This window comes from Archocentrus centrarchus, chromosome 4, assembly GCF_007364275.1.
Source record: "Archocentrus centrarchus isolate MPI-CPG fArcCen1 chromosome 4, fArcCen1, whole genome shotgun sequence".
NCBI lineage: Eukaryota > Metazoa > Chordata > Actinopteri > Cichliformes > Cichlidae > Archocentrus > Archocentrus centrarchus.
The window spans coordinates 17,352,273-17,496,451 of record NC_044349.1 but is presented as its reverse complement, the minus strand read 5'-3'; the positions used below and the strand labels follow the sequence as shown (position 1 = coordinate 17,496,451).

Below are 144,179 nucleotides of genomic sequence, written 5' to 3'. Positions count from 1 at the left end.
GTCAGCAAATGTGTAAAGCAGCTCCAGATTTGAGAGAGTCACAGCAGCTCGGTGCCACAGTGGTAGATTTTGCATGGGTAGCATCCCAAGTGCGATGTCATTTTTTGTGATTACGGCCCTTTCCATCTAAATGGAAGTCTTGGTTATGGAGTCTATTTTTGTCTTTAAATTACTTTTTAAACTCAAAAGTTTCCCATATATTTTTTCCAGTTTGCATGTATTACAGTAATCCACATCAATAGGCTGCCATCAGAAACAAAGACAACATAGAATCCTCTCAGCTCTTTGATATACAAACTCATTTTGTTTATTGGTTTGATTTATTCATTTATTTTTTGGTCTTTACTCTGTGCCGGTAACAATGACTGTCTTAGTGCAGATTTTGAGAATAGGCCTATGTGTTTCTAGCTGAGAGAGCCAAAACTGCAGGAAAGTTTCACTTTTCTCATTTTTATAGTCAGATGTCGTATCACAGGTCCAGAACAGAAACTTTGGCGATGTTGGGGATCTGACTACTACTAGTCCTCTTCATCCCATGTGAGAAATAAGGCTGCACTGGTGAGCATCTTAGAGTATAAGTAAAACTTATATATCCACCAAGATGTCCACCCAGTGTTTTGGAAAGCCCTTTTATGAAGCCCACGTTTTATCATTACACTGTTACCATCTTAATTTATTGAAGCCAGATGCTCTCTTATCAGCTAAACCTGTCAGCCGTTGCTAGCTGCATCCATAGCTAATGAGACCTGTGCCAGACTATCATTTTTGGGGGGCATTTTGAGCATTTTACCTTGGTTTCTATGGAAATTGTTTCACTTTTTCAAACTCTAGTTTGTAGTTTGAGAAGGATACATAAGATATCAGATGGGTTATGTTTAGGGGAGCAATTTGGTGTTCGGTGAAAGGTCGGCCTCTTGTCAGCCTCTTGTCAAGAATCAGGCCAGACCACCAATCACAAACTGCTAACATGCAGATTTCATTCCCTCCATCAGCTTTGAATGAATAATATTTAGACGCTGCCAGCTTCATTTTGGAGCACCAGATCAACTGTGATGCCAGTCACGTTCTGACCTCTCTGACTATCTCTTTGCTTCTCACCTATTTCAGTTTCTGTTGTACCTTTGTCTCTTTTGTTCTCTTTAAGCATATTTCTCATTCATTTGTTCTTTCATCTCTCTTTCTCACAGGCAACTGGAAGAATGCCAAATTCTTCAGAGAGGCCAGATATGAGTGACTTTGCACTTCAGTCTGTCTCGAGGTGGACAGGTGGGTGGAGGCACGTGACTCTTCTGCTGACAGATCACAACAAGGAATGTGGAAAAATACAAAGAATATGTTTTGGCATTTACTGTGGCAAATTTAACATGAAAAAAATATCAGAAGATCTCACTCGGAATGAAAAATGCACCAGAAATAAGCAAAAATGGGACAAAATCGTGGCTGTATTAACCCCACCCCTCTTATTTTGGCCAAAAAAAAAAAACACGTAAGACATGTCCTGAGGTGACCTAAGAGCAATAACAAAGTTCTTCTAATGTTTGGTGCTTTGAGCTATATATACAGTATATATATATAAAACAGTACAGTTTTGTGCTTTTTAGTTTCCTGTTTTACACACACACACACACACACACACACACGCACACACACACACACACACACACACACACACACACACGCAACTACAATCCCATTTAATCACAAGAATCCGGGCTGGGAGCATTCCTGTCGCATGCAGTTAGCACCATTTGCTTACTGGAGCAAACAATGGTACCTGTCAATTTCATTTTCATGAGCTCAAAGATTACAGAGCAACGTGCTTATCCTCTGTATCCAGTTCAGCGCACTGCAATTTCTCTGCTTTCCCACGTCTAATGCCTGCAGTATGTGAGTTAAGCAAACTGATTGTCTGATGCTCTGCTGATCTTTCCCATTGAGTGGTGCTGCTACACAAACTTGTCTCTGAAACAACAAAAGTAGTCGTGTGTAATCCACCCGCACAGGACAGTTCTTGTTATTCTTTAATGGCACTTTGCTGAGGTGGACGGCATCTCTCAGTTCCTCATTTATTATTGCCGTACCATTACAGAGGAGCCTCTGTTTAGACCAGCTTTAATAACCTGCTCCACCTGAACAACTGCAATTGCTTGGTCATACTAAATGTATGCTGACTCATTATTGTGAACTCTATGAACATCACTTGAAAAATGATTAATGACACATAAATGCAAAAAATGTGCACAGTATGCTAACATAAATTATACATTATCTGCAGTGTGATTCTAGTACATTTTGAATATTTAGTGCAAGTAGCCCTAGCATTTTTTTAAACCAAAGATACAAATATAAACACAAAATCAAACCACTTCAAATGTACCATGTAATGTATCCATGTAGATGTGTATCCATGAATGTTAATGTACTGCATATGTAGACCTTCACAGAGCTTCTTCAGAGCTGGATTAAAGGGCTGCTGACAGCTGTTTCTGTGGAATTCCTTCAGATGCGCCGGCATTGTATTTGCATACTTTTTTAATTTTCAAAAAGTATTTTGCAAGTAAGTAAGTAAGTGGAGAAAAGGATTATGTGAGCTTGTTTGTGCAATGTCTCAAAATTTTTTATGTATGTGTGTGCATTTCCAGGTGGAGGAAGGAGGGGGCAGTTTGCAGCAGGAGACCAGAGAAAGAAATGAAGGAAACGGGAAGGAAATGACCAACGCTTGCTCTCTGAAACTGCTAAACTGCCACTCTCTCTTTACCATCCTGTATGGAAACCTGGAAGCGCACAGGCACACACACACGCACGCACGCACACACACACACACACGCCTGTTGTTGTTGACTGCAATGCAAAACACAGGATCTGAGATACAGGATGATAGAGAACATGGAGCGCAAACAGAAATGAAGAGCACACAATCAGAGAGACAACAGGAAAAGGAGACAGACTATTGTGCAGATTTTAAAGATTTTTTTTTAAAAAAGAGCCACAAAGAAATGGGCAGAAAAAAGGAAGTTAAACTACACCAGAAATGTTAAATAGCTATTTGATTCACCAGAGTTCTACTTCTTTCTTTGCAGAAAACCATTCAGCAGTCATTGTGTAAGAATCAGCATCACATTTTTTCAAACAGCTGTCACCTCCTTTTGCAAGTAAGCTCTTGAACATCAAGATATTGTCATATGGGAACTCTTGCACACACACACACAGAAGATTATTGAAATTTCTCAGCTAAGCACTTGCCAAGTAAAGCATTTCTGCACATTCACTTAGAGCAAGGCAGTGTAGGAAGCCAGTTATTCCACACTGATAACCCACAGGGCAGCGAGCTGGAGTGGCGACATAAACATCGCTGTCGCCGCCACAACACGACAGGCCGGGATCAGACGGCACCCGGAGATGTTTCCTATTGTTCACATGAGTCGGCCTGATCAGCAGCGTTTGCGGTTAGAATTTCTCGCTGACCTTCGTGTTCACGGCAAGCATGATTCATCTGCAGAAGCCGACACAAAAACAAGAAAGGAATGTCATGGGAAGGTCAAAGATCACTGCAAGAATGGCATCGCCGTGTTTGCTATCGTACTTCCATGTAAATGTGCTTAACATGTGCTAACCAAACACACACAAACTAAACAAACACCCACAAACACACACATCTGATGTGCTGAAGAAGAGGGATTGTTTTTTGTTTTTTGTGTGCGTGTGTGTGTGTGTGTGTGCGCGAGTGTGCGTGCGTTTTGGAATAATCTCATTGCTCCTCATGTCTGAGTCATAGAGTACACATAAAATATCAACGTAGCCACCATGATGTTACCCATGGGTTTGCGAAGCCTCACTTTGTGACTGTCACCCTTTTTTAATTTTGTTTTTTAAAGCCAGACATGAATGTATTTCGCAATATGCTGTATATACAGTACCAGTCAAAAGTCGTGTCCAGACTGGTACTGTATATGCACAGATTGTTGGTACAGTTAACCAAACAGCAGCTTCTATTATGTGTCACATTCAGCGTGCTCCAAAATAAATATGCACCAACACCTCAAACACAGGTCCACTTCCTGCTCTCAACAATGCAAAGTCTAAACCTTAAAAATGGACACAGGTGACTCAGTGGGGACCGGCTTGCTTTTCTAACCAGCCTTAAGTTACCATTTAAGAAACTGCATTTTTGTGGCCACTGGTTTGTCTTGTTTGTATCCTTCAGTCAGGCTGTGTTTATGTCTTAGGACACAATTACCCTTTTAATCTTCATCTGGGTGTGGCACCAACTAAATATAGTACATTTTATTTTGTGCTATAATAGCAGTACATTTTGTGTCATGTGACTGTTTGGCACATAATAAAAAGCTTTGAATGATAAACTGTAGAGAATGGCAGGCATTTTGGACATACCCACAGATATAAACTGACACCCTATAATGGTATGCGCTGGTTGTCTAACAGTTTTAAACTGAAAGTCTGCTCTCTTCTACTAGTTAATAAAAGACAAAGTGCAACCTTGCTGTAAAAACTTGCTTGTCTAAGCACACAATGTGAGGTTGTTCTTTCACATGAACCCCCCCCCCCCCCCCCCCCCCCCCCCCCCCCGATGAACACAAAGTGAGAGAGTTTTATGTTCTTGGCAGGGGCAGCTACAGCGGATGATAAAATTTAAAAAAAAAGCATTTGTTCTTGAAATGATGGAATTACAATCCTGGCTACCCTCCGGTGTTTCAAAAGTAACATGGAAGGTGTAGCACTGAAACAGGGTAAAATTTGTGTTTATCACTAATGTACCCAAGTGAAAGGCTACATTTATGTACTGCCACTTTAAGGTTTACCTTCAGGCCAGCTAAGCCAAGTGGCAAACTGGGCATAGCAACAGCCAAGGGCACTGTGCATTTCCTAGACTGTGCGTGGCTCGTGAGACCTGATGACATGCTAATTCCATGGAGACAGAGTTGTACGGAGGGGGTGAGATTACTGTCTAGCCGTGGAAGCCCAGCAAGGTTGCTCTGTTGTTTCCTGCAGCTCAGGGGCTGTGTCTTAAGAGGTTTTAAGAGGCTTGGAAGAGATGAGCTGCCATCTGGCTAGATCTTGAACAGCCAGCCACAAATGCGTGGTTGAGAATATGTCGACACTGCTGATGTGCCGTGACGCAGCAGAGGACTGATGCTGACTCAAAACCATGTTTCTCTAACCTAGGAGGAGACTGAGTACCAATGGAGTATTCTGTACTACAATATAAAGAATATATACGTATATATCACATGATGGCTGTTTTCTTTTTCCTTCCAATTCATATTAAATGCTGTTTAAAATACCAGTTAGAAGTGCATACATAAGCACACTGCTGTTTTGATGATGTAGAGAACAATAGCCACATTAAATCTCCCAATGCTGTTCAGTTTGGTTGAGATCTGGTGACTCCAAACAGCATGCCATACAATTCACATCACTTTCATACATGTTAAACCATTCAGTGACTCCTCGTGTCCGATTGATCTGGGCATCATTTGTCAGCCTGGAAGAGACACCCCCCCCCCCCCCCCATCAGTGTCCTGGTGGGAGGGACTGAGGGGACAGGTGAATCCAAACTATGTCAGAAAATGCTCCCTCTCAGCATAATATAGCTACTACAGCCCCTCACTGTAGGGGTCATGTACACAATGTGAGGTATTTGTACCAATGAGTGCCTGGAAAGCAGTGTGAATGAGTGTATTATTTGGGTAATACACGTACAACTACACTGAGTAATATAAAACACAGGAATCACTCTTTTCTAAAGAGTTTTTTAATTGTAAAACAATAGAAAACTCGAACTAGTTGACATTATATTGATTAATTGTTACTTCACTTTTAAAACTGTTCTGCTTTGACATGTTTTTTCCAGGGTAATGACAACAAAGACACACAAAAAAAAGCTAAATGATGATTGCTTTTCCCATCAGTAGAAACTACAAACCATAAACAGGAAATGTTACTGACAGTGCTCCCAGTTTGCATCATCAGCTTTGCAGGGTTGCGGCTGTTTAGTTTCACATGCCACATCACTGTCAAGCACAGTCCAAGCCCTGAAGGGAGAAAGAAAGTGCAGGCACGTGGTCTTCACCCTACCAGTTTGCTTACATCTCTCAAAGGCCCACACAGTTTGCAAACACTTCACTTATCTTTCCTAAGCTGCTCAGGCTGGTTTACATCCATCCATCCATCCATCCATTCACTTCCGCTTATCCTGTTCAGGGTCGCGGGGGGGGGCTGGAGCCTATGGCTGGTTTACATATAAAATGAAAATATTGATATACTCAGGAAAGCTGCACCCACACTGTCAGTCAATGTTCTGTCTGCCAGGCATGCAGACTATGTGTAAGTGACACCAACTCTTTTAGCTGGTTTGAGGAAATCTGGTTACTTGATACATAAAGTCCAAAATCCATGTGACATTTTTACATCAAACTTTACAAAGCAACAGTTTACAGTATGACCAGACAGTTCTGTGGATTTATGTGGCATTTTTCTTGTTTTTATTTTTCAGTGATTATAAGGCAGGCGTGGGCTGTACCAACAGCTTATAAAGAGATAAAATTCATATCGAGCAGAATTGAGTTCAGCTTACTGGTGCAGCCCGCCACAACAGTCCTGGTTTCTGATGGGGCCCCTTGGGAAAATAATTACCCAATCCTGTTCTAAAGAGTGGTTTCCAGACAAAGGGACAACAAATACACATTGCTAGGGTTTCTGTGAACAAAAGACTCAGTTTTCTGTACTTTCTTCTTGCAGTCAGACACATGGTTTTGGAAGCCTGCCCACAGCAGAGATACTTAATACCACTCTCTTCATGAGACATCTTCTAACCTCCTGATCATGGGAATAGGGTGAGCGGGTCAGTGATTACAAACAGCCTCAACCCCATAAGCTCGTGACACCAAACTAATACATGTAGGTGAAAAGCAGTCACTTGGAAAGCGTTCATGAGCAAGCCCCCTCAAGTCACAGAACTGATAACTAATGAGGATTGTATACTACATAATGCCAAAAAGTGTAAGTGTTTCTAATATTTTGTCCACAATCAGTGATATAAATTGAGTATACGTTATCTTACGTATATTATTCCTCTGCAGATACACTAAAAATGCATGAGGTAATTTCTTTATGATACCTTTATCTTGACATACAATAAACTCATTAGACCTTTGGTCATGCCCAGGCTGACTATTGTTCAGCTTTGGGCTGTCTGTTGGATACTTCTGGACGTCAAATGAAGAGGCAATGATCCCATCTGACAGTGCTAGCCTGTCGATACCTGGTGGCAGCATGTCTGTACACAATACACTGCAAAGAATTGATCTAAATACAGCAATCACGATCTATCAGTGGTGTTGGGTATTAACAGATTACATGTAATCAGGGTTGAGTGATCAGGTTACAAAACATGAGTACCTATACAAACTAGCCATGACATTGAAACCACCTGCCTAATATTGTTGTGTAGGTTGGCCTTCTACTGTCAAACCAGCTGTGATCCTTCACAGCATGAGCACAGGCTCTCTGGGTGTGTCTTGTGGTATCCTGCAGTAAAATGTTCCAGCAGATCACTTGGTTGCTTATGGTTGAGGGTAGGAAGGTCTCCATGGATCAGTCTGATTGACAATAACCTGCAACAACACAATGTAATAAGATGTTGTTGTTGTATCTATCTGTGATTTAATTACTCCAGGATATTTGAAAAGATATATTCCTGTATTTTATTAACATTGGCAAGAACTACCAAATTTTTTATATTACATCAATAATTACAGAAAAAAAATCATGTAATTTGTATTCAGACAAGAAGACTTAAATAATTTATGTGCAGTTTAAAGCACAGACACCCTGAGCATAAAGCAGAGCCTTTTAGAGCTTTGATAATCAAATGTCATGTGTCGAGATAACAGGCATTCATAAAAATCCAGGTAGGAATTTTTATAGTAGTTCAAACTTTCACGCTTTGAGGTGAGCATGAAATATTTCAATACATTTATGCACTGTCTTTCATTGCTGGTGTCTGAAGGGTTCCTGTCAGCAAATAAAAGCCCCTCCAAAAACTAACAGGTACACTCACTCATGCGCACATCCACACAAAGAAACATGTGCATCCTATGGGACGAAGCCTGAGACATGATGTGTTGGGCATCGCACCTGTTTCCTGCCTGGATTTGAAACAGGAAAATTACACATGTGGATTTCACCATAGTTTCCTCATATTTGGACAGATCAGAAAAACAGGCTGCAGTATCTGGTGAATAAAGTTTCACAAAACCTACTTGCTGTACTGTTTGCTCAGTGAACATAAAAGAAGAAAATACCAAGATTTGAGTGAGGGGGGATAGATGTACCTTCAGCCTCCCTCTACACAAAGCATGCTGATGTGTGTATTTCATCAAAACACCCAAAAACACTCCCAAATCTCATTCTAGATTCTGCTTTTTTGCTCTGACAGCCCGTCTGTCTGAGGGTCACCCCATGATTTTTTTTCTTTCTCTTTCTCCTCTGTTATTATTCCATTTCCTCCCTGTGAACGGAAAGACCAAAATAACCCTGCTGAAATCTATGGCTCTCCAGGGGCAAAGCCTTTGTGTTGGAGCAAGTGGAAAACAAGAGCAGCGGTGGCTGAATGGGACACTGCAAGATCTAGAGTTTCAAGGCCTCCTGGGGCTCGGTGCATAGATACAAACACGGGTCATTACATGATCAGACTGTATTGAGACCAACTGGGAAGTGTCATGCAAGACACTGAGCTTGTACAATTCAAGGAGGAAATTTTAAGCTGGAATCTTATCTGAGGCTGAATGACAAGGTGGAGGTGAAATATTCTGCAGGTACCTGCAGCAGTGTATGTGGTGAACTAAGGATGGTGTAGTTAAGAGTCCCACAAAATCTTTTCTCCCATTCAGGTGGTGTTTACTGCCATATAGCCAACTATAAAACTGAGATTGCTATCACTAGGAGACATTCAAGACATGAGATCCCTTAGAGGTTTTCATGATGCACAGAGAATGAATCCTAATGACTTAGGTGATCCATCAGCCAACATTAGGTTGACATCTTTGGATGAATTCAAGAATTTTCTTGAGATGAACTGCAACAAAAGTGGGTACAGATATTTGGATCTTCCTTGAGATGAACTGGAATGATTTTGGTCTGTTTTTTTTTTTTGTTTTTTTTATCAGATCAAAATTTTTATTTGTGTTCTCCTGTGGTGTAAGGCCCAATACATACACCAAGAGTCCCACAACCCTCAAATGCACTTTCTGTTTAGTGCTACTATAACTACAGTTGTGGTCAAAAGTTTACATACATGTGTATGTGTTAATTTTTAGTTTTTAACTGTTCTTTTTCCAGGATTGACTGATTGTAAAGGATACATCTTTAAATATTTAAAAAAAAAAAGAAACAAGAATTGAGTGCACAAGTTGGAATTTATTAACGGAAAGCCCCGACTTCAACCCTATTGAAAATTTGTGGATGGCTACCAAACAAGGTGCAACTTGTCAAGAGACATTTAACCAATTATTAGTGGGGTTTATGTATAGATTTGGGCCTGTATGTATACTTTTGGACTTGCATGGATTAGATAAAATTCTAAATACATTAAAAAAATGTGCAGCCAGTTCTTGCTGTACAATAATTCCACCCTGGAAAAAGAACAGTTCAAAGAAATCATTAAAAGCCCAAAATGATCATGACATTCATGCCCATGATGAGCGCACATAAACATCTGACCACAATGGCAGATGTATTTGATGTATTAGTATTTCCACTGTGCCAAAGTATTAGCTTTCAGAGCCTCTAGTTTGACTCTAAACTCTTCAGTCAGGACCACTTTAGTCAAAAGAAGATTAATTCCATTCATAACTCTGGTGTGACTCTGATCTGGTACACTGTGTGACAGGTTCAAGGCAGGAAGAGAAGGAAAACAGAGCAGCCATGAAAGGGAGGCGCTAGATTGGAGGTGGGCTGCAAAGCAGCTTGCAGAGACAGTAACTGCAGGCATGCTAGAGCAATTTAAACAGCACAGCTATCAAGTTAATCTCATATACTCTATTTGTCAACATGATGCACCCAGGGCATCAGCTGATGTGGGGTCAGTTTGAGATCAGCTGTTATCAGCAACTGTATGAACATGATTTTGTGTCCAGCCTGAACAAACGTTGTGCTCAGTCTTTTGTTTACCAAAGAAAAGGTTTTTTTAAGTCTACAGCTACAGCTTGAATTATATAATCTAACATACCAGGTCCCAATGAATAAAGTTTCTGACATCTATCTGAATGTTTTACAGGCACACTTTTAATGGATGCATGTTCTCAACCAAGCACATCTGTCTTTGCCCCAGCTACAGCTTAGTCAGAAATATTGAAATGTTTGTAAACCAAGTGAGGAGCAAAAAGTGCATGCACACTTGGTTCACTTGCATGCAGATTTCAGATTCAAGCTAATGAGATCTGACACTCTCATGACAATGGAGTTCTTTCTCTATTATTGTCTGTCTCTGTCTTTCTAACACACTTACCCATCATCCTGCAAATATCATAGATGGAATGTGACACTGACTCTACCTGACACTGTCTACCTGTAAAGACAGCAGTCAAAATACATCATCTTGTCCATAAACAAGCCAACAAAGTTCGCCACAGCTTTGCTTCCATGTCTGCTGCACCTAATTTTATGTTGTGTGCAACATGACCTTCAGTAGTGGTTTCGGTAATTGAAGAGTGTGATAATTATACACTCTTATGCTACAAATAGTATTCTCGTGCATCTAGATCCCCATCACCTGCCCCCAGTTCTTAGATACAGTCTGCATGCAACAGCTAAAAATGAGCTAAGGGCATGATGGCTCATGTTCCTCTCTGCCACAAAAAACTTGAGATGTTGTTCATGTGTTTCCACCACCAAGCAAAGGTCAACATCGCTCTGCGCTCTGATTCAGCCCATCTGACGTCTCTCACGCTGCTGGTGTAATCAGATCCAGGCCCACTATCTAACAGCTCTGATGCTTTCCCAGTTCTTCCCATGCATTATAGATGAATGGATTTTGTAGCGTGGTTTAAAATTAAGCTGTGTAGCGGCCTGGCACCGGTGGTGATCTGGTACAGGGATGGCCGGCGGCGCCATTCAAATAGCAGATAATTGGGAAGCTCTGCTCTTCTGTTACTGTGTCAAGCCAGACCCAGACTGCCAGGTCCATTTATTATTTGTCTGGGAATAGCTGGGAGTACCTAAAAATGTAAACAGTAAATTATATTATACACACACTGCATTATCCCAGTAAATTATAGTGTAAAGATAAATTTTGGTAAAGGGCTTTCAAGTGCTGACATTGTGCAGGTGCAGAGAAAAATACATGCCATGTACCCACTGAACCCTGCGGTATACTTCTGTGTACAGCATTAGAAAGCAACTCACTCAGGTATCATGCAGTTTTATGCTACTTTCTGGTTGTGCTTTTAGAAATAATACTGTACCTTTCAATGCACTGCATGCCATTATAAAGTACCTAACAATGTATATAATTGTTGGAATTAGCTCCAGCTATTATATACCTCTTGTTTACTGGAGTAAACAAGATAAATACCTCAATACTTCAAACAATAGTCCATTAACAAAAACTATTTTTAAAAGAATTACTTGTTTACCTCTTGAAGATGTCCAGTTGCACTTCTCATTATAAATAGCAATTTACCTTTCTTTGTTTTAGCTAACTGGATATTTTTCTGTTTTGTACCATTCACTGTACAAAGCAAGCAGTTTGAACACACTGGGGCTCTACAGAATATTTTCATTGTGATGGGTATTTTTTAAAACTTTATCGACAGCTATCTAATTCATCCCCTGAGACCCTGAGTCCTCATATATGGACATTTTTCATCCCCTTGTGACTTTATTCTGCACAATAAAGTGTTTTATACTTTGTTGATCATTGGTGAGTTTATCGTGTTATGCTGTAAAGTAAGCCCACTGTTCCCCATGCACTTTCTGTTACTTTCTGTTCAAAGCAAAATTTATATATATATATATATATATATATATATATATATATATATATATATATATATATATATTTTTTTTTTTTTTTTTTTTTTTTTTTTTTTTTTTTTTCATCAGATCCAACTAATCCCAAATAGCTCAGAGAAATTAAAAATTCACCTCAATCAAGAGCTCGGGTCTCAGAAGGTTAAAAACAAACAACAACACACCTGGCTTCTGTGTTAGAGACAGAATTTTCCTGAATTTGCAGCCATCTGATCTATGACTCACATGTCTGAGAGTAGGTCAAACACCTGACTGTTTACTCAAAGAAAAAGAAAAAGTGGCAAGTGAACATCCTCTAACTATCAGAAGCTCAGCTTTCTCCCTTGGCAGCTTGAAACGTGTCCTGCACCCTCTTGTCGTGAACAAAGACTCTCAAGCCTTTAATTGTGTGAAAGGGCTGGCTTCACAAGTGGCTGATTTCCAGGTAACCTGGGAGATTGGGGGACAGCAATTGCTATAGCAGAGATGGAACAGCAAGAAAGGTTGTATGAGAATGTAGGTCAGAGAGAACCATTCAAACATCCATAAGCACACTAAGCAGCTGCAAAAGGCAGGAGCAGCAGACAAATAGCCTTTTGCTCTGTCTTGTGTGTTTTTGTGGCCACAGCACTGGCTCTCCTCTAATTACATGATGCTGAGCACATGCTGGTGATGTCATTCTGTCTTTGCAATGTAGCAGGTGATTTCCATGAGACTGCATCTGGTGCAAACAGGCCATTAGATCGCATGAGGAACAGAAACTAACTATATGGGTTTCTGCCCGCTCTTCCTGTTTCAGCTCACCATTTGGCAAACCATAAATAAGACAACCACAGTCTCAATTTAGTGAGTGTGTATTTGTGTACCTGAAAGTGCATCAATTTATAATGAGACACTGGAAAGCTCACTTTATGAGTCACCAGTCGCTGACTGAAATACATGAACTTTCTCTCTAGAGTTTATCCTTTATTTGTTTTCCAGTGAATACCTTATCTGTGTGTTACTGTCTGTCCATATGACATTCGACCTCCTCTGGGCCACAGAGAGCTTGGGTTTTCTCTCATCATGTCTTATTCTGTCCTGTTTGTGTTCAGCAGCAGTGCTGGTGCCATTAGTGAGAGTGGAGAGCTGTTGTGCCAGAGCATACTCTGTGGGTCTGGGCTGTTCCCCTCGCATACTGCCCCACAACACTGATGGCATCCGTGCATCAGTATCTGTGTGTTCAAGTTTCTCCAATCTGTTTCAGCCGGGGAAGAGCTGTGCGGCATGTGCGTGGGCCTGCTGCTGTCTGTAAAATGGAAACGACAGTGATATTTAGTAACACGTCTTCCACATTTAGAGCTGGTGGCTCAGTCATATCCTTCGGTGACCACAGCTCACATGTGGGATCATAAGAGGTGATTTTGTGTCTTTGCTTAGGCTGGCTGCTGTGCCTTTAAGAGAAGGAACTGATTTCATCCTTTATCAGTGACACTTAGATTTAGGTGACATTTAGGTGAAGAGATAATGCAGATTATCTGATTTTAGTAAGCAGAGCAAATAAGAATGAAATGCACACACTAGCTCAAATACATGAGTCTACATACCTGTCATGTATTTCAGCGTATAGATCTGCAATGCTCTCAGTTCTATCTGTTTTGTCTCAACAAAGGAGAGCTGATGGAAAGCTGATGGAAAAGTAAATACTAAAATCAGTTGGAATATGCTACTAAAGGACCTCTGGTGTTATTCCTGCCATGTGATGTTCTCACAGCTTGTTCTATCGGGGATGTCTGTTTGTGTGGCCTGCCTTCCCTTGGGCCAGCCAGAATGAATGGGCCTTCAGTACCTTAACTAAATAACTTCTACAGCCTGAAAGCAATTTGGGAAAAAGCTGGGGGATAAAGATCAACTTAAAGGATATTAAATGAAATAAGCATTTACAACAACACCAACAGTTTGGCGGTAACACTGATAATACCCATGACAAGTTCAGGGTTGTGCTTTTTGGCCTCCATGTGACTTTTATTCAGCAGTGCAAATCTGACCTCATTTTGAGACTCTCAAGGTAAACCCCCACTGAAATAAAGATGACCTACTTGTATTTCAGCATAAATCAGCATAAAACATTCCTGTAATTCTTTCTTTTTTTATTGATATTTCTTTGAATTTCACATAACAAACCACATATATATATATATATATATTTAAAAATAACATATTTATATTTAAAACATCTTGCTTTACATCTTAATATATAAAGGTATTTTTTTCTTTTGCACAGCAAAGATAAGACACTTATGTTTCAGACAACATACCAGCAAACATATGTACATGGTAGTCAAAATAATACTTCAGTGAAGTCAACAGTGCAAAATAAAACGATGAAGGAGCAGGTGCCCTGATAGGGACTGTAAGGAAGCCTGATGAAGAACAAAAGTGTTTTTTTGTTTTTTTTTATGGGAATGTTTGGATCACAATGAGCATTATACAGAAAAAAAATGCCATTTTCAAGTGAGAAAAAAACGTCAAGTAAACAAGTTCGATGCTACAACAAATCCTCTTAAACAAAAGAGATGGAATTAGTGCCGTGCGTCCTAAGGCGCACCGGGATTTTGTCGTTAAAGCTGTCTCTCAAACGGGCATGCTTTGTTTGTTTTTTCTTTTCATTTTTTTCCCTGTGTTTACACAATCTTAGAACTTAGCCTAATTGTCTTTTTGTTTTGCCTCAAATTGTGTTTCTATCCTCTCAATTAGTGTCAGTGGCACAGATCAAACAAGCACTTTGTAACTGTTTCTCATGGAGATGTCGTAGCTCAACAAAACAGTGCGCTACAAGTGCCCCGGAAATGCCCAGAGTTATTCAGGCAGTTTCTTGCACCTTTACCTCCTCAAAGCCATTAATTAGTGGTGGCGGATCCTGGTTGCTTTCTATGGAGGATTCGCTCCCTGTGCTCTCACCAGAGAGGAGTCTGGTGACTCTGAGGTCGGCTTTCAGTGTCTGCACGTCGTTTCCTATGCTCATCTCTCCCAAGTCATTAATAATTTGAGTCAACTCTTGTTTGCCATTGGCAACACAATCACGGTCCGTGTCCAGAATGTCCTCACACTCAAAGTGCATTGCTTTCTCCTCCTCTTCCTCCCCCACCAGGTCCTCTGTGATAGAGCCCAGCTTTGGTGCGCTCCGGCTGCGCTCCACCGGGGGCTTGTAGTAACACTGTCCGTTCAGCAGCTTCCTGAGGGGCACCAACGGGATCGTTTGTTCCCCTATGAGCTGCTGCTGCTGGTGCCTGGCATCGTCCCTCCGTTTAAGTCTTTTAAACTCGGCCAGGGCTGTGGCCGAGGTCTGGTACAGAAGCAGCGCCATGGCCTTTGCCTTCTCCGGCTTGGACACCAGCACTGCGTGGCAGCGCAGCATTACTGCCTTATGTTTCATCTCGTGTCTATAAATCCAAGCGAAAACCTTGGGTAGTCGTGGATCCGCGACGCAGTAGGTTATCCGGTGCAGCAAGTACAAGTGTCCCGGTCTCCTAGCCTTATCATCCACATGCACCATGCGGATGCCCTGCGAGCTGATGGTCAGCCTCATCTTGGTGCCGTTCTTGCCCATCTCGCTTTTGCCCCAGATCTTGCTCACCGCCACGTCCGTGCAGCCGTCTCCTTTGGACTGGATTGTGGTGGCATTCCCCAGGTAGAGCACCGTGTACGTGGGGTCTTCGCTGGTGATCTTCAGCTTTTTCCTCTTTGACTTGAACATGCTGCCCACCCTGTTGAGTGCGCTCTCGGGGCAGGACTTGGCGAAGGAGGTGAGCGCGGAGTAGTTGAGACTCACCGCATACCCCTTCTGCTTGGACTGCTTGTCTTCCTCAATCAGGTCGAACTTATTCTTCTTCCAAGGCAGCATTTTATTGCTGTTCCCACTCAACAGCAGCACTGAGAGAGAAAGGAAAACAACTTTTTATTACTACTAAATCCTAGAAGCGTTTTACTGCCTGTCAGGTCATGTATAGGCTACTCTACGTGAACTAAACGCAAAGACACCGTACTTTATCTGTCCATCCTTTGAAGCACTCCTGTCCATTGCAGTATTACCGGTGTTATGACATTCTAGCGCTGAGTACAGTCTGCTGTAACTGCACGAGATGCACAGATTATATACGGGGACAAACCATCTCAGCATGACTGTAGGGGGCGGGCTGAACCAAGTGAGAAGATACAGAACCTGTTAATGTAAACTGTTCACATTTTCTTGTAGCTTTCCGTGCACCTTTTGTATACAGTATAGATGAATTATATTTAAATGAATGAAAACCGCTATTGGTATGAAGGTTGGCTGTTTAAGGTCTACTCAAGAATTACGCATTTAATTAAACATTTAATAACAAACGTTTATAACACTAGTTTTAAAAGTCATCTGTTAATATTCGTAGGGGAATATATGTATGTACAGTGAAGATAAAAATAAGTTTATAATTCTGTTATAAATGTCAACTGAATGCAAAGACAAAAATCCACACTTTTTTTTTATCCTATGTGAGCAAAAGAGCAGACCTTTCTGCCTTTTTTAATGCTAGAAGTTAATTAATAGACTCGTTACATTCTTTTTAAAAATTGAATTTGTTTACAAAGATTTACATTTAACTGATTAATTAATCCATAATTAACAGCCTCATATAGCACACTCAAATTAGACTGCAGAAGACATGTCAGCTCTTTATTCATAGCTGGTAATGTCTGTTCTCTGCTGCCCCCTTTTGGTTCTGTTTGGAAGTGAGTTTTTTTCAATCTTCAGTATGTTTTTGTGTGGAAGCGGGTTTATATTTTATGTATGTATTGTGTTGTTACTTTGCAAAACACAAGACAAACATTTTTTCTTCCTCTATTTTTTAATATAAATTCAAGCTATTTTATTTCTTCTTCTTCTTCTTGTTCTTCCAGCTGCTCTATTTAGGGGTCGCCACAGCAGATGATCTGCCTGCATCTCACCCAATCATCACTCATCTGTTATACCAGCCCTCTGCATGTTCTCCTTCAGTGTATCCATGAATCTTCTCTGAGGTCTTCCTCTGTTGCTCTTGCCTGGCAGCTCCACATTCACCATCCTTTGTCCAGTATCCACTATCCTGCCTCTGCACATGTCCAAACCATCTCAGCCTCGCCTCTCCGCCCCTCTAATATACTCATTTTTAATCCTGTCCATCCTGGTCACCATAGACATACATACGAATGTAAGTCTATGCTGATCACTCCCAAGTATGATACACAAGGAACTCATGTTGTTACTGTCCCTGTTTCTTCAGAGCATATTTAACAGCTGAGCGCGTAACCGGAATGTACCACAGCTACACTACTGCCTGTATTTACAATTCAAATGAGTATATAATGCATCTCAACGTTTTAGTGTTTAATTTATTATCAGTTATATAAAGGGTAGTTATTTATGAAGTTGTTTATGATGGCTTCTTAAGTCCAGCAACATTCTAACTGTCCGGATGTTTGACTCGTTTGGTTTTTCCCATTTCCGGGTTTTACGACAACAAGGCAACAGGCAGTGCACATGGGTCTCTGACTGGATCCAATACTCCACAGTTTTATATTCCTTCTGTATTCGGTGAAGTGACAGCATCCGAGGTTATTATGGGCAAGAAGAAGGCAGGCGGAGGAGGCGGACTGGGCAGAGCTCTGATAAAGGAGAGGCTACAGGCAGGCCGGGGAAACAAGAGGGGAGACTCTTGGGTATGACATGGTCTTTTTTAGCTTATGTTAAATGTGCTCAGATAATCGCAGATGTAGTTATGGGACGCTTCATGGTATATTAACTACCCCGAACAGTTATGGCCCACTTTTAAATGCCAGATCTGGCGCTGGTTACGCCAAACTGGTTTACGAGGATGTCATTTTACTGATCCTGTTATAGGGGAAATGAACCAGGACAATTAGATCAGAATCAGAATCAGAATCAGAATCAGAAGGTTTTTATTGCCATATGGGTGAACAGGTTCACAGCATTAGGAAATTGCTGCGGTACTTCGTGCTTACAGAAAAAAAACAAATAAGTATAAAAACTATAAGACAATATACAAGTATACAAATTGTAAATAGAAGATTGGAGGTACGTTTGGCATGGGATACATTATTCAGGGAATTTTAAAAATACGATCTCAGGTATTTTTTGAACAGGTGCTGCTACAATCACAGTGTGGTTTGGGTGCAGGACATTTATGTAAAATAAGCCGCTATTTGGCAATAATGTCCCAGTGAGAGCTGCATTGTTTAATCTGGAAGCCTTTACACTAGTACTTACTGCAGTCCAAAATAATGTGTGCCTTGTTGTCCTCTTTTTCTTTACATTTTCAGCTCCACACCAGTGAACTGAATGATGGCTATGACTGGGGACGGCTGAACCTGCAGTCGGTGACAGAACAAAGTTCCATGGATGATTTTCTGGCCACAGCTGAACTGGCAGGAACAGAGTTTATTGCAGGTAAGTTGCAACTTGGTTAACTAATGTTTAGTTTTCAGCTTGTCTATTGTATGTATGTTACAGTAAAATATTGTAAATATTTTTCACTTACCAAGCATAGAAGGCTACAGTGCTGTGAAAAAGTGTTTTCCCCTCCAGATTTCTTTTTTTTTTTTTTTTTTTTGCATATTTATCACACTTACATTTTTCAGGTCATCAAACTAATTTTAATATTAAACAAAGATAACCCAAGTAAAAATCTTTAAATGTTGATTTCATTTATTAAGGGAGAAAAAGCTATCCAAACCTCCCTGAAAAAGTAATTCTCTTCTAAATCTAATAACTGGATTTCCAGCATGAGCAGCCTGTTTAAGGTCATGCCAAAATATCTTAATCAGATTTAAGTCTGGACTTTGACTAGGCCACTACAAAACCTTCATTTAGCTTTTTTTTTGGGGGGGGGGGGGGGGGGGGGCGGTTGTATCATTGTCCTGCTGCATAACCCAAGCGTACTTGACGCTCAGGGCATAAACTGATGGCCGGGCATTCTCCTTCAGGATTTTTTGGTATAGAGCAGAATTCATTGTTCCATCTATTATGGCAAGTCATCCAGGTCTTGAAGCAGCAAAACAGCCCCAGACATCACACTACCACCACCATGTTTGACTGTTGGTATGATGTTCTTTTTATGAAAGGCAATGTTAATTTTATGCTGTATGTAACGGAAAGCAAACCTTCCAAAAAGTTCAACTTTTGTCTTTTCAGTCCACAGAATATTTTCACAAAAGTATTTGGGATCATCAAGATATGTTTTGGCAAATGTGAAACAAGCCTTTGTGTTCTTTTTTGGTGAGCAGTGATTTTCACCTTGGAACTCTCCCGTGGATGCCATTTTTGCATCCATGGGAGAGTTCCAAGGTATCTACTTTTTCACTCAGAGGCAGGTAGATTTGGTTATTAAATCGTCATTTGAAAACTACATTTTGTATTTACTTGGGTTATCTTTGTCTAATATTCAAATTTGTTTGATGATCTGAAACATTTAAGTGTGATAAATATGCAAAACACGAAGAAATCAGGAACGGGGCAAATATAGCTTCACAACACTGTATGTTTAGCCTCCAAGTCCAGGTGAGGTTTTTCCTGTTGGGGTGCCCTGACTTTACACAGCTGTGCACAGTAAGGGAAGCCCCAGTCAGCAAAACTAGTAAAATACTAATATCCAGGATGTTTATAACTATTAACTAGATCTGCCTTTTTGGTTCTGCTTCTTATTCTTATTACCACTTTCATTTCTTTTTTCTTGTTTTCTCAGAGAAACTCAATATCAAGTTTGTGCCGGCAGAAGCTCGAGCAGGCTTACTAACAGCTGAGGAGAAAACCAAATTGATGAAGCTGCACGAAGACAACAAACATTTCCTCAGAATTCCTAGACGGTGAATTGAGCAGATGTATATTTACAAGTTAATTTTCTAACCTATGAATATATGTTACATTTATAAGATCTGTTATGTCTTTATTTGATTCAAGCCCCCACTGGGATGAAAGCACCAGTCCAGATGAACTTCAGCAGGCAGAGAAAGACAGCTTCTTGGAGTGGAGACGGGCACTTGCACAGTATGGAATATTCTGTACTCTGAGCCACCTTTTACATTAAGAACTGATAGTGCATTTAAGGGATAACTATTGCAAGTAAACTAACACAAACATTTTCTACAAAATGTTTGTGTTAGTTTGAGCTAGTCTCTATAAAAATTCTTTATACATTTTCTAAATTTACACCTTATGATACATTTATGTTGGATTATTGTTGTCACTAATCTCACGAGAAGTGTTCTCTCAAAAGGCTGGAAGAGGAGCAGAAGTTAATTCTCACCCCATTTGAGAGAAACCTTGAATTTTGGAGGCAGCTGTGGAGAGTGATCGAGAGGAGGTAGAACTACCATCAACAGTATTATTATGTTGCCAGTTCATGTCTGTCTTTCATAAAGAATCTGGCCTCCTTATGTGATACTAAAGGGAAATTTTATTTTTTTTCAGTGATGTTGTTGTTCAAATTGTTGATGCCAGAAATCCTTTGCTGTTCAGATGTCTTGACCTTGTAAGTACATTATTTAACCAGCGGAAGGATGGCATAAATTAGTTAGTATGTACAATAATAATTACATTTTATTTTTATCAACTTGCCTACTTCATTTGTAAGCATGTGTTTTATATCCACCATGAAGCTGAGCTTTTAAAGTATACTGTGGGGATTTTAGTAATTCTCTGCGGTTGTGTGCCACCAGGAGGCCTATGTAAAAGAAGTGTCAGCGCATAAGGTGAACATGCTTCTGGTGAACAAAGCAGATCTGCTGACCAGGGAGCAGAGGCAAATCTGGGCCAGATACTTTGAGAAAGAGGGGCTCAGGGCAGTTTTCTGGTCTGCTCTGGCTGAGAGCAACAGGTTGGATGCAGAGGAAAAGGTGAGGGGGTGGAAGCTTGATGAACTCTACTCTGAACTGTGATGCATTTACTTTTTTAGGGAACAGATAACTTATTGTAATCAAGAAAAGTCGCCCTTTAGCATCTTCAGCCTTTAAAATAGTGGAGAAACTTCTCCCCTCACAGGGCATGGAAGTGGCTGATCCAGAGTGTGAAGAGAGTGATTCAGACGACGGAGGACAGCAAATTAAAGAATACCTGAGCCGGAAAGGTGCAGATAGAGAGGAAGAGGTAAAGAACAAGGAGGACGAGGACTATGAGGGACAACAGAGTGACATAGAGGAAGAGCAGGAAGAGGTGAGCACGGATGAGGAGGACTGGAAGACCTGTTCAGAAGGTGAGGAAGAAGCAATGGAAGGAGCTGCGGGTTCATCCAATGCATCCTTCCACAACTCCAGCCGACTGCTGCGGAAAGATGAGCTTCTGAACATGTTCAGGGCTGTTCACAATGGGCCCAGGGTTAAAGAAGGGCAGCTGACAGTGGGACTGGTGAGTAAAAAGACCCATCTGTCTATCAGTCTAGCATAAATTGCTTGCTGCAGCCATGCCCCTTGTGATTTTTAGGATTGCTTTGTGTATTTGTATTTAGTAAGAGAATTTGAAATAATTGCAGAATTTTTCTAAAAATTTGGTTTATTTGTATTTTTTTATGCTTTGGTACAGAAATCATTTCTTACAGATTAATAGTGGAGGACAGCAATTAAATGTTCATTATTTGTGGAATCAACAGGTCGGGTATCCTAATGTGGGAAAGAGTTCAACCATCAACACTATTTTAAGGAACAAGAAGGTTTCTGTCTCAGCCACTCCTGGACACACTAAGCACTTTCAGGTACAGAGCTACTCACCACACAAACTCAGGTCAGGGATTCCATAAAACAGAAACTTGATGATGGTGATGTTTTCTTTTGTGCCTTTTTTCTTGGCCTGTATGATAGACACTATATGTGGAGCCAGGCCTGTGTCTCTGTGACTGCCCAGGTCTGGTCATGCCCTCCTTTGTTTCTACCAAAGCCGAAATGATCTGCTCTGGGATTCTGCCCATTGACCAGATGAGAGATCACGTCCCTGCGATCTCCCTTATATCCTTCACGTGACATAGAGCTACACTCTGCCTGTGCTGCTTTTATAATTGATTCTAATGCTTACAGCACTTAGGTCCTTAACAGATTGGTCACATATGTCAGACGATCCCTCGGCATGTGTTAGAAGGCACCTATGGCATCAACATCATTAGACCCCGTGAAGATGAAGACCCTGACAGACCACCCACCACTGAAGAGCTGCTGATGGCGTATGGATGTGAGGCTGACAGACATTTCTCGTGTTTCTGGGTAGAATAAATTAACAATAGGTGAAATATGTACAACTTGAGAAAGTAAACCATCCCGTCCTCTTCCGTGTCATTTGAAAAAAATGCATTTTATAGACATAATTTTATGTATTGTGTGCCCCGTGATATTTTATTTACTTTTCTAACAGTTTCTCTAGAATATCTGTGTAAACTCTAGTTAATATTAAAGGTTGTATAAAGTTTATTATTCTTTTTCCGTCTCAGACATGAGAGGTTTCATGACGTCACACGGTCAGCCTGATCAGTCCAGGTCAGCCCGGTACGTCCTGAAGGATTATGTGAGCGTAAGTTTAAAACTGTGACGGTTGTTGGTTGGAAGAAAAAAAGGAAAACAGTTTTGTTGCTTGTTTTTCTTTTACCTGTTAGGTGGGTAATTTTGGACTGTGGCTGAGGGAGTATGAATCACTGAAATGTTTGGCCTTGTAAAGTCAGTGGAAAAGCCATCTCCATGATGAAAACATTAGGAGAGATAAATAAGTTTTTTTTGTTTTTTTTTCCCCACCTTGTTGCATCTCTGTCACCTGCAGCATTACGCAGTACAGCTGTAGTACATCTCCTGTGGTTCGGCTGTGTATTTAAGCAGACTGTGGATGCTTTCAGCCTTTTTAGGGTGTAGTTGTTTATGTGACCACTGAACTTCTTATGATTTGACCAGTTGCCAAAATCTCATTATATTTAGTCAAATATGGATCCTGTTTACAACATCCTTTCCCTAACACAGCTCTTTTGCTCACAGGGCAAGCTTCTGTACTGCCATCCCCCTCCACATATAGAACCCGAAGACTTCCAGCCACAGCATAAAAAGTTCGAGAACAAAGATTCAGACAGCAGTGACCTCCCCACAGCAATGAACAGAAAACAGAAAATCAAGAGAATCGAAAATGTAGTTGACAAGAACTTTTTCCATCAGGTAAAACCTCCTGCTGACCTCTTATTTATTTTGGGGGAAAATGGGTGATGACTGGTCAGTAGCAGTCATAATATATGCCTGCAGCAGATTATTATGATGTTAAATGTTTTTTGTTTTTTTTGTTTAGGAGAATGTGCGGGCACTCTCCAAAGGAATTCAGTCTGTGATGGGATACAAACCAGGCAGTGGACCTGTAGGCCCAGGTAAAGCTGAGTCAGAGATGGCAGTGGGCAAACCCTGGAAAAAGCACGGCAACAGGAACAAGAAGGAGAAAGTACGGCGGATTACTAAGCATCTGGATGCCTGATTATGATCAGAAATCTAAGTTGTTCAAATTGTGTGAACCAGTTTGAACAACTTGGAACTGTGAACTGTACTTTAGGGAAAACCTCCGAGTACAGTTCACATGTGATTCCAAGGGAATTAATTCTGAGAACTTTGGGTAGACGACAGCCCCCTTAATCCTGTGAGAGTGGAAAGGTCAGGTCATCGTGGTATTAACTAATGAGGTGCATAATCTGTCTGGTTTGGAGATCAAAACGGTGCAATGCATTCCCATCGGACGGATCACCAGTTAAAGAGCAACTGATGGACTCAACATCCAGAGTGTGAAATTACTAATAAAATGAAAATTACATTTTATTAAAGGATAACACATTATGAAGTCTTTATTAGTCAGTTAAATTACTGTAAGTTGAATTTAATACACTTAAAGCAATGCTGTTTGTAACTAAACTGGGTTACGCAGAATAAACATGTTTTCATGTTGATGTGTCACTTCTTTGTCACATTTTCACAGGGTTATATTAATGCTTCACAGTGCAACTACAATTCTTTGTATTTCTAATACAAGACAATACACTAGAAAGCCATAAAAATATAAAGAGTTTTCATCTAAATAAGTGAAATTCTGCCCAATCTAATGTAATTTAATGAGGTTTAGGAAGTGCCTAAGCATCATGGCCAAACTTCTGAGGGCTGTTCTTCACGTTTTTGAGTATTCACCAATCAGATAAGCAGTACGGAGTTGCTTTTTCACTATTGCAGAAGAAATAAGGTGGCGTGACCTCACAGAATAAGTACTAGCTGAATGTGTTGTAAACCTGTGAACAAGTAGTTCCTCCCATGGCATGAATGTAAAATAAAATAAGTATACAAACAAAATCCTGAACACACCAAATCTCCAATATTAATGGCAGTTGTGCCAAAAAAGTAATTGCTGATGTTTTTGTTTCTTACGTCTAATGTCTTTCCTTATATTACTAAATAGGCTTTAGTCAGCAGGATTTACAAAGGGGTTTTATATAAAATAGAGAAATGAGCTGCTTTACAAGTATTCTTATAATTCTACGTTACTGTACCTACTTTGTTCTACAATGTAATCAATCCAGACCTTTTTGACCACTTTATCTATAATCTATAATATAATATCTTTATAGAAGTGTTATTTTATATTTGGTGCAATTTCTGCTGCTTTCTTTTTTAATATCAGAGACTTTTCACCTGAATAGGTTAAGGATATATAAAAGTCACTTTTCCAATAAATGATTGCAGCGTCTACCTTCTGACGGAAATGTGCTTTCTGGCTCAAAATGACTTGATATCATTCATGAGGTGTATGTTTGACAGATATTAGGCCTACGAGTCATTTACAACCGTTTAAATACCGGGAATCACTTTTTTGGCAATTATGGGACTTATAACTTCATAGCTACAAATTAATACATAAATGGACGATGGCCTACTCTCTAAATAACTGCATAAACAAGATAAAAGTAACATTTTAAGTGTCCTTTCCCGATGACTAGTTGTCTTGGAACATGTTTCCATGTATGACAGGTGACACCGGTAAGCCCCTCCCTCCCATATGCAGACCCTTCAGAGAGTGCAACTGCGCGTTTGATTAGTCAGACGTGCATCTTCAACTAGGAGCATGGGCTCGTGTCTATTCAGTACTGCGGAATATCACTAAACATTTGCACTTAAAATGAAGACAAGTGCACTGATCGCCGGTGACCACATCGGAGAAAGTCCAGACAATTTCCTAACTAGTCTGGTAGTTTTTTGCGTGGATTCATTTAACATCTGTTTGTCCCGTGACGCAGACAAACTTTGCGTCCCCGTTGGTCTCACCTTTCTTTCTGCGCTGCTCTTGCTGCTATCATGTGTCTTGTAAGTAGATTATAATTAATCACTCATCAGCCCCATTAGTTTAATAAATATCTAACATTAACCTGTGTGAATTGTGAAGGTTCGTGTGTCAGAGGTGCAAAATTCGGGGAGAAAATCCTGGAGAAACCGTCGTTTTCTTCTACTGCTTCCTTGGTAACTTGTGCAGTACCACTGGAGCCATCCTGTCCAGGCAGCTGCATATACAGGTAGCATAGTTTTAGCTATAACTAAGTAATTTTTCACATTATGCATGCATTAAAATACTGTAACTCTTTGTTGCGGTCCTCTCTGTAGATTTTAATGGGTGCTGTTGCTGCAGCTGTGGATTTTGTGAACTGTATTTTGTGGTGCTTTCCAGTGTTGCTGTACTGGAATTCAAAAGCAGGTACGTTTATGGAAATTTCATAACTCAATAATGCACACCTTATCATTTCCAAACAATCAAGCAATTGTGCATTATACAAAGTGCAGCAAGGTAGCACAGGTGTTTTAAATATTGTCACGCAGCCAATGGAAACCCTTTTGGCAAAGCAGTGAAGAGAGTTATCAGAGAGGAGCTACAGATAACCATACAAATGAACAGTTTCTAACTGTAACTGTACTCTCTGGTGTTCTTCCTCAGAAAAGAGGCTGAGGATGATTAAGAGGAGGAGGCGGCAGCATCTCCTAGCAGTGTGTGTGTTGATGGTGGTTGCAGGAGGATTTCTAAAGTCCAGGGTGTCCCACACTTCAGCATTGAGGCCTGTCAAAGAGAGGAGACTGCTGCATGTCCTTCTCCAAATCTCTAGCTGGAGTCCTTCAATGGTGTGGTTATACAGACAGATAAACATGTATAAGGGCTGGGATGTGCTAATTTTTCTGTGTAGCCTCTCTCAATAGTACTGACCAGTTACTGCAGCTTTTTTAATGCAGTGTTGTGCAATTTTTAGAAACTAAATTCTGTCTCAGTTTATGCAGAGTGGCTAAATATTGATAGCTTTTAGTTTAATCTTTTTAAATTTTATAAGCGTTGCATCTGACAAACAACTTTGTCTATAGGACAACACTGAAATTGTGGGTTACCTACTTGGGCTGCTGGCTTTTGTCATTGCCTGTACCGCCAGGATCCCTGCACTCTTCAGAGTAGTAAGTGACAAACTATACACTCAAAATCATATTTCTTCTCTAAGAAAGTTCCTATTGTTATACATATACTTCCCTTTAGTGCAATGGACATAAGTTGACCCACACTGCCATTTTCTCTGGACTGTTGTGCTCACTGGCTGGTGCACTCTACACTGCTGCCATTCTCTTCTATGGTACTCAGTTTGGATTTCTTATGAGAGTCATGCCATGGCTTCTGTCATCAACAGGCTGTGTCACCCTTGACCTTCTTGTATCCTTATACAGTAAGTGTGACCGCATCTTACTCAAACTGTCTGGAGATGATTGCTCACAATGTTTACAACATGATATTGATTCAACCTGTGGAAGCTTTCACATATTCTACAGAGAAAAAAATAAAAGCAGTTTGAAACATTGACTTGAATCAGGACAACTGTGCTACACATTTGGGTAATTTTTGTTTGACTCTGTCCCAGCCATGCTTTGGTGTGGTTTGTTGACCTTTAACCTATCACTGTCAGATTGTAAATATTCATTGGTGCAAGAGAGGTTCCAGAAAGAAGGCTTTGAGTTTTTTTCCAGATACAGAGCACCTTTTAGGTGGCTCAGGCCTCCCTGCAAAGAATAACACTGCCATGAAGAGACAGACAAAACAGCAAATACCTTCACCAGCACAAACAAAAGTAAGCTTACTTTGCAAGGATACTTCTTGGATTCCTCAGACCTAATTAAAAGATCTTGGTCTCAATCAGGCTTCCATAATAAAGTAAAAAATGCTTTTGTCTGAGATATTGATGATGATGGAATTTGACTCACTGCACCATTGTGTTTTGGTTTGAATATTGAGTAATATTTCTTTTCTTCAAAGACAAAAAATATCCAGAAGATGACTGAGTTGGGCCAATATATGGATGTCAGCAGTCAACCTGTAGGAAAAGTAAGCAAATAATCTGTTGTGGCACTGAATTTTTACCACAGCCATTTATGCTTAATAGGAACTCTTCGACGCACATTTTTCCACTTCAGTCAGTTGTTGTTCTTCAAATACTAGACGTACTTTAATTTTTGAGAATGCCCCTCAAGGAAGTGGCGTTGTCCAAGAGAGAGATGCGAAACGAGCCCCTCAGCAGGAGGACGGGAGTGATCAGAGCTGACAGCGTCTGCTCCACAGACACATCCTGCGATTCCTCGCTGGTCAGCTCAGATCTGGAGGTGAGTTGGACTACTTGGATAAAATCAGTTTAATATGAAATTCAGCCAATTTAACATGCACTACAATCTCTCTCACTCTCTCATCTAAGTACCTCAAATGCCTGCTTTATTTTTGTATTTTCCATTGTCTTAAAATTCTGCAGCCTATCGCTTCTCAACTTGTCAGGGATAGCTTGGCCTGGTTAAAACAGCTGGAAACCTGTGGCATCAACTAAAGCTATGTGCACTCATTCCAAAGTGCCACTAGGCGGCATGCTTGTATGATGGATGGTGTGTGTAGCTGTTATGAAAATATGAATGACCATAACTGTTTGTGTGAACTGTTGTGATGACCTGATTCTTTTCCAGGCATAGATTTTTATTAGGTTAAATAAATGACAACAGCAGTGGTGAAGTTCTTGAAGAGGGAAAAGTTGAAACTGATGGTAGCCAATGAATGTTTGACTAACTGAAGGGATTTGCTGTTTTAAAAGCTTAATGACTCATCTTTTGACTCATTGTCATAAGAATACACATTTGCGGGCAGCTTGCGGAAGCTGATTAATAATAGCACTGACAAAATTGCTTCAAGACTTTTGTTCCAGTGCCACTGTATTTTCATAGTATTGAGATCATTTATTATAAAGGCATGGCAATGATTGTCTGCATGTAAAAATCCAGCGGTCAGAAGAACTCATAAGCAGAAGTAATAGTGCTGCAAACTATGCGTAGTGCTTTTCACATGTGACTATGGGGGAAGTAAGTCAGAAGACAGCCCTCAGGTTCTTGTAAGGAGACAACAGTCAGCATGTTCTTATAGGACAGATGAGCTGAACTTTAGGGAGAGGTGTGTGTGTCTGTGCGTGTGGTTTTGTGATTGCAAGTTCAGGGCAGGGCAGAGTTTTGTATTTTAGTTTTCTGCAGTGTACAGTTGAGCCAAGAATAAAATATTCACCGCTCAGCAAAACTAGCCTTATTTTAGAGGACTGTTCATATTTATATAATTTTCTCTTTTTGAAAGACATAGTCTGAGTTTGCAACAGAAATAAAATTGCAAGTTGTTTTTTTTTTTTTTTTCCCATCAGGCCTTTATGCTCATAAGAACTCCCTTACTGTGCTGGTGTAGAAAGCCAAGCTATGGAGGATGTCATTTAATCAGAAACAAAGGCAAATGGTGAAAGCACAAACAATTGCAGGTTGATACTGTTCACCAAACAGGAAAAAACAAAAGACATGAATGCCCTTTTAGCACAGTTGGTGTGTTAGAGAAGTAAAGGGGATTTGGCAAAGTGTAAGTATATGTTGTACGTGATGAAGTATAACTTTGTTTGACTGTGAACGTTCGGCTTAATCGCCACAAAAACCACGGGCGGTAATTCAAAGTTTAGGTGCTCGGTTTCTGTCCGATGCTCTTTCCACTCGCAAATGTCTAATGTTTAATCTTGAGTACAAAGAACTCCGGATGAGTTCAGGTCTGTCAGTGAATCTTTGACTTTTTATTTGGTTACCTAACTTCCTAACAGCTTTAAAGCAAGCTGGGAACCAAAGCAAACAGATCACAAAGCATTTTTCTTTTCAAGTATTTAAATAAGTGGTTTTACCTACTTTACATGATATCCCAATAACTGCTGCATATGTCTGCCCAAAATATGCAGTCGCCTCAGCCGACAGCTTGAAATCTCTATTGTGTTGTGTGTTTCTGGCACATTTCTGCTGAGTCTTGGTTCTTGGCTGAGCTGAGGGTAAGGGCTACAGTGATGGGTGGAACTGTTTGAGATTTGCCATGTGGTCCAATTGTTCTGCTGTAAAGGATCTTTGATTAAAGACCAACACTGGGCTGGGTCTGTCTGCTTAGGAAGTGGTGAAAATGGTTGCCTTGTCTATAGGGGGCCGGTACCCTCTGCTATTTTGGGAGATGTTTATGGTCTGTTGTGAGTCTTGCTGGCTAGGAATGTCACTGTGTGAACAATACAACCTGTATTGTAGGTGTTGAGTTGATGCTCTCCTGCAGCATAAATTAACACAACACTTTCAGGATCTTTAACATTACAAGTACCACTGCTAAATGGGAGTGGTAGAGCAGAGAACAGGCACCTCTAAGCTACCTCTCATTTCAGAAACACATACTTTATTTTATATCTTAAAGGCACCCTATTTATTTATTTATGTTAAACAGTGACTATGTGCCATGTTTCAAAGTGATCATCACCACAGGGTACCTTTTAATACCTTTATGGCACAACAGACAGATGACTCAGAATATTAGCTGTTTATATGACTCATCATAATGCCTCTGCTGTAATTCTTTGTGCGACTACTTTGACCTGTTCTTATTTTCCAGTGGGATTTTGAAGCAGCAAATGCACAATGGACCAAACCAACAGCAAAACAACAGGCGGGGGATGAGTTTCCCTTGCAAGAGTGGCCGGTGAACCCTGAACCCTTTAACATCTGCACCCGTTCCTCAACTAGACTCGCGCAGCAAGCTCTCTGTGGTACAGAACATGGTGGCTGCACTGTAAGCTTAGCTACTTGAAGTTCACACATGTCAGGTGCAGTAATTTGTGGATTAAAAAAAAAGTGCAAACATAAAACTGTCATCTGTCTTGGTTTTACAGCTTGTGTTTAATATACTATAAAATTAACTGAAAATGATTCTGATTGCTTTTGGTTTAAAGCTATATTGTGTACCTTTTGCTTCTAACACAGTAGCAAAGCACTAACATCAGGCCCTTGAAAAACTCAGGTCTCTTAGAAAGGTTTGCAGAAAAGTCCTTTCCTAATAAAATACTATTACTCCCCTGCTGCCATTCAGGGTTGTTGGGTCATATCCTGTATTTTGCTAGTCGACCTGGGTTATCGGGGCTGGACTGGGAAAAGAGCCTCCAGAGCAGATAAGATCCAGACTAGACGCCCCTCTTGTCCGTCCTCTCCATCATTCAGCAGACCTCTGTCCATCTGCCTGCTGTGAGGCTTTATAAAATGAAGCTTACCAGGGGCAGTTTTAACCGAAGGGACTTCCTAAGGCCTGATAACGGAACAATTGCATTTTACTCCTCCCTGTTACATTTCCTTATGTGACTGATCTGAGACAAATGACTGGGAAACAACTGAGATGTAACAAAACATTTGCTGATATCAGCAGTAGATATTAATGTACTTAACACCTGGCTCTGACTGTAGAAAGTGCTGGGAAATGCACTTTCTACATACAATTTGATTACCTTATTGTTCAGTCTCTGATGATTATTTTGAGCCTGTTTGGACCCTCTTTTGCTTTTTCATGCAATTCTTCATGGCACAGATTCAACAAGGTGCCACAAACATTCCTCTGAGATTTTGCTTCATATTGGCACACTACATCTGTGATGTGAATCTCCCATTCCACCAATTCCCAAAGGTGCTCTAGTGGATTGAGATCTGGTGACTGTGGAGACCATTTGAGTACAGTGAACTCATTGTCATGTTCAAGAAACCAGTCTGAGATGATCTGAACTTTGTGACATGTTATGTTATCCTCCTGGAAGCAGCCAACAGATGGGTACACTGTGGTTATAAAGGGATGAAGATGGTCAGTAAAAACACCTAGGTAGGTTTTGGTGTTTAAACAATGCTCAGTTGGCACTGTGGGGCCTAAAGTGTGCCAAGAAGATATCCCCAAAGCTATTACATCACCAGCAGCCAGAACCACTGAAACAAGACAGGATGGATCCAGACTTTCATGTTGTTTATGTCAAATTCTGACCCTACCATGTGAATGTTGCAGCAGATATCTAGACTCACGTTTTTCCAGCCTTTTATCCAATTTTGGTGAGCCCATGTGAATTGTAGCCCCAGTTTCCTATTCCTAGAGGACAGGAGTGAGAGGAGGAGCACCTAGTGTGGTCTTCTGCTGCTGGAGCCCATCTCCTTTAAGGTCTGATGTGCTATGCAGTCAGAGCTGCTCTTCTGCATACCTTAGTTGTAACAAGTAGTTATTTGAGTTATTGCCTTCATATTGACTCAAAACAGCCCGGCCATTCTGTTCTGACCTCTGATATCAAGTCATTTTCACCCAGAAAACTGCTGCTCACTGAATAGTTTCTCTTTTTCCAATCATTCTCTGTAAACCCTAGAGATGACTGTGTGGGAAAATCCCAGTTGCTGAAATACTGAGACCACCCCGTCTGGCACCAACAACCTTGCCGCAATCAAAGTCATTTAAATCACCTTTCTTCCTCATTCTGATGCTCAGTTTAAACTTCAACAGGTCAACTTGACCATGTCTTCATGCTTGAATGCACTGACTTGCTGCCATGTGATTGGCTGATCAACAAGCAGCTGAACCTAACAAAGTGGATGGAGAGTATATGTATATCATCACTAGTTTTGTTTTTACTATATTTGAAAAGGGAACACACAAAAGCTTTGCAGTGGCCATTGCTGCTTTCAGGCTTAACTGTATGAATATGGATGTATCCCATGTATGTAGTTGTGTATACACATTGTGTACACACATAGTAGCAGATTAACTGTAGTTTCTTGAAAAATCCTTGTCCTGAACTTGTGCATCTATTTGTCTGTTGTAAACTTGAATTTAAACTCTTAACCAACTTGAAAATAGACCCATTCTTTTCTTTGGACTGGTGCCCGAAGAATGGCCGAAAAGAGACAAATATCTGTTTAATATCCTTCTAGTGGCTGGTAAAAAGGCTATTACTGTACCAAAAAATGGCTCACTCAGGAAAGACAATTTTGAATATGTGGATGGACATTATAATGGACATTACAGGATGGAGAGAATGACTGCAGAAATAAATCATAAGACAGATCTATTTGATTCACGATGGGAGAAATGGATAGACTATATAATATCACGCAGGCCTGATACTACTTTGGTTAACTTTATTTAATGCATGATTCACAAAAACAACCACCCCCTCTCCTCAAGCATTCACTTTCTTGATAGTTCATTGTACTATTACCTTTTTTGTAGTTCTGGGGTTTTTTTTTTTATTTTAATTCTATCATTACTTTCCCCCAAAAATGGGACATTCAGACAGATACATGGCAATATGGTTGGAAATAGATGTATATTGATTTTCTGGATGCTGAATGTCAATAAAAATACAATTTAAAAAAAGAAAATAGACCCATTTAGGAGTCTTGTCCCATTACAAATGCTGAGCTAGCAATGCTTGATCTGGGCCTCATCTATGTCCCTTCTGAGACTGGGCCAAAGGAAAACAAACTGTGTGTCCCATATAAAAAGGTGGAATTTTGTTTGCAAAAGTCATGAAGAGCCTGGATTAGCACATCTGAAGCAGCAGTGGGGAGAGGATCTTTCTGTTTTTCTTGGCCCGTGCGTCAGTGATCACTCCACAGCAGAACATGCAAGACACTGGATGATTTGAGCCAACAGAAAATTTTGTTCACCTTAAAAGTGGGCTAGAAGGGGATGAAGCATGAGGTGAATTGCTCAGGAGTAACACAATAGCTGAAGAACTTAAGTAAAGAATAAATCAGAAACTAAATGTTCACTAATGAATACTTTGTTACTGAGTAAATGATTACACACTGCTAAAAAATATTAAAGGAACACTTTGAAACACATCACATCTCAATGGGGGAAAAAAATCATGTTGGATGTCTATATTGATATGGACTGGGTAATGTGTGAAAGGATACATCATTGTTTGATGGAAATGAAAATTATCAGCTAACAAAGGGTTGAATTCAAAGACATCCAAAAATCAAAGTAAAAAAAATGATGTGGCAGGCTAGTCCATTTTGCTAAAATTCCATTGCAGCAAATCAAAATGGTACTCAATAGTTTGTATGGCCCCCACGTGTCTGTATGCATGCCTGACAATGTCAGGGGCATGTGCCTAATGAGACAATGACAATGGATGGTGTCCTGGGAAGATCTTCTACTAGATCTGGACCAGGGCATCACTGAGCTCCTGGGCAGTCTGAAGTCCACCCTGCCAGCATCAGTGTTCTGTTGGATTTAGGTCAGATGAGCATGGGGGGGCAGTCAGTGGTATCAGTTCCTTCATCTTCCAGGAATTGCTTGCATATGAAAGCTGGGCATTGTGCACCAGAAGTAACCTAGGACCCATTGCACCAGCGTAGGGTCTGACAGTGGGTCAGGGGATTTCATCCAGATATCTGATGACGGTAGGCCTGTGCGTCCCTCCTAGGACATCACTAACCCACTACCAAACCGGTCGTGCTGAACAATGTTACAGGCAAAAATGTCAGTGGCCTCCACCTGTAAAACCATTCCTGTTTTGGGGGTTGTCTCGTTGTCCCTCTCGTGCACCTGCTGTTAATTTCATTACCACCAAAGCAGTTGAAACTGATTAATAACTCTCTCTGCTACTTAACTGACTAGATGACCGGATTAATATCCTAGAAGTTTAATTGACTTATTGTTATCCTCTGCTTAAAAAGCGTTCCTTTTTTTTTTTCTGCCCCCTTCTCACCCTATCCCTGACATCTTCCTCTGTCACACCAACTCTCTGTATGTCCTCCTTCACTACATCCATGAATCTTGTCTGTGGTCTTCCTCTTTTCCTCCTGCCTGGCAGTTCCATATTCAACATCCTTTATCCATTGTGTCCACTATCCCTCGTCTGCATGTATCCAAACCACCTCAGCCTTGTTTCTCTAACTTTGTCTCCAAACTGCTCAACCTGAGCTGTCCCTCTGATGTTCTCATTTCTAATCTTGTCCATTCTGGTCACTCCCAATGAAAATCTTACCATCTTCAGCTCTGCCTCCTTTTTTTAGTTGCACTGTCTCCAAGCCATACATCATAGCAGGCCTCAGTACCATCTTGTAAATCTCCCCTTGCACCCTTACACCTATTCTGTCTTGTTTCTACTGACTTTCAATCCTCTGCTCAGCAGAGCATACCTCCACCTCTCTCCGGGTTCTCTTCCACTTCTACGCATATTAAAGATCCCAGTGTCTGCAAACATCATAGTCCACAGAGACTCCTGTCTGACCTCATCTGTCAGCTTGTCTGTCACCACTACAAACAAGAAGGGGCTCTGAGCAGATCCCTGATTTTAATCTTACACCCACCTTGAACCCATTCGTCACTCCTAATTGCTGTCTCGCTGACATTGCTGTCATTGCTAATTGCTGTCATTGCTGTCTCGCTGTCCTCATACATGTCCTGCACCACCCTGACATGCTACTCTGCCACTCCTGACTTCCTCATGCAGTGCCACAGTTTCTCTCTTTGCACCCTATCATATGCTTTCTCTGGATCCACAAAGACACAGTGTTGCTCCTTCTGACCTTCTCTATACTTTCTCAATCAGTGCTTCAATCAAAATTAACCAAAGCAAAACACTTTAAACAATGAGAGCTGGAATAGGTAAATACACACTGTAAATTAAGTACAACTTTAAAACCATCCATCCATTCTATTCCGCTTATCCTGTTGAGGGTCGCGGGAGTCTATCCCAGCTGACATAGGGCGAAAGGGAGAGTACACCCTGTACAGGTCGCCAGCCTGTCGCAGGGCTAACACAGAGAGACAGACAACCTTTCACACTCACATTCATATCTATGGGCAATTTAGAGTAGCCAATTAACCTAACCCCTGTAGGTGCATGTCTTTGTCACGCAGACACGGGGAGCACATACACGGGGGGGCTGGGCCATGGTGGAATACAACCCAGGCCCTCTAGATGTTATTAACTGTGAGGAAGCAGTGCTAACCACCGCGCTACCGTACTAAAAACCAATTAATAAAAATGTATTTAGTCTGTAAGCATACCATAAAATAAGTCCAAAAAAAGGAAAGGGCCATGATCAGCTAACAGAGCAGACATTTGATACCCTGAACTTTGGGAAGCCCTCAAAGTCTGCTGGGTCGTCTTTGCGGTCGTCGGCTTTGCCTACTTAGCAACAGACCCTGGATTAATTTCAATCAATTAATTTTAATCACTTATTCTTGAGTAACTCAGGCTCGGAAATAACAAGCAAAAAGCTGTACTTCCTTACACCGATTTTGTGGCTGCGGTATACTCTTGAGCCATAATTTCATCCCTGTTACCTCACCATTACGTATCTCTTTTTTTTTTTTTTAAATGTAAGGTGTAGATGTAAAACGTAAAGCACAAGGCAGTGGATAAGCTCCCCTTTGCAGCTGTAATAATATTTACTCTGAGGGAAAAGGGATTTTTTTCGCATGACGTCACGAAGGATGCGTCACTTCCTGCCGTCAACATAGCCAGTTCAGGCCAGTTCACCGTTGTAGTACTCAGTCTGTCCCACTGAGCTGTCAATACACGGCAACCCTCCACACTGCCCGTCTGCCGCGACAACATTTTTCTAGTCAACTCAGCCCGTTTTCCTCTTCAGCGACGTTTTTCTTCAGATAACAGCTACTTTCTCCTCACTATGACTCGAAGGTGATCTTCAGCGTGTCCAGGTGGTTCTGGGTGAGTGTGCCCTCCTGAAATATGTGTGCGGTTTTTGCCTTCATCGCTGTCATCAGTATCACCCATGTGTCTGTCATGATCCAGCGCGGCTAACGCTAAAAGCGGTAACGTTAGTAGGTAGCTAGCTGGTGCGTGTGCGGACGTCAGCCTCATCCTTCCCGCTGCAGGGGTGGAAAATCACCACAATTGCTTTTGAGATATACTTCTCCATTTGGCAGCGATTAAACTGGGGGGGCTCAACAGTGGAGGACGCATGGACGTTGTTTTTAAGCTAGTCAGGCTAACAATGAAACTTAGCTAATATTAGCCAGCTAGCAAACATCCACTTATCTACATCTCTGAAGCACTTAAGTGAATACCTGGGATTGTATCCAGGATTTTTTTTTTAAACAGCATTTTAACCTTGAGCAGTTTCGTTGGGGAGCACCTAGTGATATGTCATCTTAACAATAACTATATAAGCAAGCGTATACCCTTAACGTTGCAAACCTGTTCAGGTGGCGGTTCATTCCGATTGCGCAGTTGTGGTGGCTTAGTTAAGATTTTGTTGTTGGTGTTGTCCAGGTAACATTTCATTAGAATAAGAAGTACAGCTGTAGACTCCTTATGCCACAGGCCCTGCAGTTTAATGCATCCCAAACACCTGCTACGCTGCATCTTTGGAGTAATTTGTAGCATTGTAAAAGTTAATACACTTGCAATAACGTCAGCGGACGTAAATAACCTAATAAAATAACTATAAACACTACCTACAAAACGTCCCAACTTTTACAAGACTTATTTGACTAATCGTTTAATAGTATTTGATCACAGGTCTCTTGAAAGGCCTCCAATGGAAACGGCATTTGATATATGTACATTATTGACAATAAGCCAAATGTTCTGTTGGACGTGAGCTGTATTTAATTTTTTGTCAAAGATACAAGCAGGATGCACATGACTTGACATTCATTTTTTTAATTATGTGATAAGTTACAAGAGTGAAAAGTGCGAAAGAATTGAATTGGTGGAAAAACTGTTCACTGTTACATCCAAACTGAAATATAAAGTTGTTGTGACTGAGCCAGTCAGTCATTAGGTAGCTGGACTGACACCCTTGTGATGGACAGAATGGGTCATCTATTTGAATTTAGCACAGGTCGTATTTTTAGTGGTATTTGGTATTATTTTGGTTAAAATAAAAAAATTTGTCAGCATTCACTAAACCTACCCTTTTACTTGTGCCTGTTTGCTGTTATTTGTAAAGCTGGCCTTGGACACATTTTTGTCCCACTTGATGAGAAGTTTTTAAGTTTTGCAGCAAATTCTAAGTGTGATTGCACTTTGGACTTTCAACATGCCCTCTGGCAAACATTAGCACCAAAGATTCTTCTTGTGGCTCCTACAGTGATACCTTAACCCTCTTTACATAGTACCATATTAGCTGCGTGCATGCCCGGAGTACATATTTGAGGCCTTGTAGCTGTGATGCTTTACATTTTGGATTATCATTCTCTTCATTTTTTTTGTACCCTTTGCTAATTGTTAATTTTCATTGACAGTTTTGCAAGTTAGTTTCAAATACTTATTCATTTTGATGATGCGGGTGTTGCCAGATAATTGACTTGCCAACTGTCGGGTGTATAAATAACCTTGTCTAACTGACCAAATGTGGACTGTTGGTATAAGACTGCCTTAAACTAGAAAACTGCGCACTTCAAATGGCAAGTTTTGATGAAGATTTAGATCGTGCAATAAGGTACAAGTGTTTGGTATTTTTGCTGAATGGTTTTAAAGAGCTACAAAGAATATGTTTATGTCTGTGATCTAACAGGAGCTTTCTTGCTTTTCTGTTCACCCAGTTCTACCAAAAAAAAAGTTTAAAAAGGCTGTAGAGGAAAGTCTCGCTATGCAAGATTATATTTAACTTAAATCACACCTTAATTATAAAGGGATGTTTTCCTTTTAACTTGAAAAGATTGGCATTGATGGATGCACTGATCCTGTATTTGGATCAGATAGAGGTCCGATCCAGACTAATAGTACTAGTTCAGGAATCCGTAACTACACACTTATACTGTGCTGGAATGAGATGAATTTAAATAAATTAAGTGCATAACAAATGCATCTTTAAATTTTTTTTTATTTCATTTATTGTCATTTATTTTATTATTCATTTCAGTCAGGATATCAGTGTATAAACCAGATTCATACAGAAGACTGAATCCCAATCTCTTCCTCAGAGAGCGCTTTTCAGTTCAACACTGGCATTGAAGTTTTACCGAGGCTAGGGTACCGGCATTGTATCCGAACTAGAAGAAGTTGGATGGGAGCACCCTGAGCTGGTGAAGATTTCAATAATTCAGACTGCTGGCTGCTATTTGGATACAGATATATGTGACTGACATACTCGGGTAAAAAAAAAAGTCATCAAATGATAAGAAAGTTGTTTGACTTTAGTGAGCTGATGCAGATCATTTTAAAACATGTACTGATAAAATTCCAGTTTGTTTGTGTCTCAACAGATATGAAACTTGCAAAGTAATTATTGTCTATTCACTTTTCTGTTTATCTGTTAACAGAGCCAATCTTACTGACTTTGTCCGTGTCTTCAATATTTCTACAGTGGATTTTAAGAAGACATAATTAGTAAGCGTAGCTTTAATGACAATATGACCTTTAAATTGAGAAGAGTGATTTCCATTCTTTTAGTTGTTCTATCAGACGAGACCTTGAGCAATAAGAGATTCAGATGTAAGGTGAAAATGTAATTCTTTATTATTATTTTATTCCATAATAATTTGCCCTCTTGTTCCAAAATAACAAGAAGGGGTGTGTGTGAATAACATAGCTGTATAGTAATTTCTCAGTCTGTTCATCTTTGGATGGGTAAATTTGCAATTTTATTTTGCATGCACTACAGCCAGAAAAATGTTCAACAGTTTAGTCAAAGAGCAGTCTGCCTTTAGTAAAAACTGCAGCTGAGAGGATTATTAGATGTATTTGTCAAAATGCATTTGGAATTGAAGAACTGAGAAGCTAACTTGCCCTTTTCACCCTTGGACTTTCCTCTTCTCTGTGAGGGAGCTTGAGGTCTTGTCAAGCTGAGCATTTGGAAGCGGGTTAGTTTTAAGAAGTGCGTTGCCAGTATTCCAGTGTTCTTTGAGCCAATGCCCAAAGGCTTTTTACAGGTGAGCTTGAACACATCAACCTACGATGCCAGTGTTAATTCAGAGTGGAGATGTGAAATATCTTGACATGGTAAAAGTCCTTTCAGCAGCCCAGCGCTGCTTGATATGGGAACCTCAGAGCAGTGTGACAGAGAAACAGATCTTTCTAGTGTTGGTATAGTAGTTTGCCTTCAGTAAGACCATGACATGTAAGTGAGCCACATAAGCAAACGTGAGAATGCTTTCAATGAAAATAGGAACAACTGTAAAATTTAACAGACTAGTGCAAACCTGAGAATAGCAATGTCAGGTTGATTAAGACTTTACTAAAGATTTTTAAGGCTTTAAATGGCAAACTGAGGTCATTAAAAAAAAGTTTGACATCTTTACAAGATCCCTTGTACAGCATTAGAGTGTTGGTTTTCAGGTGATTTTTGGACATGTATGACAGAGCATCATTTGCAAGTTGTTGACTCTAGCTTGCATACTGAATTGGCAGAAGCTGTCTGCATCAAACAGCTCATGAGTGAAATCCAGATACAGCCCTCCTCACAAGGGTTCTTCAAGAAATTTGATTATATTAAAAGACCATATATTAGCTTTTTTCCCTTAACTTTTCACATACTTAGTTGAAATACTAAACACATGTTAACAGCACCATTTTCAGTGACACCTCTAATCCACCCTGCAGTAACACAGCCTCACACTTGTATTTACATTGTGAACGTTTCAGGTTTCCTAAACTGATGTTGCATATCAAGAAACAAATCTGAAGTCTGACTTTTTTATTACCAATACACTTATGAACTACTGACTGACACTTGACTGCTTTGCTGCTGACACACAGCCCAAAGACTAGACTGACTGGATCATACAGTGTCACTACTGACAGTTATTCTCCTAACCTGTTTTTCTTAGGAAGTTAGAACAAGCGTAATAAAGTTGAGCTGGTGTTACATCCAAGGTGTTACATCCATATAGGAAAAATATTTCTCATTAAGAATCATTGTGTGTCAGTACACAGCGACACGAAATGAAAAGCACACTTTTAAGCAATTTTACTGTTAATCCAAGATCATGTGGTCAGACTTAAACTTTAGCATACTTTTGATCTTGAGGATTAAAGTTTTTTTCCAGCCTTTTCCCTCCAGTATTTTCTTAGCATAGGGAAGAAACCTGAACTGTTTTTCTCTTTCACTCTGTGAACTCCCTTTTCACCTGACATTGATGACAATGGCATGTCATTTCAGCCATTTAATCACAGTTTTGTTTGTTTGCTTCTGCAGTAAAGAGAAAAGGTTTGATTTGTATATGATTTGAATTTAATTCACTTTAAAACTAAGCCAGTTTTCCTAGTTTTACTTGACACCAGTTTTTCAAGATACTTGACTGAAGGTTTCTTTGAAAAGCATGCTGAACTTGGAACAGGTCCTCTGAGTTTTGGCAGTCCTCTGTCTTAGGACATCCATGATGTTGAGACAAGCAGGTAGAGATACCATCTTTTGCAGGGCTAATTTTTCTTCTCACTCGAGATACTTTTGTATAACTTTAGCTGTGTTTTTCTGGTAGACGTCTTATTGCTAAGTGAATTTGACATTTCTGCTGTGATTATAACCATAATGTTTCAGTTCTTTTAGGATTACACAGGTATTGGCATTAATTCTGTTGTTGATTCTTGGTGGTAATCCTTGTTGTTCTTCCTTTATTTAAGAGGATTCAAATTTGATTTGAACATGTGAGATAGAAATGAAACCTAACATTTTGTAACTAGTGACCAGATTGATCAGTTACAGTTTTATTGCATTGTGGTTAAATTGTGTGTACCCCCTTGGTACCATGTGACCATTTGCTGGTACTAATGGCCATGCTGCTAGCTAACTGTGACGATCCGTTCTGGTAGCTAACAGCAGAAATTTTTCACCCGGTGGCACGGTACCTCAGCATAGTGTAGTGTCGGGAAATCAGGCCCTAGCTAGAACCCTGTTAAAAGTTGTTTTGTTCTTCATGCCTTGGTGAATCTGCTCTCTATGCGTGAATGTAAGCAGGTTAGGATTTTTATTCATTTATTTGTTTATTTAAAATTTTATCTGGTGGTGAGCTCTAAAGGCTGGCTAAAGAACTCTTTTAGTCTACACAGGGGAAGAAGGGCAGGTAGTCAAAGAGTTCTAGTAAACCCAGTAGCTACAATGATAAATGGCATGACTGGCTCATGATAGGGAACATAGTTTGGCTTTAATACCCAATGAGTAGGAGGGGAAGTGATAAAGAAAGCGCATTGAGTGCAGAGTATGAGCAACAAAACACTTTTTCCTCCAAATGCTTCCATGAATTATAGACTTATGTCATTAGGTCATGGCTCATTGTTCACATTTTCCTTTTTGTCTAGTGTGTTGAAGAACAGGACAGAAAGGGAAAGGAGTATATGTCTAGTCTTGTTATTTATTTGTCTCTTTGCTTTGCTCATGTTCAGGTTTCAAAGATAAAATCTATGAAGTGCCTGAGCATTATCAGCATAAAGGAGTGTTTTTAATGAAATCTCACATGAAGTGAATCTTTGACCAATAATCATTTACTGTTTAAAAAAAAAGAAAGCTACATTAAAGCAGCAATAATTTTCTAGATGCTTCTCATCTGCAGTCATGTCCTTTGGTTTATGTAAATAGATGTAATTGGCTCCAAAGATTTTGATGACATACTTTAGTGTTTTCTAACTTTTTTATTCATTCAGTGACTGAAAAAAATTGAACAGAATAACAGAGAGAAAAGTTGGTATTTGTGGCAACCCACTTTTGTAGACATTGTTTCTGTCATAGCCATATATGATGGTCCATTTGCTGACTTTAATGACTGCAAATTTAAGCCATTCACTCTACCATCAAATACATAACTACACAATACATAACTGTATTGTGTCTGTATAAACCACTGGGCTGTGTAAAAGCTATACATGATCATAGATGCTTTAGGATTAAGATAGCTTTTTATGATTGTACCTCTGTTTGTTAATACATTTATATTAAGTGGTTTTTTTTTCATTTCATGTTATAGTTTCTTTGCAGGAACCCTGATGATTGTCATGCGTAATCTTGTTTGAAAAAAGATCAACAGCTGCTTCATGTTTAATTTCTTTCCCCAAGCAAACATTGCTTATTAATACAATGGCAGACTAATCAAATAAGAGACAACAATGTGGCTTTAGGCTGGGCTCAAGCAATCTATAAATATCTGTGAAATCATGCTGGCTCCTGGAGGCCTCACACAGGGTCCTCAATGTTCTATTAAGAATGCTAGTTTCTCCTGTCATTCTCATATTCCAAACAGGAGGTATACCTTATCTGCTGTTCAATCAGTATGTGTAATTTTTCTCTTTGGAGTCGGGGAGAAAAGGCATGTCTGTGGGGGTGGAATATATTGTCTATTGTCACGATTATCTGATAAGCAAATTGCTTGTCATCCTGATACCTGAAGTACTGGTATTCTGTAGTCACTGCTTGAAATAATTACTGGTCAAGCAAGTGAAAATAAAAGGGCCATGTTCAGTAGGGGCCAGGATTAGCAACAACAGCAGTCCTCGGGACCTGATGTAAAAAAGGTTGGAGGCCATGGTGCACTGTCAATAAGAAATGAATGAATGACAAAATGCAACTAACTAAATGAACGCTTATGCTACACTGTAAAATTCTTGAAAGTCTGTTATAAAATAAACAAGTCAAAAACTTCTATTAAATTAAGTACAACATCATAATTAAAAACTCCACAAAGCAATGCTGCCTTTCTGTCTTTGCGTCAGCTTTGAGGACATAGCCGTCTTGTATGAACAGACTTCTTATTTGGTCTTCCACAGTGCTCCCAATTTAGTTTTTGGACTCTGATCTCAAGCTGAACTTGAGACATTTTACTCATTTCTGTTTAATTTCTTAACTTAAAAAAATCACAATGTTGTCAGCACAGCTGGCAGTCAGACTAAATGAAATGATCAATAGTGATCCAAATCCTGTTAATTTCTGGAAATCTGTTTTAATGTGCATTGTTTGACTTCATTTTTATTTTTTTTCTCTTGGATTTTTCCATCCAGGGTTCCAGGTTAGTGTGGTTAGAGAGCAAGCTAACTGTGGGGAGAAGGACCGCCTGGGGCATTTTGTCCCTGGCTCTCAAGGTAGGTGCACGTAAACCTTTGTTAAGCATGACTTTGCTAAAAGACTTAAGCGATTTAGTCAGTAAATCACATTATGTTTCTGAAATTTGGCTAGGCATGCTTCAATATGACTCAGTTGATCACCCATGATAATGGGTAATTTAGTTATGTTCCACTTGTTGTGGTTTTCAGCGTCCGATTTATCCACAGCATCCACAAAAATCCTCATTTTAAGCCACAATGTTAATCTCCAGGGGTTAATTGCACAACACATATGCTGACCAGCTACTGTTTTACTTCATGAATTAAGTAAATGGAAAGCAACATTATCAAAAAGCATATTTTCTTTCTCCATGTTACAAAGCAAAGTGTTCTGTTGTTTATGCCATTTTAGCAAAATTTCAATCAGGTTATCAGGACTTTCTTTCATTCTCACTCATATATGTGCTGTGTTCATATTGTTTTTCAGTATTTCCATACTCAATTAATATATACTGATTTATTTAGTTAGTTTTTGTGACCACTCACATTCCTGCAGATGGAAAAAAAAAAACTTGTCCTTAGCTTGAGTTAACATGTCACATATTGGTACTTGAGTCATAAAGAGGGATAAGTCATAAGGCTTTAACTGCTGTTGTCTGTTTGGAACCTGTCGTTTGAGGTTACCACCCTCTGTTATCTGAATAGACTGTGTAACAAGCTTGGTTTCAGTAACCGCACAAACTTGATACTTTGTGATCCATTTTGGCTGCCATTTTCATTGGGATGTTATGTCATCATTAAGATAATTTTTAACACAAGACAGGCTTTTGTTTGAGGGATAATGCTGTGCCAGCAGAAAAAGTCTTAGATTACTAGTAAAATAAATGATAAGCATGATTGAATTTAGTAATTTAGAGAAGGCTTTTGATATTCTTTATCATGACTTTCTTATGAGGTTACTTGAAATATTTGGTTTTGATGGCAAGTTGTCCCAGGTGTTGGATGTAAGCTGTGTTGTTTGACGGTTAGCAAACCAGACTTATGAGTGTAAACAGAGGTGTGCCACAGGGTTCTATTCCAGGATCCATTTATATTCAAAATGATCAAATGACTTAGGCGTATCATTTATAATAGTGCAAAGCACTGTGCATTTAGCAGCACTCCTTGTTGCCAAAGGCTTTTGTACATCAGCCTTTAATTAATCTTAAATTGTTGTTAAGCTAAATGCATGCAGTTTTCTAGAAAGATGGCTAAAAGTTACATTGTAATGACACCAACTGAAAGACCTTCTTCTTACACATACCTGGGCTTCTCTGGCAGTGACAATCCATGCCTTAAAAACATGTTAATGAACTTACCTAAGTCATTACCACGGATATTGGAATTTAAAAAAAAAACATATATTAGTCAGTGGTGCAGAAATCTCATTATTCAAACTTTTTGTATATTATGGATTATAGTCACTATAGAGTGTAAATATATCTTGTATGCATTCTGCCTCTAAATCCTCTTGATGCTAACTGTTGTCGCATTCTTCCATCCCGATCCAGTTCCCGATATTTTTAAAACACATCATTGTTCAAAGCTGTATGGCAGTCCTTCGCTGCAAGAAGAGACTGGCACCACTTTTTGTTAATTAATTTATTTATTTTAATGTTCTTCTTGGCCAATTTTCTGAGTATTTCACCAGAATTTTGTTCTTTTTTCAGCTGTATATCTTCACTCTACACTAGGTCCCTTGAAATTAATCCCAAATTTGGAAAAATGCTTATTATTATTCTTGTGCCTTCCCTGTTTAAAATCTGGGAAATATGTATGTATTCCTGGACAGTAATGTGGGTGCTTGTGTCCATGATGTACTTGTGTTGGCATTTCCAGTCATAGCAAAAATTTAGGAGGGAATGTTCTTGTTGTTCTGCCCCCACTGCTGAGCGCCGGCTAGGGGAGGGCTGCCATTGTAAAATACAAGGAAGGGCTTGGTCCTAAGCAAAATATCCCACAGTATGCCAGAGAAAAAGTCCACCCGGGTGCAGCAGGCTGATAAGATCTGGGTGCGAGGGGCAGTGATACAGGATAATTGGGTTATACAGGGCGTTGGATGTAGCACAAAGGTGGCCCTGTTGGCTCTATGTCCTGACACACCATACCAGCACTCCCCAGTGATAATTGGTGTCAGAGAGGGTACTCTCCCTGTTTGTCTGACTTAATACATCTTTGTATTTGTTTCTGTTTGTGTATTATATTGTTGTATTTTGAATTTATATCCAGTCTTGTACCCTGAGTTTAACTTAACATTGACTCCCATCTATAATTGACCTGTAAAAGACTCAGCATTCTAGCAGAATAGAAGGTGAGAAGTCCTAAGTTTGGGTGTAATTATATAAAAAGTCTCAGAGTAGGTCTTTATACTGTATACAGGTAGTTACAGATGGACAGTTTTTCTTGACTTTTCTGTAGACTGAAGCAAATTGATACATGTGAAGCAGTGTTTTTCTTTAACCTTCTCTGGCATGCCCCCTTTCTGAAGTGAATAAAGTTCATGCCACACACCCATTTTTATCAATTAACAATGAAAAAACTGTCCAAATTAAAATGTACCTTTTTAAATAAAGGTGCATATCTTCAGTATGATAGCATCAGCATGCTTTTGTTTCTCCATTTGAGTTTCTCTTCATGTTTTTCACCTGGTTGCCAAGTCCCACCTTCAGTGGCTCCACAACCCAGCAGTGGTGCCCGATGTAATCAGAGAAGCTTGATTTCAGTCTGATGTCTTTTTTACTTTGTGCTTGTCTTTCGTTGAATGATCTGAAATTACTTGGTAAAGTTGTAGCACTGTTTAAATGTCTGGGCCTTACCTCTTGAAAAAAGGATAGGCATTTTTGCAGGGAGTAGTGTTTCCTGATCACCTTCTTCACTGCCATATCCTCTAGTAGCATAAAAAATGTCTATCATAGTACTTACTTAGGGTTTCTTGTTTTTCATCTAAATCTAGACAGTCTCATTCAGACTGTGTGGGTGTATTTACAGTCTTACCAGATAATCTCAGGTATTCTGTGGATGAGCAGCTTTTTGGGAAGTGCTGCTCATTGTTGTGGTTGGGCCATGTGCTATTTGCTCCATTGAACATCTGACTTTGTAATTTTCTAAAATCTCTTAAATCCAGTGTAAACACAGCACTGCTTTATGTGGATACAGAGTTAAGAAAAACAAAATGTTTCACTAATGTGTCAGTAGAGATGTTCTTAACTTTGTGTCCATAAAAGCACATTTGTGCTTTTATGGACACATATTGTCTTATTTTTTGTTCCGGTTTTGTCCTTACCAAGTGAATGCTAATCGGAACTATTGATTACACCTCCTGTAGTCGCCATTATTCCCATTGGTCCCAACCTCTTGGGCTTGAATTGAAGTGCATACCTTGAGTGCTGTTGAATGGTTTTGTGATCGTGCGAATGGTGCAGGAATCCAGCTTCCTTCTAAAGTAAAAATTCATGACCCATCATGTGGCACTTAATTGTAGAACCCCTTAAATGCAAAACTCCTTATCAATTCAGTCAAGAGGGTTGTGTTAACAGTATTGACAAAACGACAGAAACAATTAGCAGTTTCATTATATAATGGAGAATGCTAACATTTTTGTGAAAATGTTGAATACATATCTATTTAAAGTCTTGTGACTCCTTCCACACTCTCTGACACCCGACTGTTGAGCCTGTTGTGAAGTTTAAATGTTTTTCACACTGTTCAGCATTGACATTTTGTCTGTTCTGTTTGCAGTGACTAAGGAAGGGGCTTGGCAAACTGTTCTGCAACATGGAGAAGGAAGACCTGAAGATTCTCAACAAGGGGGAAGAGGAGGAGATGGTATACATATTTTTTTTTTCACATAAATGCATATTGAAAAATGATTGCTTCCTAACTTATCAGACTGTGCTCCTGTTTCTTCTCTTATTGTTAAGGAGCTGCAGGGCTACCGTCTGTGTCGTTGGCGCCTGGCCCTGGTGGGCCTTGGGGTACTGTGTACAGGGGGCTTCCTCCTCCTGTTGCTGTATTGGATGCCAGAATGGTGCGTCAAGTCCACCTGCACTCGTACCACAGCCCGTGATGCCAAAGTGGTGTTGATGCGCTCCACGGTAGGCAGCTGCAAATAAAGAGAAAAATGAATTACTTAGTAAATCAGGAAGTCCTTTCAGACATTTTCTTCTTTAAATGGTATGTTGTTTTGAACATTTGTTTGGGCAAAATATAATATAATCAAGAAATTGTGAGAGGAAGTCGTGGACATTTTATTGAAGATGTAATTTATTGAAGAAATAATTGGAAAATTATTAATTGATGTTGAAAAGAATGTTTGGGCATTTCTCGACTCAAGCAGTGGTGTCATTGTTTGAGTTCATAAATGTAACTGGATGGTAAAGCAGGGATTAGTAGTAACTGCTTTGTAGACCAGTAAATAATAATGATCTCTCAAGCCACTTTCCAGTGAGTAAAAATGGAGAGTATAACATTCAGAAAAATATTTTCAAAGAGTAAGAAAAAAAAAAACAAAAAAAAAAAACAGCTTTAAAAAAAAAATTTATTCCCCCCATAAATATTGAACTTAATGAAGGGAGGTTGGTTGTTACTGAATGATGGTTCTCAAAAGTTGACTAGATTAACAACTGAATTGTTTAGGATGAGTTCCGGCGCTGGTTCCTGGCCAGGGTGCGAGTGATGCTTGCCCCAGGGAGCAACCCCTTCCACAGCCTGGATACCCAGACCACCTCCCCTTCCTCCTTCTCCTGCCCCTTCTCCTCCCCTGCTTCCCCACCTCAGGCCAACGGACACACTCCTCACCCCTCCGATGGCAGCCCTGCTCAGGAGCTCATCAGAAAATTTGCAGACTACCAGCCCGTCCAAGTAGGTACACACTGAGCATGTAAATGAATGTGACCATCTTTCACTGTTTGATTTCCAAAGTTGATAGAAAGGTTGCTATGTGTTGTTGTACTCCATATTTGCTATATGATATTATATCACAAATTGTTAAACATATGATGCATAATCTGCCTTAGTCTCTCTCAGCCCTGTATCAGACACAGAAATGTGCACTAATTTGCCTTTGACGTTCATATGTACTCTACATTTAAAGATGCTGTAATTTTCTCATCTGTTTCAAATGCTCAAATTACTTTAATAGCAGTTGGATTTAATATGTTTTGGTGTCAGTCTACTACTCCTAATTAAGTTTTATATTTTCTGTGAAATGTATTTTGTTGTCATGTCATACTTGCATGGAGAACAATACAGTAATTATGAAACTTGCAAAATAACTTTTGTCCCTCCACTCCTCCACAGATTCGCTACTTTACCTTTCATAGCACAAAGTATTATTGGAATGACGAGAAGCAGAATTTCGAGGTTTTAAAGTGAGCATTGTTTCATAACTATCTACAGAATTTTTAGGAGCTAGATTGCAGACAGGTTCACTGCAGAACCTACTTAAGTAAACTTGACAAAGGTTAATACACAACAGTAAGCAGTAAATATGTAATCTTTATGTTAACTGACAAATATCTTTGCCATAAAATGAGCAGAATGTGTGAAATAAAAGTATCTAATTTGTCTCCTCCGATATTCCCATTACAGCGGCCTGGAGGATCTACAGATCAGCTGCTCCACCCTCCACTCGGAGCACAGCACAGGCCTGACTAGGAACCAGCAGGAGTACAGGTAACATCCAGTCAAAGACAAATTCACACAAGTTCATATAGCAATGTTGGGGTAGGACAATAATATGTTGATGGGGTTGCTTGTACTGTCATTGAAAATTGTAAGCGCTAACATTATAGCTGCATACAGATGTTGGCACATCAGTCTGTAAGGTAGAGACAACAACAGAAACTCATAATATACATTTTTCTTAGTGTTTATATATTCACAATGAAATTAACATGTAGCGCTAGAATTGGAAATTTTGTCAACGCTGAGATAAAGAATTTTTTTTTTTTTAAATCATCTTTTAATTTTTGTCAGGCCTGATGTCAAAATGGATTGGTCAATGGTGACCAGGAGGAAATGATGGCCTACATGTTAAAATGTTTAGTGTGGCTCTAGCTCGCCAAGAATTGCACTAATCTGCATGTCATTACGTGGTCTCTTTACTCAAATCTCATGTTTATCTCCTCTGATCTAATTAAGGCAAAATGCCAAAAAGGGATAGTTTTGAAATGACAGACTAATACTTGACAAATTAGTGTTTAAAATCAAACAACAATAGAGGAGGAATACCCATAATCTTTGGTATTTACTCAGAACACTGAATGGAATTTGTCTTTTTCCTCTTCTAGGAGACTGTTCTTCGGAGTGAATGAGATTGCAGTGAAAGTGCCTTCTGTTTTCAAGCTGCTTATCAAAGAGGTAGCGCACAGTTTGAATGTATATATGCAGCATAAACTTCAATGACAGACATCTTTTCAGCTTGTGTGTTCATGAGATTTTGCATAGACAGTTAACACCTCGCACCACATAGTAGGGATGTGGTTTATGTGGCATACGTATAATCTATAGAGAACAGACATCCTTTTCTTCAGTCACAACACAGATCTGTGTTCATGTGAGATTTTTATATATATATATATATATATATATATATATATATATATATATATAAAATAACCTGCCTCAGTACAACATGGAAACTCCTGTCAGGCATCATAACAGCTAAGATGAGTAGGCATGTGGCACAATACATGAGCGAGGCCCAGAAAGGGATAGGCAGAGAGACCAGGGGAGCAAAACACCAGCTACTAATAGATAAAGCACTCACTCGAGACTGTAAGACCCGGCTGACCAACATGTGCACTGCCTGGATTGACTACAAGAAAGCCTATGACTCGATGCTGTACACATGGATCCTGGAATGCCTAGAACTGTATAAGATCAACAGGACCCTAAGAGCCTTCATCAAGAACTCAATGGGTATGTGGAGAACAACACTAGAGGCCAACTTCAAGCCCATTGCATAAGTCAACATCAAGTGTGGGATTTACCAAGGAGATGCTCTGTCCCCACTGCTGTTCGGCATAGGCCTGAATCCCCTCAGCCAGATCATCAACAAGACTGGCTACGGATACCGACTACGGAATGGAGCAAACATCAGCCACCTCCTGTACATGGATGACATCAAGCTGTATGCTAAGAGTGAAAGAGATATCGATCTGCTGATCCATACCACCAGGATCTACAGCAATGGTATCGGCATGTCATTCGGACTGGAGAAGTGTAGTCGGATGGTAACTAAGAGAGGAAAAGTAGTCAGAACTGAGGGGATTACACTACCACAAGGCAACATTGCAGACACTGAGGACAGCTACAAGTACCTTGGAATCCCACAGGCAAATGGGAACCACGAAGAGGCCGCTAAGAAAGCTGTAACCTCCAAGTACCTGCAGAGAGTAAGGCAAGTCCTGAAGAGTCAGCTGAATGGGAAGAACAAGATCTGGGCTATCAACACCTATGCCCTGCCAGTTGTCAGATACCCTGCTGGGATAATAAGCTGGCCAAAGGAGGAAATGGAAGCCACTGACGTTAAGACAAGAAAGCTCCTTACCATGCATGGAGGGTTTCACCCCAAATCCAGCACCCTGAGACTGTACGCTAAGCGGAAGGAAGGTGGCCGAGGACTAGTGAGTGTCAGAACCACTATCCTAGATGAAACAATGAAGATCAATGAATACATCAGGAAGATGGCCACAAAGGATCATATGCTAAGTGAGTACCTCAGGCAGCAGAAACCTGAGAAAGAAGAGGACGAAGAACAGGAACCATCATGGAAGGACAGGCCTCTGCACGGCATGTACCACCGGCAGATAGAAGAAGTGGCTGACGTAGAGAAATCCTACCAATGGCTGGACAAGGCTGGACTGAGAGACAGCACAGAGGCACTAATCATGGCAGCACAAGAGCAAGCTCTAAGTACGAGATCAATAGAGGCTGGGGTGTACCACACCAGGCAGGACCCCAGGTGCAGGCTGTGCAGAGATGCTCCTGAGACAATCCAGCACATAACAGCAGGGTGCAAGATGCTAGCAGGCAGGGCATACATGGAACGCCATAACCAAGTGGCCGGCATAGTATATAGGAACATCTGTGCCGAGTATGACCTGGAAGTCCCGAGGTCAAAATGGGACACGCCCCCAAGGGTGGTTGAGAACAACAGAGCTAAGATCTTGTGGGACTTCCAGATACAGACAGACAAACTTGTGGTGGCTAACCAACCGGACATCGTAGTGGTGGACAAACAAAGGAAGAAAGTCGTAGTGATAGACGTTGCAATACCAAGTGACGGGAACATCAAGAAGAAGGAACACGAGAAGCTCGACAAATACCAAGGGCTCAGAGAGCAGCTTGAAAGGTTGTGGAAGATGAAGGTAACAGTGGTCCCCGTCGTAATCGGAACACTTGGGGCAGTGACCCCCAAACTGGAAGAGTGGCTCCAGCAGATTCCTGGAACGACATCCGAGATCTCTGTCCAGAAGAGTGCAATACTGGGAACAGCTAAGATACTGCGCAGGACCCTCAAGCTCCCAGACCTATGGTAGAGGACCCGAGCTTGGAGGGCAAAATAGAACGCCCGTAGGGGCGAGCTGGGATTTTAAAATTGGTTGGTACTTTTTTGTGTTTCTTAAAGTGATTCCAAGCTAATTTATTGAAGTCTTTATGTAGTGATGTGTTCTGGTTCACTCTTTTCAAATATTTTTCAAACACCTGTGTTGTAATTTGGGGTCGAATGAATGAATTGTTGCAATTTTCTGACATTTTATACACTAAACAATTTATAGAGCAATCCAGAGAGTAATCATCCGATTGGCTGACAGTGAAACTATTTGTTTGTTGCAGCTCTCCTTTCAAGTGTGCCAGCAGGAAAACTAATTGGTAACATTTAAATATGTCTATAAGAGAAAAGGAAGGACACGCACATCCAAAGATAATTGAAGGCTGGGTGCTGGGCCAAAAAATATAACAAGGAAACGGAGAAAAGGGTCCGCACACCGGCAAAGCTCCTGAATAATATTTAATAGGAGACAAACCTTAACAAACGAGTGATGTTTCGGGCCATGAATTGCCCTTCTTCAGACTTAACCAAACAAAGCAGGACTAATTGTATATATACACACAATACTATGTCGTGTGATGGAGGCTGCCTTCCAATCAGAGAAGAGGAAGGCATAGAGCAAATGTATACAAAATTGTCCATCGTGAAAGAAATTGTACAAATATACAAATATAATTATACAAATATAATACCATAAATATAGAAATATTAAATGTACCAATCCAGCTATTCATGCATATAAAAATATACACACACAAGTATACAGAGAAAATACCGATAAAATGAAAAAGTCCTATATGGCCAACAATACTGAAAAGGTTGCAAATATAAAAAGATTAATATATATACAATCAAAATACACAGGAAAAAGACCAGTGCGTAATAACACAGTCAAAAAAACCATTTAAATATGTTAAAATAAAGAAATTTCACACACGAATGTGACGGTTTCCGGAGAATCAGGTCAGGAAATCTCCACGCTCTTACTTTTCTCATGTTGAAATGGCTGTTTGTACTACGTGAGGGTAGTTGCCAAAAAAGAGCATGCAGGAAGCAGCACACTCACTCACTAATTCACATGCACCTTGGTCTGGTGGTGTGTATCCTGTAGAAATGCCTCAGCCGAGGCATTAGTGGTTTCAAACACAGGTGTGATCATTGTTAAACTGTGTGTATTTTTAGTAAGGTACACAGCCACTCCTCTGTTCGTCTGAATCTCCTACAGAGACTTTCATTATGGCTCGTTTTCTCTTTTTTTTTTGGTAATTAAAATTACGAAAACATTTGGTAATTTCCTTCTCTTACACTTGATATAGAACAGTGTGTGAATGCATGGATCTCATTAAAACTATGTAAATGATTGCACATCTTATAAATAAAATTATGTGCCAATATCGTAACGTGACTATTTATATTTGGGTGATTGTCATTCTGTTGGCTGATATCTTATTTATTCCTCTCTCCTGCCGCAGGTCCTCAACCCTTTCTACATCTTCCAGCTCTTCAGTGTGATCCTGTGGAGTGCCGATGAGTATTATTACTATGCTGTGGCCATTGTTTTAATGTCGGTCATATCCATAGCTACCTCTCTGTACACCATCAAAAAGGTGAGCTCCACAGCATGGCGAGTTTCTTTATAAAAACATTTAACTGAACTCATATTTCTGTCAGGAGAAATTTAAAGTGAATAGGAACGACAGGCTGGCGACCTGTACAGGGTGTACCCTGCCTCTCACCCTATGTCAGCTGGGATAGGCTCCAGCCCCTGCGCGACCCTGAACAGGATAAGCGTAAGAGAATGGTTGGAAGGAGGGATGAAAAGTAGTGAAGTTTGCTTTTCTACATATTTGGATTTTATTTAATGAAGCTGCAATTTATATTTTTGAGATCTTCCAATATAGAATTAATCAGCAAATATGTAAAAAGTTTTTTTTTTTAAATTAATTTTTCTAAAATAAATACTCCATGTTTTGAAAGTCTTAAACATCCTTGGAATAAGTTAATATAGCCTAGTATTAGTAATAACATATTAGCCACTGATTTTGCATCCCTAAATTTGCCCATTGTATCATCATGTCAAAACAGAATAGTGACAGCTTACTTTGCTTTTACTTTTTTCTACCCCACTAGTGATGGGGCCTAAGAATGCCATAGCTGGTTTTTCCAGCTCTGTTTTTGCTTTATGGTGGTCCCACAGTTGTTTTTGTTTTCAATCTCAGATTGACATACTTAAAAGTGTGACTCAGATAAATGGAACATTACAAAAAGTACCACAGAGTCTGAGGACTGTGTATTGAAGGGGATGTTTTTTACTCTTATTTCCTAGTAACCGTTGTGATTTGCGTCAGTGACTAAACTGAATATCTAATCTAGCCTTTTCAGGTCAACACATGCATATGCTCTATTGTGTCATAGTTGACAAACTGAAATGAAAACATCCTTGCAATCACGCAGATGTTCATGGTAATCAAAAGATTTTTTTTTTTTTAAATCACTGTTTTCTTTCTTTTTCTCCAGCAATACGTCATGCTTCATGACATGGTGGCAGCTCACAGTATTGTTCGTGTGTCTGTATGCCGAGCCAATAATGGTTTGTAAAACTTTTTTGATTTTGTAATTTAAAAATAAATGCAGAAAGCATGAACCATCTTACTTTTCCAAAAAGTGCTCTCCAACCCAAACCTGACAGCAGATATTTTTCTGCTTTTCTGCTGGGCCAGACCCTGCCTCTGGCTGTCCTCTAAACAGACAGTTACTGTCCTCTAAATGTCCTTGTTGTGAGGCACTGCCGAGTTAGAAGGGCAGAGTGTATATGATCATAAGAATGCACTCAAAGGGGTAGTATTGTCTGCTGTTTTTTGGTTTTTTGGTTTTTTTTGTGCCTGCAGAAGTGGTACCTAAGCAATGACCATGCAATCAGTTGTAGCATCTCAAAATGCATTTCATTAGTAGTCCAAAGGAGGGAGGGTAGTTAAACTCAGGTGTAGAGTTGTCAGGAATTGCTGTAGAAGCTGTGTAGAGAGGCATTGTTAATGACAAATGTGCTGATAAAGACTCTTGAGGCTCAGAAACACAAAATATCTCCTCATCCCTGATCCTTCATGCTCAGCATCTGTTGCAATTGGAATACATTTTTCACCTTTCTTGAAACTTGTTTCCAGTTTTAGCTGTGATGTCTGGAGTTGATTGTGCACTTTCAGTCACTTCTCTGTTTCCACCCCATATTTTCTGGCAGATATTGAAGAAATTTTGTCGACTGATCTGGTGCCCGGTGACGTGATGGTCATCCCCAGCAATGGGACCATCATGCCATGTGATGCCGTGCTGGTCAGTGGCACCTGTATCGTCAATGAAAGCATGCTTACAGGTTAGTAGAGAACTATATGAAAAGGCACATGCTGGAAAATGTAATTTCTTTGCAAGCTCCAAACAATCTGGTTTTCCTTTATGTATTTCTGCACCCAATCCTAATAACAGTCTACTCCTCATTAGGTGAGAGTGTTCCTGTGACAAAGACCAACCTCCCAAACCCAACAGCAGGGGAGAGGGAGGAGGAGGCTGATAGTGCCTACAACACAGAAGGGCATAAGAGACACACGCTCTTCTGTGGCACCAATGTCATCCAGACCCGTTTCTACACAGGCGAACTGGTCAAGGCTGTGGTGGTCCGCACAGGTTAGTTTTGGGGTCTGGATTCAGGATAATTAATAGTTAATGTGATATTGTATTGTATATATTGGAACTATTGGACATTTTGAATTCATATCCTTGCACCTTTAAAAGAAAACAGGGTAATGTTACAGTGTAACAGTGAGATTTGAGATGTACAGTATGTGTTTAGGTTCATGGCGTAATCTCCGTAGTCCTGCACTTCACTGAGCTCCATAGAGGGAGCTTGATAAAGGTGATTGACATATAATGGTTTATCAATTTAAGGCAACAAGCATTTTGTTTGATCTATAAAATGTGTTTAAGTCAATTTTGATCCTTTGTCAGAACAGCTCTTTCACCAGTGCCTCATCTCAAAGGATGGAATGAAAGAAAAATAAGACTTGAAGATTACCCAAAACTCCTCTTCTTCACTCAGGTTTCAGCACAGCTAAAGGCCAGCTGGTGCGCTCCATCCTTTACCCCAAACCCACCGACTTCAAGCTGTACCGCGATGCCTACCTCTTTCTGTTGTGTCTGGTGGCTGTGGCTGGAATTGGCTTTGTCTACTCCATCGTACTCAGTATCATGAACAAGGTAATCTAGAAAGTGATGAGCGGATAACACAAATGCTGTACTGACACATTAATATTATTGTGCGGGATGAATTTTTCCAAAATGGAGCTGAAAGGCTTTCAAACATTGAATTTTCTTTCCACAAGGAGGGGATCAGAGTAATCAGAGGGTTTGCACATACATAAGACTTATTTTGAACTGTAAGTCATAAAGCTACTCTAATAAAGTTCAAAAATGAAAATATGTCACTGTTAATAAGCATAATGGTTCTTTTTTTTTTTTTTTTCAAAAACATACAAGATATTTCAGTCAGATTTCACTTTTTAATGCAATACAGTTTAATAGAGTTTGTTGAAATGCTTGAGGCAGCTGTTCTAAGAGTGAGTCATCCTCTGTAGCCAGTAGAAACCAATATTTTGTTCTCCACAAAACTGGCAGCCTTCTCATACATTTCTGTCTCTCTTAGCGCTGTAGAACATGGGTTCTTTGTGAGTTGTAGAGGATCAGGGTTATCAAACATGCAAAAGACTGCAGTCTTTTTTGTTTTTCTTTCTGTTTGTCAGGTGCCAGCTAAAACCATCATCATTGAGTCCTTGGACATCATCACTATAACCGTACCACCAGCGCTGCCAGCCGCCATGACAGCTGGCATTGTGTATGCCCAGCGACGCTTAAAAAATAGTGGCATTTTCTGCATCAGCCCACAGAGAATTAATATCTGTGGACAGATCAACCTGGTGTGCTTTGACAAAGTGAGTCTCTTATTTATTCAGATGATCAAATATAAAACGCACTACTCGAGTCACTTTGTAGTGCCGTAGGAGTAAGTGCCATGTCATATGAAGATGTGACTAGTAGTAAAGAGCACTTTGAGTTGATTCAGTTGAATTTCATTTTGTTTTCTTTTTCAAGACTGGAACTCTGACAGAAGATGGCTTAGACCTGTGGGGAGTCCAAAGAGTTGAGAATGGCAGGTAAGTTGGTCTGTGCCCTAATTTAGCACATGTGAGCCTAGCCTAATACATTTTATTACCCTAAAGAAACTTTAAAAATCCAAGTATGATTTATTTCTACCACTGCTGAGCTGTTTTTCCTTTGCTGCTTTCCTGGTAGAAAGAATTTAGAATTTACTGGAGTGTATTTGACTGAATGTCTCATCGCAAATCCCTCTAAATGCACACGTTACACTGAGTTCTTTGGGTGGTAACATTAAATTATGTAATACTTTACTTGTCTTTTAATCAATTCAGAAGTGCATGTTCCTATTGTGATTGTTTCAAAGAGCTCAGATGAAATTTGGACACAAGAAGGAACTAATGAAATCCATTTAAAAAATATGTGTTTTCTCTGAGGTTTCCCAATTATTCCTAAAATTGATTATGTATTATAATATGCAGTGGTTGGATGATATCTTTTCCAGAACTGAGGTTGTTATTAAAAAATGAGTTGTTATAGGTTTTAAAATGTCATAAACCCAGAACTAATCATGCTAGCATGATGAATGTTTTTTCAACAAGACATTTAAAAATAATCAAATGTGACACAGTACATTTTTTTTCATCCTGCAGAAATTGCATAATTTCTCTCTTATGTCTCCCACCATGTAGTTAAGGGAGTATAATTTACTGTCTTTTCCTTGTCCACCACCTCCTTCTTCTGCCTCCTCAGCTTCCACCTGTCAGAGAAAAATGCCTACAAGGAAAATCTTGTCAAGTCCCAGTTTGTGGCTTGCATGGCCACATGCCACTCACTCACCAAAATAGAAGGCCAGCTGTCAGGAGACCCGCTGGACCTCAAAATGTTTGAGGCTACAGGCTGGGTGAGCTGTTGTGTATCTGTTCATGAGCTAAATGTTGGTAAAGGCAGGCAAAAGTTATGAGACTCGTGAATCCGTTTTGTGTCTGTGTGGGCAACCTGTGTGTAACAGAGTGAGAAAACATAAACGATAACGTGTCAAATGATACAGTACCCTCTTTTATTCTCCCTTTTCTGTCAGTATTTAGGCTGGATACTTTTCCATTACAAGAACAATTCTCAGTAACAATTTTGCTAAAATGGACATTGTAACATTGCTTTATAGTCAACAAGAAATACATCTGCATGATTCCGATTATGTTGATGGATAGATTTAGGATATTGAGGTCTTCTGCTTTTGCAATGAGATTGAAATAACCCAGAAGCATAAATGTGTAAGGGTTTTACATTATAGCTCCCTGCGCTGTCATTTACCATACTTTCTTCCATGACAGTTTAGTCTAGATAAGATTATTAAAACTAAATGTTACCAATGTCTAAAAGACAGAAAGGTATTATTTCAGTGTGTTAAGGGAGCAAGCATTGTTACATATTTCCTAAAAGGGCTTCTTTGTATTAAATGCACATTTTCCTGAAACATTTGTTTATGCTTATCTGCTCAGATCCTGGAGGAGGCTACTGAGGAGGAAACGTCTCTCCATAATCGTATCATGCCCACTGTAGTTCGACCGCCAAAGCAGCTTTTGCCCCCGGAGCCTGCTGTAACACCAGAGCAGGACATGGTATGTACAGGAACCCGGTTGTTAAGCTGGACACCACAGGCCTTCGAAGTCTGCAAGAAAGTTTAAAATTATGATTATATCTGTCCAGCATCTAAGCTTTTATTTTCTTGTCTGTCCATGTTATTATAACACTAAAAAAGAGCAGCATATTTTTACTCTAAATGACTGGGTTATTTGTTGTTGTTGTTTTTTTTGTTTTTTTTATAGGAACTCTATGAGCTATCGGTAAGTAGTAGTTATTATGGGTTTTGCTGCCCTCTGAGTTCACTGTTCAGTTCACTTAAAAAAACAGTAATCTAGTAATGTGAGTGTGTGTGTGTGTGTGTGTGTGTGTTTTGTGTGTTTGTTTTGTTTCTGTCTGTATGAAATAGAGAAGCTAGAGAGAGTATGGGAGTTGTGAAAAAAGGACTAAAGTTAGTTCATATTTTGCTTTTCATCACCACTGTACCATTTTAGCAGATACATTTTGTCTTTGTTTTTATCTTTCCAAAAAATAAATACTGTTGTTTTGTCTCTGTGTGCATGGGCAGGCAGCATATGAGATTGGTATTGTGCGCCAGTTTCCTTTTTCTTCAGCACTCCAGAGAATGAGTGTAGTAGCTCGTCTGCTGGGGGAGAAACGTATGGATGCCTACATGAAGGGTGCGCCAGAGGTTGTAGCTAGTCTCTGCAAGAAAGAGACAGGTGAGGTGTCCAAAAGCTGCTGTTGTGATGAAACACCACAGAAGCATTTCTGTCTGCTGTTCTGTCAAATCCACGAGATTTAATGCATTAAAGTGTTATCAGTCCTTGTAAACGTTGTCATAGTTGTAATCTGTGTAAATGAAAATCAGTTTAGGTTGCATTGATTTCCTTCTTTTTTGTTTGTCTATAAACTTCAGCTTCTTAAAAAAAATGTATTCAAATTAGGACGATGACCCAGTGATCTTGTGATGTATACATTGTCACAGGGTCCAATAAAGACATTTGATTTTCTTTGAGACTTCTCAACTGAGATGTAAAAATAAACTCCAAGTCTTGCGGTCGCTGGTGGGCTGTAGCCTATCCCAGCTGCCACAGGGTGAAAACTCACTTTACCTCAGTCAGTTCAATCAATCAATTATGTTGTCACGCCAAAATTAGTAACTAGTTTTCTTATGTTAGTTAAGTGCTTGCAAGACTGAGTCTATAAGCTATGAGTTTGTATCTTCTTTTCTTGCTGTTTGTCTAATTATTTATTATTGATCACTGATCAACTCTCCTGTTATTGTCTTCGCTTCCTTGCAGTGCCGGAAAACTTTGCAGAGGTTTTGGAAGGCTACACAAAGCAGGGTTTCAGAGTCATTGCTCTGGCTCATCGACGGCTCGAATCAAAACTCACCTGGCACAAGGTCCAGAACATTAACAGGTAGTGTAGTTTGTATTGATAAAGCATGTATTCTGCTGGTCTGTGATAGCTAAAATGAAGGGCCTCTCTCTGTGTGGGACAAATAATGCCTTTGTAATGGGATGTAATTAACTAAGAACAACTGTATGTTTTAATAGGGGCATTTCATTAGATAAATACAAATGTGACTTTGTTTCTTTGAACTAGGGATCACATAGAAGCAAACATGGAGTTCCTGGGTCTTATCATCATGCAGAACAAGCTGAAGCCAGAAACTCCAGGAGTACTGCAGGACCTTCATCAAGCCAATATTCGCACAGTCATGGTTACTGGTGAGAACATGCCAGTATTGTCCATCATTACATAAACGAATGAGACAGTTGTGCAAGTAATAATTTCCTGCACATGTGCAGTTTAACTAGCTCTTCCTGTGTAGACTCACTTGGAACAGCTTGGCTGACTTGGCTGTGAATAAAATTCTACTTTTGGCCCTAAAATGAAGTTGTTTTTCATAGCTGATTTATGATTAACAAAAACTCTGGTTTCTGTTTAACCTGGGTTTTTTTTTTTTTGCAAACTCATCCGTCTGCATTAGCCACCAGATCCCACTGATAGCGTCACCTTAGGATGAGGTGACACTGGGCAAAGTCTTGCATAAATTATTTATTTATAACCCAGTGTTATTGATGGTGAAGATGACATAATCACAAAAGCTGGTAGGAAAACAAATGACTGAATTTTGAGATTTTATGGCTAAATGATTACTATTTACTCTTTGTCACTTTACAGGTGACAACATGCTGACAGCTATCTCTGTGGCCCGGGACTGTGGAATGATCCCTCCCCAGGACACAGTCATCATTGCCGATGCTCTCCCTCCACATGATGGACAAGCCGCCAAGATCACCTGGAGATACGCTGACAAACCTTACAAAGCATCGCGACTTGAGGTGAATTGATGGGTTCTAATCCTAACACTAGTACTTGGACAGACATCACAGAGAGAGCAGAACACACTTGTAAAGACAGATCAAGAAAGGAAATGACACATACTGAGAGAATAATGCTAAGAGACGGCAAATGGGCACACATACTAAGGGCACCATTTCCATTTGTGTCTTTTTTATTTTTAATGTTAGAGCAGTAAAATTAGACACATAAAAGAGAGAATTATAGCATTTTTGTGTAATGCAATCCAATGCTGCAGCTGAATAATAAAACAGGACCTTGGTAAACTTGGTTTACCTCTGTAGTAATTCTTAAGGCTTTTTAATATCTTATCTCTTGTTTTAATACATACTTTCCCATACTTTCAACAGGAAGTGAACATAAGCCTAGAAGATGTTTGTCACATAGATGAGCCTAAAACACAAGAGCTGTACCACTTTGCAATGAATGGCAAATCATTTGCTGTCATTTCTGAGCATTTCCCTGATATGCTTCAAAAGGTAAGAGATTGCTCAAATGAAAATGGAAATCACTTTGAGTAGAAGTGTTAAAGTTACACCAAGTATGTCTCTGATGCCTGACATTTCTCCTGATTGTGTGTTCTGCCTTTGCAGCTTGTGTTGCACGGCACAGTGTTTGCCAGAATGGCGCCTGACCAGAAAACCCAGCTTATTGAGGCACTGCAGGGTGTTGAGTGAGTATTTAGTCAAACACAGGATGTAGCCTTGAAAACTGATTTTTGGCTAGTTTAGAGTTTTATTATTAACATCGCCATTGTGGGCTGCTGGACACAGTTTTGTCATTAATGAGCAGCAGAATCAGCTTTTTAGTCAAAAGTGAAAAATGAGTAAAAGGTCTTGTGGCATTGGTATTAGCTTTCACATTATGAATGTAAAACTGGTTGTAATGAGTTACTGCTATTTATCATTTGCTCACAGCTACTATGTTGGAATGTGTGGAGATGGAGCGAATGACTGTGGGGTATGTACGTTTTCATCATTTTGGCAATAGTACTCTGTAATGGATGCAGTTTGACAGCAGTATGTATATTATGCTATCTTACCTCAACCAGGCTTTGAAGAGGGCTCATGGTGGGATCTCTCTGTCAGAACTTGAAGCCTCAGTAGCATCTCCCTTCACCTCAAGGACCCCCAACATTTCCTGTGTCCCTAGCCTCATCAGGTCTTTATTTTTATATCCATGCTGTTCCATAAATAACTAAGTTATTAAAAAAATAAAGTAGTAGGCAAAAAGGGTCTTGGGTATCTTTTAGGCTCAATTTATAGTCTGGCAAATATAGTTCTTACACTATTATTATTACACTATTATTACACCTTTGGGCAGTTAAGTTCCTGGTTGTAGGAGGAAACTGTTTTCCAGTTATATTTTAGCTAGCGATATGACACAGTTTGCTTGCTTTTGCAGAGAGGGACGTGCCGCTCTTATCACCTCCTTCTGTGTGTTTAAGTTTATGGCCCTCTACAGCATCATCCAGTACATCAGCGTCACTCTCCTCTACTCCGTATGTAAAACCACCTCCTTTATTAGCTGTGGAATCGATGAGAAATCCAGTGAACTCAGATGTTTGCTCTCTGTATTGTGTTGTTTCCGTTTTTAGGTCCTCAGTAACCTAGGCGATTTCCAGTTCCTCTTCATCGACATTGCTATCATCCTCCTCATTGTCTTTACCAGTAAGTACAACAAAGTATCAACGATAAGTGATGTTCTCTTTTTTTGTTTGTTTTTGTTTAATAACCCTCACTATCTTTTGTCTTTTTTCCTTTCCCTGTCCATCTTCACTATTTTTTCTGCTCCTCTCCAGTGAGTCTGAACCCAGCTTGGAAAGATCTTGTCTCTCGTCGTCCTCCATCAGGTCTTATCTCAGGGCCTCTGCTGTTCTCTGTGCTGACCCAGATCCTCATCTGCTTGGGCTTCCAGATTTTGACATTCCTTTGGGTCAAACAGCAGCCCTGGTACACAGTTTGGACACCACTTACCGAGTGAGCACCTACTATTATTTCTAATACTATTATTTCCAAACGCAAATTAAAACAGCGTTTATAATAAATTGATTTTATTGTACGTTTTAAAAATTGTCATGTGTACACCACAATTTGTCTAAGATGCTCTCGGGATGAAAATGTTCTTAATTATTTCTTACATCAAACTCTGTCCTCACCCAGTGTCTGCAACCTCACGTCGCACATTGAAACAAGCTTTGAAAACCACACAGAAGAGGACGACCACAACATCCAAAACTATGAGAACACCAGCCTCTTCTATGTGTCCTCTTTCCAGTATCTCGTTGTTGCTATTGTTTTCTCCAAGGGCAAACCTTTCAGGCAGCCTAGCTATAAGAATTGTAAGAAACTTTCTTCCTAACACCAATAAATATGTCCTAAAACTGGTACAAATCAGCTCTTCTAAACTTATTTACATGTCCTCTTCACAGGGCCTTTTGTGCTGTCTGCTGGGAGTTTATATGTTTTCCTGCTGCTCATCTTGTTCTACCACATAGAAAACATTAATGAGATTCTGGAGGTGGGAGGACATTAAATGCACACTTTATATACTTAGGTGTAGATGTAGTTTTATTTATCACATCAGGCTCCATCTTTTCTTGATATTTAACCATATAGAGCCAGTATGTGCATTTTATGACTTAGTGTAGTGTAGCAAAGCATTAAACTAATTCTGTCTTGACAGTTCACTTTATGAATTTTATGAATTTTTCAGTGATAAGTGTTTCTCTGTCTGAATAGATTGTTTGCATCCCCTTTGAATGGAGGGTAAAACTTTTCCTCATCATCCTAGTCAATGCTGCTGTGTCTGTTTTGGTGGAGGTAAGACCCACACAATAACATGGTAATAGCTGATGTTTTCCTCATGTTCAGATTTTGTTTTCTCATGCAGTGTGCTCATCTTTATCTCATTTAGCTGGAGATCATAATAAATTTTGTGTTGTGAAGTGAAAATAACAAAGTATGGTATCGTTAATAGTTAACCCTTTTTTTTTTGTTTGTTTAAATATGTGGATTTGTGGGGCTTTTCTCAAAGCAACATATGTTTGTCTAATTACGGATCCCCTTCAGAAATTATTTCTATGAAATGTCATGAGAGTAATGCTTACCTGCTGACTCACTGGAGCAGTATCACCGTTTCTGGCTTCCTTTTTAGATGGCTGCCTTTGCATACATGTACTGCTTAGTATGCCCCCTAGATGGTGCCTTTTCCTAAACTTAGTGGGGTTTCTTATACATCTTTTACGTGTCCTGAAGAAAATCCAGCAAACTGATACTGTTTCATCAAGAGCTTACAGTATTTTGAGACAACAGTAGCCATGTGCACTCTTTTTACTAATATGTTTGATTTTTAACCTCACATGCAATAATTAACACTCAGTTTCATGGAAGAAAAATTGCCATACTCAATATCTTAAAGCAGTGTGGCTCTAAAAATCAGTTGAACACCTCTATAGCAGGAGCTTTGTGAAATCAAACCAGACTCTCTGTAATTCTTTCCCCTGCCCACTGCACCATTCCATAGACCTTCATCCTTGACATCGTCTTACGGAAGCTTGTGTTCAGCCGAGACAAACAGGGCAACTTTGGCGTCACCCCTGCTACCCCGCCACCACAGGTTGGAAAAATCTGACACCTTCTTTTTTAGCCCTTTCCTTTTACTCTTGTGTGGTGTTCCTTCTCTCTGTTCCCACTTTTTTCCTCTGATGTTACAGAAAGCACCTTTCTAATGCTAACCACGTGCATGTGCAAAACCTCAGTCTTATTCTGATCTGTACTCTCCTTCCTGTGTCCCTCTAATGGGGACTCTGGTCAGGGCTTGATAACAGTGACGATCAAGAATGGATATTTTTACTCACAACGTATCTAAAAGCTACTGCTAGTGACTGTCGCTACAAGATAGCAGGCAAATTGCAGTTATTAATTTTAGTCTTTAGTCGGCTTTTCTCACGTGCTGTGTCACAAATTTAGAGATTCCAGAGACACAGACCAAGAATCCTGACTGTGCACAAAAACAGCCAAGCGATGATGCAATCAAGAACAACTGGACTAGGTTATTTTGCCCCAAATCCTTGTCATGCCCACCTCTAAGCTATGAGGGGGGAAATCACTGCTAAGTGCAGCCAGCAGATTTGCTCCCTTAATAGTGCTGATAATGTTGTATAGATTGCGATCAATTGATGGGTTCTTGTAAGTCTAGTGGCGTTTTTAGCAGAATTTTAATCATTTATGAGCGCGATACAATAGAGCTGGACAATTAAAATGATAAAAATTGTTATCGTGCAAAAAACTTTCCTTGATAGCAATATGAATCATGGTCAATATAACGTTGATAGTTCATTGACAGACAACATGAAAGGCCAGTGAGAATAGCGCAGCGCTGAACTAATGTGGTTGGAACAGAGTTAGAGGCATGTCAGATTAGAGTTGATTTACACTCCGTAGGAGTCGGAGCTGGCAGCAGCACATGTGCTAATGTTTGGGCTGTTACACAGTAGTACGTTAGGAATGTGAGCACAATAAAAGACAAAATGACAGCAGAAAATCTCAAAGAAAACTCAAGTGGCAGCATTACTGAATATGACTCTTAAACGGACACAGCCCAAGGCTCAAAAGATGAGGACATAATCGAAAATAAGGGTCCACGGAGTTCCCGGACTGTGGAGATATTTTTGCAATTTAAAGTCCAAGAAAGGAGCAGAACAACATGCACTGCAAACTGTGTCTAAAGCATCTTCCCACAAAGGCAGATAACACCATGATAAGACGTGATGCCAGTAAGCACAGTCGAAAATGTCGAATTTATGCAGTTGATTAAAATAACTGATCCACGTTACCAACTCAGATGGCACTTTCCCAGCTGCACACAGAGTGCATAGAGACAGCTGAACAACTGTGTTGGTCGGGCATTGCACAAGTCACACATCTGATCTATATATGGGCCTCACTGTCCACTTCATTGAGACTGCACTTTATGTGCCTTTTGTTTCCCCTTGGAGCATAAGCAGATCACAATTATCAGTTTTGTTTTTTCTCCATTTACATTTGAAAGTTTCTTGAATTTGTACTGAGGATATATACAAAATCTTTGGGTTTTTTTTTTTTTTACTTGTTGTGGGGTTGTTTCCCAACCATTTGTTTCTATACATAAACCTATAAAGTCATCATATCTAACGTGTGTAGTTTCTATGTATTTTTCCGTACTGTAGTTCACTTAAATTAGTGATATGTTGCCATGCAATAGACATGCAGAATGCTGAGGAAAAAAAAATTATGAGCTATTACTATTACATTTTTACTGCTTCCAAGCCTTGGATATTTCCCGTTGCTTAGCAAGTATGACGCTCTTCCCCTTCCACTACCCCTCTGTGGTAGTCTGCAGGACTTCTCGAACTGTTTGCTGCCCTTTCTTAGTTTCAGTCAGTGTTTCTCATCAAGTATGGTATGTTTAAAATTGAAGTAGTCAGACCTTAAATGTCTTTGTCAATGTGTGGTTTTTTTAAGTTACATTACTGTCTCAGTTTTTAATGTGTAATGGTGTGCTGTGGGCTCCCTTGTTTGTCCTTTAAATCCATAAGCTTGTTTTTAAGGAGAAGGCTCAGACTTTAAGCTTTCTGTTGCCAACTCCTTCAAACTATATTCATGCTGAATTTTGTTTTGTTTTGCACGCATGCACACTTGTTGCAGTTTATCAGTGTTAAGAAATATGCATATTACAAATTTGAACCCATATGGACATTCTTTAGTTTTATATTTTGCATGCATGTCTGATTTGGCTCTTCAATTTTGTGTTTTTAAAAAAAAAAAAAAGCAAACTTTTATGACAATTGTGGAACCTTTTAATCTCATTTTTACTTATTTTTTTTAATTATGTTTCGTGTTGTGGTATTTCCAGGGAGTCAGTGACCTGCGAAGGTGCAAGTGGCTGTCCTGCCTGTGTTGCCTCCACAAGATAACACCCAAAGCTCGCTACATGCATCTGGCCCAGGAGCTCAGTGTGGACCCCGACTGGCCTCCAAAGCCTACCACTACCACTGAAGCCAAACCACGCCCAGAAAATGGCTCCACCTATCAAATCATAATCAACTCCTAGCACCCCACAGCCCGTACTAGTATCCAGTTTCTGTTGTTCATACAGGAAACATGAATATGAGGTGTTTAGCAAATGCACATTGAACTTATTTCGGTGGAACTGTCACAGGATCACTGCTTGCCTTCACTGTTCTTGCTCCAATGCTGTAGTTCCAGATACTGTATTACTGCACACACACAAAAAAAAAGTATCCTATGACACACATCTACCAAATGCAGTGGCGGTCCTAGCCTGTTTGGCGCCCTGGGCGAGCATCCCTGCCGGCGCCCTCCCACCCCCACCCCAACCCCCCATAGCAATCGCGCAGCAGCGCCTACCGCACTACTCCACTTGGGGGGTAATGAGCACCTGCTGTGTGGTGCATGTAGCTTTCTGCCATGGTCTGACAGACAGGTTTTAACAGAAGGTCTCCCCACCATCACAGGCACACTCAGAATTTCTTTTAAATTTTATTTGAAAAAACATGGAAGAAACTGAAATATTACACAGCTTCTGCTTACCTTCATCTTTGCTTATTTCTCCTGTTGTTCTTTTCTCTTTTTCCTAAACTGCACACCTGATGGCTTTGACCTTTTCCTTTCCATCTGCCGTAATTTGCACTGAAGCTGAATAGGTTATAACCACCGCCCATCCACAGGGTTGTCAGATCTGACTGACAGTTGCCAGCCCAACACAACAAAACCTCCATTGAAACTCATGTTAATAGCACCAGGTGTGATATATATTTAACTAGAAGCACTCAGAGAGCGCAAACCTCCGCCAAGGCCATAGGGTCACTGACGCTGTAATACGTGTATCTAAATACTTTGAAATAATCTTTCATCTTTCCCAGACAACAATAACCCCCTATCCCGCAATAGTGTGTTACCTCGACCAGATCGCGGCTCCTAACCGTAGTAGGGAGACCTCTGGTCTCTACTTCGCTTGGCTCGTGGCTGGTAACTAACTTGCTCATCCATGTGGGTCACCTTTAGCAAGGCGGAGAAATGCAGCAAGTCGAAGGATTTTAGCAACAGAACTTTTATTCCTTTTTCCACCGCCACCGAACACACTTTTTCCCTCGCGCTCGTCTCCCACGCTAGCCCGCATACACACACGGGGCAGAGAAAAGTGGGTGGTGTCTCTTAAAGGGGAAGGCTCTGCCTGTATCCCGCAATACTGAAGAATCCTTAAAAAAAATTCCTGGATCCAGATCGTGATTTGGATCGCCACCAAAATTTAATCACTTCTTCCTCTTGTCATTTCCAACTGCTCCACAAAATTTCAGTGACATCCGTTCATAACTTTTGGAGTAATTCTGCTGACAAACAGACAGACAGACAAACAAACAACGCAACCGAAAACATAACCTCCTTGGCGGAGGTAAATATACAGAGCTTTGGGTGAGTTGCCTTTATTTATAATTCAGCAGTTACTGTTGGCTGTAACCAGGCCAAAACTGTACAGGCATGAATGAATGAACCCGGCTGACTGTCTCACTCTCACGCCATCACTGCTTCACTTGACTCGCACCCCAGGCTGAGAGGAGAAGGGGGCGGGGCAGCGCTGTGTGTGTGTGACGATCTAGTGAAGCAGTGACAGCGAGACAGAGAATCCCCCGCCTGCCCCTTTCCTTCTGTTACAACCTGTCTGACCATTGCAGAAAGCTACATGCAATACACAGCAGGCAGAGGGCGCCCATTACCCCACAAGTGGATTAGTGCGGTAGGCGCTGCTGCGGCGATCGCAATGCATTGGGGGAAGGGGGGCGGTCATGCCGCCCTAGATGAAATGCCGCCCTGGGCGGCTGCCCATGTCGCCCATATCAGAAACCGCCACTGACCAAATGAATTAACATTTCAATTCTCTCAGTACTCTTGCTCTCCTTGGCTCACCCCCATATATGCTCTCAGGTCACTTTTTGTTTATCGTTAAAGGTGCAGTATGTTGAACACCTAACTCTACATGACTCTAAATGTCAGTGTTGTTTTGCAGGGGCATGCAGCAGCCCCTCTGGAAGTGGAGCTGCTTTTACTTTGCCAAATCACCTGTCACCCAGCCTGTATGATGATTGGCTGGAGAAGCTACACGAGGGCATCACAAGCAGTGTACAGGGAAGGATCAGTACAGGAAATAGTGCAAGACTTAAAACTGACCTGAGCAGGTTGGCTTCCAGCATTCTACATTAACTGTATATAAGAGAAATACAATCTCTGGGCAGAACTATTCCTTCATTTATGTTAAGACTAAAAGCAGGCTTTATGCAACAGTGATTTACTGTCTCACCTTGAGGTACAATGTGGTATTACGCGAGTACGGGCTGGCGCTACCTCGTTAGCATCCTTACTTCAGTAGCAATCATACAATCTTCTGATCATTTTAATTCATTTTCGAACATTTTAAGCTGTTCTTTTAACTTACAGTTATATATATTGCACCTTAGAATGTAAATTTATGACATTTAGTCTTCTGTTTACCAAAATTAAGCAGCATTCAACTCAATCTGGTTGATTAGCCATCAAAATGGTGCATTGGCCCCTTCAAATCAACATTCAGTATTCAGCATAACCTCGTTTTGTCTGTGTGCAAGGGGGTGGAAAAGAGAGCCCACTACACTCCAGAGCTAGCCTCTCACATACATGTTCTGTCAGAAAAGTCAGTTAAGATGTTTAATGCTAGTTAAGTTATTTCTTTTATATATTCATAAATAATAAGGTATTTATATTACAATAATGACCACAATACTAGATTTTTCATAAGAGTAAAATGGCATGTGTAGGTCTCTCAGAGAACTCTGAAACAGAGAATGGAGAAGTACAGCGTAAGATAGGATGTGTTTTTGGACATATGTTTGCACATATCTTAGCTGATGTGAATAGTGTAAGCTCTAATTGCTACTATGTAGTGCTCTTTTGCAGCTAATGTACAGATAAATAGAATTATGTAAGTGCACCTAGTGGTCTCTCATTAGAAAGCATAGAGAGAGGAAACGTACCGTGAACGCCAGGGAAGACTGAAATTACCCATTTAAAGTCAGACTCCAGTGAGCTTTGGGAAGTTTGCAATTGTAGAGTGGCAGCAAAGATGTTTTGTGCAGTAAGACACCCAAAAGGGAAGTACATTTATAGTCACACTTTGAAGTAAAGAGAGACACACATTTATATTTAATTGGCTATAATAGGACATGTTACACATCTTATTTTGAAGCATGTCTGTATTTTGTAATATTTGGAAATCTACCATCAGATCTAATTTGTTCCATGAGCTCTGAAAAATAAACATGGCTTTTTGTCAGAGCTCAAAGAACATTATAAGCATATAGCACCTGCTATAATGAGGTATAGGTCATACCTATACCTTTTAAAAATCATATTGTTCTCAGCAACTTTTAATTTAAATCCATGAAAATGTAAGTAGGTATGCTTATGGGGAAAGTGTTTTTTTGTTTTTTTGTTTGTTGTTTTTTTTTTAAACAAACATATAACCGTTAGATTGTATAAAAACAATCTGACTTTCTAAGTGACATGTATGTGAGGTTGCAATTTAATTTCCCCCAAAGAAATTTGGTCAGTGATTATGGCATGGTATGATTGTGATATGATTGTTTAAAAAAAAAAAAAAAAAGTATTCAAGAGTTGATGTACCTCTATTTAGATTTTGTTTTAGGTTTTTGTGTTTGTTTGTTTGTTTTTTGTTTTTTTTTTGGGGGGGGGGGGGGGGGGGGGGGTGCTTCAGCATTTTTGGTCAAAACATGATACCTCTCAAACAGATGACTGAATTTTCATCAATCTTAACAGTACTGGCATTAATGCTAATCTGTCATGCTAATAGATTTTACACAGCATATTGCATCATATGCTGTTAACTCTGACTGGGAACAATGCTTCCATTAGGCATCTCCTTCTCCATCTATACAGCTTTGGCCTTCTAGTGCTAACAATCTAGCAAACTTGCCTCTACTTACTCTGCTTCTCTCTACTCTTTTGATTTTGTTTTCAAGTGTATAATAAGCTTTATAGAATCATGGGCTGCTAGTGGGGCTATAAACCTTAAATATTATGTTTGCATCTACTGTATGAGCCATGTCTTGTTAGCAGAAAACATGCAAAGACATGCATGAAACCAGCTCTCTGTGGCCATGCTAGAAATATTACTGGAATTATGACATTTAACTGTAGAATTAAGAAAGATTTTACATTACATTGCATTTATGTATTACAAAAAAAAAAGTCCGCATCAGAAATGGCATGCATCTGTCTGATTATTGTGGACAACTAACTACATGCATGAGACCATATGAATCAAAGCATCTGCATCTTCAAACTCTTCTCTCCAAAAAGCAGAAATAAATGCTTAAATTTTCTGTTTTAAAGCAAGATTTCTTCCTGTGGAAGACTGATTAAGATACTGAACTACATTGTAGCAAGAAACTGTGCACCTGATCCACTTGCTTTTTTCAAAGTGCTTCTGAAACGGCAAACCCTGCATAAGCTGTATGTTCATACAGCTGAATTTATAGATTACACATAGTCTGCCTACATAGAGTTAAGAGCTATATTTTATGCTCACTCTTTCTTTAGCATTTAAGGTAAAGCTCGCTTCTATCATACTCACCCCACTAGATTTTGAAGGTAGCTGTAAATTGTTGAAGTTTCCTCCTAATTAAACAGTGGAAGTTTAGTCTCTTAAAATGAAATCCAGTAGTTACTCAAAACAGGTGGATGGCAGTAATTTCAAGCCATGAAAATAGAGAAATGGGCACATGTTTTTACAGCCACATTAAGTATCACTTTAAAACAGCTCAAGAAAATTAGGTTAACTGTATCAGTGTAACTAATGCATAGCAGGTTGCCTTTCATGAATCATTGAATTCTTCTTGCATTTATCTTGTCCACTGATTAAGGCTTTTTTTTTTTCCATATAGTGGGGAAAAAAAATATATTTTCTTGTAATAACTATCATATTAGTAATGATAATCTAAGGTTGCTCAGTGCTAAAAAGCCATTTCAGCAGTGGTGTCAGATGCAATTATGTGATAGTTGAACTCCATATTATATAACGTTAGTTTCCTTGGATGCATTGCTGATTATTACTTTGTTGGCAAAGGGTTAGTGTTAGGAGAATGCTTCACAGATGGGATGCAGATGTGATGACTTGTATACATGTGAAATGCAAAGCATGGCTCACATTGACATTTTTGTACTAATTAGCAAAATAATTTAAGTGTATCATCACGTTTTGTTTTTTTTTTTTTTAGTTTTTTCCTTGATAACTTTTGAGGTTAAGAATGAATGTAATGTAAAAAAACAAATTTAATCTAATGCAATATTGCAACTAATATTTCCAAAGACTTTTCATCACACTTTTTTTTTTTTTTTTTTTTCCCAAAAGAAATTTAAAAAAATAATGTACTGGTTGAGAAATAAGAGGCTTCATTTTAGCCTGTGCGCTGTGTCAAACCAGACACAGCAGAAGGCTTTCAGTGGTGATAATAATGTTAGAGGTTGGATTCTATATGAAATGTGTGTACATAAGAGTCAAAAGTTAAAAAAAAAAAAAAAAAAAAAAAATGTTTTTGAATTATCAAAGGGCTGGTGTGTCTTTTTCTACTTTTTTGGTACTGTGTTACAATCATTTGTCTACTTTTTGATTTGTACTGTGATGGAATGATCTGTACTTTCACTTTTGTTATGGAGTTTGTTTGGGCATAAATCCTGGGCATTTATTTCAGATTGAAACGGTTAGTGCAAAGTATGATTAGGGCACTTGAATTAACATGTTTTGGGCAAACAAACATTACAAATGTCTTCTAGAGTTTGATTGAAGTTGAATTTTCACCATCCTAAATGCAAGGATTTGTCTCTAAAGTCGATCTGTTTCTGTTATATTTTTCACCTTTTCATTTTTGGCTTCTTTCGCCTCTATGCTTTGAATTAAACTATTACAAGAAGGGAATTCAGCTGCAGCAGGTAGGGCATCTTCACTTCGCTCTTTCACAATTTGAGCATAATCTGACAATCTTCACTGTCTGATCATCAATTGTATGCATTTGACTTTTTGTTGTTGCATCTAGACCTTTTTAAAACATTTCCATGTAAAATGTATTTAGCAAGCAGAATGTGCATTGCTGTTCAATAGCAGAGGCCTGTAGTCAAAAACGTTGCATAGCTGCTTAGGAGCAAAATGGTTCTGGCTCAGCTGTGTCACCACTGTTCACATTGATACAAACAATTCCACCTAAAGACATGCAAAGTGTCATTACTACTATTGCTTTTTTTCTACGCTCGGGTTTTGCCTTTATTGTAACACAGCTGTGTAGAAGCAATGGATCTCATGCTGAAACCTCTATGCTCTTAAACAGGTACAACATACCAACTGCTCAGTTAGCATTGGCCTCTTATTTAAACCATGTATTTAAAACAAACCACCGAATGGCATTTAGATTAAATCTGAATTTAATCTAAATTAAATCTGAGTGAATGAACATTCGTGGATGTTGTTTCCTCAGGGAACTGGGTCTATTTGTTATGAATAAAGAAATAAAAATTGAATCCCAAATTGAATGAAAACACTGTTTAAAAGCTTTTTCTTTTCTTTTCTTTTTTTATCACAGCCCATCTGTATGTCTTTTAGGGCAATTTATTTTGGTATATGTATTTACTTTTTAGCAGGGATGTACATTTATTTTTAAAGTTTTAGTTCTTTATAATTTATTTCTTATTTATTTTAAGTTCCTTTTTCCCCTGAGGAATGTATTTCTGATTTATCTTGATTTCTTTCTTTTCAATAAATGTTTTTAAAGTAATCTGGATACTAATAGTAATTTTCCATTGTCATGAAAAGGATAATGTGCGGTTAGAAAAGCTACAGAAAATTGACATGTAATGGTTAACAAGCCTCAGCCTGAGAAGATTGTTTAGAGATTACCTGTTTACAGAGTTTAACCTCCAAATCGGGACATGAAGTGTTTTCATGTAATCTTAAAACCTTTTAAAATATATTAAGTTGTGCTGTACAAAAGTCCTGAGTCACTTCATGTTTTTATATTGTACTTCCAAGGAACCTGACTTTAACACTGATTTATGAATCATCCAAGTATCAAAAAGGCACATATCTCAAGGGATGAACCAATTTTGGCCTCTTATAAAAAACAACTTAGTAAAGAACCAATTTCAAATTGTGTCTTTAGGCACTTTTTGTTGTTGAATCTGTGAAAAATGCCAAATATAACAATTTGACAATTTTAATATTTTTGCACCAACAAGGTGATTCCTGAAGAGCCACTGGCTGAAAACGGCATATTTCAGCATGGTATGCAGTGTGTCCTTATAAAATTTGAGAAAACTTGAGAAGTAAAGAACAAAAAAAGGCCTAAAACCATCTATAGCAGATGAATAGTATCTGGAAAGCATGTCATTAAGAAATAGGAATAAGTCCAGCAAGGGCCTGAGAGATGCATCTGGATCTACAGTTGATCCATTTACTGCTCAATGAAATCTCATCAGAAATGTTCTCAGTGGAAGTGTGGCTGTCAAAAAGCCATTCTTAAGGAAGGGAAACAGAGAAAAGGCTGAGGTATGCCAAATTACACGAAAACTGGACTGAAAATCAGTGGCAGCAGGTCTTATTGACTGATGAATCTAAATTAAAATTTTTTGTTCAGCTCATTGACATGTGCGAAGGGGTTCAGGAGGACCTCAGGAGAGAATTGTGTGTCTACAGCCATCTGTAAAACATGGCGGAGGCTCCATGATGGTTTAGGGCTGCATTTCAATCGGTGAATCAAAATGGTGTTTTTTTTCATGTCATATCATAAACTGAATGCAGAAACCAGCTGCTCAGACAGACCAAAACTGACCAGACCTACACATCAATCATGACATGGAAAAGCATCTTTAATTAAAAAATAATAATAAAATAAGGAATGAAAGATTATAAAGGCTGTCGAGCAGTGGTCTCAAAACATTTGTCTCTAAAGAGCTTATTGAGAGCTCAACACGTTGGCTAGATTAAAACATGGCAGCAATCAAGAATTCAAGGGTTTCTTTTTTATTCAGCTTGCACTCAGGTCCAGGTTAAGGCCAACAATATGTACAAAAACAAACATATTTACAGTTTAGTGTATAAAAAAGACATAAGAAATTACAAGTCAGCTTCCAAGTGTACAGAGTTGTGTGCAGCGGGTAGTGCAAAAGTTATCTGTGGCTGGAAGCAGCAGAAGCTACCAGTGTTCAACAGCCTCCAAGAAGAAACTGCTTCTCAGTCTGGTAGTTCTGGATTCTTCACAGCCTCCTGCCTGATGGAACAGTGTTTGTGCTGGGTGAGAAGGGTATTTCAAGATATAGGAGGCTCGTTTTCTCCATCTGCTCGTGTAGATGTCTGTGGTTGTGGTGTGTGTATGTATGTACACAACACTCCTTTGTTCTTTCCCCCACAACCAGTCGCAGCAGATGGCTACCTGTGTCTGGTTCTACTGGAGGTTTCTTCCTGTTAAAAGAGATTTTTTCCTTCCCGCCATTGCCAAGTGCTTGCTTATAGGGGAATCATTTAAATGTTGGGGTTTTCTCTAACATTGTGGGGTCTTTACCTTATGATATAAGGGAGCTTGAGGCAATTGTTGTGAATTGAACTGGACTGGACAATGGAGACATTTACAAACAGAGAAAATCCAGTATGCTTAACATCACAAAAATATATTTAGAATACTGTTAAATCATCCTGTGATAATATGGGTTGTAAAGTTTTTTTTATAAACTTAAATCAATGCCCCTTGAGTGTCGCTGCCACCAAAAACAAACAAACAAAAAGGTTTTTGTTTTTTTTTTTTGTTTTTGGACCCCGCACACATGCAGTGTTGTGCAATTCCTGTTCATACTTGATAGCTATAAAAGTCCTGTATATCCTGGGACCTGTTGACAACTGCAAAAATTGAATCACCATTTGAGTGTTGATGGAGAAGTTTAGCGAAGGTCAGAACAAGCTGCAGTGTTTCTTTGTGGATTCAGAAAAAGGATATGACAGGGTGCCAAGAGAGGAACTGTGGTACTGCATGAGGAAGTCAGAAGTGACAGAGAAGTATGTGAGGGTGGTGCAGGACATGTATGAGGAGAGCAAGACAGTGGTGAGGTGTGAGGTAGGAGTGACTGATGGATTTAAGGTGGGGGTAGGATTACATCAAGGATCTGCTCTGAGCCCCTTCTTGTTTGCAGTGGTGATGGACAGACTGACAGATGAGGTCAGGAAAGAGTCTCTGTGGACTATGATGTTTGTAGATGACACTGATCTGTAGGGAGTAGGTGGAAGAGAACCCGGAGAGAGGTGGAGGTATGCTCTGTAGAGAAGAGGAATGAAAGTCAGTAGAATCAAGACAGAATGCACATGCGTGAATGAGAGGGAGACAGGTTTAACAGTGAAGTTGCAACGAGTAGAGTGAAAATGGACAAGTTTAAATACCTGGGGTCAACCATCCAAACCAACCGACAAGCCACATGAGAGGTAAAGAAGAGAGTGCAGGCAGGGTGAAGTGGTGATGATGAGTGTCGGGGTGATTTGTGACAGGATAGGAGCAAGAGTGAAAGGGAAGGTTTACAAGATGGTAGTGAGACATACCATGATGCATGGTTTGGAGATGGTGACACTGACGAAAAGACAGGAGGTGGAGCTGAAGGTGGCAGACTTGAAGATGTTAAAATTTTCACTGGGAATGACCAGAATGGACAGGATTAGAAATGAGTACATCAGCCTCAGTTAGAGAGGCAAGGCTAAGATGGTTTGGACACACCGAACAAAGGATGTTGAAGATGAAGCTGCCAGGCAGGAGGAAAAAAGGAAGACCACAGAGAAGATTCATGGATGTAGTGAGGGAGGAAAAACTGGTGTTGGTGTAACAGAGGAGCGATAGGGTGAGATGGAGGCAGATGATCCGCTGTGGCGACCCCTAAAGGGAGTAACCGGAAGAAAAAGAACTAGTATAGAGAATTGTGTGACACTGTAAATACAAACGACTCTGTTTTCTGTATATAAGTAGAATACATTATTATGGTTGTCCCTAAAAGCCGACACTGATGAAGAGGGTACCATCTGAAAAGAGATCCTACAGCGGAGGTACCCACTGCATAATGCAATACATAGGAACCAATTCACTAATGCGTTTCTTTTTTCAGTGCTGATTTGGAGGTGGCACCATTTACCGGAAATGGACTGTCATTCTGATTGTGTCCTTGTTAGCTAGTTGGCCGCCACAACGGGCAAGCAAATGTGTGCTGTTTGGGAAGATGAATTAAACTGTACCTAAACAGTGAATCTGAAAGAGATCTCCGTGTAGCTGCTTTAACAGCACAATGCTGCGTGTCGGGAGCAGAGCAACCTGGTGAGTTTCTATTTAATGAAGGAAACGGTAGCAGAAGCAGGGTTAGCCGCGGTGCGAGGAGATCTTCAGGACGGTCGAGCTGGTTCTGTGTAGATTACATCAGCTGTCTGTCCTAGTAAGAAAATAGGACACATATTATAAACGGTATTACGGCTGTCTACATGTGTTCTCTGTTTTCTTTATTATGCCGGTGCTACTGCTCGTCGGTTTGGCGTCACTTAGCTAGCTAAAGGTCTAGCTCGGTCGCTGAGTATGTAAAGCAGTCGTGCTGTTTAAAAACAAACTGACAGATTGAAAGACCGCTGTTAATATGAATACCGTTTACCATATCGGTGTACTTAGCTGGGTATATTATAGTAATAAGCTGTGTTATTTATTGAATGAACCTTAAAATGTCTGCCACCTTCTGTTTTCCTGCATGTTGCTGCTCTTTTTGGGGCTACCTTAAATAAAAATGACTGCTTCTGTAACTAACCTGTCTTAGTATATCGTAAAAAAAAAAAAAAAAAAAAAAATGATGCAGTTAGTTAATGCTTTCCCTCACCCCTGTCATTTCAGCATGGCCTGCAGGAACCTGGTGTCCACCAACATGGGGGTGAGATTTAGGATACCGCTCCAGAAGCTGCACCCTTTCTCCCGTGCTATCCATCACCGCTACTCTGGAAACAACAACCCTCAGCGCCCTCCTCATCGCGCAGCTGCCCGCTATTTCACCTCTATGTCTCGGTTGCCCATGCGGCCACCGAAGCCTCCCCCGAAGTCAGGGGGCCACGGGTACCAGCAGCAGCGCAACTTCTGGGTGGCCCGCCTTGCTGCTCGGCTGCTGAAGCTCAGATATATTCTGCTAGGAACTGCAGTGGGAGGGGGGTACACAGCTAAGAAGGTCAAGTATTGAGTGTTATGCTTTGCTTATTGTGTGAGAAGGAAGAAAATGGTTAGGCATACTGAGCAGAAATTTTTGTTTTTTTTCTACCAGACCTATGATGAGTGGAAGGACATGCTGCCTGATTTTAGTGAATACAACTGGGTCATTCCTGATTTTGTCTGGGAACTTAGTGAACAAATTGATCTTGGTAAGTTTTTTGCAAACAATAATGAACAAATCCCTCACATTGTTTTCCTCCAGCTGAATCATGAGTTACAGCTCTCAACCTTTTATGTGTTTTAATCTGCAGATAAACTGGCCAAAGCTCTACCAGAGATGGAAGAAATAGCCAAACTGCTTCCTGACTTTGACAAAATTGGGGAGAACTTCACTTTCCTCAAAGGCCTCCTCACCTCTGGTGAGTAAATAAAGCATCGGTGGTTTCTTTATACAATTACATACAATTAATTAAAAAACAGCATGTGCATACGTCACAGTGCCAAGCCATAATTTAGAATGAAGGTTACAGTAGCTTCACTAAAGCAAACCTGCTTTCCATTTCTACTTTTTTACCTGTGCCATACTCCAAGTATTGCATTTTTGGTCTCTCCTACTTCTAAGGGACCTGATCAGAATGAGAAAGTAGACTTCTGTATCCTGTAACTTGCTGATTTTTCAGCTGCATCTTTTCTGGGTATGGTTGTGGTTATTAAAATGATTCCTTATTAAGTGAACCCTCCTATAAGTGTGATTGGAATCCGTAGTTTGTATGTTGACGTTTGTTTCATGGTGTCACCAAGAGTTCATTCAGATGGGTCTGTGTACCCCTTTTATGTATGGTGGTATGCTAATATAAATAGTGAAATAATGAACATGTAAATAATGATATAAACTAAACTGCATGGTGTTGCCTGTAATTAAGAATTTTGCTGTAGTACAAGTTTGTTCCTGGGAACATGAAAGCTTTCATGTCTTAAAATTACAGAAACTAGTCAGTTTTGTGCTGAAGCTTTTTTGGTTGCATGAGGATTTGGTCGTGTTTTGTATCATTGTGCAACAACTTTAGCATATAAACAAATGATAAATATTGCATTCTGCCAACAAATTATTAAGCAATCCTAGAGCAACTCTTGATTGGCTGCTAATGACAAATGCAACATTTAAGGCTTTTTTGAGGATCAGGCCCAGTTGGAGGTGTTCTTATCTCTTTTAACAGTTTCCTGTTAATTAGCTACATCACTTAAAACTCTGGCACAGCAGCATCTTTGTATTAATACACATCATCTAGCTATGTCCCTGCTTTGACCACCATCCCTTTGCTTTTGTCTTTTATGATTTTTATCTTGTTGTTCTTCCTTTCTCCTCCCCCCCACCCTACTGTTGTCCTCCACGTTCTTCACAGGTGTGAGTTTGGGTAGTGAAGTCAAAGGAGCTTCTGGTCTGCATCTGTTGTTAGGTGTGTAAACCCAGCTCCCAGTAGTGCTGCCCACTCCCCTCTTTTTTTCTTTCTGTGGCTGGCTGACAACTGTCTTGCCACAGCACTCGTATGATGGCCATGATTTGGCTCTAAAGGTGGTAGCAGAGCATTTTCCTGGGATATTGGCTGTCAGATTACAGATAAATGGCAACAGTGGCATCGTTCATTGTTGTTAAGTGTAATTAGGGGGATTAAAGGTTTATTAATCTTGGACTAATCTGGCTCATACATGTTTACTTGAATGGGTAGATTTCTCTCCGTCTTCTTGAAGTCATCCCAAATTCATAGGAACCTTGAAGTTTAACCTTTCCATAGTTAATTTCAAGCACAAATAAGAGAAAAAGGAAAAGTTACAGAAAAGGTCTGGAGAGCTCATAAATGCAGATCATTGTTTTTCCCTGAGGCATTTCCCCCTTTTCCCTTTTTACTTACTTTAACCTGACTGTCCTTGGCTGTGCTTTGTCCTGCTGTCTTGTGTGCTCTTTGCCTCCTTTGACTTCCACCCTTTTTCTCACCTGGGTTTTTGCTTTCGATCATATTCTTTCATCACTAATCTGTGGGGCAGTTTTATTTTGCTCTAACTTATTCTTATTCAAATGTTTGGAAAATAAACACAAAATTGATTAAGTTTAAAATGAATTCCATTTCTCCTATTTTTTTTTTTTTGACAAACAAATGAATTTAATTATGATAATGCAGCCCTTTAATGGTTTATGATTAGTAAAGGCAGTGTATTGCACAGCAATATGGGAAAATTTTACTTTTAAGTCATTCTCATGCCAGACATAACCACACCTTTGCAGTGAGTCATAAAAAACAGCAAGGGAGTGTCCCCGGCTCTTTCTCTTGACTCTTAATATTTCATGTACCCTTCAATGGCTTCAGGAAAAATCTTTGTCCACTGATATATGTTCAGTATGCTTATTCCTGGGGATTTCATGTTTTCTCTTTATAGCACATAACACTCATTTATATGGCTAAGTAGAATTTGCTTTTCGTATGATCATAACATGTCATGAAACAAAATAATTTCACCAGTTTTGATATCAATGGAATATTACGCAGTTAAATTTAAAGAACATGATTCTTTAATTGCTTTTTTTGTCAGCTTAAGGCTGTTTTAATTTAATAGGAACTGTGTTTCTAAGCAGGTACACTATGAAAGTTTATCAGTCTCAGTATCAAGCTGTGTACATGAAACCATTTACAGTATTTCAGTGTTTAGTCCTAGCTGCACTAAAGTTTCTGTTGACAATGATGGTGTTAGGATAGATGCTTCTTGGACTGCTATAAATGACTGAACTGCTTGAAAAGCTTTTAGTGAGTTTCCTCCATCTATATATATATATATATATATATATATTCATGTATCAGTGCAAAATTTTCCAAACATTTGAATTTTAGTCACTCTGCTCTTTTATTTTTCTATCTGGCATCTTTTAGACATAATCACAATCTTCCAAGTTTATACTGCATGTAATAGCTTTTATGTATTAGCATTAGTAATCTCATCCTGGGTTGTTGTGTCTCCTCTGATAGACACTTCAGGTGATCCTCCACTAAAGGCCACAGATTCCTCTGGTGCAGTCACACATGAAGCTGGTGATAAGCAGTACAAAAAGGCAAGTAAATAAAACCTGCTGACACTTCCTAGTTTTTCTGCTCTCTGCGTCACCACAGCTTGGTCTCGCTCAGCTTCTGTCTGCAGCTTGGCTGCCTTTTTCCTTCAGTGACAAGAACTGAAATCAGTTAAATCAGAGCGTCCTCAGAAACTTAAATGTTAGTTTGGATCATTTGAGAAATTATATATTTTTAAATGTACTGAGCTTCATAGACTCGACAGCAATCAGAGTGTCCCATTTTAACAAAAAGCTGTTAAAAGTTTCATGGCTCTGAGGATTATGTGATGTCATCAAGTTATTAAGTAGTGTAATACTTGGGGTTCAGTTTGATTCTGTGGGTTCTTCTGAATGTGAAATGTGAGTTAAACACTATCTTACCAGCCAACTACACAGATATAAAGATGTGATGGTGAGAAATAATTTATGAAAATGTCATATTAATAACAATCTTATTTAAAGATGGTAAATTTCCCCAAAGTTGGCTGTAAGCTTCATTACCGAGTAGCTTGGTCTTCAGAGTATTAGCAAACTGTACAGCACTAAATCTGTGTATCACCTGGAATTTTACACACACTTATAAGTGTGTGATATGTTCCTTGACTGCTGCTTTTAACTTTATGCCATTTTCTGTTATTTACACAGTTATTTCATTTCTGTCATTTTATGTTTTGCACAGTTTCAGCGTGTTCATGTTCTATTTTTTTTTATTGTGCGTGTATGTGTGGTTGTGTGTGTATCTGGTTTTGTGTAAGTGTGTTTCTTTAACAGTCTCTAAAGTTTAAATAATTGAAATTGACAGCAACTTGGAGTATTAATAGGCGCATTAAAAATTTTTTCCTGTTTTTAGTCTGATCATGGTCTCTGACATGAACAAAACACCACTTTTTATTATGTTATGTGTACATTTCACAGAGTGAAAAAGCAAAAAGATGCACAAAATTTGGCATATGTCATGACGGGGTCTCTTGAACTGTTTTTCCTGCCGTTCACCATGCTTTGTGTTTCACCCCGACTGATATCGCAGTGCGTGCCTCACTTGGTTAATCATCAGCTTCAGACCAGTTTGTTTTCAGGTCCATCTAACATTGTTTTGCAGTACATCAAAACATTTTGGTCAGAACTTAAAACTTGTTTTATAGTACTACTCTGCTCTGCTCTTTATTATATTGCAAAAGTATGAATGTCAGGTAAAGTGTTGTCCCGCTCATGATGCGCAGATAGTTATTAATCCCCTGTGGTGCTTAAAAATGAGCAAACGCAACAGTATCATAGTTGCTGCCACTTGCTGAGAGGCGCTGATTGTCGTATTAGTTGCCTCTTCTGCTTCAGTCTGACAAAGTTCAGCATCTCTTTTGTGTTTAAGAGAGGCTGACTTTGCTCCATTACACTGATGATGGTGGCAAGATTAACAAAGCCAAAGACCATGATTTATTTTAAGGATTGACTTAATTTTGACTCAAGAACAACATAAATCCTGGAGACACAATCCAGCCTCCCTCTGCTGTACCCCTGTGTTGGGTTATTGCATTGGCCGGTAAGGCTGGCCCACAGAGTGGCCTGCAGTTGTTGCTGTTGCTCCTCCTACCTCTTTCTCATTATGACATACCCCAGCAGGGTCTGCTTGGCGAGCTCATTCTTATTCAGCAGCAGATCCAGCGGCATGAGGAGGAGGTCCGACGGGCCGCTGCAGCCAGTAGTGCGCGCCCCCAACCGTCAGAGCCTGCTCCGAACCCCAGCCCCCCTCAACAGTCACGCAAGGTGAAGGTTCAATGCCACTTAGATTTGCTCTGTCCTACAAGCGACTCCTAAAACATAACAGCTACAGCACAGGGCCAAGCTTTAACTTGGACTATGTGATTTCTAACGGCTCCGCTTTAACAAAACACTGGGTTAACCTCACACCCAGTTGAAAGTCAGTGTTAACCTGGTGTTTCTGATTTAAAGGTTCATGGCTCTTAACCTCTGACTGTAACCAGCGGTGCTGATGGGTGCAATCAGAAGTGTGAAACCACAACTGCACTCGAGTATACTGAGCAGTTACTGTAGCGAAGCAAACTCAGAAACTAGTGTAAAGTTGCCATTAAACAATTTTTTATAATGTAATACAAATACAGCAAAAATACAGTGCAAATTTTTGTTGTCATACATTTGGTTTTTGTTGTGAGTAAACTAATTCTTCATATGTCAATATATAAGGACAAGCACAACATCATGAAGAGTTGAAAAATAATTCATAAACAATACAGTCCAGTGAGTGCTGTGGGGTTACAATAATTGTAATCTTTGTTTTACTTAAAATGATTCATTATCATTTAAGTAGAATGCCTTCTTGTGCCAGCGCATAGAAAACAAAAATAGAATGAAGCACACGTTTGCCTTTAGATATTTTTTTGTTATACTTGTAGTCCACGTAAATTGGCCCTGTCCTCATATTTTAGTCCACCCTGTACAATATTAAATGGTAGTCTTCTTGGATGATGCTGTATTTTGAGTTTGTTTTGCCAGTGTGCTGTTCAGTGCATGGACATCAGTACCCTGGTTTCAGAAAAATGGTGAATAGCTCAGCCTCATTCACCAATGCAAATGGCTGGATAATCATCAGCAGTGCTGCATTATTGTGCAGAAGTGCTGCATGGAGTGGAGTGAAACCTGCTGCATGGTGTGAGCTGCATTTTTTTAAAAGTGTCATAAATGGATCTAAGTTTCCTGGAAAGAATTACTACTTTATCAACATTCTTAAGCTCTGTAAGAGTTCCTTTGTAATGTGAAAATAATGAAGAGAAATCTCAACTTTTTAAAACACCTTTGCTGTATATTACACAAAGGTAATTTGAAGAACAGTTCTTATCCCTGTTGTGCAGAAATACTTTTTGATGAAGGAGTTCAGTGTGGCTTAAAATCCTTTTCTTCTTCTACCATTTGTTCATGTTTGCTGTGCCTCCTTTCTGTCCTGTATCATTCTGCCAAACATGCTGCATATGTATACAATATACCACAAAATTGTCCAGTCGTGAAAAACAAGCTGTAATGGCAGTGAATTTGTGATTAAGTTCACTCTGTGATTTGTGCCTGTTTGCGATTCATAGCTTGTTGATTGAAGCTGAGTGATACCAGAGTCAGTAGTGTCTGCCTGAAACTTTTCCTCTCTTGCAATAACATTATTTTCAACTCTCTCTGTGGACAGAGTGCACGGATTGAGCCTTTATGATGCTGGTGGGATTTCAGTTGTTTGAAGGTGTTCTGTAAGAGTCATATGAAGCTCTTGTTTTCAGAACAGAAAGGGAGAATTAATCTGTGTTGCTGTTTTCTTTTTTTCTTCTTCTTTGTTTTTCTTTCTTCTATGACCTTTAGTCATCTGACAAAGAAAAGGTTGACCAGCTCCAAGAAGAACTGCTCCGCACCCAGGTACAGTATGGTGTGACTTACAGTCTTCTTGGTAAAATGTAAACTGAATTTCTTTTAATCCAAATCTTGAAATGGTTCTAGTTGTTAGTTTTGACACCACTGTTTATCCCTTAGCTAAGATATCAGCGCATGCTTGAGAGACTGGAGAAGGAAAATAAAGAGTTAAGGAAAGTGGTGCTACAAAAAGACGATAAGGGAATTCACCAAAGAAAAGTGAAGGTGGGTTATGCTTTTGAACACGTTAAACACATACAGATTCCCCCTTTTCCTGGTGTGGATTTTGCTTTACTTGGGATTACTTTACAGATAATTCAAATATTTTACAAAAATATTGCAGTGTGGTGTTGTAGCAGTTATATTTTTTCTGATTAATATCTGTTACTCTGCAGCAAGTGTTGCCTGTTATAGATTTTGGTATTCATCAGTTCCTTTATTGTAACAGCTAATTATAATATGAAGACACTTATCATTGATAAATATAATTATTCTGTTTCCTTGGGTAGAAATCCCTTATTGATATGTATTCTGAAGTCCTGGACATCTTGTCTGACTACGATGCCAACTACAACACACAGGACCACTTACCCAGGGTAAGGAACAAATTTGGGTATGTTGTTCATCAGAAACAAAATTCTGTCTCATTTAAGGTTTATTTGTTGGCTCTTCAGTTGTGTGTTTTTAAGCAACAACAATTTTGTGTTGTCATTTATTTTTATGGCAGGATTGGCATCTAGATTTATTTATTGAGCTTTTCAACCTTTTATTATTTATTAACTGATCACATTGTATCTTCTGTTTCATTTTCCATTATCTTTATGCTGCTTGGTTTAGCTGTTTTCATTTTCCCAACTATTTGTGTGCTGCTTCCATGGTGTCACCCTCTCCCTAAACTTGTGCCTCAGGTCGTTGTGGTCGGGGATCAGAGTGCTGGGAAGACCAGCGTGCTTGAGATGATCGCTCAGGCCAGGATCTTTCCCAGGGGCTCAGGAGAGATGATGACACGCTCTCCTGTCAAGGTGTGTGGGGCCAGTGTGGTTCATGTTTGTGTAAAAGAGTTAGACCCATATTTATAGTGCCCTTATTTAACGGAATGTTTTTTGTAACATGATCATAAAATGTCACCATAGACAGGTTTAAATCAGAAACAACAGGAAATGTTTTGAGTGTTGTCATACAAGAATCCTGCTAGTATAAATTAAACCACGACTGACTCAGTTTAAGTTTTTTTAATACATAAAGGCTCTTATTTTTTGTGTAGGTAACATTAAGTGAAGGCCCCCACCACGTGGCCCTGTTCAAGGACAGTGGCCGAGAGTTTGACCTTACCAAGGAGGAGGACGTAAGTGACAAAGTTCTTGATTCATCCCTCTGATAGAAACTACAGCTTCAAGCTAGATTCTTCATCAAAGTAGTTATTGTGCTCTTTCTTACTGTGACCTGCAGCTGGCTGCTCTGAGGCATGAGATTGAGCTGAGGATGAGAAAAAGTGTGAAGGAAGGACAGACAGTCAGCTCTGAGGTTGTACATGCATATCTATTAAGATTACCAGTAAAGCTTTTTTACTTGGGCAGTGTTTCATGAAATGATCATTGTTTTCTGTTTTGTATGTTAGACAATATCCTTGAGTGTTAAAGGGCCTGGCATCCAGAGGATGGTACTTGTTGACTTACCAGGTGTAATCAGTGTAAGTATATATTCTGTATATAATATTTCAGATTACTTTAACTGTAGTAAAATCTGTTTGTAATAGGGTCAATTGTTTTTTTTTCCCCTTATTATTTACTATATATTCATTTTCCAGCACATACTAGATATGTTTATGATTTATTATTATATTTTACTTTATTTTTTCTTAATTAAAATGTAAAAAATGAGTCACTTTTTAACTTGGTTTAAAGTTGCACTCTTAAAAAGTAATTTAATGTCTTGTAGACGGTGACTACAGGCATGGCAACAGACACTAAGGAAACCATCTTCAGCATCAGCAAGGCCTACATGCAAAACCCCAATGCAATCATCCTCTGTATTCAGGGTAAGATATGCACATTATTCTCATTTATAACAATGAAACCAGCAGTTATCAGTGAGGAGAGAGGTGATCTGTATGTAGGCTAACTTTCTCTCTCATTGTCTAGATGGTAGTGTGGACGCAGAGCGGAGCATTGTAACAGACTTGGTTAGTCAGATGGATCCTCAGGGGAAGAGGACTATCTTTGTCCTGACCAAAGTGGACCTGGCTGAGAAGAACCTGGCCAGCCCAAGCAGAGTAACTAAGCTTTGCTATCTAAGAAAATGTTGTAAAAAAGATACTTTATTGGTCAAAATTAGACTCACTATAAATGGCTTGAAAACCATTCATTTATTTATTTTAATTTCATCATCTAGTGGCAAAAAAACAAAAATCTACCTGATTTCTTACACCTAAAAAAAAAAAAACTTTACATGTCATTGTTGATCAGTGTATTCTAATTAGTTCTCAAAAGTAATCATTTTGATGACATAGTGAGAGTGCAACAATTTGCATCTCCTCCAAGAGAGGGCGCTAAATCCTTAGAATTTAACATGATTTCCTTGGTGAGTCAGTGTCTGAAATTGTTCACACAGCAGAATGGAGAAATTCAATCATTTCTTTACCATCTTTTTCAGATTCAGCAAATTGTGGAAGGCAAGCTGTTTCCCATGAAAGCCCTTGGATACTTTGCTGTTGTAACAGGAAAAGGTGACGTCCATTACTGAGGAATCCAGTGTGCTACATTTACTTTCATATCTTTAATGATGACTTTGAAGTCAGTTATGTAACATTTCCATACATACATTTTACTTTGTATTACTACACTATATTGCCAAAAGTATTCGCTCATCTGTCTTCATATGCGTATTAATTTGAGTGACATCCCATTTTTAATCCATAGGGTTTAATATGTCGGCCCACCCCTTTGCAGCTATAACAGCTTCAATTCTTCTGGAAAGGTTTTCCACAAGGTTTAGGAGTGTGCTTATGGGAATTTTTGACCATTCTTTTGGAAGCATATTTGTGAGGTTAGACACTGATGTTGGCTGAGGCCTGGCTCACAGTCTCCACTCTAATTAATCCCAAAGGTGTTCTGTTGGGTTGAGATCAGTACTCTGTGCAGGCCAGTCAAGTTCTTCCACACCAAACTCGTTCATCCATGTTTTTATGGACCTTACTTTGTGCACTGGTGCACAGTCATGTTGGAACAGGAAGGGGCCATCCCCAAACTGTCCCCGCAAAGTTGGGAGCATGAAAATGTCCAAAATGTCTTGGTATGCTGAAGCATTAAGAGTTCCTTTCACTGGAACTAAGGGGCCGAGCCCCACTCTGTCATTTTATGTGGCCTACCACTTCATGGCTGAGTTGCTATTGCTCCAAACCACTTCCACTTTACTATAATCCCACTAACAGTTGACTGTTTAATATTTAGTAGTGAGGAAATTTCACAACTGGACTTGTTGCACAGGTGGCATCCTTAATCTAAGGTCTTGAGTTGTATTTCAGCGTGTCGTTAAAGTTACAGGTTTTTAATAACAAAGTTTGTGGACATTAGCGTTGATGATATTTTCTGTTGTAATGACTCCATCAGTATCAGGTAGCCAGGTAGATGATTCTCCCTGTTAGTGAAGTTGATTACATTCAGTGATCTCTGCTGTTCAAACAAAGAACTTCTGCAGGGAAACTGGAGGCATCTCATTGGCCAACACTGCCAAGAGCGAGCCGTCACTCTCTGTGATGTGAACAAAACAAGCCTTCCGACAAGAACATGATCATTTATTCTGATAAAATGGAGACTTCAGGAATAAAGCCTGCATCATGTAGTACAATCCTGCTTCAAATAAAGGTCTTTTGCCTTCTGTGTTTGCAGAAAGCAACAGCCTTGGTCACTGTTCAATAGAAATACATTGTGTATCACATAGAATAGTCGCTAATCTGCATAAAATTTTTATTTCCTCTTACTTTGTTCTTCTAATTGCTTGTGTCCAGGGAGCAGCGCTGAAAGAATAGACTCCATTAAAGAGTATGAAGAGGACTTTTTCCAGAACTCTAGGTTACTAAGGCAAGTTATACAGTCTGTTCTGCAGCCTTTAATAGTTCATCAAATAAGTAATTCCAGATTTGACAAATAATCTCTGTGCACAACTAGGGATGGCATGCTGAAAGCTCACCAAGTGACCACAAAGAACTTGAGTCTGGCTGTCGCTGACTGCTTCTGGAAGATGGTGAGGGAGTCTGTAGAGCAACAAGCTGATGTCTTCAAAGGTATGACTGCACATTCAGCATTCAGTTTTACCCCGTGAAAGACTGATTCATATGGCATTTGTTTTTGGCAATTAAATGTTTAAATGGTCACATCTAGTTGTAGTTCCATGCATGTTAATAATGTGAGTGGACCTGTTAAGATTTTAATCCATTAACTGTAAAAGGAGTAGTTTGTCTTACTCTACCACTGACTGTTCGGTCTCCCTGTATTGGCTTTCCTCAGCCCACCCTGCCATGCTTTTCCACCCCCTCTGTCTTGACTTCCAACTACAATTAGTCTAGACAGTCTCAAGCTCATTGCTAACAGCATAAGAGATTTATGGCCATGAGACTTCATATCCCATAGGTCCATTGTGTTGAGTATTGATCCATACCCCATCAAATCGCATGCAGCCAACTTCCATCCTCCATTCTTGGCGCCACCACATCTCCACAAACCAGCAATTAGCCTAATCTCCGCTGTGGATAGGGAGCTGTGGAAAGGGGCAACAAGCTTGGTGTGTGTGTGTGTGTGTGTGTGTGTGTGTGTGTGTGTGTGTGTGTGTGTGTGTGTGTGTGTGTGTGTGTGTGTGTGCGCGCGCGCATATGGGAGAGCTAAAACTCTGACTTTTGATAAAGATTGTGTGATTGGCCCCATCTCCTCTCCTCCTAAGGGACCAGTTAGGAGAGCAAGTGTGCAAAGCTCTCATCCCCTGTTATTAAAGAATAAACACCATTAGCAGACTGAAAGCTGCCTTTATATCATGCCAGGTGAGAAAAGGGCAGTCCACATCTGTGTAGGCTCATTGGTTGATGATTATAGAAAATTGCCAATGGATGGGGCGTGATATCAGAGGTGAAAGGGGGAAAAAAAAAAAAAAGAAAGATTTAAGTGATAAGTTTCAGCCAGTCAGGAGAATGAGCACTAGATACATGACAAAGTAAATTAATTTGAGGATCAGTTTCTGTTAGGACTTTCTCATGTTACCGTCAGTATTGAATTAATATTTCACATGTTCCATGTGTAAGATTGAAACATTTTCATATTAAAGTTGAAAAGGTTTGTTTAAATTAAATATTGCCTTATAACAATCCCTCCTTTCATCAGCTTCACGGTTCAACTTGGAGACAGAATGGAAGAATAACTACCCTCGACTGAGAGAGCTGGACAGGGTAAGGAACACGAACAGTAATTTCCTTTTAAATTTCACAGTTCTTTATCAAAGCAAGTATGACAGAACATTTTGATAGCTCATTATGTGATGGTGATTTTATAAATTGCATTTATGTTAACAAAAAATAAAAGAAGTGCCTTTAAAATTTTAAAAAAGGCAAGAGTTTATAAAACAATAGGTAGACTTCACAGCCTGAAATTGCATGAAAGGTTTATAGTAATGTGTCATTTTATCTTTTTGCAGAACGAACTCTATGAAAAGGCTAAAAATGAAATCTTGGATGAAGTCATTAGTTTGAGTCAGGTGACCCCACAGCACTGGTAAGTTAACTTTGAGCTAATATCAAGGATTTATTTATTTTTTTTTAGTTACTCTCTCTATCGTTTTAGAGACATTGTTAGTTTTAGTGATTTGTGAGATGAATGAGATTCCGTTTTATGGGGAAAGAGCAGTGTTATTAGCACTCAACCAGCCATGAGGAAGAATCAGTTTGTTTTTTTTAATTTAATAAAAATCAGATCTTTCTCTTTCTGCATGTACATGGATGTGAATACCTCACCCACAATGAGTAAAACCTTGCTTAAATGAGATGTATGCATGCTGCTATGGTCATCCCCTGTGTGTGTGGCATCAGTTTTCTCAGATCAATAATCTGATGAATGGCCCATGGACAGGAACAGGGGTGGCCCTGTTAGCCTGCCAGCAGCCAGCCAGCACTATTGGAAATAAAGCTTATTGACAGTGAGGAGTGCTAGCTGGAACAAAAGGGGACCTAATGAAATATGAGTGTACATTTATGATAAATGAGATAAGTGCAACACTGCTCTGGTCTCAGTGGGATTTGGGACTCAGGGGGACTCTGGGTTTTGTTCTGCATTGCTGTGGAGAGAAAGTGTGGATGCTGTTGGCTGCTAACAGGGTCATAGTATAGATATTGGAGTTTACAGTCGAGTGTCCCTCTTTGGTCATTGTTTTCTTGCCCCGCCGGGCGACTTAACGGTGCTCAGTTAGACACCTGAAAGCATCTTGGTTCAAAGCACTCTTGTTTGTTTAAATCCATCTTACATCTGTAGCTAAAAGCGATAGCCCAAATCTTCAAGATGCTAACATGTATCTGGGTTAAGGTTATTGTAGCACCTTCAGCATGTTACTAGAACACAGAGAACTAAAATTGTAAACAACAGCTACAAAGTTTTTTTCCCTTACTTGCAGGGAATCTATTCTGCAGAAAAAGCTGTGGGAACGTGTTTCCACACATGTAATTGAGAACATCTACCTGCCTGCTGCCCAAACAATGGACTCTGGTACCTTCAACACCACTGTAGACATCAAGCTCAAGCAGTGGACTGACAAGCAGCTTCCACACAAAGCACTGGAGGTAAAGCACAATGCATTGCTTTATATAGCACTACATATTATGATTAATTAGTTTTGGGGCATTTTTATCACATTCATATCCTGTCATTTAGTATTGCATTTCTTTTCACTGCATATTTTTTTTTATTACTATTGAACCCAATTCGAGTATCACAAATTGTAGAACTTGTGCAGAAGATTTGATCCAGCAATGGTCTTATTCTAATAGCCCTTTTTCCTCCTTACACTTTGCCCCTGTCAGGTTGCCTGGGAGACATTGCAGGAGGAGTTTGCCCGCTTCATGGCTGAATACAAAGGCAAAGACCAGGATGACATTTTTGACAAGCTCAAGGAGGCTGTGAAGGATGAGAGCATCAAGAGGCACAAGTGGAATGAGAGGGCCCTGGACAGCCTGGTAAACACACAGTAAAATGCCCTCACAGGGAAGCAGAGTGCACACTTGTTTATTGAAGCTCCCAGAGCAGAAATAAATTTCATAATATGCCATCAATATGGAGAAGGTAGTATTTCTAACACTGATGCTAGCAAATTGAAATGTATTTGTTTTTCTTTGCCTCTTTTGATTTTGTCAGAGGGTGATTCAGCACAATGCCCTTGAAGACCGCTCCATCACAGACAAGCCCCAGTGGGATGCAGCAATCCAGTTCATGGAGGAAACCTTGCAGTCACGCCTCAAAGACAGTACGTTGGCTGTAATCGTATCATCCTTTCACAGTCCTAACCACATGAGAACATCCACAGGATTTTATAGTTCTTTCTAGTTTTGCGTTTGAATTGGCATCACATCAACATAATGTAACAAGTTCTCGCTTTTGTCCCAGATGTCACAGTCACATAACTGACCTGACTGGGTTTTAGGTGGTCACGCTTTTGTGGTATCTTCTTGTGTTAGTTTATTTGCTTTGCTTCTTCTCTTTTCTACCATTTTCCTGATGTATAATCTAATTTTATTCTTTTTCTCCTGGTCTCACTCTTTTGCTCTTTGTCCTTTTATCCTGTAGCGGAATCAGTAATCAGAGACATGGTGGGCCCAGACTGGAAGGAGAGGTGGCTGAATTGGAAGAATCGTACACCAGATCAGGTCAGAATTGACATCTGAGTATTTCCTCAGAAATCACAGGCATGATGGCGCAGTAGTTTTTATAAGGAGCTCTGAAACTGTAAAGTGGAAGATTTTTAAAGACTGTTAACTTACGATGGTATAATTCCATCTGGACTTTAGCTTATAAACGCAAGCATGCAGTACTTGAAATAATTTTTCTACATTGAAATACTTTTTTGCTTCTGTGAAGACAATGTTCACTGGCTGTTCTTTAACCTTGTAGCATATTCGGAATGAAACAAAAAATGAGTTGGACCGCCTGCTGAAGCTGCACGATGAGCACACTGCTTACCTGGCTAATGATGAAGTCACCACAGTGAGGAAGAACCTGGAGGCACGAAATGTAGAAGTTGACCCAGTGCTGGTGAGTTCAAAACACCTGATTATTTTAAACATTTTGTTTTTTGATCTTTAATGAAAACAGCAATACCCTGAATTATGTTTGGCCTCCATTAACTGGTAAAATATTTCCATACCTGCTCAGATCAAAGATACGTGGCATCAGCTGTATCGCCGACACTTCTTGCAGAAGGCGCTGGCTCACTGCAGCCTCTGCAAGAGGGGCTTTTACTACTACCAGCGACACTTTGTTGACTCTGAGGTGAGTAAAAAGGATCCAGAGTTCTTGTCTACTCTTGTCTTCTCATCACCTGAGGTCAGGGTTAGTTTGTTTAAAAAAAAAAAGGGGGAAAAAAAATGTAACTATGCTCTGGGGCACCCTTTGTACTGAAGGCTGGAGACTGCAGCGTAGCCTTTGTTTGTGTCTGTCACAGGCCATTTATTCCATGTCATTAACCCTCTCTGTCTCTTTCCTGTCTGCTCCATACTGTCCTATAAATTAAAACCTAAAAAAATGAAATAAACTGAAAAGAACTATGCTCCTGTTTGTTTCTGCAGTTGGAGTGCAATGATGTGGTGTTGTTTTGGAGGATACAGAGGATGCTGGTTATAACAGCCAATACTCTACGGCAGCAACTCACCAACACTGAGGGTAAGCACTGGGACTTTACAAAATTTACATAAAATCACAATAATACATAATTATTTTTGTTTTGGTTTTTTTGTTTTTTTTAATTAAAGAATATTGAACTCACTGCTCTTTATTTTGACCAAGCTTCTCTAGTCAGCCATGCAGATGCTATTTCTGTGGGTTTGTTGTTCTGGTATCTTTCTATAAAAACAACAGGTTATTGGTAGGATTTTTATAATCTTCTTTTTTATTTTATTTTTTTTAATGGAATAAATTGTTTCACTGAGGGTACGTTGTGTCAAAATGTGTTTGTACTGTTGGGCTTAGAGTCTTTTTTTTTCTTTTTAAATAAATAGAAGCAGTTATCCAGATTGTCTATAAATTAAATTAAAAAATGCCCACTGTGAAAGCACATTTTCACTCTGAGCCATATTAATCATTATAAAATGTCTTAATAACTTAATTCAAACAGAAGATGGAGTGCATTGTTGTTGAGTCAGGTATTGATTACTATTGTTTGGGTGTGTATCTGTCTGTGTGTGTTGATGCTCATGCTTTTTCCCAGTGCGGCGATTGGAGAAAAATGTGAAAGAGGTGTTGGATGACTTTGGAGAAGACATAGAGAAGAAGACCCAACTCATAACTGGCCGCCGAGTCCAGCTGGCTGAGGATCTCAGTAAGTCACACAAACACCTGCAGAACAGAAAACACACTACATATACACAAAGCCCATAAATAAAATACTTACTCAGACAGATTGTCCCTATTTAAATTTGTCACTGTAATTTGATTTTAAGTATATGTTAGCTAGCTAAACTATCACATATTAGTATGGCTTCTATGTATTTAAATATGCTTACGCAGGTCAACTTCTGGTACAGTATATTAATTAATTAAGTGGATCCATTCTAGGAAGTCTGAGTCATCAGTAGGTGGCAGTAGTGCTTCAGGACTTTATATTGATTAGTCTGATATTGCAGTATTACTTCATTTAAAGTCAACCTGACAGTCCGGGCAGTTCACTGTTTCACTGTCCTCTCAGTAAGTGTGCAGTTTTTCATATATACAGTCTAGCTTTCCAAAATATAGGAAGCTGTGTAAAATTTGGTTAAAAGCAGAAAGAAAGTATCTGTAAAGCAACTAAACCTGTTTTTTTATTTTAAACTTGTACAAAGACAGCACATGACCTGCTGAAGCAGAAAAATATTATTTAAATGAACATATCAAAAGTCAAAAGTTTGGACTCATCCATTCATATGAAGAAATGAAACGTTGGAACAGGGGCAGCAGAAAACTGGAAACGTTTTGTGTTGCTTAAAAACGCATCTCGTGGAGCATTTCAGAACTAATTTAATGAGTAATGGGTCGAATATATGATTGGATATAAAATGGGAGACCAGGTCTTTCAGAAGTAGAGCTGGGGAGGAGCTCAGCAAATAGTTCAGTTAAAGAAAAATGCTTCTCATTTAAAAACCTTTTTTGGTTTAGGGATTCATCATCTTAGTTTTACAATCTTCAAAACGATTTCGTGAAAGCTCTGGGTTAAGGCCAAAAATCAATATTGAATAGCTGTGATCTTTGGGTGCTCAGGTGGGACTGCATTAAAAACAGATACAGGTTGTGGTGGGAATTACTGCGCAGGCTCAGGCACACTTCTGAAAACCATCGCCAGTAAACACAATTTGTCATTGCATTCACAAGAGTGAGTTAAAGGCACGCAAAGAAACAACCGTATATCAATAACACCCACACCTTCGCTGAGCCTGAGCTCATTCAGGATGGTCTCAGTTTGTTATCACTTGGGAGTTTGGGGGGGGGGGGGGGGGGGGGGGGGGGGGGCACCATCTGTGCTGTCCATTTTATTTGGATTACAACATATCTATCATATCAACATATCTTTCCCAGGGAAGACTGTGCTTATTTCAGGTAGTCAACCACAATTTTATATGTATTACAACTGCTTGGCTACATAGTAAAAACAACCTTGGGAGCTAAACAGAGAAGGAGTAATTCAAAGAACTAGTAAATATGTCTGTTTTCAAAAATATCTTTCCAGTTTAAATGACTTGCAGATTATTATTGTCCATTTTTATTTACTATTACACAGCATTGCAGTTCTTTTGTTTTTTTAGAAACTGGGTCATACTCTACAGTGCCTCTATGCTTTATATGATGTTAAAAATGTCCAACTAAGGTTAGCATTTGATTCTCTGCCTACATTTCATTGATTTGGCAGAGTTTTATGCTGGAAGCCCTTCCTGACACAACCCCAAAGGGGAATTTATTTATACGTTTTTGTTATTATTTGTTTTTCATTTATTGATTGTTTCTTTTTGGAAGACAATGGAAGAGAAGCATTGAGGTGTGGTGACTCATTCTTATTTAGTCTCAATGTTATGTTTGTATTATAATGAACATGGTAAAATATCTTTAGCCAAGGATCATTTCTTCTTTTCATTATGCTTTCATGCTGGCATTTGCTTGTCTGAAGCATTGTACTTTTGAGTTGTCCATGTGTACATCTGTACACTAGTCCGTTTCATTCTTGTGTACATAATCTATTCAGTGTCTTCTGAAATTTCCTTTAAATTTGGCATGACTGTTCACCTGGACTGAAGCAAGAACTGATTACATTGAGGTCACCGTTAACCCATCTCTTCCTTTAACCATACCATGATTTTTGGGGAAAGTTTTCTCTTACTCAAGCACAAAATGTGTCTTTGCAAATCAATCCCTAAAATAATTCTTACTGACATCAGTTAAAAATACACTTAGAGACAGACTGATATTTCTACAGCAACACAGTATCAGCTCTGTAAATAAGTTTTGGGAAACTTTCCCTGGGGGTGGATCCATATATGTGCTAATTTTTAACCTGTCAGCTTTTTGAAGGCTCCTAATTAAAAGATGGTGCAATGAGTCTTCTCCAGCGCTGGTCTTGCTCAGCAAAGGCTGCGTTCACAAAGTGGCACACTCGGCTTGCTGCCGTTTCAGAGCTATCTGTATGACACGCACGCGTGTGCTCAAACATGCGTGCACACACCTAATGATTATTCCTGTCACCACAGAGGTACACAACAGTTCACACACACTTACCTTGAAGCTGCACTGTTCTCACATTTAAACCAAGTTATCCTTAAAACACTGGAAATGCCTGCACATTTATGAAAGAAGACTTCTGACTGTTGAAAATGAATAACCTTAACAATTCAGTTTTTGTAGAAATCATCCTCCTGTGTACTTTCTACTTCTAGATGTTTTTGCCTTTCACATGTTGTATGCAAGATTTAAGGTTGTCAGAAACAAGCATGCTTTTATTACTTTTGGCAGACCACATGTACAATGTTATATGTTTAAGTAGGCAAACATTCAGAGCACAGCACTTACATGCAGGCAAAGTCATGCTACAATAAAAAGCACACAGAGAGGACACAAACACATGCTAACTTTTTACACAGGAGTTTTCTGTCACAGAACACACACACACAGACACACACAGAGTCCCCTCTCCATTCCATACACTGTCAGGAATGTCTAGACCTGCCTGGCCTTGCAAATTCTATAAGGCAAAAATAAATTTTTCCAAACATGACGTTCCCACTTCCCACCAGGAAAGACTTTCCTCAGTGATAGATGTGGGAGTGTGTCTGGAATCTCTTACGGGACCCTGTAGTGTAGTACCACACCTGTGCACGCACACTTGTACGCTCTTACAGGCTCTTAGTGTCAAGCAGAGGAATCTTTTTTTTTTGTTTATGAAACTGTTATTTGTGGCAAAGGGTTAATGTCACTTTTTGCATCTGTATGTATACAAGCAGCCAAGATTTGGAGGATCAGATGGGAATTTTTGATATCAGAAAAAAAAAGTTTTGTTTTTTTTTATTTGAAAGTATTATGAATGTAAATTTAAACAGAATAAAATGTTCTAAAAATGAATCTATTCACCATGAACCACTGACCATGAAATGCAGCTTCCCCTCATTTGCATCAATGCCAGAGAGCTTTATTGCATCTTATTCTTCATGTCTCACTGTCTTCATTTGCTATTTCTGCTATCTGTTCTCCAGTAAATGCACAAAATACCCCACAAATATGTCAGAAACGCTAAAGCAACTCATTTTGTTGCAACCCATAACTAACACTGCAGTGTTCTGGAAATGTACCTCTCAGCACGCCTATATCGCAGCCCTGATTTTATGGTAATGTCAAATATTTCTTGCTAAGAAAATGTATGAGTTTCAGCTTTGTCAGTTTGTCAGGTTGAGTTAGTGGGTGAATGGAGGATCTGGGTCATTAGCTGACACTTTGCACGGGGCTTTCTGTGTAACACAGCCTAGACCCAAGTGTGTGGGTGTGGGTATGTGGGTCCATGAGTCTAGACTGAACAACATGGCTTATGGGCTGAATTGGTGACATGCCTCAAAGCACACTGAGCAGGTTTCCTTAAGGCAAAGCTTTTTTTCTTTTCTTTTTTTAACCAAAAAATTCATAAAAGTTTTTCACTTGTGGCGCTCCTCAAGTTTCTCTTGGAGTCTGCTGGTTTTAGCACTTGGAGCTCCATCTCTCTGCAGTTCTATCCCTGATGAAATTATCTTTCCTTTGCAATATCATTTCTCCTTCATTCTCCAGGCCTTTTTAAAAACAACAGGTCAGATTGCCTCAGGCCCAAACCATTTCCTGACCCCACAGGTCAGCCAGCTGATACCATAGGCTACTTGATCCAGTTTTTTTTTTTTTTTTAAACAACCCTCCTTCCAACTCCCTGGGTCTTTGTGCCACTTTTTCACTGCCTGTGTTAAAATCTGTCCAACTGACCCTGTCTGTCCCTTTTCTGTCTTGACATAGGGAGAGAAAAAAGAAAGGGAAATCTCAGAGGAGGGCCCACCTTTGCCTTTCAACCTCTCCTGTAAGAGGATAGAGAAAGTGGGAGAGATGGGAGACATTAGAAAAGATAAACACACTAAACAAAGGGAGAAATGTGCTTCCTGGGGCGGTCTGCTGTTAAGCTCTTATTTGCCCCTGCTCGCAGACAGGCCTAACATCCCTCAGGTTACAAATACAGCTCAGGTGTGTGTGTGTGTGTGTGAGGGAGAGCGTGAAAGCACCGTTAATTAATAGTACGGTGTACACTGCAAAGGGGTGGGTGTGTATTTGTCAGCGTGTGCCAGACCAGCTGTATGGCACAGTGCCGTCTCTGGAGCAGAGCCCAGGCCTAATGTGCAAGCAGAGCCCTCTTAGGAGACCACTGAGCTGTCGCTTGGCTGCTTCATTGACCCTCATAGAAATGTAGCACTGTGTGTGTGTTTGTGTGCCTGCATGTTGTACTGGGTAGAGGTACTATGGTGGTTGATTTGAGAGAGTGCACTGTACCACATTGTTTAGGGAAATCGCTACTCTTTTATGAAGTGTTGAATGTTGTATTTAATGTTGTGAGTTTTTTGGGCACATAACACTTAGGAACATAAATCATCACTGCACCATTTTTTCTGTGTCAGCACATTGTTTCATGCAAGGTACAGTACCAGTCAGTACCTGTTGACTGGTACTGTATTTGCCATTTGTAACTCAGATCCTTTCGAGGTAGTGTCATTTAATGTTTATGTTAACATCAAGTTTAATGTTTATGTATTTATGTGTTATGTTTTTTAATTTTATCTGACACTATTATTAGTATAAATGCAGACTCGTTATTTCTCCACATATCTTCAGACCGCAGTCTTTTGCTTTGCTTGCGGTGTCCACAGATTGGTGTGCAAATAGAAGCCGGAACAGTTCGTTATTTCTTCCTTCAGCCAAGAGTTGGCTGTTTCTGAACAGGAAGGAGGGGTTTCCAGCAGTCACTCCCATTTTGGTGGCTTTTAATCTGAATTGTCAGGTTGATGAAGAGCTTGTACACAGTTCACTGGCACTTGTACCTCCTTTGGCCCTTTCTCCAGCCCTAACTATTACAACAAAATACTATTTTTCACAAAAATATCTTCAGTCCCAAGATCAAAAACTCAAATTGGTCCCCAAATGGATGGCTCTCATTGATATATAGTATGACATCCTTTTGTTGTTGTTGTGTGTAAGGCTATAGTACAGGGTATATAAAGAATATATCTTGGCTGTTTCTCATTTCTTTATAGATCTAGATTACTTTTTGGAAACAAATAAACCTCAAAAGATTATTTTGGATTTCCTGAATAAGTAATTGATTAGAATGGTTAACACAAATATAAATGTGTTTGACAGTCATTTGAGGACAAATAGGTAAATAAATTCTTTCCATTAGCTTCTTTTTTCTTTTTTTTAAAGTTTGTTGACTGTGACATGATTGTCGTTATACGGGAGGTTAGGCATTTCACGCTGCTCGGACACCAAAATCAATTAGTGTCACACTTTGGTTGCTGACACATTTTGGGAAGGGTCGATTCAGATGAACACCTGGGACCGAACAACCTTTTACATTAAGTTCATCTCCTCAGAGCACCTCCTGTTGGCACTCATAAATGCAAGAGCGTGTGGAAAATTATGGATTTGAGCTTTTGTGTTGTGAGGTTAGCTGAGGGTCGTGGAATGAAAGGTGCCAACAGAAGGTGCTCTGAAAACAGTGATAATGTGTGAAGTGTTTGCATGTTTCCACATGCAGTCACTTTCTCCCTTTTCTCGTGTGGAAGCCGAACATAATAAGGCGCTGGTTGTCTGGGCTTGCTCAGCGGAATGCCCTCTCAGCCTCACACTCATTTCGTTTCCTTTCATCTCCTCCCCCCTCGTCCTTCTTTGAGCAGCTTCCTCCAGAGTGATTAGGGAAGGCTCATTGAGAAGTGCTCCTCTGTTCTCCCCTGCTGTAAGGGATGACGTATCATCTTAAGGTGTTGTGTGCACATGTGCCCTCATTCAGGAGAGAGCGAAGCAGAGGGTGGTGGTTTGTTGTTGCTGCTGTTGCTTGCACAAACCTTTTTGAGGTGCTTCTGCTTTTCTGTGTGACTTTATGGCACGTTTGATTAGGAATTAATGCTGCTTCTGTTGAACAGCCAACGCTATACTTTCAGTTTTGCTTGTCTTAAATGACATAAATTTCCAGATCTGCACAGAAATCATCATTAAAGCTGCTTAAATAGCTTTTTCCTTAACTATTTTATGTCAAAGTACAATGAGACACAGTCAAAGCTGTTACTCAGTATAACAAAGTTTACAATAAACATAGATGCAATAATCTTCACAACTGGACAGTCTTTTGATATTATAAAAGCCAGTTTTAACATCGATTCTGCAGTTTCCCATTTCAGTAGAGTCTATCACATGGAGCTTCATTACTACTATTGATAATGCAAGTTGTCAAAGCACAGCCAGCAAGGAATTAACCAAAACACTGACTAGTTATGAGTTTTTCAGTCTCTGTACCACTGTGATGAGAATATGGTGTGCATTTCCACGCTCTTTTCCCAAAGGATGAAATGTGCGGAGTTCCATGATCTCAGGATCTTGTGTTGTCTTTTTGCAGATGATGTGGCCCTGTTGGCTTCATCGAATGACAACCTGCAGCTCGTACTTGTGCAGTTTGCAGCAGATAATATCATGCAGAGAACGTCAGAAGTGAGCTTCCTCCACATGGTGTCAAGGCTCAACTTTAGAGATAGCGTGAGGAGCACAGTGTGAAGCAGCTGGGATGAGAAATGGCACCTCCAAGTCTGTGGCTCTCAGCCGGAAAAGGGTGGAGCGCTCACATCGAGTTAGAGATGAGTTACTGCCTCAAATGGAGGAATTCATGTATCTCTGGGTCTTGTTTCACAAGCAAGGGGAGAGTGGAACATAAGATTGACAGGCGTATTGGTGCAGTGTCTGCAGGGATGCGGCCACTGTACTGCTCTGTTGTGGTGAAGACAGAGCTGTCACCATATTATTTCATTTATGTTCCTATGCTCACTTATGGCCAGTCAAAATAATACAGAGATACAAGCAGCAGAAATAAGCTTAGAGAGCCTTAGAGAGAAGGTGAGGAGCTCATTCAGGAGAGGCTCAGACTAGAACTGCTACTCCTCCAGATCAGAAGGACTCAGCTGCAGTGGTTCATGCATCTGGATGCATCATAGGGTGAGGTGGTTTGAACATGTTCAACTGGGACTTCCCCTTGGGGCATTCCCAGGAAAGACTGGAGAGATTATGTTTCTCAGTTGGCTTGGGAGTAGCTGTGTCCCAACAGAAAAGTTGGGGATGAGGTAGATCTGAGCTTAAACTGCTGCCCCCACAACCCAGACTTGGCTATCCAGTTCACCCATTATGCACTACAGTGACCACAATGATTTTGGACTAATTTTTTAAATGCCATTGAGGCTGGCAGACAGATGTTTCTACACTCCCATTTTTTTTTTCTTAAATGTAAGTCCTCACTTAATAACCAAGCTACATTCTTGATCCACTGGCAACTAAATAGTATAAAGGTAGTTGTCTTCTCCCACCCACTGTGATTACTTCTTTTTGTGTTCCGTGTATCTGATCACCAAACAGACTTGTGTATCTGTGGTATCCTGCCATAATCCTTATTGCCACTGAATCCATCTACACTAGTCAGAAGTGTGGTTTTATAAACTGGGAGGCTCATTAGTGTTACAAGAAGTTGGTTTTTTTTCCCCCACAGAGGAGGAAACCTCAGACTACAGAGTTACTGCCAAATGATCCATTTTCTCCTTGGGAGCGTCAAGTACACAAACAGTGAATTTAGAAGTTGTCATAACACTGGCAAATGTGAGGCAGTACTTTCTGCATTTCGTTTCATTTTGTTTGGTAAATGTTGTGGAACTTGCTGCTTTTCAGCTGCAAGGCACAGTCAAATATCTGTAAATCTCAGGATTTTTTTTCTTTTTTACCCACATTTTTCAGCTCTTTGTTCAAAAATAAAATCAAGAGAATTGGAGATTTTTCATAATATCTACTTCACTAGAGTGAGTGTTCTTTTTTTTTTTTTTTTTTTAAATATTTACTGATTGCATGTTTCTGTTGTGATGCTGAGAGCAGCCATAGTTCAGGAGGCAGAGCTGATTGTCCACTAATTAGAAGATTGTTGGTTTGATTCCCAGCTCCCTCTGTCCTCCTCCTGAACTCCAAATAGCCCCAGCTGCATCCATCCATGTGTATGTGTGAGAGAATGGGTGAATGTAGCTCACAGTAGTATTTTGAGTGATTGATAAGACCATAAATCATGTTTTTCAATGTAGTTTTTAAAATTGGCCAAGAAGAAATTTCCACCAACTCAGCATGCAGCTTTAAAATCTACCATTTGACCCCAATAACCGGATTACTCTGGTTGGTGTCGCTCTTCTAAAGTTGCTCTTTATCTTTGCTTAGCTTACTTGTTTCTTCAAGTATCCTCTGTTACCCTCAGCCATCACTATTTTTTTAACTGCTGTATAATAATACTGGAGTCGCTCCTTCATTGTGCTTTCTTCTCTTTCTATCAAAGCTCCAACCACCCACCTGCCGCCATTTACCAAAGTCATGACCCGTTTCTCTTTCTACTTTCCCATCATCTGTCTCTTCCCCCTTTTTTCCTCCTTGACTTCTCACTTCCTTCCTGCACTCTAATACATCCATCCATCCCCTCATGTCAAACACCAGGAATCTTTCTTTTACGCACACATATTTGTACACAGACATGCCCAATATTATTGTGATTTGTTTAAGCAGGCTTAGGTAAAACACTTTATTACCTCCGTATCACAGTTTAATTTAGAAAAGTGGAAAGATAAAACAGAAGCAGTAAAAATTAAAAATTTGAGTTTGACATGGTCCCAAAGTAATTGTTTCGCAGCATTTAAACATTTACTAAACATCTGCAGAATTGTTTCATTTGTTCGTAATCTTTAGTCCGGATTGTTTAGATAATATCGGTGTCACACCCGTTTGTCTGCTTCGAAATATCCTCCCTAGATAGAAGTTCAGTGAATAATTCAGGTGGACTACAGAAGCAGGAAAAAAAAGCAGCATGCTTTAGATGACAACCAGTCAAGAGATGATGATGGAGGTGGTGATGCAAAAAAAAAAAAAAAAAAAAAAAAGAAAAGAGGGAGAAGGAGATTGTGAAGCCATCTCTCATTCCCTTCAGGGAAAGAGAGAGTTAAGTGTGGGAAAATAGGAAAGAGAAAGATATGTGGTGATGGGAGGGGAAATTCAACAAGGCTTCTGTTCACATGTTCCCAGCATAGTTTGGCCACCAGGGAACCATTCCCACTGATCGCTCTGTCACTCACACACATACACACACCAAGATCTGACATCAGGTGCTGTTTAAAATGAGGTAATAGGAAAACCATACACTCTCTCTTGTAGCCAGTTTAAAAACTGCTGGGTTTAGTTTGGATTTTTTTTTTCATATCGCAGCCATAATGCACTGTAGGAGAATATTTTAACTTTTTTTATTGATTTTTATTGTTGTGGACAAAAAAAAATGTGGTTCAGATGTGAACGATTTTGTTGCCAATGTGATGCATTTTGTTTCCATTATGCTATTATGAAAGTAATGTAAGATTGATTGGACTGTTTGTAGGAAAACAGTCCAGAGAAACTAAACAAGCACATATAAAGTTTTCCAAAAACTCATTCACTTGCTGGCTGGCATTTTTAAGTGGTGTATATAAGGAAAGGGATTCTTGCGGGTCACCTTTTACGAGAATACTCGTAAAAGAAGAAACAGTGCTACCTTGTCTGTCATTGCCAGTAAAACACCTGCAGTCCAATAAGCTAGCCTATAAGCCTCAGCAGTTTTTTTTTCTTCTTCTAGTGGCTCAAAGGAATTTCAGATCCGTTTTCTGTCTCTCCGGTGTTATATGGATGTAAGGTGTGTGTGGAGTCCAGAGCAGCTGGAAGCATGCATTTACCTGAAGGCGGAAGAGGAATGAGGAGCACTGGCCTGTCTTACTTGCGTGTGCTTAATGTGGAGTTCGTTGGCAGTTAACTTTAGTCGCGCACCTGTGGCTGATTCAGTAGAGGGGAGTTTCTTTGAGGAATCATGACAAGATATCAGTTTAGCCAGACTCAGCCTCACATCCCCAGGCCCATGTGGATCCTCGTGATTGATTGCCACTTAGCTTCAGAACTGGCCTCCATTCGAGTGCAAGAGGTGAGTCTCGGAAAACGTCAGACTCCTGACTTTCAGTGATTTACATCATGACTCATGAGTAGATTTACTGTCTCAGACTTGTTCTGTAGAATGAAATGGTGACTGTTTACTATTTTTTTTTAATAAATCTGTTATCTACTGTTGCATTAACTTGTTCTGTTCAGTTAAACCTATCAAAAAGCTGCCAGATTCTATATTTGTCCCCATCTTTACAATGTTTTGCGCTAAAGGTCTGACAAGCAGGGCTTGTCAAATAAAACCTGAGCTGCACAACCCAACAACAGTCATCACCTGGCTCTTTTTCAAAGGTTTATCACCTGCATTTTGCTGTTTTTGTTTAGACTGCCCTTTGGCCGACCCCAAGTTTTGACCTGTTCAGACCAATGTGTGTCTTTCCTCAGGTTAGACTGATCTCTCACAGGCATCTGTTTTGTAGATAAGGGCCTCGAGTGCAAGGACTGATTCATTGCTCTGTCACTGACATGGCGTTAGGGCCGTCAACATTCCGGCACTCCCTGGGTCCACGTCTCCCATGGACCAGTTTTTATAGCGTGACTATCCAGATTTAGTGACAAATCAAGCAGCAGCATGCTGAGGAAAATGGCTCTTCTGTTTGTTACATTAAGAGATCAGCTTTCAGAGGGGAGAGTTAAATGTTCGCTGTCCCCACCTACACTATGACCTTGGCAGTCATGAGCTATAAAAAGTTTCTTTGTGAATGATGACAGGATGGGACAGGAACCAAGCCCCCACGCCACTCTCTCTAGTGGCTGTTATGTAAACTGTTGCTCTCTTGTCGGTAGAAAATCTCAGAGCAGCATGCGAAAGAAGCCTGAACCTTGGCGCCAAACTCATCCACCAAAATCTTTCTGTTGCCACCTTTTCATGACAGCCATCTTTTCTTCGTGGCTCCCTCCTTTTCACATCAAGTGAAGAAGAGTGACCATGTCCCGCAGGAAGGGGATTAGTTTGTTTTTTTCTTCTTCACAGTAAGTTGCAGTTCCCCTCTGTCTTTTTCTCTCCTGTTTTCTCCCTCCTCAGTGGTGGCTGCTTGTCCAGCAGGGCCACACAGTCTAATTACAGGTCAATTAAAGGCTTTCTGGATCAGTCCTTCTGCCAGCAGTCCAGCCATAGCAGGCTTAGGGGTTTCTACAGAGTGCGAGTGAATGAGATATCATTTCATGTGGAGATCAGCCGAGAGAAGGCCTTGAAAAAGAGGATTTGGGGAAAAGGCTCCCCTGTCTTTCTCTTAGTCTGCCAGTCCCTCCACCCTTGGTAACCCATACACCACCAAGCATCTTAAAGAAGGGGCCTCTGGGATAGAGGCCAGAGGATTATGGGAATATTCATGACCAGATAAAGGGGTGAGCGCTTGAATGACTGTGTTTTGAGGCTCATCTCTTAGGTAAACAGGCTCCTAAATGGAGTTTTAGATTGCTACTCCCACTGCTCAGTGTGGAACAGGCAATGGTGACTCTGTCCACTGTTTTTTTTGCATTTCCACAGGACTGTGAAAAGAAAGCCTTGTTGTGGCCTTTTTTTTATCCTGTCCTTTGGTAGCAAACAGATGGTAAAGGGGGGAATAAATATCTGTTTCTCGCAGTTTCTATCCACAAAATATTGGCTTTTCTGAAAGATGCCATTCACATCCACCCGTGTCCTCCCGGGCTCCTGAAAGCTGCTGAGGGCTCATTTTAAAGTCATTAAGCATTTTGCTTTAAGAGAATAGTAAATTGGTTTTGCTCTTTTGATCTATGCAGTCTTAAAAAATGTCCATTATATAAAAAATAATGGCCATTTAAAGTACAGCTAAACGTGGGTGAAACGTGGGTGAAAGTGAAACAGATTAAATTACAGCAAGTCACATTTGAATATTTAACATGATAAATATTAATTTAAGTTTGGTTGATGAATGAATCAATATACATAAGCTTAAACTTCAAAATTTTGTTTATTTTCCCACCAGTCTACTACACAGACCAACGAAGGGTGGAGGTGCTCCTGTGATAAGCAAACTCCTGAAATTAAAGTTAAGCATCATAACTGGATAGTTTTATTCTACATTAATGTCTCACTTAATATAGTTGGAAATTAATCATTCACTCAGCTGTATTCCTTGATGTTGAAATGTGTTATGCTTGTTTTAACAGCTTATTTTGAATAAAAGACTTAAAATTAAGCCACAAAAAGGAGAAAAAGTTCGTTCTCTGTTTAACCAGCTGCTTTTACACAGCTGTGAAATCATTTGTTTTACCGCAAACTCTTCTTTTAAAATGATTGCATTTCCTGCTTGCATAAATTAAAAACACAGTGCATAGATACTTGATTTCTATTAGTTTTTGTCTAATATACAGTCTATAATCAATATACAGTATAAAGTGTTTGGGGGAAAATAGGACTATCTCAGCCTGTTTGCGAATGATGTCCTTTCACGTGTTTTTGTTTGTTTGTAGTTCAGAAGGAGCTTAACAATACTCACCAAAATGAAATGAAGTGGGCAAACTTGTAGGTGCTTTCTCATCCCAGCTAAATATGAGAAAGCAGAGATGATGAATCGCATGCACCCTGTGAATGTCCCAAATGGCTCAGTGCAGGGTGTTCGATTGGATACGAGAGTTTTTACGAGACGAACCAATAATCCAGCAGCTTGTCTACTGGCCCACAGGTCAGAGTCTTACCATGAGGCTTGAATAGCATTTATATTGTTTAATTGTAGCAGTAACAATTGCCTGTTGTAGTGTATTTCCAAAACCCAGATACATAATGACCAAAATTACCGTTTCACCCCAAGGACTTACATTCATCGCCACTCTACCACTATTATACTATAAATCTACCTTAATAACAATAGTAATGGCATCTGTTTAACTAATAGATAATACTGTGGTTCACTGGTTGAGTGATGGGTTTTCGGTTGCCCCAGCAGCAGGTGTTAAAGAACAGAGGTTTTTACCCTCTCAGTTTAAGCTTTCTCAGCCAGTTCAGGAAATTAGGCTAGTGTCTTTTCTTTATCTCAAGTCCTCTAATCTAACTTCTAGACCGCTGCTGCCTCCAGTGACCTAACAGAGCTCAGCGTCTCTGCCTGGGAGCTGGCAGGATCCTTAATGTTTGACCTGTGCTAAGCGGTCTATATTTGAAATGCTGAAGCTCTACAGAGCACCTTATCATCAGCCACATCTAAACCCACTGCAGAGCTTTGAAGCTTGAGCCAGGGGATTTCCCATGTTTTTGATGCTCTGACAGTCAGTATCCTCCTTTCCTCACACCAACCAAAAAAAAAAAAAACCCTTCACATCCCCCCGCCCCCACCTCCCCAATAACTCACATCTCTTTCTTCACGTCGGACAGATGTTGCTAATCCTGTTCTTATTGGCTCGGATTGAGTTATGTTGTCCTGTGGTCAGGACACAGCCTGCGTAGTCGAACTCTGCGAGCTGCCTTTGAGCCGTGCCTTGTGGTGCACTGCGTGTTGGAATGGCATACCACAGGGTAATGTTTCATTCAACCCCACACCTGCTGCAGTGACTTGTCAGCGTGCACCTCGACAGGCCCCCTTTAATGCCTCCATTAGGTGTTGTAATCTCCCCCTAACGCCCTGCCATTTTGCGTGAGTGTGTTAACGGAGTATCAAAGGCTGGGGATTTTTTTTTTTTCCCTGCCACCTGCCAGTGGTGTGGTGTGTGGGAAGGTGAAAAAAGGTGGAGGTGACATGACTGTGCAGCTCTTGCTGGTTTTTGAGACATTTGGGTGGTTGTACCTGCGTGTCTCTCACAGCCAAGCTTTTCTGGCTGTCAGTCAATTTTTCTCAGTTCTGCCTACGTGTGTGTGTGTGTGTGTGTGTCTGTGTCTGTGTGTGTGGTTATTTATGTAATCCAGGACCTCTCAGCTTTGTCAGTTTTTTAGGACGTAAGCGTGGGTGCGACTTCATTTCCCCCTCCCATCAATCAAGAAAAGGATACCTCAGCAGCCGTGCTCCCATCAAAGGGGGGTGCACATGAGCCCCTGAGTATGATATTTAGTTTCACTCCAAAGCACGCACGCAGTTATCACCTTTGTGCCGACCTGAAATGGACACTTAGGACACTGTTGCTCTGAGGTCTAAACCTCGGTGATTTATCTTCTTTAAGAAAAGGTTAAGTCTTTTAAAGTCGTGTTTTCTGTGGCCCTCCTCGTAGGAAAACAATCGACAATGGTTCATCTATGGATTGCTTGCTGCTAACTGATCAATATAGTGCACTGTTAGTTTGTCTCTTCAGAGCTTGTGTTTGAGTTTGTGCTTGGGGGAGATCCAGACAGATTAACAAGGGTGACAGAGAAGCTGCACAGCTAGCCAGGCCTGGAGGTGCAGCTGGCATTGCAAGCCACGGCTTCCTTTTCTCTGCGCTGGCCCACAGACTTCCTTCAGCCACTGTTTAATCAACGATTAAGTCCGCTTTAGATGGCTCGCTCATCTCGTGTGACAGTACACGTTGGGTGGAAGGATTGGTTGTCTTATGCAGTCTCAGGACAATAGGAGTTAAATCATGAAAAGAAGTGAGTGACTATTTCTCCAGTAGATTCCCACCCCGCCTTTCATGTGAAATGTTGTTGTTACGGTGTCTCTTTTTGTCCATTAGCCTGGAAGGTACATATAAAAAGAGGGGAGCGGGAGCTTTGATGTGGTCTATGCTAACTGGGAATGGGTACACAAGCCTTCATCATGAGATGTGTGAAGGAGGTCTGCCTTGAGGTTTGGCTGTCACTGTCAGAGGGGACCATCTGGTGTTTTGGTGGAAAATGTTTTGAAATGTCTACCTGTAGAGATATATTACAGAAACGCGAGCAGATTTAGCCCCCCCCCCCCAACCTCATCCTGATTGTACTTTATTTTTTTACTGTCATCTTTGCATTTTCTTAACCACAAAAGCTGCAAAAATCACACATGGATTCAGATTGTGAATTTTTGAAGAAAACTTGCTGATACAAAGGAAATCTAAGTAAAGGGCTGCGAGTAAATAAATCTTCAGTATTTTTCCAGCTAGTTGAGGTATCTTTTTGTATGTGTAACAGAGAAAAAGTGTGACTTTTCTAAATGGCAAATGGTGATCAGATAACCTACAGTAAATTCACCTCTGGGGTTTCTTCTATTAGTAGAAGAAAAAGATATTGAAAGTTATTGAAATAGTTGCCAACTAGTTTTCTGTTACCTGACAATTTTGTTGCCGTTCTTAACAAACCCACCTTTTTCTTCTCTGCAGAGAAAGTTCGTGAGATCCAGGAGAAACTTGAAGCCTTCATAGAAGCTCTTCACAAGGAGAAATAGCTGAATCAGGTATTTGTCTTTGGACCAGTCACCCCTGTGGAAATGATCCGGACCAGACTGATAGCTCTTTACTGTTTTTGACTGCTTAAAGCTTAATTTGTTACACAGAATTGAACATTAATGCTGGGATGGATGGTAACTGTAACTGAAATCCGTCTGTTATTCTTCTTATCAGAACTCTCGAAAATAAAGTTTGGATCACAGCAGAGAAACGCACTGAGCAAAGGCAACTCATCTGTAAATGACTGTCTTCGCCCCAAACACTCACGACACACAACTTGGCTTCCCCCTTGGACACCTATGGAGAGATGGACCTGCACGGAGCGATGGGATGAAGGAACAGTTTTCAGGCTTTCTCTACAATTTTCTTATGTTAACTTTTTCTTGGGGTCAACAGAGGGACTTCTGCACAGGAGCCCAAACCCAGTCAGAAGCTTGCACAGTGCTGTCAGACATCTGACTGCTTGTTTTCAATAAATGAGTACATTGTGTACATGTTTATCTCCAACTTTATTTCTTTTCCACTTTTATTTCCTGGTTTTCTTTGTGTATATGTAATTATACAGGTGTGTATTCACTGATCTGTGTACAGTGAGACCCCATTGCCACCAGCTCTGATGGGTTGCATAGCCTTGGATTTCATACCTTTGTCTCACCTGGTGCTCCTAAAATATGCCAAGTTACTAGGCTGGTACGCAAAGAATAAGTCTAGATTTTAGTTTTCAAAAGGTTATTTTAATTGCACTTGTAATTTAGAGCACTTAAATTGTCTCTCCTTGCTGCGAGGGTGTTCCCCGCGTACTCTACGTGTTCCCCTAAATGAGAAGTTCCAGAGTTAACAAGTTCAATATTGTGCGCCACTCCTTAAGAGGATTGAAAGAATCTCACAGTGTCGGAAACAAGTTATTATATGTGCCAGTTGAATATAATTCTCTGGTCAAGCTTCTTGCTCGTCTGTTTCCATGCACGTGTGTCCATAGGATGTTTTGGTTGTATATTGCAACAACAACCAAAAAAAAAAGAGAGAAAGAAACACAACCAGTCAAAATAAATTATAAATAAATTTAGGATAAATAAACACCTTATTAAAAAGACCTCCACAGTTAACATGAGGCAGTGATAGAAAAAAAAATTCTCATTAGCATAATCATCTGTCAGTTATTACACATTTTACTTTTTTTTACGTTGGACTTGTCTAGACCATCTCGGTCCAGTGTCCAGTCTCAACTGATCATTTGGTCCAGTCATACAGGGTAGGTTTGTTTCCAACCTACACCAGGTTTGATGTTTCTCAGTAATGTTTGTGTATGTATGCGGCTCAGGCGCGTCTATCCTCTGTGTGATTGAATGCTCAAGCTGAAACATGACATAAGCAAGAAAAGAGGAAGAGAAGATTTTAAATGCTTTGGTCAAATCGCAGATTTGCCCGTCAGCTCCTTCCTCATTCTTATCTTTAACCCCTCTTATCTTACACCTCCTGCACATTTTAGCTCTTTCCATCACCCACATGGACATCTTCTCATTCTTCCTAGCTTGGAAAACTGTCTTATTTGCCTGAAAGGGGGGGGTGAGACCGTGTGATTTCCTCTTCCTTCCTTCATATGTGCACATGGGAAAAGATATATAATAAGCAGTCATGGAGCTACTATCGTGTACAGCACCTGAATGCAGAAAGAGCCACTTGTGTAACAGAAAGTTGGTGAGTTGGTTCAAAAATGTTTTATGTTGTAGAAAATGTTTGCATGGTGTATCCCATCCGCTGTGCTTTATTTATTAAATTTGTGTTTAAAAGTAAAAATTGAAAATAAAATTGACATAAAAAAATGATGCTTTTTTTTTTTTTTTTAATGATGTGTCAACGTTAAACCAATCTTTACAAAATTGGAAGTTTGTAATTGTTTGCCTGATAGTTCAGTATGGTACCAGTCACTGGGTGAGTCTACACTGAAATGTGTCAGCAGCTTGGATGGATTGCCATAAGTTTTATATTCATGATCCAGAATTCTACTATGATAATGCTCTGATCTTTCTTAAAGTACCATCATGAAGCTGACTATCAGATGCATTGCCATAACTTTTGGTATCCCCCAGGGTGGCTCCTAATAGCCTTGTGTTGCTGAGATTTCCTGCACCATCAACGTGAACCCCCCCCCCCCCACCCCCCGTTTCATTTTTTTTTTTTTTTTCTTTTTAGCCTCAGAAATAAGTTGTTATATGCAAGCTGACTAATAGCTTGCATATATCAGCTTAGTCCACTGCTAAACCTAAATACATTTCACAGAGCAGTTACTATGGCTGTATGGAGTCCAGTGGTGGAGGAAAAACTGATATTAACTAGCACTTGAGCACCCTACAGACTCATATTTGTGCAGCTGATTTGAAGCATCATCTAAATAATCATTTAGATAATTTCAGTGATCATAGAGACATGAAAGCTATGTGTAGAATCACAAGAATCTGATTTAAAAAAAAAAAACAAACTTCTGGAAATTATACTTCTTTTTTTTTTTTTTTTTTTTTTTTTTTTTTTTTTTTTTTTTTTTTTTTTAGCCTGTCATGTCTGGTAGATCTTGCAAGCAGAACTGTGATCTGAATGCGTTGTTGTGCCAAACATATTTGCTATTTCAAGATGAGCTCTATAGGTTCTCAATAGGCTCTTCTTGTTGTTGTTTTAACCCTTTATTTTATTTATCTGAGTTATTTTTCCACATACTATGTAACAGCCAGAGCTGACAGGCTGAAGAAGAGGAAAATAAAGAGAAGAAAAAGGGAGAGAGAAAGGGAGCAAAAAAAAAAGGGGAAAGAGCACAAGTCTATTAATCAGATAGTTCATCACTTTAACATATAAAAAAAAATACTATCAATACTTGCAAAAATAAATTTGTGTGTGAAAAACAAAACTAACAAAGCATGTTACGCACACCAACAATTTTGTTGAGTTGTGATTGAGTGGGCGTTTGTGTCTGTGTCATGTTTGTGTCTGTGTCATGGAACGTACTTACCAATGAGGGCAAAACGCTGCAGCTCCACCCATCAGAAGCCAGAGGCAGGTACGGAAAGCCCCCAGAACCCCAGGCCACCAGCAGCCCACCAAGGGCCAGGAAGACCCCCGGCCACTCAGTCCAAAGACAACCGCACACCTACCCCAGCAGACGGGAGAGGGTGGTCTCAGACGGAGCCCCCCCAGTCGAGGAGCGAGGGCTCCAGGGAACCCAAGGCGATGAGAAGCCAGCCCCCCCCCAGCGGCCAGCCCCCTGCACCGGCCGGCGGCAGGGCTCCCGGGCCCACGGCACCCAAGGACCGCCCGACCCTCCACAGAGCCCCCCCCCACGCCGAAGAAGCCAACGCAGCCCCGCACCGCACCCCCAAGGGGGGCAGGCCAGTACCCACGCCAGAACACCCAGCCCCACCCAGGAACCCCGAGGCACCCCCATCCCAGGGGGGTAGAGGGGAGGAGGCAACCAGCAAGGAGCGGCCAGGAGGCAAGGCACAAGGCCCAGACCCAGGTCCAGCCATACATACAAACACACCCAGACACCCGTGTACACATTTATACACAGATACTCATACATGCCCATACATACTTACCCACACACAGATATGCCATACATACACATTCACTCACCCACCCATACTCACGGAGACGGTGACAAATACACAAAGACACACATTCATCCATAGCTACCCACCCTCTGAAGGCGGGGCAAGTGGAAACCACCCCAGGGCCAACAGCGACCCCAGGACGCCACCAGCCCGGTCCCCAAGGAACCACCCGACCCCTACCCCGGGCGAGACGCAAGAAATCGGGGTGTAAGATGACCCATCCACCCCTCCTCCTCCCCAACTTGTAGGTCTATGTGTTAATGTTTGTGAGTGAATGAGGTGTATAGGGTGCAGTTAAAATTGAGGGGACAGTTATGCCACAAGCGCCAACTGTTGGTCGTCAGCGCTTGCCCACACTGCCCCCCCAAAACCCTCCATGTCTAAAGTGCAAATAAAATTTGGAGACAGACAGTGACGAGGATCCGAGTGGGGCCACCTCAGCGGCCCATCTCATCAACCTCTGAGTAACATGCCTGCTCCAAAGGTCCTATGTGTATCAGGGTGTAAGTGTGTATGTGTTGTGAGTTATAATGACTAAAGTGCAATTAAAACGGAGAGGCAAGTGGTGGTGCAGCTCTCCACGTGGCCTCTCCATCCTACATCTGTGAGTGATGTGTATTCTGTGTGTGTGTGTGTGTGTGTTTGTGTATGGGGAGGGGGAGGGGGGGGGGGGCATATGACCAGGAAAAATCCTGGAAGAAGAGAGCCAGCTGGCCGCTGGCTCAATAGGCACCCCGACCTCCCACACCCCAGCACAGGGCAGGGGGAGGTGAGCCCGGGGCCGCGGTGACAGCATCCCGGAGCACTGCAGCACCCGAGGTTGGCGCCCTCGCCCCCACCGCAGAGGGCGGCCCGCTCCTCCTAGATGCCCATTCACTCAACAATAGACACAAACAGGCGACAGGACATACTGGCCTGGGCATGGAAATGCAGTGCCCAGTCCCCCCCAACCACCCCACCGCGGCCCCATCCCCCACCCCACCCCCCTGCAATGCAGGCACCCCAGGGCCCCAAAAGCGTAGACCGGACATCCCGACGTCAGGCCAACCCACCCCACCCGGCGGCGCGGCCGGGACAGCAGAGGCCCCCCCCGCGCCAGGGGGGGCCCACCGGGAGCCGGCGCGGCCCCAGTGCCGGGGCCCCAGACCCCAGCCCCCAAGCCATACAGGGAAGACCAGCCAACCGACCGAGGGCCGGCACCACCCCCCCAAGCACCCCGCCCACACCCCAGGACCGAAGGCAGCACCATCCAAGCCCCCACCACCATCAACCAGGACAGGCACACAGACAACACCAGAAGGTCGCCCCAGGACCCCAGCCCCAGGAGGCTACCAGCTACCCAGGCCCCCGGAGTCCCCCCCCACCCCCCCACAAAGCACATCAGGAGCAGAGCCCGCAGCCCACCACCCCCACTAAGTAATGGAGCTGAGCAGTGGGAACCAAAGAGAGTCAAATTCCTCCAATTTGTTTTTAGAAGAAGCAGACATTCTCTCTAAACTAACATGATCTACTAATAAATTTCTGTACTGAGTAATACATAGTTTATTTTTTGTCTTCCAGTTCATGAGGATCATCTTCTTAGCGATGCACAAGGCAGTAAGAACTATGTGTGATATATTTAACTCCATAATTAATTCACTGACATCACCTAAGATGCATAGTCTGGGGGAAGTTGGGATATGACAGCTAAACCATGTGGATAGATCTTCACAAATCCTCTGCCAAAATCTCTGAACTGGTACACAAGACCACAGAGCGTGTAGATGATTATCCTCTGAATTGCTTGTATAGTGGGTGCATATGTTTGAGTGTGTAAGGCCCATTTGGAACATCCTTTGTCCAGTGTAGTATGTTCTATGGAGAATCTTATATTGTACAAGTTGTATTTGGGGTCTTTTAGTCATTTTGAAGATATTTAAACATATTTCTGTCCATAAATTTTGATCCAGGTTGACAGAAAGATCACGCTCCCATTTTGTAATTGGGAGGGAAACTGAATCATCAGTTTTTATTAATAATTTATATAATTTTGATAACAATTTTGGGGTACAGAGGTTAAGAAATTCTGTTACCCAAGTAGGCATTTCTAGATTCAATTGATTAAGGTTAAATCTTCCCTGTAGGACGGACTTAACTTGTTGATATTCCAGAAATCTACCGTTGCCAATTCTATATTTTGATATAAGTTCTTGGAACGTGATAAAATTTCCATCTTGGATAATATGTTCTAAGTTATTTATACCCTTATCACGCCATAACGGAAAATTCAGCATTTTCTTTTTCTGACAAATATCTGGATTGTTCCAAATGGGTGTTAGTTTACAGGGGATGAGTGAAGACTTAGTTATTTTTAAAAATTCCCACCAGGCTGTCAGAGAGGTATTTATACTAAGGACTTTATAGCAGTTATGATGTTTAATACTGGAACTAATGAAAGGTAAATCTGAGATTTTTATTTTTCCACAAAACGCCTGTTCTAGATCCAGCCATGGGTTGTCTAATGAGTTGGATTTGATCCACTTTGAAATATACTGCAATCTACTGCTTAAGAAATAGTAATAAAAGTTTGGTAATTCTAGACCTCCACTGTGTTTTGGCTTTTGTAAAGTTTTTAAGCTTATTCTTGACGGTTTGTTTTTCCATAAAAATTTTGAGATGTTTGAATCTAGTGACTTGAACCAAGGAATAGAAGGTTTATTAGGGATCAATGAAAATAGATAATTAATTTTTGGTAAAACCATCATTTTAATGGCAGCAACTCTCCCCATAAGTGATATAGGTAAACTGTTCCAACGTGTGAGATCATCCTCTATTGTTTTTAATAAGGGGATATGATTTAATCGTACCAAGTCTGAGAGCCTGGCGGAAAAATTTATGCCTAAATATCTAATATTTCCTGACTTTAGTGGGGTCCTAGAGGTTCTCTGGAAATTACAATTCAGAGGCAAAACTGTTGATTTACTCCAATTGATAGAGTAATCAGATATAGATGAGAACTTATCTATCAGTGTGATAGTCTTCAAAAGAGAGCCTTGTGAATTCCCAAGGAAAAGTAATACATCATCAGCATAAAGGCTAAGTTTATGGTCCATATTTTCAGTTTGAATCCCTTTAATATTTGCATTTTGACGGATTGCTGCTGCTAGCGGCTCAATGAAAATTACAAAAAGAGAGGGAGAGAGTGGGCAGCCCTGCCTAGTGCCCCTCTGCAGACTGAAACTTTGTGAAATGAGATCATTTGTCCTAACTCGCGCATTCGGAGAGCTGTGTAGTGTTCTGATCCAGTTTATAAAGGATGAACCGAATCCAAATTTTTGCAGAACTGCTAGTAAGAATTTCCAATTTACCCGATCAAATGCTTTCTCTGCATCTAAAGACACGATTGTCGTCTCTAATTTGTTAATAGAACAATAGTCTATTATATTTATCAGTCGACGTGTATTATTGGCTGAGTGCCGACCCTTGATAAAGCCTGTTTGATCTGGATGTACAATAAATGGAGTAATACTTTCTAATCTTTTGGCAAGGGCTTTGCAAATTATTTTAAGATCTACATTAATGAGAGAGATTGGCCTGTAGCTGGATGGGAGTGTGGGGTCTTTGCCTGGTTTAAGAAGCAGGCTAATGTTAGCAGAGTTTAAGGTTGGAGATAAGATGTGGTCATTCTGAATCTGAGTTACCATTCTGAAAAAAATGGGAGCTAGCTCAGACCAAAATTCTTTATAAAACTCGGCTGGAAAACCATCTGGGCCTGGGGCTTTATTATTTGGGAGATGCTGTAGGGCTTCACTAAGTTCAGACAATGAAAGAGGTAAATCCAGAGCTGCAGCCTGGCTGTCATTTAGTTTTGGTAGATTTATATTATTAAGAAATTCTTCAATTTCAGTATCAGATGGGTTAATCTGTGGTGAATATAAGGCTTCATAGAAGTCTCTGAAAGAGTTATTTATTTGTTGTGGGTCATGAGTAATAATACCAGTCGAGTCTTTAATAGAAAAAATAGCTGTTTTTTCTTTATTCAGTTTTAATTGCTTGGCCAGGAATTTTCCAGATTTATTTCCATGCTCAAAGTTTTCCAAACGCAGCCTCTGCAACATAAATTGTGTCCTTTTATCAATTATTTCATTTAGCTCCAGTTTCAGTTTCCTCAGGCTGATAATTGTATGTTCTTGTGGTGAAGCGGCATAAGCAGTTTCTAAAGATTTAATTTTTTGTTCTAATTCTAACACAAGTGCTTTTTCTTTATTTTTCCTATGCGAGCAGTAAGATATTATTTTGCCCCGCATTACTGCCTTTCCTGCTTCCCAAAGAACACATGGTGATATTCCTGGAATATCATTATATTCTAAGTATGCTGACCATTCCTTTTGAAATAATTAATAAAATCTTCTTCTTTAAGTAATGATGTATTAAATCTCCAGTTCCTGATTGGTGGTGTGACTCTTTTCTGTGTCAGAGACATAGACACCGGTGCATGATCGCTAATAGTGATAGGGTGAATCTGAGTGTCTGTGATATCCATCATTATGGAGCTGCTAACTAAAAAGTAATCTAAGCGGGAATGAGATTTGTGTACTTGTGAGAAATAACTATAATCTCTCAAAGTAGGGTGATGTGAACGCCAAGCATCGCAAAGTCCAAAATCCTTCATGTACTGTTTAAGAATGTCTGCAGACTGCCAGTTCCTCTGACTCGCTGCTGTACTGAGCCTGTCAATATCTGCATTAAGTACCAGGTTGAAGTCTCCTCCTATTACAAGTGTGGTGTCAGAGTGATCTGAGAGTGAAGTGAACAAAGCATGAAAGAAGGAGGGGTCATCAACATTTGGTCCATATATACTAGCAATACATAAATCTGTATTCTGTATAGATAAATTAAGTATTATAAATCTACCTTCAGGGTCTATTGTACTGTTGCTAATGTTAAAGTTTATCTTCTTGTTAATCAATATAGCTACACCTCTTTGTTTGGAGTTATAGCAGGCTGAGTACGTGTGAGGGAACTGTGGAGAGGAAAGAGTGAGCACAGATGTTTTGGACACATGTGTCTCCTGTAGAAAAACAACATCTGCTTTTAAGTCTTTTAACCGATTAAAAATTTTTAGTCTCTTTTCCCTCGAACCAGCCCCGTGCACATTCCATGAGACAAATCTGAGTGTGCTCATATTTAAACTAACTGATGGACTGTTGTGTGCTCACTAAGGATGTGTGTGTGTGTGTACATATGTTTTGTATGTTGGCGTGTGCCCTTTATATTGGTGTGTGCGTGTGTATGTGCGCTGTATGTTGGTGTGTGTGCATCTGCGCTGTATGTTAGTGTAGTAAACTGTAGCATTGTAAGTGACGTAAACATATTGCTGAGTGCAGAAAGAAAAAAGACGTGTAAAAAGTGAACTAAGTGACATAAGAATGAAATTAGATGGGGGGAAAACAAAACAGAACAAACAACCAAACAAACGATCACGGTACTATGCTGACTCGTCGGCGTTAATGGTACTACTTAGACAGATTTAGACTATTTAATGGTACTGTTTAGATAGTTGAAAAAAAAACTCAGAAAAGAACGTTAATATGGACACAGATCACCTGATCGATCAGCTGAGCCATGGCGTGGTGTTTTTGTCTCGGTAAAGCTGTCCGTTTACATACAGTTTGTCCACGGCGATGACAGCCCGGGAGCCTTCCTGCATGAACTTCTTCCGGATGGGGAATAGGGCCTTGCGTCGCTCCAGAATCTCCTTTGGAAACTGGTCGTTGACGCTGAAGTCCGTCCCTCTCAGCTCCCGGCCGCGGCTCTTCACCAGCTCTTTTTCTTTGAAGTGTTCGAATTTGGCCACGATCGGTCTGGGTCTGCGTGCTCCGGGTCGCTTCCCTCCCAGGCGGTGGACTCTATGGAAGGCGATGGTCTTCACGGCGTCCTCCGGGAGCTTCAGGTGAGTTTGGATAAATTCCTTCACTGTAGCCTCCGGGTCCTCCTCTGCCTTCTCCGGGATACCTGAAAACACAAGATTTTCTCTCATGCTGCGGGCCTGAAGCTCGATAATCGATTCTTTAATTTTCTTATTTTCTTCTGAGAGCCGGGTCGTTTCCTCGGTGAGGGAATTCACCGACTCTCTGAGGACAGCGTTTTCAGCAGCCAGTGTTTCCACCTGATGCTGGCTGAACTCGACTGACTCCCGCAGGGCCTGAAACTCCTTGTGAAGGATTTCAACCAGGGCCAAGCGGGCGTCAAAGCTGGACAATTTGTTATTAATGGACTCCAGAATGTCCACAATATTGGTGGTGGGTGGCGAAGTTGCCTCTGGGGAATCTTCTGGGCGGCTTCTTTTTGTGGACGGCGTTGCTTTGCTGGTGGAGGGAGTCGGCGTCTTGTCTGTTTTCCCCATGACGACTCGCTCAAAACACCCGTCGATGTACCGCAGCAAACTATCCAGGTCCTCTCCACCGTCCTCCAGATTGTTGAAAATAATTTAAGTTAGGCTAAGAAACTACCTATATTTTTTAGTTTTAAGCCTGTCTAGTTATAAATTGGCGAGAAAAAAAAAGGCTAATCACGCAAATGTTTGCTGATAGAGTCACGCCGCCATTAACGATACTGCCGAGATTCACAAAGTCTCGCGTGACTACAGCATAGTCTCCGTCTCCGTGCCCCTCGTGCTGGAAATTATACTTCTATCTTTGCAGCTACAACATTTTCCCACTGCTCTCAATCCACAATTCTTTAAGATTTTCGTATGCCTCCAGCACAGCACAGTTACTTTACGCTCCATTTAGCTTTGTGCATATACTCACTGGTCTCTTTGCTAGGCACACCTGTTCAGCTGCTCATTAATGCAAATATCAGCCAATCATGTCTGAATGTAAGTAGGTGCATTTAAACATGTAAATATGGTCAACAGTAACTCAGATATACAGCAAATGATGCCCAAGAGCATCTGTGAATGCAGAACATGTCAAACCTTGAAGCAGATGGGCTACAGCAGCAGAAGACCACACCTGGTGACACTCCTGTCAGCTCAGAACAGGAAATTGAGGCTGCAATTCACACAGACTCACCTAAGATTGGAAAAAAAAAAACATTGCCTGGTCTGATGATGGTAAAGCGTTGGTCCAGCCTGCCTGTATCAACAGTTCAGGCTGCTGATGGTGTAATGGTGTGGGGGATATTTTCTTGGCATGCTTTAGACCCGTTAATACCAGCTGAGCATTGTTTAAATGCCAGAGTCTACCTGAGTATTGTTGCTAACCATGTCTATCCCTTTATGACCACAGTGTACCCACCTTCTGATGGCTGCTTCTAGCAGGATAATACACCATGTCACAAAGCTCAAATCATGCCAACCTGGTTTCATTAGCATGAAAAAGTTTTTCGTACTCAAATGGCCTGCACCTTTCCACAATACCTTTGGCATGTTGTGGGACAGGAGCATCTCATCATGGATCTCCAACAAATCTGCAGCAACTCTATGATGCTGTCATGTCAGTATGAACCAAAATCCCTGAGAAACGTTTCTAGCATCTTGTTGAATCGATGCCATGAAGAGTTAAGGCAGCTCTGAAGGTAAAAGGAGATCCAGCCAGGTACCTCCAAGGTGTAACTAATAAAATATAAAGAGTCTAAACTCCATCAGTCAGAACATTCATAGTGTCTGAAACAAAAAAGAAAAACTGAAAAATCAATTTAATATTATACTGTATATAAAAGACAGACATAAGTTCTGGGTCTGAAAAGTCAAGTCAGATTGTTACTGATTTATGTCCGCAGTAATTACTTTCTTAATGATGTTATGGTTTCATGTGTTATTAAATACAAGACTGTTCGTTTTGTAAATTATGGTTCCCTCAGGCATCAAACGGCACGGCCTAACTTGTGATTAACAAGTGATTATCATATAAACATGCAGATCCACCAACCTCTCTCATCACGTCAGCTTTAAAAACACCAAGGTGGCAGTGGCCAAAATCCTCAGCCTGAAGTTTCAAGATGAGACTTGCCGGGGGTGATGTCAAACTTGTTACACCCCTCTTTGATAGAGAATCTATGTTCAGTCTATGTAATTATCATGTTGTGCACTTTTATCATAAAGCTGCCTGCTGCTGTTTGCAGTGACCCGTGCTTGTGGTGAAGCCTACAGTCCAGGTTTGAGCAAACCTTCAGACTCTGCAGGCTGTTATCCCAGATCAGACTCCAACACGCTGTAGCCTGAGGCAGCAGGGAGAGGCTCTGCCTGATTAATAAGTCAGAGTCCAGAGGTCCTCCACTTCTGGGCATTTGCTCGTCTTTCACAAGAGCCTGGTTGTTATGGCATCCCTACATTACTCAAAGGGCATCAGTCTCTGCACCATCACCTGAGGCTTTACACTTGAAATTGCTTCTTTCTGTCATACTATTATATCCTGTTATTTTCTTAAAAACAAAGTAAAAAAAAAAAAAAAAGCCCTAATGACTCTAGCAGCCATGAAAAGAAAGGGGGGAAAAGTCAACCTCCAGCAGAAGGCCTTTGTGCTATCAGATAGCCACGTTCAGGGAGTGAGGGAGGCCAGCCTGGACACACTATAACCCATTAGCATCTGCAAAGGCCGTCACGTTGACTAATAGCCAGGCACCACAACAGCACAGTGACTCGGTTTGTGTTTTCCCTCAATCCCCTTTATGCTGGTGACACAAAAGCAGTCAGGCCAGACCTGTCAAATGTGCCACAGCAGCGGACGTGCACAAAGCTTCATTTCTAGTCTTTCTGGAGAAAAAGAAAAGCCCAATCTTGTTGCTTCATTTTTTTTAAAAATCCCCCCACCTAATCATACAGACACATTCAGGGTCTTTTCACGGGGGGTGTGGTGGCTCGGCAGATGAGGAAAACCTTGAATAAGTCCAAGAAAAGGGCAATAAGTTGTGGGGATGGGCGTTTTTTGGCAGTAGCAGCAGTGTTAGCATTTGTTTGCCTTCTTGTTTGCAATGCTGTCTTTGTTCTCGCCTTTCTGTCTCCTCTGTTATCGTGTTGTTGGTTGACTCAGTGGAAGAGGCAGAAATTCAGAAATTATTGTACATGGCTTCTGCTTTAAAACATCCTTTGGTGGATAAGGGTTAAAGAAGTCCACTTTTATGTTTGCTCAATGAATTGTTTCTGAGTAGTTTTATGCAAAGCAAAGTCAGAAGGCTTTCAAAGAATGCATCGTGAATAATGGAGTCACACTCTCCCAGTAAAGAGAGCTCTTCATGCTTCTGGCTGCATGTTGTTGTAATCATGTTGCAAAATAAGTCTGGAATCAGTCAGATGGCCCCATGATGGTACTGCATGATGACAATCATAAATATCAAATGTCTGTAAAAAAAATTGTGCACACTACAGTACATGTGCCTCAGGAGTGACTATTTCTTGTATTTTGAAGACACTTAAAGGTAAATGCCACCTTTTCAAAATCAAGCAGCTCTTTTGTTGTGGCTTTTGCTCTGTTTGCTTACTGTGTAATATTTAATTGTTTAATAAATGACTTATCAAAGACCCAGAAAACTTTCCAGTGAGCTTATCTGTTTGCAAATCGCTTTGATGGCCAAAGTTGAATCAGTATTTATTGTTTCACGTATATTTTAGGCTTAATCTGATTTGAGCAGGTGCACTCATGATGCTATAAATATTATTTCTCTGCTCCACAGAATTATTTTGACCAGAATGCCATTTATGATTGAGGATGATTGTTGCATTAATACATTTTTAACATCATACAGGAGCTTGAAATTGTATAAAAAAACAACAAGATAATGTTGTGACATTACTTTTACAGTTCTATGAAAAAACATTTGTCCCTGTCCTGATTTCTTAGTTTTTGCATATTGGTCACACTTACATGTTTTAGATCATCAAACAAATTTTATTGTTGAACAAAGATCACCTGAGTAAATACAAAATGCACTTTTTAAATAATGATTTCATTTACTAACTCTAATTAACCACATTCTTTTGGAAATCTGAGTTTAATTTCACTAGCCACACCCAGGCCTGATTACTGCCAGAAATCACTTAAATAGAGCCTGTCTGACAAAGTGAGTTAGGCTAAAAGATCTCAGAATATCTCAAAAATAAATAAATAAAATAAAAATAAATGAAGGTTTAAATCTGATTGAGATGCTCTGGCATGACCTTAAACTGGCTGCTCAAAAACCCTCTAATGTGGCTGAATTAAAACTATTTAGCAAAGAAGAGTGGACCAAACGTCCTCTGCAGCGCTGTGAAAGACTCATTACCAGTTATCACAACTGCTTAATTGCAGTTTTTGCTGCCAAAGGTGACACAACCAGCTATTAGGTTTAGGGGGCAATTACTTTTTCACATAGGGGCAGGTAGGCTTGGATAGCTTTTTCCCTTAATAAATGTGACCATTTAAAAAGCGCATTTTGTATTTACTCAGGTTGTCTTTGTCTAATATCAAAATTAGTTTGATGAGCTGAAACATGTAAGTGTGACAATTATGCAAAAAACTAAGACATCAGGAAGAGGGCAAATACTCTTTCACAGCCCTCTACTTAATTTGGGCTGCAGAATTGGAAGAGATTTTGTCTGCGTTTGCTGTTGTAATTTCAAATGTGTGACACGAAAAGCTAAAAGTGTAAAGACAATGACAATCTCTAGATGCTTTACATCACTACATAGACCATGGCAAATATACTATACATGAAACACTGTCTCACTACATGATGGGCTCCTTGTAAAATTTAAGGAGACACTATTAATACATAAAAGACATTGATTTAGCCTATGGGAGGCACTTATCAGCCCTTCAGTGGAAACAGTGGATGTAAATCTAACACTTTGTGCCCCAAGAGACAAACAGCCACTGTTGAGTCACCACTGATGAATCTTATCAGAAGCTTGTTGAAGCAACAGGCTTCCTTCTCTGATTTAATCAACAAAACCTTCTACTGTCCCTGGGGCCCACTGCTTTCTGCCCTGCCGAGAATAGCGTCACAATTGGTCTTTGTGTTCATTATGTTGAAGCCATCTTCCCATTGCTCTGTGGGGTCCATTCCAATGCTGAATTAGGCCCATGGGGATTTTAGCCAAGTCATAGAGGTCAGTGACCTTCCCTGTCACAACCCAGGCTCACACACACACACCCATAGAGAGAGCCGTGTTCTTACTCTGTGTGAGCTATAAATTATTGCAGTACTCAGTGCTTAAATTGAGCTTAAGGAGGCTCGACCGTGTGAATCCTGCGGTGGTCCTGCATCTGTGAGTGTGTGTGTGTCCACGGGAGCAGCACGACCACTGCATGTTCTCACCATTCACGTCTGACATCCAGCCTGAAAGAATCCATAAAATGACCTCATCGTCTCACAGCACAGGACATCATAAAAAAAAAAATCAGGTCATTGTCGTGCCATGAATAAATCCCTGATGGCCGATCTATATTTTCCTACCAACTGACACACACAGGCTCAGCTGTGTGAGAGAAACAAACAGACACCAAACCATAACATGAAATATCACATCAAAGGTTTAACCTCACATCTGAATCACTCTTTGAAGATAGAAGAGAGGATAAAAACCTACAAGCTTTTTTATTATCAGTATTTAAAAAAAATCTACAAATGATTTCTGTGTGTGTAGTCACTCTGTCTTCTGTTCAATGCAAGGAGCTTAATCCAGTCATAAAGGATGCTGAACCCTGTGTGCAGATTAATATGAAAACATTTTATTAAAAAAAAATATTGTTCTGCTTCAGACACTTAAAGTGTTCTGGAGCCTTTTATATATGTCATCTGTATGATTATGGACACTGATAAGTTATTATGTTGAATGCTTAAATCAGTATTTATCCGTTAATACAAACACTTTGTTAATGCTTTAAAAAAAAAATCAGTCAAATAAGAAAATTTGACTTTGTCACTCCATACAAGATCAAGCCCACCTGACCCACTCAGAATCTGTGTCAAAATATTGTTAGACAAAAGAAATCATAGCTAGAAGATGATCCTGGTATCCAAATGTTAAAGGGGACCTTTGACCAGTCACCTATCCTAAACAGTGATGTGACCCTTTAATGTTTACCAAAAATAGGCTTTTTGAACTTTTTTGAAAACACATTATTCTAAGTCCTCAACATTAAATATGACAAGATTCACTATTGAAACTATGATATAACGAATTATATTGATGCCCAAAGATGGTTATAGGAAAATGGTGCTGAAGAAAGACGCGATTGTGGCTTTAGGTTGCGATACTTTGAGTCGGTGTAAAACTGATGTAGTTGCAGTTTTCAAAAGTGCTCAAGTGTGTTTTTTCAGCCCGATGCCCCTTTATGTGGCTCCATTGTGTACGCGTGAAGTTATGACTTCAGATACAAAAATTCTACCTACCCCCACATACTTCAAGGGCCTGTAATGTGGACAAATTTCACAGTATGAGGTAAAATTTTGCAAATGGCTTCATTAAGGTAAATGAGGTTATTGCCCTAAAATTTTAGCTGATTCTGAGGGGGTCCAGTGGTAGGTACTCACAGATGTTTTTCTTTGAGTTTACAGTGTGAATGGAGTCTTAATGACCAACTCTTGGAGGAACTGTTCAGGAACATCCCACCTCTAATATGAATGGCAGTTAGGCTCAACTAAGTGATGAAAAGTGGAACAGAGATGCATGTGTGTGTGTGTGTGTGTGTGCGTGCGTGCATGTGTGCGTGTGTGTGTGTGTGTAACTACAGAGGGGTGGGAACTTTCCTTCTGCAGAATAGAGATATGCAAAGTTGCCATGGAAAAACCGATCACCACACAAACTGTTTCTTGATCGAGTGGAGGTCTTAGTGAGAGGGAGGGATGCAGAGCTTTTAGCACAAGAAGCGGCTCTGGGCTTGCATGGACTTAGTGGGATTATGTGAGCCTTCATGGCAACCAGTGAGGCCAGCAGGTGAGGCCTGGGCTCAGCAGCCTGAGCCTTTAGGTAAACAGAGGGGAGGGCTGACAGATCCTGGCTGTGTTGCCAGGCTGAAATTGTATCTGTCCACACTATTTACGTCAGTCAGGCTGATCTGCCTCCTCCTGCATATTGACGGTGGCAGGGGACTGCACTTGTTGCCGGATGGGAGACGCTGAGGACCGTCTTTCATCGTCTAAGTGCCGTAGTGAGGGCAGACCAAAAACGGTCTGGTGACATTACTTGACTGGCCGTCAATAGTATCTTAGCAGGCACTAAAACCCAAAGCAAACACAGAGTGTGGCTGAATGTGAATGTTTGAGGCCAGGCTCTGTTTCGTTAGTAGCACCGTGTGTTAAAGCTGCGGCCGAAATGACGACACCTTTGGTAAAGTGATCAAATTTGTGCACCCTTTGTCTCTTTTCAGGGAGTCCTGATCTTATTTTCACTAAGCTTACACTTTTAATTAGATTTGCATTTTCAAACTGGCCTGTTTTACATGTGTTCAGGGAGTTAAACAGTAAAAACAGGCTTAAGTTACATCAATGGTTCAGTGTTTTCCCAGAATACTTGGACTTCAACCTGCCTGACACCAAGCTGGATTAAGACAAGAGAATTGCCGCGTTACGTATTCAGTGTTGTCAGGAATTCTTGCGCATTTGTTTTACACCTTTTTTCACATGACCTTTGCAACAAATGAGAGCTGAAAATAAGATTAAACAGGATTCAGCAGGATGTTGAACTGAGTGACGAGCAGCTCAGAGAAAGGGATGCTTGTGCAACATGAACATGATGCTAATGCTACGTGGTGCTGGTTTGCTGTATTTTGAAAAAAGAAACTGGCCTTACTCTTCCATGTGTGCAACTCTGACTCTCATTGTCTGTTCACACAGTTTATCAGGGGTGTCTTCAAAATCTAAACTTTAAGCTTTTGTGATATTCTTTGTTCCTCCCCGTACACATTGTAAAACTAAACTGTCAAATTAAAACCCACCTCTGTGGCATCCTATCAGCCTCCTGTTTGTTCACCTGCTGGTCAGTGGTATTGGAGCTGAAAGGCCAGCGCTTTGCCCCGCTGACCTCCTGACCTCCTGCAACCTCCACACGCCTCCTCTCTGGACCAGCAAATATTGAACCAGTCAGTCAAGTTTTCTCTGCTGCCCACTGAGTTTGACTGTTGCCAGAGAGCAGCTGTAATACTCCTGGACAACTGCAGGCCCTGTGTGTCTGTGTGTGTGTGTGTGTGTGTGTGTGTGTGTGTGTGTGTGTGTGTGTGTGTGTGTGTGTGTGTGTGTGTGTGTGTGTGTGTGTGTGTGAGCATGTTTGTTCCAGGGAGTTTAAACATGGGCTGCGTTCTTAAGTACGTTATCATTTTTGTGATAATGCTTCAAACATAGTTTTAACCTAATATTTATCTTTTATTTTTATATTTATATATCTATTATCGGTGTCCCAAGTCCTGACTACATACTCGATGGATGTTCACACTGAAACGATACAGCAACAGTTAAAAGGTCAGCAGACATGCAAAATCCTTAATATTTAAAAATCCTGTTAATTTAATTGTCCCACAGCATAATGCATTTCATAGATTAAAATGTCTATTTTTATTTTCAGGACAAAAAAAAATTGTACAATGATTTCTGTGCATGTAGCGCTTTGTATGTAGTGCGCATGTTTGTGTCAGTGTGTGTGTATGTGTGTGTGTGTGTGTGTGTGTGTGTGTGTGTGTGTGTGTGTGTGTGTGTGTGTGTGTGTGTGTTAGTGAAGCTGCTTCTTTTGGGATTAAAAGTTCATTTCTATCAGCTATTGCCTGGATTTTTGTGTGTGTCCTTCCTCTGCAATGTGTGTGTGTGTGTTTGTGTGTGTGCGTGTGTGTGTGTGTGTGTGTGTGTGTGTGTGTGTGTGTGTGTGTGTGTGTGTGTGTGTGTGTGTGTAATCCTGAGTTCTCGGGAATGTTTGCTCTGCCAACACTCAGCGACTGTAGTCGTCGTTGTCTCTCCAGCCTTGAGAAACAGACACTCAGCAGCCTTTTATCAACCAGACATGGCCAGTCCTTTTAAGAGGAGGAAGGTAAATAAGGACTTTAATAGGTGGATAATGTGGTCACAGGGCACAAGACTGACTGTTCTTGAACAAACAGGACTGCAGCAGTGTGCACGTGCACACGTAAATACACACACAAGCACAAGGGCAAGTTGCTTTCAGAAAACAGGCGATATAAAGAATGTGAAGGAGAAATGTGTAAAGCTTGTCTTTATCTCACACAATCAAATACCCGACGCTTTCTCCTCTGTATAAGGGTTTAAGGATCTCCAACATGTGTTCATGGTACTGAAAGGCACACACACAAACACTCAGGATGTTGGTGTCAGTCTTTACTGCTGAGGTTTGGTGAGCCAAAGATGAAATGTTTCAGTTTATTTGCTTAGTTTTTTGGAGGTGATTTTCTGTCCCCAAATTATCAAGGTTTCATCGGCAAATCAGTGCAGAATCTGAATCTGCATCAAATTCTTATCTTTCAGTTTTTCTCTTCGTGCTCATCTGTTTAAAGTCAGTGTTTCTTTTCATTTGCACATAAGATTATTTTAGATTTTTACATCTCCTCCTCCTCTCTCGTACTACAGTGCTCCAGCTGCATCCAGCTGATGTTCACTTACATGCGCACATCATCGTCATCATCCTCTTGTTTCATGTCTGTAGAGATACAGCAGGTTCTCTGCACGTCAGAGACCTACACTCGCATCCTTAAACACAGACAGCGCACACACACTCACTGTAATCTCCAGAGGCCAATTAAGATCTAGGTCTATCTACCTTGAGGCATGTGCACCGATCACCCCCCACCATACCCCCACACTCAACGCCCTCATACCCCCAAGTCACCACCAGTGATAACCACCACCTCCGCCTCCCCCAGCAGACCCTCTGACCCCTGACACACGACCTCTGTGCTGAATGAATACACACAGGGGCGTTAGAGCGAGACCCCCAGCGATTATTGCTCCACTGTGACACACATACACAATAACATACAAACACGTGCACACCCTCTGGCTGCACACGCTGAAATGAACAGTAAAAAAAACAAGTACGGACCACTGGTCACACACAAGGCGTCTCACTACACTGCCTCCTAACTAGACACACATATGCGCACAGAAATGGGAGGTGAGGGGTTGGCTGTGGGTCGCAGGTTAATACAGTCCAAATGGACCAAATGGCCAGGACAGCTGCAGAATGCAGGGGGCGCTGTAGAGATCAGGAACAGCTTCATTTGGTACCTGTTTTTACACTGTAAATGACACAGAGTTAAAAAGCTTAATTAAAATATAGATCAATGGAAGGAAAATGAGGAGACTAATTGTTGTAGTTTGGAAAGTGTTTTCTCATGCTTGCTTGAGACAGAATCTCAGCTGCTCAAGTGTTCGGGGCCTCCTTTGTCATATTTTGTATTTCCCAACATGCAAAATGGTTTCATCTGCAGGAAGTCCATGCGCACCGGTCTGCTCCCTTCTCATCACGGATGCTGGATTGTGAAATGATAACAAGCCGGACGCTCACTTTTCTCTTTTTCAGGGAGAATTTCTAGAAACAAATCTCAGATTTGGAAATGTCACACCACAGGAGAGTTTTCCACTTTGCAACAGTTGATCGTGAATGAGCTTGAACCCTTGAGAAGGTTGAGCCATTTCTGGTGCTGGTTTATTTTTTTTTTGCTAGAGTTTTACTTGCATTTGTGGATGCAGGGACAAACTGCATTCACTGACAATGACATCTCTAAATTTTCAAATCAGCATCATCTGAGAAACCAAAGATTCCTCAGGTTATTAGATTCTGGCCTTGGTCCTTGTGTGTCCAGTTTAACTGATTTTCTAATTCTTTGATGTTATAATGTACGGCAAGCAATGAAATCCCTAAATTCTTGACAATTTTCCACAGAGAAACAATACTTCTTCTGCCTGCGCAGTGACTCACAGAGAGGGAACAACTCCTCATTTTGAAAGTTTGATCCTCACTGGATGCTGGAATAAGTTTGAATGATTTATAAATAATATGAATTATTTTGGTTCTACAATAATAATAACACAATCTATACTTGGTTTTGAATAGAATACTTTTGCTTGTGTCACTTTTCTCATAATCAGCAAACAAGCTCATTAAACCTCCTTGATGGAAATTTCTTTTTACTGTTGAAGAAATAGTTTCTATCAACATGCAAGGTGGATACTTTTGATTCCTTCATTTTTGCAGTAGGTTCACCAGAAAGACTGATTTGCTGAGTCATAGTGTCACGTGAATTTATTGTATAAAATTTTTGTAAACGTGACCATTGTAGTAAGTAATGTAAAACCTTATATACAAAATAATGTTTCAGTGGTTTTATTCTCTGTGTTGCGTATCACTGTTGCGCAGTACCGTCAGTTTTTTGAAAGGATAAAATCGGAATTGTTGCAATCTGGTGGTCAGTGTATGGGAACATCAAAGGGATCAACTCAGTGGTGGCAACACTAGGAGGAGGATAAGACCAAAGCCAGCCAACAAAACTAAGCCCAACCTGAAAGGCAGGCTGGCCCAGTAATACGGGATCATCCCTGGTGTAATTCCTCCCTCCTGGCCCTGCAACAAAGAGACCTGAGACAAGAGCTGCACATCTGGGGGGGGGGCTTCAGCAAAGGTCCGGTGGTCTGAGGGCCACTGACCATGCGTCTCCATGCCAACAACACACACACATGCCAACAACTGCCTGCAACAGTTTAGAGCCCTCTTGCCCTCTTTCATCGCTGCATATTCTAATCAGCAGCCTTAGGCCATACATTGTATGCGGACGTGTCCAAACATGGTGGGAGATCAGAGGTCACCTTGGCCGCTGACCTTGGCCCCTATGTCCTCCTCAGAGGCTCATTGGGGCGTCATTGGTTGTGGGTGGGTGGGGTCAGGCGGTGTTGCTGTCCCTCTGCGGCTGGTCCAGTTCCTAATCGGCTCAGAGGCCGGACGACATTTTGTATTGTCCAGCTGCATTTGAAAGGCCTTGTGCTGAAAGGACAGGGCATGACCGGGTCAGACTGGCCACAGCGCTCTGTTGCCTTTCAAATGCCATTGATGCCCTCCTTCATTCTGGCCAGCACCGCATGACAAGTAACTGGCCTTACCAAACCTCTGCCACGATGGCAACAAGCAAATTTTTAAGAATATAAAATGTAAAATGGGAAAATTGGTCTTGAGTGGTATCTTCTCCTTACCAATCTTCAGAAGAATCAGAAATGCCCTTTAGGAAATTGTGCTGGAATGATTTTTTTTTTAATCTTATCTTTTTATCAGAAGAGCTTTTGTATAACTTGATTTTTATTGGAAATAGAAGGGTCTTGAAGGAGTCCAGCAGGCTATCCAATTACACACACACACACACACACACACACACACACACACACACACACACACACACACACACACACACACACACACACACACACACACACACACAAGAAAGCAAACACAAACTTCCTCCACTTGTTGACTCAGGACTAAATTAGCACCTGATTAAAAGATGTTGCCAGACTCCTAATTCACTTCAGCTCACACAGCTGCTGATGGCTTCAGGCCGCCTGAAGAGACTGACTCATGAGTTAATTCTATTAGAACTGTCTCCCAAACTAATTTCATCAAGGATCTCTCACTAATTTACTCCATGCACTAATCATACATTCAGCAGAACAAATACTGATCACATTACCCTGACCGTTGATGTGCAGGGTGTAAGCAGGGCCACTGAAAGGTCCTTCACGACCGAGAATGAGTGTGAGGTGTTTACATTTTGTGATAAATGTTTAAGGCTCAAAATAGCTCTTTCAACTAGGTTGACTAATGATGTAGGAGATTGTAAAAAAAAAAAACAGCCTCATACATCTATTTATTGCTTTTGGGCTGGAATTCAACTCAGTCCCCAATCTTAGTAATCTACTACTTTGACTATTCTGTTATATTACCATATGATGGTCAAAACTAAGACCCAGGTTATATAAAACTTTAATTCCTCCTTAATAAATAGTCTTCCTGTTACCCAGCTTCTCTACTGCTGTACCAACTCACTCCAGGCCATCAAGTCTTTGATACAAAAGAGCCACATTGTAGCAACTCCAGGGAATGTCCAGTTGGTCTAAATGAGTGTATTTTAATGAAGTGCACTAAGCCCTACAAGTCCTCTTCACACACACAGTCTCAGGAAATGTGACATCCCAGACTCCTTAGCTCTCGTTGCCTTACAGGCTAATAGGACCTGCCAATGAAACTGTCTCTTTTTCTTCTCACAACCAAGAGAAGGGAGAGCAATTAAATCCAATTGGAGCCTGCAGTAATGCTGGGACCTGGGCCCCGGGGGGCCCTGGCGGTCCGGATGTTTAATCATCATCTGACCTAGTTGCTGGTTCTGATAAATGGGCCTGGAAAGGGAAAGCGTTGGTTGGTCATTAATCTACAGTGAGATGGGGACAAGCACACACGGTCGTCGCCAAGTTAATTGGCCACTTATTTTAGCACGAGCGAGGGGCTAAGGCGAGCTGGAGATGGATGTCCTTTCGTTGATCCATAATTTGGCACCTCCGGGGTACTAATACAAGCAAAACAAACAGAGTAGGAAGTGGGGAAGATGATGAAAGGAGAGGAGTGAGGAAGAGGGTGACATCTTACAACTCCAATGGTGATAAAATTACAGTTGAGGGCAGCTTAAAAGAGACCACTTTGACTTGGACTTTAGAGAAAATGGGCTTCTATGTCATATTTGACTGTCCTGATCTGTTTTTAACTTTTTTAAACTGTCATTTATAATGTAATGTGAAAAAAAAAACTTCTGTTAGGCTTGCAAACCTTTGCCATGTCTTGAAGAAAAATGCTGAATTACAAGAATGTGCTCACACTTCTTATCTAGCTTATCTTTTTTATGCCTGTGTGTCGTTTCTGGCTGGCTGTCCAATCAAGTTGGGGTGAGGGTCTGCAGTCACCAGGTTGCTGCCTGCCTGATGGATGATGGAAACCGAGGGGGGGCGTCGCGGCTATGATAAGGGCCCTATCTTGACAGGGGCTTCCTTTCCAAGCCTGAGCTTAGTCACATAGTGTCGACAGAGAGAGATGGATGTGTTGGTGGGTGGGTGGAAGGATGGATGGATGGATGGATGGATGAGGCGGAGACAGACGTGTGTGTCTTATGGGACAAGACACAACCTGTCCTTTTGTGTTATCAGTTCACCTCCTGACCCCTGCACTTTTTTGCCCTTGCTCTAACCCAGGAAGGCACACAGTAAATGGGACAGATTTGATACGGGCTGCCTGCTCAACTCAGTGAGCTAAACTGACACCCAACATCTCTGGTTTTTAAAGAAATATCTCAACCACTATTTGACCATTTGACCCCTAAATTTGATGCGCGCTATTAAGATCAAAAGAGATTTGAGCCCCTCACATCTGGTGTTAAATATCCTTTAGACAGACCTTTATTTTGTTGACTACTTTGGTTTATGCAAGTACTGTATAACTGTCATGACCTTTAAATGTGAAACCAAATGGCAGACTCCAGAGGAAGACCCCAAAAAGCAACAGTGTACAGGTCAAAAGAATTATTAGCGAGGATTCTGGATAAACTAGAAAAGCTTGCAACAAGGGAGTCTCTGGGAATCTGGATTGGCAGCTTGGGTGGGAAACTGTGGGAGAGAGGAGAAGGAGATTAGTCCAGGCATAGTGAGTTTTGGAGAATCTGGGGTGAATGAGGTAACAGGCCAGGGGTGTGTGGATAGTTGAGACTGTTGGAGCATGGACAGGAAGGTGAGTCTGAGAGGTGTGTATTTTTTATTTTATTTTTTTGGCCACAGCGGCTTTATTGGCAGTAGAAGGAGACAGAAAATGGGGGAAAGACATGCGGGCAAACTAGCAACGGGCTGGGACTCAAACCCGCGCCACCTGCACCACAATGCGGCATGTGCATGTGGTCGCCGGCTTCACCCCTGAGCCACCCAGGCGAGCCTGAGAGGTGTGGATTTTTAACCAGAACTTTCCATATGAGGCAGACCAGCTTGACAGAAACAAGTGAGTAAACTATACAGGTAGTGAGCGCTTTAGCAGTCCAGGAGGAGAGGAGAGCAAAAACATTAACAAAGAGTAAATTTGAGAAGTAACAAGAGCCACAGAGAAGCCTGATTACAGCTCTACTATTTACAATAATCTGGCAGAGAGTGGATGCAGGAGCTGGTAGTTAAATTCAGGTAGATGACAACTTTGGTGAGAAACAGGTGTGATGGCTAACAAGCGGGAACAGGAAACTCCCCCCGCAGGTCCAACCCATCCTTAACCTGAAGAGCAACATTAGAAAACAGCGAGGAAAACCTCCTGACCATGACAATAACAAGTATAATGTCACATTCTGGGTAAAAGTGTGATTATCCAAATGAGATGAACCTTTGTGGACTTTGTGGTATTTCTATCTGTGGAAAAGAATTTTATAGTTAGTATTTATGCAGGCCTATGATGTGCTGTTTTAGAGGCTAAATGTGAGACTGTGCTGGCCTTAAAAATTTGGGTTAGTGGGTGAAAGTGAATCTCTTTTGCTCTCTTGTAAACATTTGCCAGTTTCTCCCATGTTTTGTTAAAACGATGCACGTGCAATCTAAGAAACTATTGCCATCTGGGTTTGTTAGTGTTGCATTTGCATCACGCTGTCCTCTCATCATGCCTTGGTGAATGTGAGGAATTGGACTAAACACCAGGGGTCTGATCAATCTGATCAGTTGGGGCATCACTGCCCCGTGCAACCTAATTCCAGCTAATTGGAACTTTTCACACAAATCTTCAGAGCAGAATGCCTTCTCTAATGAGCATGGCTGCTTTCACTCTCTGATCTGTGGACAACTGCAGGAGCCTGGCCCAGCTGACCTGTTATGTACCGGGTGGTCAGCGCTGAACAGGACACAGCTCCTGGTTCAGCCACACTGAATAGCTGCTCATCATCCTATTCTCTGCAGGAGATCTCGGTCTTCGGAGTTCCAGGCCTGACCCCTCTGGATAAGACTGGGCCAGGGTCAGGTACCAGAGTCAACAACCCTGGACTGACCTCCACACCAAGCACTGTGCCCTCCAGCCAATAGCCTCTGCTGCCCTGACCCTGCTCAGGCCTGGCTCGGCTCCCTGTGGTGAGTCAGGGGGTCACTCTCCCAGAGGCTCATTGTAGCAGTCTCTAACCAGCGATAAAAGAGCTTGTGGTCAAACCACGGGGGCCGTAGGAGTGTGAAAGCGAGGGCATAGCCGCACCCCTGCTGGTGCAGTCTAATTTGGCAGGATGCTGGTACATAAGCCACACCAACAATGGCTCTGGACTGGTAAACAATAATGTTTGTGCAAGGCCTCTTTCTTGGGGCCAATCTAGCACTCACAAAGCCCATCTGGCATCAATAAGATGTCCTGAGATGCTATTCAGCACATCAGTCTTCATTTTGTGTGGCTTTTCAGCAAAGGTCCTCTCTGGGTGCTCAGTGCCCACTACTGGCTAACACTTAAAAAGTGACAGATGGTATAGATCTAAAGTTATTATAATAAAGTGACAATGTGAAAGTGTAATGTGAAATCTATCAGTTATTAGATTTAAAATTTTATTTATATATATATATATATATATATATATATATATATATATATATATATATATATATATATATATATATATATATATATATATATATATATATATATATATATATATATATATATATATAGCATCAGACATGACATTTATTATCTTTAACCTAAGTGTAAAGAGTAGAAAGAGTAAAAATATCCCAAAATGACAACAAATTCAGCATACTGTGTTTAGACCTTTTACAGTGGAGTGCATCATTTAAGGAAATGCAAAAATCATACCTGCTTCGTAGGGTTTTCATGCAGTAATGTTATGCTTTTAAAAAAAAAAAAAACATGCAAGTTATCAGTAAATTTACACAAAAAAATCTTCATGTGTTTTCAGGTTTTCTGATTTGGTTAATGATAAATGAAAAGCAGGTTTGTGCAAAGTGAAATTACAGTTTGAAAGTCCTGAAAGGATCTCTTTGACAGTTTGGGAAATTTGGGTCTTTGTGCTGTGAGTTAGAGGAGAAGACTGACATCCATCTTATGTCTGTCCATTAGAGATGAAGGCAAAGCAAAGAACTTGTTAGCTTACCTTAGGCTAAAAAAGAGAACCATGAGGACAAATTGTTCTCCACTGAAGCTTTATGGCATTTACACAGAAAGAAGTTTGTAGTCTTAGACTTAATAATTTTAATGGCTGCACAGCATTGGTAAGGACTCATGCACTGGCATGTCGGTTGCTTTTAAGTCCAAAGTAGGACACTTCATTAAACTACCCCAGTATTCTGAGAAGCCCCACACATAAAAACCTCCCCATTCATGCTTGATTCAGGCCTATATGACTCATGTCTTCAAACGGACGAGTGTGGGAGGACATTTGGAACAAGATGGCCAGTGAATATTTTGTTCCCAGTGCTGGGGCTGGACCGTCTGGGCCGGGGTGAATAGTCAGGAGGCTAATGAATAAGACTGAGAGACAGAGAGAGAGCGTGAGAGTGCAGGAAGTAAGCACAGCAAGTGGCAGATAGAAGCCAGAACTCCCTCTCTCTCTCTCCTGCTCCATCCCTCCCTCTCTCTCTATTTCTCTCTCTGTCTCTCACCCGATCTGGGACAGGAAGTGGGATTGTTTGCGACCAGCACGTGTGATCCATAGCCCAGCATGCTCTGCTCTCCTGAGGGAGGTCAGGCAGGAAGTGGCCAGGCGTGGGCTCTGACCTCTGGGTAATGAGCGAGGACCCTCAGGGGGGAACTGCTGCCTTCTGCCACGTTTCTCTCCACTTACAACAACATGCACTGAAAGACTGAGCTCAGGCATGTGAAGAGAGTCGACTGGGGTAAAGCGGTGCTGTATCAGATTCATTCTGAATCATCAGTGAGTGATTTCACACAGCTGAATGCACACAAAAAGACAGTAGCACAGAAACAGTGCAAATGGACAGTGTGAGTGATCGTTTGATTAATGTGTTGAAGGTTTCTGCTCTGTCTGGGTGTGACTGGCTTCAAGTTCATGTTGTGTCTGAATAACATTTTAAATATGACTAAAAACAGGTTATATTAACAAAAAACGAATGCTGTTTTTCTTTGTTTGCAAGCCATCTAATATGTGGGCAATTTTCTAAAATAAAGGGAAATTTGACTATGGTTACAGAAACTGAACGATTTAATTAACTTTAGCAGTTCTAAAGCTGTTAAACCTTTCTCCTTAGGTGGTTATTTTGTGGGTTCTAGTTATGCATGATCTTGAAGCTAGTTCATGCATTTATTACTTCTATGCTGGACTATTGTAATTCATAATTTCAGGTGATCCAGAATGCTGCAGCGAGAGTACTAACCAGTACTAGAAAGAAAGAACACATTTCTCCCACATTAGCTTCTCTTCACTGGCTTCTCACATACAAAGTCTTGAATAATCATATCTTTAAAACCTCGTAGTACCATATTATCCTAACAGAGCACTTCGCTTTCAGCCTGCAGGCATACTTGTGGTTCCTAGAGTTTTCAAAAGTAGAATGGGAGGCAGAGTGTTCAGCCATCAGGCCCCTCTACTATGGAACCAGCAGCCACTCTCTCTACTTTTAAGATTAGGCTTAAACTTTCCTTTTCGTGCTGGATCAGGTGACCCTGAACCATCCCTTACTTTAGCTGCAATACGCTTAGGCCGCTTAGGTTGCACTGAGCATTTCTTCTTCACTCACCTGTTTTCACCCCCTGTGTGATTATACACCACCACTGTATTTAATCTGAGCAATTATTAAACTGTGAATTTGTGCTACATAAATAAAACTGAATTGATTTGAATTGAAAATAGTTTTTGTGAAGCTATATTAATAAAGATTAAAATGTCTGTATTAACCAGTTATGAAAGAAAATGAATATTTTGAGTTGGTTGTACTTTTTCTTCCATTAACTTTTATTACTGAGCATTATTGTGGATGGCCAGGACTCCCTTGTAAAAGAGATTTTAAATCTCATTGGGATCTTCCTGGTAAAATAAAGGAAAAATCAAAATCAAGCATAGAAGCTAAAAAAGCCTCTGCTGTGTGGCAATACCATGGGTTGACTGGGGCCTTTCTGTATAGAGTTTGCATGTTCTCCCCATGCTTGTGTGGGTACTCTCTGGGTACTTTCTCCCACAGTCCAAAGACATGCAATTAGGTGAAGGTTAACTAGTGATTCTAAACTAGCTGTAAGTATGCTTGGTTATCTTAAAACACATTTTAAGGCTAAAACAAGTAAAAAATTTACTGTTTTGCTAATATTTGATTCTCCAGAGAATGATTTCAAGTCGATGTACTGTTTTCTGAAGTGATTGAGACTGTGCGTGTGTGTGTGTGTGTGTGTGTGTGTGTGTGTGTCTGCGTGTGCACGCCACATGCATGTGTGCTCCTTTCTGTTTGTGCAGTAGAAAATTCACTTTGGCAAATTGCTCTTTTCCCATGCCTCTTGGCCTTTCTCTGGCAAACCGCTTGTTAAACTCTGCCATTGTTGGCTGTGTGTGTGTGTGTGTGTGTGTGTGCGTGCGCACGCATTTTAGCTTGTATTTGCTTGTCTCGGTGCCTGTGTGTTAATGTCTCTGCTTTATATATAGTCATTGTGTATATGTAAAGTGTGTGCATGTCAGTTAGTTGCCAGCTTCAATGTCAGACAGTGGGATAACAAGGGCTAATTCAGCGGTCCATCTTGAAGGGATGGGGGGTGTGCGTGTGTGGTGGTGGTAGTGGTAGCAGTTGGGGGGCTGTCAGCGGGGAAGCCAGCCAGGTTCCCAGGACACCCTCTGCAGACCACTTGAGACGAAGAGAAAGAGAAAAGAGAGGGAACAAGAAAGAGGGAGAGGGAAGAAGGGCGAGACGTTCCCAAAACAAAACACAAAAACCTGAGGCCACAAGTCAGCCAGGGAAGCATTCAGATCCCAGGCAGGTAGCTGGGCCAGAGAGAAACTAAATTGTCCTTTGTGACACAAGAGCCATTCAGTGGGAACAGGATGCTGTCTGCGGGATGTCCCAGACCCCTAGGCGCTGTATTGTAGTGTGTGACTCAGTGCGTGTGCATGCATGTCTGGCTCAGTGTTGACTTTTGGAAAAGATTGACGAAGGGAGGACTTGGCACTCTTCTCTGTCAAACATCTGACAGTGAATGAACGCTTCATAGAGAAACTCAATTAGCCAGCATAGATGTTTGAAGGAGGTGTCTTGTGCCACAATAGGACCCCTATTTTGACATATGGCCGTGCTGAATGTAAGGCAAACATATCTTTTGGTGGTTTTGAGACAAGTGGCAGACAGATTAGAAATTGTCTGAGACTGTGAGAAAGACAGAGAGAGGAGGCGGAGTTAGACAGTGACAATAATGACAGAAGAGAAGCTTTCAGAAGCATGACCTGAGATAATTCTCTGTATCTGATGTAATCTGTAATCTTAAAAAGATTGTGTTTTACCCAAATAACATTATATAGCACTGTCCTAATCACACTTTACTACTGTATCGTAGATATTTTTATTTGATATGAGTTTTAGTAAAAATCCAACTAATTTCTTTGAGGCACTAATTTAATAAGCTCAAAAGTAAAAGGTGTTTTCTTTTGTAGTCTATGAGTTAAAGAGGCAGAAGTAGAAACTGGTTAAAAATGCAAGTGGCAAATGAACACCTAAGATAGCTGCGTGCATTTACTTAAATACTGTACTTTAGTACTTCTTTAACCTACTTGTAACCTTCTTAACTTGAGTATTCTAGCTACTTTAAAACTTTGTAAACATTTACATCAATGAAACTGTAATTTTAAGGAAACTGGAGTTGTACAACTAAACTTCATTAGGCTTTGGAGGGAAATATTGCATTATTTTCTCAGTGTCTCATAGTGAAAGTTTCTTGGCTGAGTTTTACATATAAACATGTGTGCTGTTTTATAGTTTGATGCAGTGATATTGATTTATTTCCTTCTTATCCATTTAAAGTAAATGCAAATAAAGCACACAAAGCAGTTCTGCTTAATCTCAACCAGTTAGTTTCAGCAAATCAATACTTATGCAAGAATACAGCAGTATTGTCATACACAGTATATACTGTAAAGTTCAAACAGAGACTTTTTAGCAGTACTTTTGATTTTGCTGATAATACTTTTGTGCTTTTGCTTAAGAAGAATATTAATAACAGAGCTGTCAATTAGAATATATAATTAATGTTATTTAGAATATATAGTGCATCCATAATGTGTTAAACCTTAATTTTGAGAGAAGGTTATATATATTTAAACACTTCCCCCAAGTCTCTATGTTTATATTTTCCATATTTTATTGTTTCATGAAGTTTCCACCACTTATTTCATTATGTGCACATAATGCACACTTCATAATTTGCAGTGGGTGTCCTGATCATGATTACCTGATTTCGCGTTAAGCCGTCTTCTGCAGTCATCTTTGCTTCCCGTCTGTTCTGTGACTCCTATGAAAGCTCTCATGGATAGCACTGTCAGGTTGCTGTCGCACGGGCTGAGTTATACATGAGACCTTGCTCTCATCCCCAGACCACAACATCATAAAACATAGTTCAACACCTGCACCCCCCCCCCCCCAACACACACACACACACACACACACACACACTGCTCTTTTGTTACAGGAACACAGAGTTTTTTTGGTTCATATATTAAAGTTAAGGTGATGAAAGCAGCAGCTACATGGTGGGAGACGAGAAGGCACGTCCTGCTCAAAAGAATGAATTTATGTCAGCTAAAATCGGTACAAGAGGGGGGCGGTTGTGTGCTTATGTGTGTGTTCATCCCCATGACAACAAGGATGAAAGCACGCACTTCCTTGCACAGTGAGCCCATATAAGGGGGCTGCTGGGCCGAGCTCAGCTCAACAATACCTTTAATGTCATAGCTCAGTGACTGGTCTTTGTGAGCGGGCCAGCGCGCTGCGACCCACACAAAAACTCAAAGGCAAAATGGATTAGAATATAAGAGAAAAGATGACTGAATCAAACCCAGTGGATTGGAGGAGATTAGCTGAAGGGATTATGGGAGAAATGACACACTAATTACTTTCTGTTGGGGTTTGGGATGAATTTGAGTTTAAAACTTGAGCGAGGTGTGCACACCGTAGACCTTTTGTGAATTACTTCTGTATACACTTTTTTCTCTTCATTTGAGCTGACCCACATCCCTTAGATCTGGTTCAAATATTTTATATGAATTTATAAACTTGAAAACATTTATATCATATTTGCATGAAGGTCTTTTGGAATTAGGAAACAAGGAATTAGAAGTCTGTCACTGGCATCTTCTTTCTGAAATGCTGTAGACAAAAGGTTAACCATGTAATCCAGAAAAGAAAATCAGAAATTACAGTATCATCAGTATTACTATAATTATTTTTAGGCCATATAGAAATGTTTGCTTAGTCAGGTAAATTCTGAAAATGTCCATTTCAGGAGCCTTGAATAAAACAACACTAATAATAATTTTTAAAAAATTTACTTGGAGTAAAACACATTTTAGAAACTCTTTTTTTTTTTTTTTACTGACTGCCCTTTTAAAACAAGTCAAACACTGCAAAGTTTTGTGCGGAGAGATGATTTTAATTCCTGATATGTATCAACTCAAGTACTCCAGTCCAAACCTTTTGGCTTGTGAGGAATTTAAACTTCTGTCAAACACTTTAAGAGAAACAACAGAAAGCCACTCAGAACCGCAATCTGACTTCATGACTTCCACTCCTGTTGACCGAATGCTTGTCTCGCACTGTTAATTATTTGACCAAACTGGAGTCAAGGGGTTTAGAGGATGTCTTGTCTGGAGTTTGCTCTGCTCTCCAGGTCTCCAATTAGCCAGAAAAGAACACAGGAAGGATAGCAGAGACAAAAGAGGAAAAAAAGAAGGCCAAAAAAAAGGGGAGAGAAAAGAAAAACACAACAATCAACAGGACCTCCTGGCATCCTTGTGGGGGAGAACACACACACACATACACACCTCTTTCCATTCCTCACAAACTGTGTGGTGTTTTCGGGGCTCGGGCTGTCACTGTGGAAACCTGGAGCTTCTTTCGTCCATTTCATGCGTTCACTTCCCTTCCTCCCTCCTTGTGTTTTTTTTTTTTCTCTCATCACATGCACACACACACAAACACTGACTTCCCCCCCAAGTCGGCACCTCCCCCCCGCCCTCTCTTCTTTTCCAGCTAAAACAAAGCACTGGGCTGAAAAGGCTCTGAGGTAGGTAAATGTATTCAGTGACACCGGCCGGATGATTCCATTCTGTGCCAGGCCTGTAACATTTGTTTCATGACTTGTCTGAGGGCAGGGACAGCGTGTTGGGCCTTTTGTCCCGTGTGCCCTCTGCACGGCCCTGCAGTTAATGGTGGCCTTGTCCCAGGCTGCTGGACCAGAAACCTGCAGCCCTAAGGGATGGGCAGACATGGTGACATGGAAGAAACATGGGAAACTAAAGAGCTATTGGGGAATGAGCTGTTCCACACGATCCTCTCTGCTGCTCACACTGCTAAAAAAATAGACAAGAAGGATCCACTCCATCCTTTCCTTTTCTGTCCTTTCCTTTCCTTTCCTTTCCTTTCCTTTCCTTTCCTTTCCTTTCCTTTCCTTTCCTTTCCTTTCCTTTCCTTTCCTTTCCTCCTCTCACCAAGAGCCAAAACACAAAACCCACCCCGAACCTTCCCTCCCCTTTCATCCTCTGTGAGTGACAGGCGATCGAGCCAAGGGGCCAGGTGCTGCTGGAGAGGGTGAACTTGATCACTGGGGGAATTGGAGGCAGACACCCTGCTGCTCTCTGTCCAAAGATGGCCCCCAGCATTTAACAGTGAGGGTCCCCTCTCTTTCACTGCCTGCTGCTAAAGAGCGCATCTTCACTCTCGTTTTGTGCGTCTCCCTCGCTGAGAGATGAGTGGACTCTGGGGCCAAGGACTATGCCACACTTGACTCTGGTAATCTGCTGAACACCAAAAGACCTGAAGCCTTGAGTGATGTAAGAAGAGAGCATAGCTGCTGGTGCTCTTCTTTTGAAATGTGTGCAAAGCATACTTTATTACTGCCGAGTGGGACAAATATTAACTGGGGGGCAAAGTTTTGCTGAGAGTTACGTTTGTCATATTGGAAATAAAAGATATCACAGGATTAATATTGCTGTTGTGTTCATGTAGGCACAATTGTTTGGTAGTGGTAAAGAGTAAACAGTTTTATATATTGTTACATTATTCGATGTAATAATTCTTTTAATGAGATGATCACATGTAAACTCTGAAGCAGAAAAGTACTGGTACCTTTACTTATCAGGTACAAGACAAGTAAAAAAAAAAAACTGCAATATGGCCCTTTGAAAGGCAGAGTGGTGGGAGTACAGAGTAACACTAAAGGCAAGGTTGATTGTTAAATTGTTTTTTTT

At 40.5% G+C, this 144,179-nt stretch overlaps 5 protein-coding genes across 12 annotated transcripts; 4 read left to right on the top strand and 1 right to left on the bottom strand.

Annotated features, from left to right (window-relative positions):
- Positions 1-14,459: 14,459 nt before the first annotated feature.
- Positions 14,460-16,127, bottom strand: fam43a (family with sequence similarity 43 member A). Its single transcript, XM_030728180.1, has 2 exons — positions 16,056-16,127; positions 14,460-15,942 (listed from the first exon to the last, which is right to left on the bottom strand). Coding segments are annotated over exons 1-2 (1,071 nt in total). The 5' UTR covers positions 16,057-16,127; the 3' UTR covers positions 14,460-14,872.
- A 1,091-nt stretch (positions 16,128-17,218) lies between these two features.
- On the top strand, positions 17,219-23,959 carry lsg1 (large 60S subunit nuclear export GTPase 1). 2 transcript variants are annotated; one of them, XM_030727523.1, is made up of 15 exons: positions 17,219-17,237; positions 17,551-17,745; positions 18,367-18,493; positions 19,788-19,908; positions 20,003-20,089; positions 20,319-20,405; positions 20,513-20,573; positions 20,761-20,937; positions 21,083-21,445; positions 21,687-21,788; positions 21,895-22,038; positions 22,135-22,258; positions 22,515-22,594; positions 23,047-23,220; positions 23,348-23,959. In XM_030727523.1, the coding sequence occupies exons 2-15, from the start codon at positions 17,647-17,649 to the stop codon at positions 23,525-23,527; spliced, it is 1,926 nt and encodes a 641-aa protein (XP_030583383.1). In that variant the 5' UTR covers positions 17,219-17,237; positions 17,551-17,646; the 3' UTR covers positions 23,528-23,959. The 2 variants fall into 2 exon arrangements, with proteins under 2 accessions (XP_030583383.1, XP_030583382.1); XM_030727522.1 differs by lacking the exon at positions 17,219-17,237 and having other exon boundaries at positions 17,544-17,745.
- Positions 23,960-25,118: 1,159 nt separating this feature from the next.
- Positions 25,119-30,281, top strand: tmem44 (transmembrane protein 44). 4 transcript variants are annotated; one of them, XM_030728094.1, is made up of 10 exons: positions 25,119-25,392; positions 25,472-25,598; positions 25,687-25,777; positions 26,015-26,196; positions 26,431-26,517; positions 26,699-26,767; positions 27,018-27,179; positions 27,365-27,433; positions 27,580-27,708; positions 30,029-30,281. In XM_030728094.1, the coding sequence occupies exons 1-10, from the start codon at positions 25,208-25,210 to the stop codon at positions 30,221-30,223; spliced, it is 1,296 nt and encodes a 431-aa protein (XP_030583954.1). In that variant the 5' UTR covers positions 25,119-25,207; the 3' UTR covers positions 30,224-30,281. The 4 variants fall into 4 exon arrangements, with proteins under 4 accessions (XP_030583954.1, XP_030583955.1, XP_030583952.1 ...); XM_030728095.1 differs by having other exon boundaries at positions 26,699-26,780; positions 27,079-27,179; XM_030728092.1 differs by having other exon boundaries at positions 26,597-26,767.
- Positions 30,282-35,929: 5,648 nt separating this feature from the next.
- On the top strand, positions 35,930-67,461 carry atp13a3 (ATPase 13A3). The gene is made up of 34 exons (XM_030727530.1): positions 35,930-36,128; positions 43,353-43,433; positions 47,172-47,258; positions 47,354-47,527; positions 48,069-48,293; positions 48,732-48,802; positions 49,023-49,106; positions 49,724-49,793; positions 53,463-53,597; positions 54,508-54,580; positions 55,226-55,357; positions 55,483-55,665; positions 56,078-56,235; positions 56,778-56,966; positions 57,127-57,188; positions 57,883-58,033; positions 58,632-58,751; positions 58,959-58,976; positions 59,282-59,435; positions 60,018-60,138; positions 60,325-60,449; positions 60,907-61,067; positions 61,437-61,565; positions 61,680-61,759; positions 62,004-62,046; positions 62,138-62,247; positions 62,491-62,587; positions 62,684-62,756; positions 62,888-63,065; positions 63,249-63,427; positions 63,518-63,606; positions 63,828-63,908; positions 64,612-64,704; positions 66,982-67,461. The coding sequence occupies exons 3-34, from the start codon at positions 47,208-47,210 to the stop codon at positions 67,177-67,179; spliced, it is 3,807 nt and encodes a 1,268-aa protein (XP_030583390.1). The 5' UTR covers positions 35,930-36,128; positions 43,353-43,433; positions 47,172-47,207; the 3' UTR covers positions 67,180-67,461.
- Positions 67,462-77,348: 9,887 nt separating this feature from the next.
- On the top strand, positions 77,349-111,973 carry opa1 (OPA1 mitochondrial dynamin like GTPase). Of its 4 annotated transcripts, XM_030727239.1 has the most exons (31): positions 77,349-77,527; positions 78,086-78,410; positions 78,504-78,600; positions 78,703-78,810; positions 79,795-79,848; positions 81,409-81,491; positions 83,106-83,249; positions 84,843-84,896; positions 85,011-85,115; positions 85,400-85,486; positions 85,799-85,912; positions 86,155-86,235; positions 86,340-86,414; positions 86,509-86,580; positions 86,829-86,928; positions 87,032-87,162; positions 87,543-87,615; positions 88,897-88,969; positions 89,057-89,172; positions 90,260-90,324; positions 90,570-90,646; positions 91,539-91,704; positions 91,945-92,097; positions 92,276-92,384; positions 92,705-92,784; positions 93,029-93,169; positions 93,290-93,406; positions 93,703-93,796; positions 94,341-94,451; positions 110,111-110,184; positions 110,351-111,973. In XM_030727239.1, exons 1-30 carry the CDS (start codon positions 77,499-77,501, stop codon positions 110,173-110,175), a joined length of 3,099 nt encoding a protein of 1,032 aa, XP_030583099.1. In that variant the 5' UTR covers positions 77,349-77,498; the 3' UTR covers positions 110,176-110,184; positions 110,351-111,973. The 4 variants fall into 4 exon arrangements, with proteins under 4 accessions (XP_030583099.1, XP_030583100.1, XP_030583101.1 ...); XM_030727240.1 differs by lacking the exon at positions 79,795-79,848 and having other exon boundaries at positions 110,351-111,972; XM_030727241.1 differs by lacking the exon at positions 83,106-83,249 and having other exon boundaries at positions 110,351-111,972.
- Positions 111,974-144,179: the final 32,206 nt, after the last annotated feature.

Coding starts and splice junctions, on each gene's coding strand:
- opa1 (XM_030727239.1), top strand. CDS start 77,499: ATGCTGCGTGTCGGGAGCAGAGCAACCTG. Junction 88,970..89,056: donor CAGAACTCTAGGTTACTAAG/GCAAGTTATACA, acceptor GTGCACAACTAG/GGATGGCATGCTGAAAGCTC. Junction 94,452..110,110: donor CCAGCTGGCTGAGGATCTCA/GTAAGTCACACA, acceptor TCTTCTCTGCAG/AGAAAGTTCGTGAGATCCAG.
- tmem44 (XM_030728092.1), top strand. CDS start 25,208: ATGAAGACAAGTGCACTGATCGCCGGTGACCACATCGGAGAAAGTCCA. Junction 25,778..26,014: donor GTACTGGAATTCAAAAGCAG/GTACGTTTATGG, acceptor GTTCTTCCTCAG/AAAAGAGGCTGAGGATGATT. Junction 26,518..26,596: donor TCCCTGCACTCTTCAGAGTA/GTAAGTGACAAA, acceptor ACTTCCCTTTAG/TGCAATGGACATAAGTTGAC.
- atp13a3 (XM_030727530.1), top strand. CDS start 47,208: ATGGAGAAGGAAGACCTGAAGATTCTCAACAAGGGGGAAGAGGAGGAG. Junction 55,358..55,482: donor CAATGAAAGCATGCTTACAG/GTTAGTAGAGAA, acceptor ACTCCTCATTAG/GTGAGAGTGTTCCTGTGACA. Junction 63,428..63,517: donor GCAGCCTAGCTATAAGAATT/GTAAGAAACTTT, acceptor TCCTCTTCACAG/GGCCTTTTGTGCTGTCTGCT.
- lsg1 (XM_030727523.1), top strand. CDS start 17,647: ATGGGCAAGAAGAAGGCAGGCGGAGGAGGCGGACTGGGCAGAGCTCTG. Junction 20,938..21,082: donor GGTTGGATGCAGAGGAAAAG/GTGAGGGGGTGG, acceptor CTCCCCTCACAG/GGCATGGAAGTGGCTGATCC. Junction 22,595..23,046: donor TCCTGAAGGATTATGTGAGC/GTAAGTTTAAAA, acceptor TTTTGCTCACAG/GGCAAGCTTCTGTACTGCCA.